General features: G+C 48.8%; 2 protein-coding genes across 5 annotated transcripts; both read left to right on the top strand.

The window, feature by feature from the left end:
• The first annotated feature begins 14422 nt into the window (after positions 1-14422).
• Positions 14423-121639, top strand: oplah (5-oxoprolinase, ATP-hydrolysing). 4 transcript variants are annotated; one of them, XM_069915128.1, is made up of 27 exons: positions 14423-14498; positions 17552-17743; positions 37086-37277; positions 42449-42563; positions 43488-43611; positions 46653-46848; positions 47354-47519; positions 48304-48442; positions 51428-51495; positions 60762-61048; positions 64100-64212; positions 64675-64845; positions 68005-68148; positions 68611-68749; positions 71217-71329; positions 76918-77069; positions 77720-77880; positions 78897-78998; positions 82862-83036; positions 103043-103227; positions 104417-104563; positions 106195-106329; positions 106681-106830; positions 110684-110841; positions 114794-114954; positions 115404-115501; positions 121266-121639. In XM_069915128.1, the coding sequence occupies exons 2-27, from the start codon at positions 17579-17581 to the stop codon at positions 121434-121436; spliced, it is 3927 nt and encodes a 1308-aa protein (XP_069771229.1). In that variant the 5' UTR covers positions 14423-14498; positions 17552-17578; the 3' UTR covers positions 121437-121639. The 4 variants fall into 4 exon arrangements, with proteins under 4 accessions (XP_069771229.1, XP_069771232.1, XP_069771231.1 ...); XM_069915131.1 differs by lacking the exons at positions 47354-47519; positions 60762-61048 and having other exon boundaries at positions 14424-14498; XM_069915130.1 differs by lacking the exons at positions 14423-14498; positions 17552-17743; positions 37086-37277 and adding an exon at positions 40493-40582.
• Positions 121640-128797: 7158 nt separating this feature from the next.
• On the top strand, positions 128798-131106 carry LOC138761819 (transmembrane protein 276-like). Its single transcript, XM_069934634.1, is given in 5 exon segments — positions 128798-129064; positions 129585-129683; positions 130618-130916; positions 130918-131024; positions 131027-131106. Coding segments are annotated over 5 exon segments (852 nt in total).
• Positions 131107-135004: the final 3898 nt, after the last annotated feature.

Genomic DNA, 135004 nt, shown 5'->3' with positions numbered 1-135004 from the left:
TATAGAGACAAGAGAGGATGAGTGAGGGGGGGATAGAGGGAGAAGAAATGGAGAGAGAGGGAGGGGGATAGAGAGAAGGGATGGAGAGAGAGGGAGGGGGATAGAGGGAGAAGGGATGAGAGAGAGAGGGAGGGGGATAGAGAAAGAAGGGATGGAGAGAGAGGGAGGGTGGATAGAGAAAAAGAAGGGATGTAGAGGGGGGGGATAGAGGGAGAATGGAATGAGAAGAGAGGGGAGGGGGATAGAGAGAAGGGATGGAGAGAGAGGGAGGGGATAGAGACAGAAGGATGGAGAGAGGGGGGGATTAGAGGGAGAAGGATGGAGAGAGAGGGAGGGGGATAGAGACAAGAAGGGATGGAGAGAGGGGGGGATAGAGGGAGAAGGGATGGAGAGAGAGGGAGGGGATAGAGACAAGAGGGATGGAGAGAGGGGGGATAGAGGGAGAAGGGATGGAGAGAGAGGGAGGGGGATAGAGACAAGAAGGGATGGAGAGAGGGGGGGATAGAGGGAGAAGGGATGGAGAGAGAGGGCGGGGGATAGAGACAAGAAGGGATGGAGAGAGGGGGGATAGAGGGAGAAGGGATGGAGAGAGAGGGAGGGGGATAGAGACAAGAAGGGATGGAGAGAGGGGGGGGATAGAGGGAGAAGGGATGGAGAGAGAGGGAGGGGATAGAGACAGGAAGGGATGGAGAGAGGGGGGATAGAGGGAGAAGGGATGGAGAGAGAGGGAGGGGGATAGAGACAAGAAGGGATGGAGAGAGGGGGATGGAGAGGGGGGGATAGAGGGAGAAGGGTTGGAGAGAGAGGGAGGTGGATAGAGACAAGAAGGGATGGAGAGAGGGGGGGATAGAGGGAGAAGGGATGGAGAGAGAGGGATGGGGATAGAGACAAGAAGGGATGGAGAGAGGGGGGGATAGAGGGGAGAAGGGATGGAGAGAGAGGGAGGGGGATAGAGACAAGAGGGATGGAGAGAGGGGGGATGGAGAGAGGGGGGATAGAGGAAGAAGGGATGGAGAGAGAGGCAGGGGGATAGAGACAAGAAGGGATGGAGAGAGAGGGGGGGATAGAGGGAGAAGGGATGGAGAGAGAGGGAGGGGGATAGAGGGAGAAGGGATGGAGAGAGAGGGAGGGGGATAGAGACAAGAAGGGATGGAGTGAGGGGGGATAGAGGGAGAAGGGATGGAGAGAGAGGGAGGGGGATAGAGAGAAGGGATGGAGAGAGAGGGAGGGGATAGAGGGAGAAGGATGGAGAGAGGGAGGGGGATAGAGACAAGAAGGGATGGATAGAGAGGGAGGGGATAGAGGGAGAAGGGATGGAGAAGAGGGAGGTGGATAGAGAGAAGGGATGGATAGAGAGGGAGGGGGATAGAGACAAGAAGGATGGAGTGAGGGGGTGATAGAGGGAGAAGGGATGGAGAGAGAGGGAGGGGATAGAGAGAAGGGATGAAGAGAGAGGGAGGGGGATAGAGGGAGAAGGGATGGAGAGAGAGGGAGGGGGATAGAGACAAGAGGGATAGAGAGAGGGGGGGATAGAGAGAAGGGATGGAGAGAGGGAGGGGGATAGAGGAGAAGGGATGGAGAGAGAGGGAGGGGGATAGAGACAAGAAGGATGGAGAGAGAGGGAGGGGAATAGAGGGAGTAGGGATGGAGATGAGAGGGAGGGGGATAGAGACAAGAAGGGATGGAGAGAGAGGGAGGGGATAGAGGGAGAAGGGAATGAGAGAGAGGGAGGGGGATAGAGAGAAGGGATGGAGAGAGAGGGAGGGGATAGAGAGAAGGGATGGAGATAGAGGGAGAAGGGATGGAGATAGAGGGAGAAGGGATGGAGAGAGAGGGAGGGGGATAGAGACAAGAAGGGATGGAGAGAGGGGGGATAGAGGGAGAAGGGATGAGAGAGAGAGGGAGGGGGATAGAGAGAAGGGATGGAGAGAGAGGGAGAGGGATAGAGGGAGAAGAGATGGAGAGAGAGGGAGGGGGATAGAGACAAGAAGGGATGGAGTGAGGGGGGGATAGAGGGAGAAGAAATGGAGAGAGAGGGAGGGGGATAGAGAAGGGATGGAGAGAGAGGGAGGGGGATAGAGGGAGAAGGGATGGAGAGAGAGGGAGGGGGATAGAGAAAAGAAGGGATGGAGAGAGAGGGAGGGGGATAGAGAAAAGAAGGGATGTAGAGGGGGGGGGATAGAGGGAGAATGGATGGAGAAAGAGGGAGTGGGATAGAGAGAAGGGATGGAGAGAGAGGGAGGAGGGAGATAGAGAGAAGAAGGGAAGGAGAGAGAGGGAGGGGGATACGAGAAGAAGGGATGGATAGAGAGGGAGGGGGATAGAGGGAGAATGATGGAGAGAGAGGGAGGGCGATAGAGGAGAAGAAGGATGGACAGAGAGGGATAGAGGGAGAAGAAGGGATGGAGAGAAAGGGTGAGGGATAGAGAGAAGAAGGGATGGAGAGAGAGGGTGGGGAAGGAGGGAGAAAGAAGGGATGAGAGAGAGGGAGGGGGATAGAGGGAGAAGAAGGGATTTAGAGAGATGGGGGATGGAGAGAAGGGAAGGAGAGAGGGAGGGGATAGAGAGAAGAAGGGATGGAGAGAGAGGAGGGGGATAGAGAGAAGAAGGGATGGAGAGAGAGGGGAGGGGGATAGAGGGAGAATGTTTGGAGAGAGAGGGGGATAGAGGGAGAAGAAGGCATAGAGAGAGAGGGATAGAGGGAGAAGAAGGATGGAGAGAGAGGGAGGGGGATAGAGAGAAGAAGGATGGAGAGAGAGGGAGGGATAGAGGGAGAAGAAGGATGGGGAAGAGAGAGGAGGGGGATAGAGGGAGAAAAAGAAGGATGGGAGAGAGAGGGGGGGATAGAGGGAGAAGAAGGGATGGAGAAGAGAGGGAGGGGATAGAGAGAAGAAGGGATGGAGAGAGGGAGGGGGATAGAGGGAGAAGGGATGGAGAGAAGAGGGAAGGGGATAGAGGTAGAAGAAGGGATGGAGAGAGAGGGAGGGGGATAGAGAAGAAGGGATGGAGAGAGAGAGGGTGGGGGATAGAGGGAGAAGAAGGGATTGAGAGAGAGGGATAGAGGAGAAGAAGGGATGGAGAGAAAGGGAGAGGGATAGAGAGAAGAAGGGATGGAGAGAGAGGGAGGGGATAGAGGCGAAGGGATTTAGAGAGAGGGGAGGGGGATAGAGAGAAGGGATGGAGAGAAGAAGGGATGGAGAGAGAGGGAGGGGGTTAGAGAGAAGAAGGGATGGGAGAGAGGGAGGGGGTTAGAGAGAAGAAGGGATGGAGAGAGAGGGAGGGGGATAGAGGCAGAAGGGATGGAGAGATGGGGGGATAGAGGGAGAAGGGATGGAGAGAGAGGGAGGGGGATAGAGACAAGAAGGGATGGAGAGAGGGGGATAGAGGGAGAAGGGATGGAGAGATAGGAGGGGGATAAAGACAAGAAGGGATGGAGAGAGAGGGAGGGGATAGAGGGAGAAGGGATGGAGAGAGAGGGAGGGGGATAGAGAGAGGGATGGAGAGAGAGGGAGGGGATAGAGAGAAGGGATGGAGATAGGAGGGAGAAGGGATGGAGATAGAGGGAGAAGGGATGGAGAGAGAGGGAGGGGGATAGAGACAAGAAGGGATGGAGAGAGGGGGGATAGAGGGAGAAGGGATGGAGAGAGAGGGAGGGGGATAGAGAGATGGGATGGATGAGAGGGAGAGGGATAGAGGGAGAAGAGATGGAGAGAGAGGGGAGGGAGGATAGAGACAAGAAGGGATGGAGTGAGGGGGGATAGAGGGAGAAGAAATTGGAGAGAGAGGGAGGGGGATAGAGAGAAGGGATGGAGAGAGAGGGAGGGGGATAGAGGGAGAAGGATGGAGAGAGAGGGAGGGGGATAGAGAAAAGAAGGATGGAGAGAGAGGGAGGGGGATAGAGAAAAGAGGGATGTAGAGGGGGGGATAGAGGGAGAATGGATGAGAGAAGAGGGAGGGGGATAGAGAGAGGGATGGAGAGAGAGGGAGGGGGATAGAGACAAGAAGGATGGAGAGAGGGGGGGATAGAGGGAGAAGGGATGGAGAGAGAGGGAGGGGGATAGAGACAAGAAGGGATGGAGAGAGGGGGGGATAGAGGGAGAAGGGATGGAGAGAGAGGGAGGGGGGATAGAGACAAGAAGGGATGGAGAGAGGGGGGGATAGAGGGAGAAGGGATGGAGAGAGAGGGAGGGGGATAGAGACAAGAAGGGATGGAGAGAGGGGGGGATAGAGGGAGAAGGGATGGAGAGAGAGGGCGGGGGATAGAGACAAGAAGGGATGGAGAGAGGGGGGGATAGAGGGAGAAGGGATGGAGAGAGAGGGAGGGGGATAGAGACAAGAAGGATGGAGAGAGGGGGGGGATAGAGGGAGAAGGGATGGAGAGAGAGGGAGGGGGATAGAGACAGGAAGGGATGGAGAGAGGGGGGATAGAGGGAGAAGGGATGGAGAGAGAGGGAGGGGGGATAGAGACAAGAAGGGATGGAGAGAGGGGGGATGGAGAGGGGGGGATAGAGGGAGAAGGGTTGGAGAGAGAGGGAGGTGGATAGAGACAAGAAGGGATGGAGAGAGGGGGGGATAGAGGGAGAAGGGATGGAGAGAGGGGATGGGGATAGAGACAAGAAGGGATGGAGAAGAGGGGGGGATAGAGGGAGAAGGGATGGAGAGAGAGGGAGGGGGATAGAGACAAGAAGGGATGGGAGAGAGGGGGGGATGGAGAGAGGGGGGGATAGAGGAAGAAGGGATGGAGAGAGAGGCAGGGGGATAGAGACAAGAAGGGATGGAGAGAGGGGGGGATAGAGGGAGAAGGGATGGAGAGAGAGGGAGGGGGATAGAGGGAGAAGGGATGGAGAGAGAGGGAGGGGGATAGAGACAAGAAGGGATGGAGAGAGGGGGATAGAGGGAGAAGGGATGGAGAGAGAGGGAGGGGGATAGAGAGAAGGGATGGAGAGAGAGGGAGGGGATAGAGGGAGAAAGGATGGAGAGAGGGAGGGGGATAGAGACAAGAAGGGATGGAGAGAGAGGGAGGGGATAGAGGGAGAAGGGATGGAGAAGAGGGAGGTGGATAGAGAGAAGGGATGGATAGAGAGGGGAGGGGGATAGAGACAAGAAGGGATGGAGTGAGGGGGTGATAGAGGGAGAAGGGATGGAGAGAGAGGGAGGGGATAGAGAGAAGGATGAAGAGAGAGGGAGGGGGATAGAGGGAGAAGGGATGGAGAGAGAGGGAGGGGGATAGAGACAAGAAGGGATAGAGAGAGGGGGGGGATAGAGAGAAGGGATGGAGAGAGGGAGGGGGATAGAGGGAGAAGGGATGGAGAGAGAGGGAGGGGGATAGAGACAAGAAGGGATGGAGAGAGAGGGAGGGGAATAGAGGGAGTAGGGATGGAGAGAGAGGGAGGGGGATAGAGACAAGAAGGGATGGAGAGAGAGGGAGGGGATAGAGGGAGAAGGGATGGAGAGAGAGGAGGGGTGATAGAGAGAAGGGATGGAGAGAGAGGGAGGGGGATAGAGAGAAGGGATGGAGATAGAGGGAGAAGGGATGGAGATAGAGGGAGAAGGGATGGAGAGAGAGGGAGGGGGATAGAGACAAGAAGGGGATGGAGAGAGGGGGGATAGAGGGAGAAGGGATGGAGAGAGAGGGAGGGGGATAGAGAGAAGGGATGGAGAGAGAGGGAGAGGGATAGAGGGAGAAGAGATGGAGAGAGAGGGAGGGGGATAGAGACAAGAAGGGATGGAGTGAGGGGTGGGATAGAGGGAGAAGAAATGGAGAGAGAGGGAGGGGGATAGAGAGAAGGGATGGAGACGAGAGGGAGGGGGATAGAGGGAGAAGGGATGGAGAGAGAGGGAGGGGGATAGAGAAAAGAAGGGATGGAGAGAGAGGGAGGGGGATAGAGAAAAGAAGGGATGTAGAGGGGGGGATAGAGGGAGAATGGATGGAGAAGAGGGAGTGGGATAGAGAGAAGGGATGGAGAGAGAGGGAGGGGGATAGAGAGAAGAAGGGAAGGAGAGAGAGGGAGGGGGATAGAGAAGAAGGGATGGATAGAGAGGGAGGGGGATCAGAGGGGAGAATGATGGAGAGAGAGGGAGGGCGATAGAGGGAGAAGAAGGGATGGACAGAGAGGGATAGAGGGAGAAGAAGGGATGGAGAGAAAGGGTGAGGATAGAGAGAAGAAGGGATGGAGAGAGAGGGTGGGGAAGGAGGGAGAAGAAGGGATGAGAGAGAGGGAGGGGGATAGAGGAGAAGAAGGGATTTAGAGAGATGGGGGATGGAGAGAAGGGAAGGAGAGAGGGAGGGGATAGAGAGAAGGAAGGGATGGAGAGAGAGGGAGGGGGATAGAGAGAAGAAGGGATGGAGAGAGAGGGAGGGGGATAGAGGGAGAATGTTTGGAGAGAGAGGGGGATAGAGGGAGAAGAAGGCATAGAGAGAGAGGGATAGAGGGAGAAGAAGGGATGGAGAGAGAGGGAGGGGGATAGAGAGAAGAAGGGATGGAGAGAGAGGGAGGGGATAGAGGGAGAAGAAGGGATGGGAGAGAGAGAGGGAGGGGGATAGAGGGAGAAAAAGAAGGGATGGAGAGAGAGAGGGGGGGATAGAGGGAGAAGAAGGGATGGAGAGAGAGGGAGGGGATAGAGAGAAGAAGGGATGGAGAGAGGGAGGGGGATAGAGGGAGAAGGGATGAGAGAGAGGGAAGGGGATAGAGGTAGAAGAAGGGATGGAGAGAGAGGGAGGGGGGATAGAGAAGAAGGGATGGAGAGAGAGAGGGTGGGGGATAGAGGGAGAAGAAGGGATTGAGAGAGAGGGATAGAGGGAGAAGAAGGGATGGAGAGAACGGGAGAGGGATAGAGAGAAGAAGGGATGGAGAGAGAGGGAGGGGGACTAGAGGGCGAAGGGATTTAGAGAGAGGGAGGGGGATAGAGAGAAGGGATGGAGAGAAGAAGGGATGGAGAGAGAGGGAGGGGGTTAGAGAGAAGAAGGGATGGGGAGAGAGGGAGGGGGTTAGAGAGAAGAAGGGATGGAGAGAGAGGGAGGGGGATAGAGGCAGAAGGGATGGAGAGATGGGGGGATAGAGGGAGAAGGGATGGAGAGAGAGGGAGGGGGATAGAGACAAGAAGGGATGGAGAGAGGGGGGATAGAGGGAGAAGGGATGGAGAGAGAGGGAGGGGGATAGAGACAAGAAGGGATGTAGAGAGGGGGGAATAGAGGGAGAAGGGATGGAGAGAGAGGGAGGGGGATAGAGACAAGAAGGGATGGAGAGAGGGGGGGATAGAGGGAGAAGGGATGGAGAGAGAGGGAGGGGGATAGAGACAAGAAGGGATGGAGAGAGGGGGGGATAGAGGGAGAAGGGATGGAGAGAGAGGGAGGGGGATAGAGACAAGAAGGGATGGAGAGAGGGGGGGATAGAGGGAGAAGGGATGGAGAGAGAGGGAGGGGGATAGAGACAAGAAGGGATGGAGGAGGGGGGGATAGAGGGAGAAGGGATGGAGAGAGAGGGAGTGGGATAGAGACAAGAAGGGATGGAGAGAGGGGGGGAATGAGAGAGGGGGGGATAGAGGGAGAAGGGATGGAGAGAGGGAGGGGGATAGAGACAAGAAGGGATGGAGAGAGGGGGGATGGAGAGAGGGGGGGATAGAGGGAGAAGGGTTTAGAGAGAGAGGGAGGGTGATAGAGACAAGAAGGGATGGAGGAGAGGGGGGGATAGAGGGAGAAGGGATGGGAGAGAGGGAGGGGGATAGAGACAAGAAGGGGATGGAGAGAGGGGGGGATAGAGGGAGAAGGGATGGAGAGAGAGGGAGGGGGATAGAGACAAGAAGGGATGGAGAGAGGGGGGGATAGAGGGGAAGGGATGGATGAGAGAGAGGGAGGGGGATAGAGCAAGAAGGGATGGAGAGAGGGGGGGATGGAGAGAGGGGGGGATAGAGGAGAAGGGATGGAGAGAGAGGGAGGGGGGATAGAGACAAGAAGGGATGGAGAGAGGGGGGATGGAGAGAGGGGGGGATAGAGGAGAAGGGTTGGAGGAGAGGGAGGGGGATAGAGACAAGAAGGGATGGAGAGAGGGGGGGATAGAGGGAGAAGGATGGAGAGAGAGGGAGGGGGTTAGAGACAAGAAGGGATGGGAGAGAGGGGGGGATAGAGGGAGAAGGGATGGAGAGAGAGGGAGGGGGATAGAGACAAGAAGGGATGGAGAGAGGGGGGGATGGAGAGAGGGGGGGATAGAGGGAAGAAGGGATGGAGAGAGAGGCAGGGGGATAGAGACAAGAAGGGATGGAGAGAGGGGGGGATAGAGGAGAAGGGATGGAGAGAGAGGGAGGGGGGATAGAGGGAGAAGGGATGGAGATGAGAGGGAGGGGGATAGAGACAAGAAGGGATGGTGAGAGGGGGGGATAGAGGGAGAAGGGATGGAGAGAGAGGGAGGGGGATAGAGAGAAGGGATGGAGAGAGAGGGAGGGGGATAGAGGGAGAAGGGATGGAGAGAGGGAGGGGGATAGAGACAAGAAGGGATAGAGAGAGGGGGGGGATAGAGAGAAGGGATGGAGAGAGGGAGGGGGATAGTGGGAGAAGGGATGGAGAGAGAGGGAGGGGGATAGAGGACAAGAAGGGATGGAGAGAGAGGGAGGGGAATAGAGGGAGTAGGGATGGAGAGAGAGGGAGGGGATAGAGACAGAAGGGATGGAGAGAGAGGGAGGGGATAGAGGGAGAAGGGATGGAGAGAGAGGGAGGGGGATAGAGAGAAGGGATGGAGAGAGAGGGAGGGGGATAGAGAGAAGGGATGGAGATAGAGGGAGAAGGGATGGAGATAGAGGGAGAAGGGATGGAGAGAGAGGGAGGGGGATAGAGACAAGAAGGGATGGAGAGAGGGGGGATAGAGGGAGAAGGGATGGAGAGAGAGGGAGGGGGATAGAGAGAAGGGATGGAGAGAGAGGGAGAGGATAGAGAGAAGGGATGGAGAGAGAGGGAGAGGGATAGAGGGAGAAGAGATGGAGAGAGAGGGGGGGATAGAGACAAGAAGGGATGGAGTGAGGGGGGGATAGAGGGAGAAGAAATGGAGAGAGAGGGAGGGGGATAGAGAGAAGGGATGGAGAGAGAGGGAGGGGGATAGAGGGAGAAGGGATGGAGAGAGAGGGAGGGGGATAGAGAAAGAAGGGATGGAGAGAGAGGGAGGGGGATAGAGAAAAGAAGGGATGTAGAGAGGGGGGGGATAGAGGGAGAAGGGATGGAGAGGGAGGGGGATAGAGAGAAGGGATGGAGAGAGAGGGAGGGGGATAGAGGGAGAAGAAGGGATTGAGAGAGGGATAGAGGGAGAAGAAGGGATGGAGAGAAAGGTAGAGGGATAGAGAGAAGAAGGGATGGAGAGAGAGGGAGGGGGATAGAGGGCGAAGGGATTTAGAGAGAGGGAGGGGGATAGAGAGAAGGGATGGAGAGAAGAAGGGATGGAGAGAGGGAGGGGGTTAGATAGAAGAAGGGATGGGGAGAGGAGGGAGGGGGTTAGAGAGAAGAAGGGATGGAGAGAGAGGGAGGGGGATAGAGGGAGAAGGGATGGAGAGAGGGGGGCGATAGAGGGAGAAGGGATGGAGAGAGAGGGAGGGGGATAGAGACAAGAAGGGATGGAGAGAGGGGGGATAGAGGAGAAGGATGGAGAGAGAGGAGGGGATAGAGACAAGAAGGGATGGAGAGAGGGGGGGATAGAGGAGAAGGGATGGAGAGAGAGGGAGGGGGATAGAGACAGAAAGAGGATGGAGAGGGGGGGATAGAGGGAGAAGGGATGGAGAGAGAGGGGAGGGGGATAGAGACAAGAAGGGATGGAGAGAGGGGGGGATAGAGGGAGAAGGGATGGAGAGAGAGGGAGGGGGATAGAGACAAGAAGGGATGGAGAGAGGGGGGGATAGAGGGAGAAGGGATGGAGAGAGAGGGAGGGGGATAGAGACAAGAAGGGATGGAGAGAGGGGGGGATAGAGGGAGAAGGGATGGAGAGAGAGGGAGGGGGATAGAGACAAGAAGGGATGGAGAGAGGGGGGGATGGAGAGAGGGGGGGATAGAGGGAGAAGGGATGGAGAGAGAGGGAGGGGGATAGAGACAAGAAGGGATGGAGAGAGGGGGGATGGAGAGAGGGGGGATAGAGGGAGAAGGGTTGGAGAGCGAGGGAGGGGGATAGAGACAAGAAGGGATGGAGAGAGGGGGGGATAGAGGGAGAAGGGATGGAGAGAGAGGGAGGGGGATAGAGACAAGAAGGGATGGAGAGAGGGGGGGATAGAGGGAGAAGGGATGGAGAGAGAGGGAGGGGGATAGAGACAAGAAGGGATGGAGAGAGGGGGGGATGGAGAGAGGGGGCGTAGAGGGGAGAAGGGATGGAGAGAGAGGGAGGGGGATAGAGACAAGAAGGGATGGAGAAGGGGGATGGAGAGAGGGGATGGAGAGAGGGGGGATGGAGAGAGGGGGGATAGAGGGAGAAGGGTTGGAGAGAGAGGGAGGGGGATAGAGACAAGAAGGGATGGAGAGAGAGGGAGGGGGATAGAGACAAGAAGGGATGGAGAGAGGGGGGGATAGAGGGAGAAGGGATGGAGAGAGAGGGAGGGGGATAGAGACAAGAAGGGATGGAGAGAGGGGGGGATGGAGAGAGGGGGGGATAGAGGGAAGAAGGGATGGAGAGAGAGGCAGGGGGATAGAGACAAGAAGGGATGGAGAGAGGGGGGGGATAGAGGGAGAAGGGATGGAGAGAGAGGGAGGGGGATAGAGGGAGAAGGATGGAGAGAGAGGGGAGGGGGGATAGAGACAAGAAGGGATGGAGAGAGGGGGGATAGAGGGAGAAGGGATGGAGAGAGAGGGAGGGGGATAGAGAGAAGGGATGGAGAGAGAGGGAGGGGAATAGAGGGAGTAGGGATGGAGAGAGAGGGAGGGGGATAGAGACAAGAAGGGATGGAGAGAGAGGGAGGGGATAGAGGGAGAAGGGATGGAGAGAGAGGGAGGGGGATAGAGAGAAGGGATGGAGAGAGAGGGAGGGTGATAGAGAGAAGGGATGGAGATAGAGGGAGAAGGGGATGGAGATTAGAGGGAGAAGGGATGAGAGAGGAGAGGGAGGGGGATAGAGACAAGAAGGGATGGAGAGAGGGGGGATAGAGGGAGAAGGATGGAGAGAGAGGGAGGGGGATAGAGAGAAGGGATGGAGAGAGAGGGAGGGATAGAGAGAAGGGATGGAGAGAGAGGGAGAGGGATAGAGGGAGAAGAGATGGAGATGAGGGGGGGGATAGAGACAAGAGGGATGGAGTGAGGGGGGGATAGAGGGAGGAAGAAATGGAGAGAGAGGGAGGGGATAGAGAGAAGGGATGGAGAGAGAGGGAGGGGATAGAGGGAGAAGGGATGGAGAGAGAGGGAGGGGGATAGAGAAAGAAGGGATGGTGAGAGAGGGAGGGGATAGAGAAAAGAAGGGATGTAGAGAGGGGGGGGATAGAGGAGAAGGGATGAGAGAGGGAGGGGGATAGAGAGATGGGATGGAGAGAGAGGGAGGGGGATAGAGAGAAGAAGGGAAGGAGAGAGAGGGAGGGGGATAGAGAAGAAGGGATGGATAGAGAGGGAGGGGGATAGAGGGAGAATGATGGAGTGAGAGAGGGAGGGCGATAGAGGGAGAAGAAGGGATGGACAGAGAGGATAGAGGGAGAAGAAGGGATGGAGAGAAAGGGTGAGGGATAGAGAGAAGAAGGGATGGAGAGAGAGGGTGTGGAAGGAGGGAGAGAAGAAGGGATGAGAGAGAGGGAGGGGGATAGAGGGAGAAGAAGGGATTTAGAGAGATGGGGGATGGAGAGAAGGGAAGGAGAGAGGGAGAGGATAGAGAGAAGAAGGGATGGAGAGAGAGGGAGGGGGTAGAGAGAAGAAGGGATGGAGAGAGAGGGAGGGGGATAGAGAGAAGAAGGGATGGAGAGAGAGGGAGGGGGATAGAGGGAGAATGTTTGGATAGAGAGGGGGATAGAGGGAGAAGAAGGCATAGAGAGAGAGGGATAGAGGGAGAGAAGGGATGGAGAGAGAGGGAGGGGGATAGAGAGAAGAAGGGATGGAGAGAGAGGGAGGGGATAGAGGGAGAAGAAGGGATGGGGAGAGAGAGGGGAGGGGGATAGAGGGAGAAGAAGAAGGGATGAGATAGGGGGGGATAGAGGGAGAAGAAGGGATGGAGAGAGAGGGAGGGGATAGAGAGAAGAAGGGATGGAGAGAGGGAGGGGGATAGAGGGAGAAGGGATGGAGAGAGAGGGAAGGGGATAGAGGTAGAAGAAGGGATGGAGAGAGAGGGAGGGGGATAGAGAAGAGGGATGGAGAGAGAGAGGGTGGGGATAGAGGGAGAAGAAGGGATTGAGAGAGAGGGATCGAGGGAGAAGAAGGGATGGAGAGAAGGGAGAGGGATAGAGAGAAGTAGGGATGGAGAGGGTGGGGGATAGAGGGCGAAGGGATTTAGAGAGAGGGAGGGGGATAGAGAGAAGGGATGGAGAGAAGAAGGGATGGAGAGAGAGGGAGGGGGTTAGAGAGAAGAAGGGATGGGGAGAGAGGGAGGGGGTTAGAGAGAAGAAGGGATGGAGAGAGAGGGAGGGGGATAGAGGGAGAAGGGATGGAGAGAGATGGAGGGGGATAGAGGGAGAAGAAGGGATGGAGAGAGAGGGATAGAGGGAGAAGGATGGAGAGAGAGGGAGGGGGATAGAGGGAGAAGAAGGGATGGACAGAGAGGGATAGAGGGAGAAGAAGGGATGGAGAGAAAGGTGAGGGATAGAGAGAGAAGGGATGGAGAGAGAGGTGTTGGGGAAGGAGGGAGAAGAAGTGATGAGAGAGAGGGAGGGGGATAGAGGGAGAAGAAGGGATTTAGAGAGAGGGAGGGGGATGGAGAGAAGGGAAGGAGAGAGGGAGGGGGATAGAGAGAAGAAGGGATGGAGAGAGAGGGAGGGGGAGGGGGATAGAGAGAGAAGGGATGGAGAGAGCGGGAGGGGGATAGAGAGAAGAAGGGATGGAGAGAGAGGGAGGGGGATAGAGGGAGAATGGATGGAGAGAGAGGGGGATAGAGGGAGAAGAAGGCATGGAGAGAGAGGGATAGAGGGAGAAGAAGGGATGGAGAGGGAGGAGGAGGGAGGGGATAGAGAGAAGAAGGGATGGAGAGAGAGGGAGGGGATAGAGGGAGAAGAAGGGATGGGGAGAGAGAGGGAGGGGGATAGAGGGAGAAGAAGGGATGGAGAGAGAGGGAGGGGGATAGATCGAGAAGAAGGGATGGGGAGAGAGGGAGGGGGATAGAGAGAAGAAGGGATGGAGACGAGGGAGGGGGATAGAGGGAGAAGGGATGGAGAGAGAGGGAAGGGATAGAGGTAGAAGAAGGGATGGAGAGAGAGGGAGGGGGATAGAGAGAAGGGATGGAGAGAGAGAGGGGTGGGGTGACTAGAGGGAGAAGAAGGGATGGAGAGAGAGGGATAGAGGGAGAAGAAGGGATGGGTTTAGAACGGGAGGGGGATAGAGAGAAGAAGGGATGGAGAGAGAGGGAGGGGGATAGAGGGAGAAGAAGGATGGAGAGAGAGGGAGGGGGATAGAGAGGGAGGGGGATAGAGAGAAGAAGGGATGGAGAGAGAGGGAGAGGGATAGAGGGAGAAGAAGGGATGGAGAGAAAGGGAGAGATAGGTATTGAGGAAGGGAGAAGGGATGGAGGGAGAAGGGATGAGGGAGCGGAGGGGATTAGAGGGAAGGAGGGAGGGGATTGGTGGTCAGCAGGTGGGGGAACCCAAGGGTGGTGGAGAGACGTGGAGCCCGGGGGGGGGGGGTGGAGAGAGAGGGGGAGTATCGGGGTGATGAGGGGAGGGGCAGGGAGATGGGCACAGGGGATTCATGAAGAGAACTGGATGGGACAGGAAGGTCGTGGAGTGGGGATTAGGGTGCAATAAATAGAGGTTGTTGAACATGGATATGAAGAGGGTTGGGGTGCAGCACTGGGAATATGAGGGTGACGTACCAAGAGCAGAACTAGAGACTAACTGAGGGGTGAGAGGGGGTTTATGAGTGGGAGGGTGAGGGAGAGGGAGGGGTTGGAGGGAGTGGGAATGGGGTGGAAGGAGGTTAGAGGGAGAGTGGGAAGGGGGGAGAGGGAGAAGGCAGCAGAGAGAGGAGTGAGAGGGCAGGGAAGGGGAAAATGAGAATGCAAGGGTAGGGGAGAGAGTGAGAGTGCAGGGAAGAGAGAGGGGAGTGCAGGTGAAAGAGGCAGGTGAAAGTATGGGGGAGGGGTACAAGGGGGGTGTGAGTGGGTGGGGGAGAGTGCAGTGGAGAGAATGTGGGTGGGGAGTGAGAGTGTGGGGGGGAGTGTGAGTGTGTGGGGAGGGGGTGAGAGTGGAGTGGGGGTGAGTGTGGGGGGTGGGGTGAGTGCCGGGGAGGGAGGCGGAAATGAGAGTGCAAGGGAGAGAGGGCTGAAGGCTTGGCAATGAGTATGCGAGACAAGGACAAGTGAATCTGACCAGTGAGGCAGCGGGACTGGGGAACCGAGTGTGGTTGACAGCTGAGAGTGAGTCTGTCTTCGCCGAATCTTTTACCTCATAGAAAAGTGGGTTAAATCCCTCAAATATCTCTGCAATCTGGTGCAATTAGTGATTAAATGACAGAGAACAATACCCATTTGAACAAAGACCTTGTGGACAGTAATCTATTAACACAGTGTACTGTATTTGGATACTGCCCTTTGCTCCCTGAGTAAAATTTATACCTTTTAGGTTTTAAGTTGAAAGTTGATTAATCGGGAAGGTTCCAAGGGAGATATGGGGGCTGTATCTGTGCCGTGAATGCGGAGCCACATTTGCAGTAGTTCTCCAAGGAAGATCTGCAGTGAACCATTTCTTTGTTGATCTCAGGACATCTCCAAATACTGAGGAGCCTTTCTACACCTCCCATTACTAGAGATGGGGTGGGGGGGGGGGCGGTGAGGTGGATTCAGGCAGGTGGGTAGAAGAGAAAGAAGCTGAGAAGTGCCACTAACCAATCCCCTCCCCCCCACCCCGCACCTTTTTATTCTGGTGTCTATCTGTCATTCAATTTCCCAATAGAAGGGCTCAGGCCCGAAAGGTCAACTGCATTTTACTTCCTACAGAGGCTGAGTTGCCCCTCTTGGGGCAGCACAGTTGGTGTAGCAGTTAATGCAACGCCTATACTGCGCCAGCAATCTGGACCGGGGTTCTGAAAGGAGTTTGTATGTTCTCCCCGTGTCTGCGTGGATTTTCCCCGGGGGCTCCGGTTTCTTCCCACTGTTTGAAACGTACCGGGGCTGTAGGTTAATGGGGTGTAAATTGGGCGGCACGGACCCGTGGGCTGGAATGGCCAGTTACTATTCTGTATGTCTAAATGTTTTTAAAATTTAAATTAAAAAAATATTTAAATTTGTGTGCACTGCAGAAGTTAGACCAGAAAACACAGGAGCAGAAATAGGCCATTCAGTCCATCAGGTCTGCCCTGCCGTTCAACCGTGAGCTGATTTGTTTTCCCCCTCGGCCCCATTGGAGGACCTGAATGTGTGGCTCACGGTGAAACACAGTCCCATGGGTGCTGATGACCATTGAGGGGTTCACACTATAGCAGAGCATCGCTCCAGGCTGTCTTCACAACCATGGGCAGACAGTGAAATTAGACCACAAGTCACAAGGAGCAGCGGCCCGTCGAGTCTGCACCGCCGTTGGAGTCACGGCTCAACCCTATTCTCCCGCCTTCTCCCCCGTAACCTTTAACGCCCTTACTGATCAGGAGCCTTACAGCCTCTGCTTTCAATATACCCAGTGACTTGCCCTCCGCGGCCATCTGTGGCAGCGAAACATGATGCTGATGGGTCATGGGGACTTCTGCAGTAAAACTCGGATGATCCACTGCAAGGCCCAAACGTGCTGGAGGATCACAGCATGTCACCCAGTATCTACAGGAAGTAAAAAGTAACCAAGGTTATGGGGCTGTGCCCCTTCACAGGAATAAAAATGGCGGTGCTGCTGCTGTTGTGGTCATGGGGAGAGCGGGAGTGGAGACACAGAGATCCCCAATAGGGTCCAACAGCCCAGATCGGCTGTTGTCAGCTCAATAGAGGCTTTGAACAGCCCTTTAAAGCAGTGGCTCCCAACTTTCCCTTCCCACTCTCATACCACCTTAAGCAATCCCTTACTAATCACATAGCATCGATGACATAGAGAATACTTAAGTGGTATGAGTGGGAAGAAAAAGGTTGGGAACCACTGCTTTAAAGGAGTGGTTTTACTTAAAAATCCCATGACCAAGGGGTCTGCGCCCAAGATGGTGGCGCCTACGACCAGCAGCGGGTTTGCCGATTCTGGGAAAGCAGAGGACTGGCACACAGCAGCAGAAAACAAGGAGAACGCACCCCCCTCCCCAACATTTGAGAAGGACACGGGACAGCGACCATGAGGGTCTCTGCGGCGGAAGGAACCACACAGGCGGCGGGGCTGCTGGTGACTACGGTGGAGGGACTCACACCAGGCGGAAGACTGGCTGAAGGGGCACCAGGTATCAGAACTGTGATACTAGAGGGTGATGAAGCATCTCCTGATCGCGTTGGAGGTTTGGATCTAGAGCTCGGGTTTGGACTGGACCCTGCGGGAATCCACAGACACTTGGTGACTCTGGGTGGGGGACTCTCTTTTGCTTTTCCTTCTCTGACTGGAAGTGGTGCTTCAGGCAATTTCTGCTGATGGTGAATCTGTCCGCCTCACAGCGGACAAGAGCAATTTCATGTAATATGATGCTGTTTTGTTTTAAACAATGACTAAATTGAATCTTGGAATAAGAGAACGAAACAGACAGACACCTCCATAAAAAGTTGGGGAAAAGAGAGGAGGAAGGAAGGGGCAGAGGGAGGAAAACAGAGTTACAAGATCAAAGGTGGGAGGGTAGAAGAGAAAAAAAGCTGAGAGGTGATGGGGAGAAGGGGCAGAGGGAAGCTCTCCAAACGGAGAGGGCAGAGAGTGGGGAGTTGGAAGAAGGAGACAAAGGGAGTCTGGGGGAGAATCCTAACAGAAACTAGAACCAGAGAACAAAAATTGAAACAGAACATTCAGCCCTTCTAGTCTGCGAAACCATTTTTGTTTGCCCAGACCATCTGACCTGCACCTAGTCCATAGCCCTCCAATCCATGCACCTGTCCAAATTCCTCTTAAATGTTAAAACTGAGCCCATGTTCACCACCTCAGCTGGAGAGTTGATGTGAATACCATTTGGTTGCAGAGTGCCCAGGTGGAATATTAGGTGTTCCTCCAATTTGCGGGTGGCCTCTGTTTGACAGTGTGCGTGAGGTCATGGACAGACATGTCAGAGTGGGAGAGGTGTGTGGCATTCAAATGGAGTGAAGGTGCCCCACAAACCGATCTCCCAGTCTCCCCAATGTAGAGGAGACCACAATGGGAGCACCGGATGCAGATTCCCAAATGAAGGGCTGTATGGGGCCATGAATGGTGGTGAAAGAGGGGGTGAGGGCACGAGCGAACTTGCTAGCTCAGCACTGAGAGTTCCGGGTTACCGGAGGCTTGTGTAAATAATGATGCATTTTCCCTCCCACTCTCTCTGTGTCAGTCCCCTGGGTTCAGCCGGTGAGCCACGATGGAGCCAGGCAAGTTTCAGTTTGCCATCGATCGCGGCGGCACTTTCACCGACGTCTTTGCCAGGTGTCCTGGGGGAAAAGTGCGAGTCATGAAGCTGCTGTCTGAAGATCCAACCAATTACAGAGATGCCCCCACTGAGGGAATCCGGAGGATCCTGCAGGAGGTAAGATGCCCACGTCATTGAAACTCACCGCAGGAGGAGAGGCACCTCCAGTCCCTTTGCTGACTGCACAAGTAGGGGATGGAGACCCTCCAGACATTGCCTGGTACCTCTTGGGGTGGCGGCTGTGTCTGAGCCATTGCCATCTTCATCAGTGACCTCCCTTTCAGGCGCGGGGATGTCTGCTGATGGTTGGACCATTAGCAATGTTATGAGCCCAGAGGACCCGTGAACCCAGCAGCAATAGATATTCAACAAGACAAATGGTTACTAAAACAAAAGTTGCTTTTAAGTATCTTTAAACATGAAACAGAATCACACTTTAACTTATCATTATTGACTTAACTAACCTAACTTAACCCCCCCCCCCACTAATTCTAAGTGCATGTGGATATAATGTATGTGTAAGTTCAGAAAAGTTCTTTGATTCACAATCCAATCTCACTTCTCATTTCTCCAAGTTCACTGGTTGCAGGCAATTCTTAGACTGTGCACAGAATTTAACATTTATAAAGTTCACCAGGCTTTGGTGCTTGAAAGGTAAATGGTTACCACTCAGGAAGGTTCTTGTTGGTTTTCAGAGAGAGATTTGTTGTTCCAGGACATCCACAACCGATTTACTTCCATCAGCCACTTCAGTGTCTTGCTAAAGAAACTTGCCCCCTCAGGGTTCTCCAGATGATAACCTCTTTCTTTCAGGTCACCACAGAGTTCCTTTTTGTTTCACATTTCAAGTGAAACATTAGGCAGCCAATCCTCTCCTCTTGAATGAACGACAAGGGCTTTGACCAGGCTGAACTCAGCACTCATATCCCATCTTCCAAATGGGGTTTTCCACAAGTTTGCCAGCTTGTCCTGTTCCAGTCCCAGCTGCTGTTGCTGCCTGTAACACTGTAGGACTGATCTCTGAGTCTCTCTCTGAGAGAAAAAAAGCCTGTTTGACTCTCTCAGCTTGCAAAACCACATGACCCTCTTAGAACAGCAGGTTCTCCTCCAGACAATATGCGGCTCCAACAAGTTCTTCTTTTGCCTTTTTATAAAAAACAATCCATTAGTGAAGTCTCTTGGGCACTCTCCAAAGCTCTTGCAAAAACTGTGGAGCTGTTATGTCTAGCATTAGCAGAGCTCGTGTTTGTATGTGACCTACACTAACAAACCCTTCCCCAATTTATCTCCCAACAACATATCAATATTCTGTCACAGCAACCCCTGTGAAAAACAAAGCAACAAGACCCTGGGTAAGGTTCAAACTTGCAGTGAGACACGAAAATCTGCAGACACTGTTTGTTGTAAAATGCTGGAGGAACTCAGCTGGTCTGGCAGTGTCTGTCGTGGGCAAAGATGGACATTATGATGGGTATAGATGGAGTAAATGCAAGTAGGCTTTTTCCTCCTGAGGGTAGGTGAGATACAAACCAAGGACGTGGGCTAAGGGAGAAAGGGGAACATTAGGGGGAAGTAAAATCACAACCTCAGCAGGTTGAACAGTGTCCTTTATACAGCAAAGATAAAGAGACATAACCAACATTTCGGGCCTGAGCATCAAGGTATGGAAAAATGTCGGCAGTTGTCTGAATAAAAGATATGGGGGAGGCGTGGTCGCAAAGGGAGGAGGTAATAGGTGGAGGAGAGAGGGGAAGCAGTGATCAAGGGGAGGAGGAATGGCTGGGTGAAGGGGGTGGAGAGCTGACAGGAGGAAGGGAGGGGGAAAGGAGAGCAGGTTAGCAGAAACCGGAGGTCGATGTCTGCTGGAGAGTGCCCAGACAGAAAATCAGGTATTCCTCCAATTTATGGGTGGAACTTCTTTACACAGAGAGAGGGGGAACGAGCTGCCAGTTGACATGGTGAATGTGGGCTCATTTTTAACATTTCAGATGAATTTGGACAGATAAATGGATGGGAGCGATATGGATTGGGTGTAGGTCAATTAGAAGGGCCAAAGAGGCCTGTTTCTGTGCTGTGATGTTCTATGGTTTTGGGCCTAAGTCAAGGTTTGAGTATAAAGCAGGCGGGCGCTTAAATTAAAACAAAAGGCATGGTGAGGAGTGCAGACCAACAGCTTAAATGTGTTGGATGGATAGGGAAAGGAGGCAGGAGAGAAGAAAGGTGAGAATTGATTAGGGGGTTCATGGGCTGGAAACTAGCAAGCAACTAACCAACAAGAGAAACTCTAGCCATATCTTCTTGTGTTCGATGTTATGACCAAATGCTGAACCTGCAACCATCCAATGTTCAGATTTACTGTCAGAATACTTTCAGGTCATCACATACAACTCTGAGATTCTTTTTCTGTGGGCGAGGCAGAATTACCACTTAGTGGTAGTGTAAAAAAACTACTCAAGAAGATATGTACACATTATGAATTGGGGGTGAGAGCTCATAAGGTATTGGCTTCGCAATTGAAGACAAAACAGGCTTCAAGAACTATTAATGTTATGAAAAGAAATTCAAAAATTATTTATAAATCTCAAGATCTAAATGATTCCTTTAGAGATTTTTATTCTAATTTATATACATCTCAATCTAATAATGATGAAGTTTTTTATCTGAAGTTCATCTTCCTTCTTTAAATTGCCAAGATTGTGAAGATTTAGATACCCCATTTATAGTTAAAGAAGTTAGTAATGCCCTTAACACTATGTAAAATGTAAGTCTCCAGGTGAAGATGGTTTTCCATCTGAATTTTATAAGAAATTTCTTGGACAGGGTATTTAGAGGTGGCTTGGGAGGAATCGTTAGAGCAGCTTGCACACACACATTTTAAAACACAGAATATTTGCATATCTTTTGCAGAGTGCTTTTTGTAAGAGGCAACAAAGTCGCAACATTCAGCAGCTTGCCTGTGAGAGCATGTGATTTTTGCAAGAGGCCAGAACAGTTTTGCTCTCAGAAAGGAAGGGTGTGAAACAGAGAGAGAGAGGAGACAGAAATCAGTTCCAGAAGGACAAGGCTGGCAAACTTTTGGAAGACTGTCTGGTCAAAGGAGAAGAGTGGTGGTCTGAAAGGTGACCTGAAAGAAAGAGGATCATCTGGAGAACCCTGAAGGGGGCGAGTTTCATCAGCAAGACTGATTGGAAAGGAATCAGGTGCGGATGTCCTGGAACAACAGGAATCTCTCTCTGAAAATCAGCAAAAACCCTTCTGAGTGGTAACCATTTGTCTGTTAACCACCAAAGCCTGATGAACTTTGTTAATGCTACCTTCTGTGCACAGAACAAGAATTGCCTGCAACCAGTTAGATTGGATTGTGATCGAAATAACTTTTCTAATCTTAAATATATATTTCACACACCTGCGCTTAATATTGGAGGGGGAATTAAGTGGGTTAGGTAGGTTAAGTAATAAGTTAAAGTGTGGTGGCACGCCATTAGACAGGCGAACCGGCCGTGCATGTCACGCACGCGCCGGCCAAAATGATGCCATCGGGGGTTTCTTCCTGACTTCGGCACTAGGCTTAGAAGCCCGCGCTATGCAGCCCATGTGACACCCTGACGGCGTCCGGGCCCATGGCACGGTTCTCAGCCTAGGTCCAGGCTGGGAGTATAAGAACAGCCAGGCAGACCTCAATAAATCAGTTTTGCTTACTGAACTCAACCCGTTTGGTTGTGGAGTTATTCAGTAATCAGAGTAGCCGTCGCTACAGTGGTGACCCCGACAGGTTGAAATGCATTTGAACCCGATATGAACGACTCTTCGATCAACGCTATAGCCATCAAGCTTCCTGACTTCTGGGTTTAGGAGCCTGAGACGTGGTTCAGCTTCACAGAGGCTCATTTTCACCTCCGCCAGATTTCATCTGATACGATCAAGTTTTATCATGTGGTTGGCGCCCTGGACCAGGTCACCGCCAAATGAGTGCTGCACCTCATTCAGCATCCTCCCGCGGAAGACAAGTACGGGACCATCAAGCGGGTGCTCAACGATTCCCTCGGCCTCTCCAGGCGCCAGCGTGCCACTCAGATGCTTCACCTCAACGCCTTGGGAGACAGAACTCCAATTGCAATGATGGATGAGATGCTCGCACTCATGGGTGATCACACCGCCTGCCCACTCTTCGATCGCTTCTTCCTCGACCATATGCCCGAAGACATCCTACCGTTACTGTCCCAGGAGAGCTTTGACGATCCCAGGAAGGTTGCTTAAAAAGCTCAGGAGCTATGGCTTGTAAGATTCCCGTAGGGCTCAGCAGTCCAACTGGTTACAAACGCCGGGCATAGCCACACCAAACCTTCCTCTAGTGCTGCGGAGAAATACTCAGCCCCTGCAGGGGCCTCAAGGAGCATAGCCAGAAGCAAGCCGTCCACCTCAATACCCAAAGAAGACCTGCAGGTGTCATTGGTCGAGCTGGTCTACAGTGCACCACTAGCCCTGCCCGGTGAGTTTATCAATGCACCTCACAGCCCTCAACAGTCACTGCACAGTTTACTTCCCCATCTCCGGGCCCAGTTGGACTCCTTCACTCCCCCACCACCACCCAGACACGGCACACGGGCCTCCTACGTCCCCAATGAGCTGTATTCCACAGAATATGTTTTATCAGGCGAGGCCCGTCCATAGCACCCCTTCAAAAACTGTATGAAGGACCATACAGAGTCATCCAGCGTTCAGGATCCACCTTCACACTGGATATCGGTGGTAAGAGGGAACTGTTTACGGTGGGCAGATTAAAGCCAGCGCGCCTCGACCCCAACGAGCCAGTGGTTGCGGCCCAGCCCAAGAAGTGAGGTTGTCCGTCAAAGAAGGACATTGGTGCCGGTTCTGGGGTTGGGGGGGTGCTGTGTGGCGGCACAACATTAGGCAGGTGAACCGGCCCCGCATGTCATGCACGCGGCGGGGCAGCCGGCCAAAATGGCGCCGTCGGCGTCTGGGCCCATGGTGCAGTTCTCAGCCTAGGTCTGGGCTGGGAGTATAAAAACAGCCAGGCAAACTGCAATAAATCAGTTTTGCTCACTGAACTCAACCCGTTCGGTTGTGGAGTTATTCAGTAAGCAGATTAGCCATCGCTACAAAAGTTTAATTCTGTTTTCTTGTTCAAATATAATTAAAAACTACTTTTGTTTAAGTAACCCTGCGTTGTGGTGCGTATCTATTGCTGCTGGGTTTTGGGGTCCTCTGGACTCTGTAACATTTTATGGGGGCTCGTCATTTAGGATTTGAACATTGCAGTTTTATGATTTATTAGTTGATTGGGGATTTTTTTGCAAACTAACTTAACGCTGGTGCCTGGAAAAGCAGCAGCAATGGAAGTTGATACATTTTTGTTGCAACCATTACCTGCAGATCTGCAGAACATGAGAAAAGAGGAACTGATGGTTATTTCTAAAACACGGAAAATTGCTGAAGTTAAACATTGGATGAGAAAAGTACAAATACAGAGGATTATAGTGAAATATTTTATAATTAAGGGAAAATTTGTTGAGGGAGACTTAGAAAAATTTTTCAGAGAATAAATCTTTTGAATTGCATTTGGAATTGGAGAACTTGAGGATGGAAGAAGAAAGGGAGAAACGTAATTTTGAGTTGCAGAGACAACAATATTTTTTTTTTAAATTTTTTATTTTTCACACCATAAACCACATTGACCAAGATACATACATTTTCCTTTTCAAATATATACAGTGCCATTTTCTCCCCCCCCTCCTCCCATTCCACCCTCCCTACCTCCCCCCCATTCATTTAAAGTACAAAATCTAAGATACAGTAAACCAGTCAAACAATGTTGTCATTCAATAAAAATAAACAAGAAATTCCACTGAGTCAATTCTTTTCATTTCCTTCTCCTTTCGTTAATTTAGGTAGTGAATGTCCATGGTAGGTTTTCTCTATTGTGTTTCATGTATGGCTCCCATATTTATTTCAATATTATTTCTTAACCTATATGTTATTTTTTCTAATGGAATACATTTATTCATTTCTATATACCATTGTTGTATTTTCAAATTATCTTCCAATTTCCAGGTTGACATAATACATTTTTTTGCTACGGCTAGAGCTATCTTAACAAATCTTTTTTGTGCACCATCCAAATCAAGTCCAAATTCTTTGTTTTTTATGTTACTTAGGAGGAAGATCTCTGGGTTTTTTGGTATATTGTTTTCTGTAATTTTATTTAATATCTGGTTTAGATCTTCCCAAAATTTTTCTACTTTCTCACATGTCCAGATTGCATGAATTGTTGTTCCCATTTCTTTTTTACAACGAAAACATCTGTCAGATACTGTTGGGTCCCATTTATTTAACTTTTGAGGTGTAATGTATAGCCTGTGTATCCAGTTATATTGTATCATACGTAACCTCGTGTTTATTGTATTTCTCATCATTCCAGAACATAATTTCTCCCATGTTTCCTTTTTTATCTTTATATTTAAATCTTGTTCCCATTTTTGTTTAGTTTTACCATTTGTTTCCTCATTCTCCTTTTCTTGCAGTTTAATATACATATTTGTTATAAATCTTTTGATTGTCATTGTATCTGTAATCACATATTCAAAGTTACTTCCCTCTGGTAACCTCAGACTGCTTCCTAATTTGTCCTTCAAGTAGGATCTCAGTTGGTAATATGCTAGCACTGTATCTTGAGTTATATTATATTTATCTTTCATTTGTTCAAAGGATAATAATCTATTTCCTGAAAAACAATTTTCTATTCTTTTGATCCATTTTTTCTCCCATTCTCGAAAGGAAAGGTTATCTATTGTAAAAGGGAGTAACTGATTTTGCGTCATTATTAGTTTTGGTAATTGGTAATTTGTTTTATTCCTTTCTACATGAATCTTCTTCCAAATATTGAGCAGATGATGTAATACTGGAGAACTCCTACGTTGTACCAATTTTTCATCCCATTTATATAATATGTGTTCAGGTATCTTTTCCCCTATTTTATCTAGTTCTAATCTAGTCCAATCTGGCTTTTCCCTTGTTTGGTAAAAATCTGATAGGTATCTTAATTGTGCGGCTCTATAATAATTTTTAAAGTTTGGCAGTTGTAAGCCTCCTTGTTTATACCATTCTGTTAATTTATCTAGTGCTATCCTCGGTTTCCCCCCTTTCCATAAAAATTTCCTTATTATTTTCTTTAACTCCTTGGAAGAATTTCTCTGTCAAGTGTATTGGCAATGCCTGAAATAGGTATAATATCCTTGGGAAAATGTTCATTTTAAAACAGTTTATCCTTCCTATTAGTGTTAATGGTAAATGTTCCCAATGCTCTAAATCGCCCTGTAATTTTTTCATTAGTGGATAATAATTGAGTTTATATAGATGGCCGAGATTTTTATTTATTTGTATACCTAGGTATCTTATTGCTTGCATTTGCCATCTGAATGGTGATTCCTTCTTAAATTTTGAGAAATCCACATTATTCATTGGCATTGCTTCACTTTTATTTGCGTTGATCTTGTAACCCGACACTTCTCCATATTCCTTCAATTTCTTATATAATTCTTTTATTGATAGTTCTGGTTCTGTTAAGTATACTATAACATCACCCGCAAATAAACTGATTTTATATTCCTTGTCTTTTATTTTTATCCCTTTTATATTATTTTCTGTTCTTATCAATTCTGCTAGTGGTTCTATAGCTAACGCGAACAATAAGGGTGATAGTGGGCATCCCTGCCTTGTTGATCTGCTTAAGTTAAATTGCTTTGATATATATCCATTTACTGTCACTTTCGCCAATGGCCCCTTATATAATGCTTTAATCCAATTAATATACTTCTCTGGTAAACTGAATTTTTGCAATACTTTGAATAAATAATTCCATTCTACTCTGTCAAAGGCCTTCTCTGCATCTAAAGCAACTGCTACTGTTGGCACTTTACTCCCTTCTACTGCATGAATTAAGTTAATAAATTTACAAATATTGACTGTTGTGCGTCTTTTTTCAATAAATCCAGTTTGGTCTAGATTTACCATTTTAGGTACATAATCTGCTAATCTGTTTGCTAATAGTTTAGCTATTATCTTATAATCTGTGTGGCAGAGGTCGACAGCATCGAGTCCACGCTGCTGAAGATCCAGCTGCGCTGGATGGGTCACGTCTCCAGAATGGAAGACCATCGCCTTCCCAAGATCGTATTATATGGCGAGCTCTCCACTGGCCACCGTGACAGAGGTGCACCAAAGAAAAGGTACAAGGACTGCCTAAAGAAATCTCTTGGTGCCTGCCACATTGACCACCGCCAGTGGGCTGATAACGCCTCAAACCGTGCATCTTGGCGCCTCACAGTTTGGCGGGCAGCAGCCTCCTTTGAAGAAGACCGCAGAGCCCACCTCACTGACAAAAGGCAAAGGAGGAAAAACCCAACACCCAACCCCAACCAACCAATTTTCCCTTGCAACCGCTGCAATCGTGTCTGCCTGTCCCGCATCGGACTGGTCAGCCACAAACGAGCCTGCAGCTGACGTGGACTTTTTACCCCCTCCATAAATCTTCGTCCGCGAAGCCAAGCCAAAGAAAAGAAGAAGATCTTATAATCTGTGTTAAGTAATGATATTGGTCTCTATGACGCTGGTGTGAGTGGATCTTTCCCTTGCTTTGGTATTACTGTAATTATTGCTGTTTTACATGAATCTGGTAAGCTTTGTGTTTTATCAATCTGGTTGATTACTTCCAGGAGGGGAGGAATTAATAAGTCTTTAAATGTTTTATAGAATTCTATTGGGAATCCATCCTCTCCTGGTGTTTTATTATTTGGTAGTTTTTTAATTATCTCTTGTATTTCTACTATTTCAAATGGTTATGTTAATTTATTTTGTTCCTCTATTTGTAATTTTGGTAGTTCAATTTTAGTTAAAAATTCATCTATTTTGCCTTCTTTCCCTTCGTTTTCAGTTTGGTATAATTGTTCATAGAATTCTCTAAAGTTTTCCTTGATCTCCGTTGGATTATATGTGATTTGTTTGTCTTTTTTCCTTGATGCCAATACCATTTTCTTAGCTTGTTCTGTCTTAAGCTGCCATGCTAGAATTTTGTGCGTTTTTTCCCCTAGTTCATAATATTTCTGTTTTCTCTTCATTATATTCTTCTCCACCTTATATGTTTGTAGTGTTTCATATTTTATTTTTTTATCTGCCAATTCTCTTCTTTTAGTTGTATCTTCCTTCATTGCTAATTCTTTTTCTATATTTACTATTTCCCTTTCCAACTGCTCTGTTTCCTGATTATAGTCCTTCTTCATCTTGGTTACATAACTTATTATTTGCCCTCTAATGAACGCTTTCATTGCATCCCATAGTATAAACTTATCTTCCACTGATTCCTTATTTATTTCAAAGTACATTTTAATTTGTCTTTCAATGAATTCTCTAAAATTCTGCCTTTTAAGTAGCATGGAGTTTAATCTCCATCTATACATTCTTAGAGTGATGTCCTCTAACTCTATTGTCAATATTAAGGGTGAGTGGTCCGATAATATTCTAGCTTTATATTCTGTTTTTCTTACTCTATCTTGCATACGAGCTGATAACAGAAATAGGTCTATTCTTGAGTATGTTTTATGTCTACCCGAATAATATGAATATTCCTTTTCCTTTGGGTGTTGTTTCCTCCATATATCCAAAAGTTGCATTTCTTGCATTGATTTAATTATAAATTTGGTTACTTTGTTCTTTCTGTTAATTTTTTTCCCAGTTTTATCCATATTTGAATCCAAATTAAGGTTGAAATCCCCTCCTATTAATATGTTCCCTTGCGTATCTGCTATCTTCAAAAAGATATCTCGCATAAACTTCTGATCTTCTTCGTTAGATGAATATACATTGAGTAGATTCCAAAACTCCGAATATATCTGACATTTTATCATTACATATCTCCCTGCTGGATCTATTATTTCCCCTTCTATTCTAATTGGTACATTTTTACTGATTAATATAGCTACTCCTCTTGCTTTTTAATTATACGATGCTGCTGTTACATGTCCTACCCAATCTCTCTTTAATTTCTTATGCTCCAATTCAGTTAAGTGTGTTTCTTGCACAAATGCTATATCAATTTTTTCTTTTTTCAGTAAATTTAGCAGTTTCTTCCTTTTGATTTGGTTATGTATTCCGTTAATATTTAAAGTCATATAGTTCAACGTAGCCATTTCATACTTTGTTTATCTTCCCTTTCCGTTTCTCCATCATCACCTTTCCTTCTTATCCATTTCTGCTTTCTTGTTTTGAACACTTTATAAGACAACATTTCTAAAACATCAAACATTTTCCTTATTCTCCTATTTAAAACTTCTTTAACCCCATTCTCCCCTCCCCCTCCTGAGTTGCCCTTTATCCCTTGTCGGGCAACCACATCTCCCCTCTCCATTTGGATTTGCAAATTCACTCGCAAACGTCAACTGATTTTGCAGTGACCGTAACTCCTCCCCACGCAGCTTCCCCCCGGAAAAGATTTCAATTTTCATATATAACAAAGGTCACTCTTTTAATTCCCTCCTTATTCCCTCTATTCCCTTTCATTCCCTTATTAATTCTTATCTATACTCTATATATTTTCCTCTAAATACGGATACATTCATGTATACACATATATACATACACATATACCCATATACATACATACATATAGTTCGTGGTCATTTTTACTCTCATTACATGTCTTCATCTCTCTGCTTGTTTTGTAGTTGTTCTGCAAATTTTCGTGCTTCCTCCGGATCCGAGAATAGTCTGTTTTGTTGCCCTGGAATAACTATTTTAAGTACCGCTGGGTACTTTAACATAAATTTCTATCCTTTTTTCCATAAGATCGTTTTTGCTGTATTGAACTCCTTCCTCTTCTTCAGGAGTTCAAAACTTATGTCTGGATAGAAAAAAAAATTTTGACCTTTGTATTCCAGTGGCTTTTTGTCTTCTCTTATTTTCTTCATTGCTTTCTCCAATATATTTTCTCTTGTTGTATATCTTAAGAATTTTACTAAAATGGATCTTGGTTTTTGTTGTGGCTGTGGTTTAGGGGCTAATGTTCTATGTGCCCTCTCTATTTCCATTTCTTCCTGTAATTCTGGTCTTCCCAGGACCCTGGGGATCCAATCTTTTATAAATTCTCTCATATTCTTGCCTTCTTCATCTTCCTTAAGGCCCATTATCTTTATATTATTTCTTCTATTATAGTTTTCCATTATATCTATCTTTTGAGGTAACAGCTCCTGTGCCTCTTTAACTTTTTTATTAGATTATTCTAATTTCTCTTTTAAGTCTTTTACTTCCATATCTACAAAAGTTTCTCGTTTTTCCAAATTATCCACTTTTTCCTATCTCTGACATGGCCATTTCTATTTTATTCATTTTTTCTTCTGCATTCTTAATTCTTCTTTTTATCTCATCAAATTCTTGTAATTGCCATTCTTTCACTGATTCCATATATTCTTTAAAAAAAGCTACATCCATTGTCTTGCCTTTCTCTTCTTCTTCCACTTCTTTCTGTTCTTCTTCTTCCTCTGGGTTGACCATCTGTTGTTTCCTTGTTTTCTTTTTACCCTCTTCTTTCTTGTTCTCGTTATTGTCTGTGTTCTGCACCTGTTGCTGCTGCAGGTGTCTCTCTCAGCTGTGGAGATCGACTCCGCAGCTGTTCCCCCTCCCGTCAGTGTGTTTTTTCATGCACATCACGCATGCGCGACTCCTCGCGCATACGCGGTTGCGCACTTTTACTCGGCTCTGCGAGCCATTTTTGTAGTCCCGAGCCCGGGACCTCCACTGACCTGCGGGAGCGGGCTTCTTTCTCCGCGGCGGGCCTCTTCGGACAGGTAAGGCCTTCACCTTCTTCTTTCGACGTTCTTTCTTCTTCTCTTCTTCCCGTTGTTTTCGACTTTTCTCTCTTCGCTGCCATTTTCTTCTCACTTTTACTTTTACTTTGTTTTAATTTTTACTCTTGAACCTCTGTGTTTTGTGCGTTTTTTTTTTAACTTTTCCGGAGAGGCTGGAACTCCATCACGTGACTCCTCCTTCTCAGAGACAACAATATGAAGTTGAAAAGCAAAGAGCAGAGGCTGAGAGACAGAGGAAATATGACGCAGAAGAAGCTGAAAAGGACAGACTGTTTCAATTAGACAAGTTAAGAATGGAGATGGAGAAAGGTAAGAGAGCTGAAGCTATAAACCTGTTCATAAGGTTAATGTGGAGCAGGATAGTAGGCCGGAAATAAAGTCTGGAGAAAATGTTAAAATAAAAGATGAAGGAAAGGACAGAACTTCTGCATTTGTATGTTATTTTTGTAAGAAACCTGGTCATGTGATTGTGAATTGTCTAGTCTTGAAGAGAAAAAGAGGTTTTACCACAAGTATGTATTCAAACAGTGGAATTTAAGGAGAGCAGAGGTGCCAAATCTGGTAAGGAGAACGTGGATGTTTTCAAGCCTTTTGTGTCAGAGGGCTTTGTCTCAATAAAGAAGGGAGAACCACAGGTTCCAGTTAAAATTCTTGGAGATACTGGGGCTGCTCAGTCATTGTTGTTAGAAAGTGTTTTAACTGTGGATCAATGGACTGACACAGGGGAGACAACTTTCATTAAATAACATAACATAATAACATAACAATTACAGCACGGAAACAGGCCATTAGGCCCTTCTAGTCCGCACCGAACCAAACACCCCTTTCTAGTCCCACCTCCCTGCACAATGCCCATAACCCTCCATCTTCTTCTCATCCATAGACCTGTCCAACCTTTTCTTAAATAATACAATTGACTCCGTCGCCACTATTTCTCCCGGAAGCTCATTCCACACGGCTACCACTCTCTGAGTAAAGAAGTTCCCCCTCATGTTACCTCTAAACCTCTGCCCCTTAATTCTTAACTCATGTCCTCTTGTTTTAATCTTTCCTCCTCTTAACGGAAATAGTCTATCCACATCCACTCTGTCTATCCCTTTCATAATCTTAAATACTTCTATCAAATCCCCTCTCAACCTTCTACGCTCCAAAGAATAAAGACCTAATCTGTCCAATCTCTCCCTATACTCTAGATGCTTAAACCCAGGTAACATTCTGGTAAACCTTCTCTGCACTCTCTCCACTCTGTTTATATCCTTCCTATAATTAGGCGACCAGAACTGCACACAGAACTCCAAATGAGGCCGCACCAACGTCTTCTACAATCTCAACATCACCTCCCAACTCCTATATTCCATGCAATGATTGATAAAGGCCAGCATACTAAAAGCCTTCTTCACCACCCTATTCAGGTGAGTTTCTACCTTCAGGGAACGATGTACCGTTACTCCTAAATCTTTCTGCTCTTCTGTATTCCTCAATGTTCTCCCATTTACCACATATGTCCTATTCTGATTCTTCTTAACAAAATGAAGCACCTCACACTTATCAGCATTAAATTCCATCTGCCATTTATATAATGCAGAGATGCTGGAGGTGAGGTAGAGTCAATATCGCTTCACAAGGTTGCGCTAAATTCAGAATTAGTCAAAGGACCTGTTGTAGTAGAAGTAATTCCAAAGTTACCCATGCAGGGTGTCTCACTTTTATTGGGGAATGATTTGGCAGAGGATAAAGTTGGGTCAGTTTTAAGATTGACAAATCGGCCTAGTAAGGCTGTGATTAGAGAGGATGGTGAGATGTATCCTGCACGTGCTGTAACAAGGTCTATGACGAGGAAAATGATGACAGCTGAAGAAAACCAGTTGATAGACTGGATTTGCCCAGTACTTCTGAAGTACTTTTGAAAGAACAGGGTCATTGTGAGAGTGAGGATTTCTCCTTGTCAAGGAAAGAGTTAATTCAGCAAAAGAAAGTAGATACAGATGTTGGAGGGAGAAAGCAGTAAGTGAACAGGAGACTAAAGAAATGGCTGGTAGATATGACTTGGAAAGTGAATTGATGTTGAAACCTTATCAGAGGTGTCGGCTGTTGACAGAGTGGAGGAAGTGGTGGATCATGAGATTATGGAAACAGAATCTTGTGAGGGTAACCTTAAAGAAACCATGGTTCCTGTGCACCTGACAAACTCAACAACTTTGGAAAATTTGGAGAAAAAGTTAGACCATCTTAAGTCACAAGAGCAGATGCAGATGAAAGAATTACTTTTGAAATATACAAATTTGTTCCCTGATGTTCCAAAAAGGACATCAGTGATTTACCATGATGTAGATGTAGGAGGAGCAAATCCCATAAAACAGCCCCCATATAGAATAAATATTTAGAAGAATAAAATCATGGATCAGGAAGTGGAAAATATGTTGAGGAATGACATTATTCGACCTTCGAACTCAGATTGGAGTTCTACTTGTATTCTGGTACCGAAACCAGATGGAACTGTTAGGTTCTGTACAGATTATAGGAAGGTTAATTCAGTAAATAAAACAGATGCTTATCCTATTCCGAGAATAGATGACTGTATTGATAAACTTACTAAAGTTAGATTTGTTGAAGGGTTACTGGTGTGTGCCTTTAACTGAGAGAGGAAAGAATATTTCAGCTTTTGTAACTCCATCCCATTTCTACGAGTATAATGTGTTACCTTTTGGCAAGAAAAATGTCCCTCCAACATTCCAGAGGGTGATTAATTCTATAATCCAAGGGTTAACTCGTACAGATGTTATATTGATGACTTGGTCACAAAAAGTGACACATGGGAAGAACATCTAAGGCAATTGGACAAATTGTTTGCAAGATTATCCAAAGCAAACTTAACTGTTAATTGAGCAAAAAGTCAATTTGCAAATGCCACGGTAACATATTTGGGTTATGTAGTTGGCCATGGCACCTATTCAAGCTAAGGTGAATGCAATTTCTGAGTTTCCTATTCCCAAGGGTAAGAAAGCAGTGAGAAGGTTTTTAGGAATGGCAGGATATTACAGGAAATTTTGCTAAGGTTGCTCTTCCTTTAACCAATCTTTTGAAGAAAGGGGAGAAATTTGTCTGGACTAAAGATGCACACAAGACTCCAATTTTGGCTTCACCGTAAACTCCACACTTTGAAATTCAGTACTTTGATATATGAAGGCCAATATGACAAAAACTCTCTTTACAACTCTATCCACCTGTGACAGCACTTTCCCAGTTCCCTCTGTTCTACCGCACTCCTCAGTGCCTGACCGTTCACCGTCTTTTCATGGTTTGTCCTTCAAAACGCAACACCTCACAGTTGTTCATGGTAAATTCCATTTGCTGTTTATTCCAGCTGGTCCAGATCCCTCTGCAAGCTTTGAAAACCTTCCTTGCTGTCCACAACGCTTCTGATCTGAGTATTGTCTGCAAACTTGCAGATCCAATCACCACATTGTTGTCCAGATTGTGGATCTTGATGACAAGCTACGCTGGTCCCAGCACCGATCCCTGCAGCACACCCTAGTCACAGGCCTGCAGTCTGAGAAGCTATTGTCCACGGCCACTCATTGGCTTCTCCCACAAAGCCAATGTTTTTGAATATTTTAATATGAAATTTCACATCCAAAGTACAGAGTACCTATGGATAAATGTTAAAATTCTCAAAGATACACTACACTTAAAATCACCAATGCCTGAAGAGGGCGCACAAAATCAGTGAACCGGTGCGGACTCGAAAGGCCAACATGGCCTGTTTCCGCTCCGTAAATGGTTATATGGTTATTGTCGGGCAGCGTTAGAAAATTTAAAGGAGATGCTATGTCATTATCCTGTGTTAAAATCTCCTGATTTTGACAGACCATTTTCTGTAGCAGTGGATGCCAGTGAGGGAGCAGCGGGTGCAGTTTTATTGCAAAAACGTCATAAAATTGACCATCCAGTTGCCTACTTTTCAAAAAAATTCATTGTTCATCAAAGGAACTATTCCACTATTGAGAAAGAACTGTTAGCGATCATATTTGCTCTGCAGAATTTTGACGTGTATCTTGGTACCTCTCATGAACCAATTGTTATATTCACTGACTACAATCTTCTGGAGTTTTTGAATAAAATGAAGAATAAAAATGATAGTACAAGAATATGAGCTGCATATTAACCATATCAGAGGTGTGAAGATGTTAAAATTGATCGTGTATAAAAATAATTTAAAAATTGAATTACTGTATAACATGATATATATTGTGTATTGTTATCTCTTTAGTAATTTTTAAGACAGTTTAGTTATAATTCCCTTTAAAGAGGAAAGGTGTGGCAGGGTATTTAGAGGTGGCTTGGGAGGAATTGTTAGAGCAGCTTGCACACACACATTTTAAAACACAGAATATTTGCAGGACTTTTGCAGAATGCTTTTTGCAGGAGGCAATGAAGTATCAATATACAGCTTGCCTGGGAGCATGTGATCTTTGCAAGCAGGCCAGAACAGTTTTGCTCTCAGAGAGGGAGGGTGTGAAACAGAGGGAAAGGAGACAGAAATCAGTTCCAGGAGGACAAAGTTGGCAAACATTTGGAAGACTGCCTGGTCAAAGGAGAAGAGTGGTGGACTGAAAGGTGACCTGAAAGAAAGAGGATTATCTGGAGAACCCTGAGGGGGACAGGTTTCGTCAGCAAGACTGATTGGAAAGGAATCAGGTGCAGATGTCCTGGAACAAAAGGAATCTTTTTCTAAAAACCAACAAGAACCCTCCTGAGTGGTAACCATTTGCCTGTTAACCACCAAAGCCTGGTGAACTTTGTTAATGCTAACTTCTGTGCACAGTACAAGAATTGTCTGCAACCAGTGAGATTGGACTGTGATCCAAAGAACTTTGCTAATCTTAAATATACATTACACACACCTGTGAGAAGTGCCTTCGCGTTCACAAAATATGCTCGAGACAAAAGTTGAGAACAAAGAACATTTATTTATATTTACAACATTGCAAGGTTGGGTACTCTCCCCTTACCTTGGGAAAGTACCCCGAAGGTGGGAAGCCTCTGTGTTTTTATACGATTTTTACTTCACCTCCCCTTACATTTATCTTACGTTTGTCCTTCTTGGATTGGTTTGGCACTTTTCCCTATTCGTCTGACTCTTGCCTGACTCCAACTTTCTCTTATCCCATGCTCACACCTCCTTTCCCCACCCCCTATTAAACAAGCTCTTTGTGTGTGCATGCATATTTCTATGTCTGCTTAAATTCCTCTGTTATCTTGTTTACTCTGTTCTGCTTTTTCATGCGCCATTTTGCACAAAGAACATTTTAGCTTTTTCCTTGCTTTTTTTTTCTTTCTACCTTCTATAACTGTTTCAGAACTCCTACCCTTAAAATAATAACTGTTTCTAAACTCCTACACACCTACGCTTAGTATTGGAAGGGGGGATTAATTGGGTTAGGTAGGTTAAGTAATAAGTTATTTCTGTTTTCTTGTTCAAATATAATTAAAAACTACTTATGTTTAAATGACCCTGTGTTGTGGGGCATATCTATTGCTGTTTTTTGGGGTTCTCTGGACTCCGTAACACCCCAATTTCAGGAGAAACACATTAACCAGCCACATCCTCTTGTAATTGACTACAAGGATTGAGAATAGACTGAACTCAGAATTCAAAGCCCATCTTCAAATGGGGTCTTATGGCAGGAGTGCAAAGCTTAGAGCCTCCAGCACCAACTCCTGCTGTAAACTGACTTCTCTCCCTCTCACTCTCTCCAAAGAGAAATCATCTGGTTGTTTATCCTCTCTCTGTTTGCAAAAAAAAACCACATGATCCCTCTTAGAAAAGCAACCTTCAGCCAGACTAGGATCAGGGGCACCAGTTTCTGAGCCTGGACATCTGTTCCTTAAAAGACAATAGTCCATTTATTCCAACAACATCAGTCCAATTAACACCTACGTATGACGCCTCCATAGGCACTCTTCAAAGTTTCTGTAAAGTTACTATGAACATTGTTTCAAAATAGAGATTTGTTTTTTGGAGTTAAATTGGGGCAGGTTTTGGTGTAGGTCATATACAAATACTTTAAAACAGATTTTATTTAAAATACTGGAGCTCTGCCCCATGGGGACTCAGAGCCTTTGCAAAAGCTTTGGAGAGTGCCCAAGAGACTTCACTAATGGATTGTTGTTTTAAAAAAGGCAACAGATGAAAGAACTTGTAGGAGCCGCATTCTGTCTAGAGTGGAACTTGCAGTTCTAGAAGGATCATGTGGTTTTGCAAGCAGAGAAAGTCACACAGGCTTTCTCTGTGTGTGTGAGTGAGAGAGAGAGAGATCACTTCTATAGTTTAAAAGTCAGCAGTAGCAATGTGGACTGGAACAGGACAAGCTGGAAAGCTTGTGAAAAACCCCATTTGGAAGACAGGTTGTGAGTGCTTAGTTCAGCCTGGTCAAAGCCCTTGTGGATCATGCAAAAGGAGAGGACTCGCTGTCTAATGTTTCACTTGAAATAAGAGAAACAAGAAGGAACTCTGTGGTGACCTGAAAGAAAGAGGTTATCATCTGGAGAACCCTGATGGGGCAAGTTTCTGAAGGGGCAAGACACTGAATTGGCTGATTGGAAGGAATCAATTTATGTCCAACAAGAATCTTCCTGATCAAGCACCAAAGCCTGGTGAAATTCATAAATGTTAAATTCTGTCCACAGTATAAGAATTGCCTGCAACCAGTGAACTTGGAGGAATGAGAAATGAGATTGGACTGTGAATCAAAGAACTTTTCTGAACTTACACATATTACATATACGTGCACTTAGAATTAGAAGGGGGTTAAGTTAGGTTAGTTAAGTTAATATTGATAAGTTAAAGTGTGATTCTGTTTAGATGTTTAAAGGTAATTAAAAGCAACTTTTGTTTAAGTAACCATTTGTCTTGGTGAATATCTATTGCTGTTGGGTTTTGGGATCCTCTGGACCCGTAACAACATGAAGTCTCTGCTTATGCAAAGCTCTTGCATTTTAAATGAGGTGTCTTTTGTTAAATGTTAATGTCTGTTTGTGAAGTGTACCTCAACTAAACCCCCAAAATCTATACCTTTCAAAGACATACTTTAATCATAATTTTATTGACCCAATCTGGAACAGCTAGGTGAGCCACGCTATGTAGGTGAGACGCTACAGGTCCTTGATCATGGGGGCTGTTTTCTTGAGACACCGCCTCACGTAGATGTCCTCAATGGAGTGGAGACTGATGCCCATGCTGGCGCTTGTCGAGGTCACAACTCTCTGTAGTCTGTTCCTGTCCTGTGCACCAGACAGTGATGTAACCGGTCAGAGGGCTCTCCATGGTACACCTGTAGAAATTCGCAAGAATTTTTGGTGATGTGTCAAATCTCAAACTCTTCACAAAGCATAGCATTGATTGCATCAACGCGGAGGCTCCAGGACAGATCCTCAGAGAAGTTGACACCCAAGAATTTGAGGTTCTTGACCCTCTCCACCTCTGGCCCCTCGATGAGGACTGGTTTGTTCTCTTCTGATTTCCCCCTCCTGAAGTCCACAGTCATTTCCTTATTTTGCTGACATTGATCTCTGTCTGGCAGGAATGCGGAATGCCAGTGCGAAGAGATCAGCCAATAGACACATCCCGGATCGACTGGATCCGGATGGGGACCACCGTTGCCACAAACGCGCTGTTGGAGCGGAAGGGGGAGCGAATCGCGCTTCTGATCACCAAAGGATTCAAGGACCTACTGCACATTGGTAACCAGTCCCGGCCAAAGATCTTTGATCTGGTAAGTCCTGTGCAGCAAAAACACACCGAAATGCTGGGGTGGGAGGAAACCGGACCCCTGGGAAAAACCCACACAGACATGGGGAGAATGTACAAACTCCTTACAGATAGCGCGGGATTCCAACCCCAGTCCTGATCGCAGGTGCTCTAACATGTTACGTCTCAAACAGAAGACGTGATTCAAAAGGGTTAAGTTTTAACTCTATTTATTAATGACTTTGTGGCGGCTCACCACAAGGCAGGCGAACCGGCCCTGCTTGTAAGCCACATGGCGGGGCAGCCGGCCAAAATAGTGCCTTCCTTCCAGCTCGAGGCTCAGAAACCCGTGCTTGGGGAACACGTGACGCCCGGGTGACGTCAGCGCCCTCCAGCGCGGTTCTCAGGAAGGTCCAGGCTGGGAGTATAAGTGAAGCCCAGCAGCCTGCAATAGACTAGTCTGCTCACTGAGCTCAACCCGTCTGGTTGTATGTGTTATTGCAGGAGCAGAGTAGCCGGCGCTACAATTGTTGACCCCGACTGGTAAACGTCTTTGAACCCATCATGAGCGAGCCTGGGATCAGCGCTATAGCCGTGAAACTGCCTGAATTCTGGGTTCAGGAGCCGGAGACCTGGTTCGTCCACGTGGAGGCCCAGTTTCACCTCTGCCAGATTTTGTCCGACATGACCAAATTCTATCATGTGGTCGCTGCCCTGGACCAGGCCACCGGCAGACGCATGCTGCACCTTGTTCAGCACCCACCCACCGAGGACAAGTATGAGACCATCAAGTGAGTGCTTACCGGATCCCTCGGACTACCCAGACACCAGCTCCCACTTGGATGCTGCACCTCGATGCCCTGGGGGACAGGTCCCCAATGGAGCTGATGGATGAGATGCTCGCGCTCATGGGTGAGCACACCAACTGCCCACTCTTTGAACGCATCTTCCTCGAACATATACCCGGGGACATCCGGCTGCTGCTGGTTCAGGAGAGCTTCACCGACCCGAGGAAGGTCGCCCAGAAGGCTCAAGAGCTGTGGCTCGCACGATTCCCAGAGGGCTCAGTGGTCCAGCAGGTCACGAGGCACGGGCATACCTAACGCTGCGGTAGAGCACCCGGACCCTGCAGGGGCCCCCAAGAACATATCCAAGGCCACAGCATCAGCTTCAGGTCTCTGCTTCTTCCAACAGTGCAGGCTCGGAAGTGTCGTCAGCCCTGCTCGTTCCAGGGAATCGACCAGGTTGGCTGCTGTTAATGGCTGTGGCGGCTGGCCAAAGACACAGTCTTCTCTACCTGCGGGACTCAGTCAGCGGCCAGCGGTTCCTTGTTGACACTGGAGCCCAGATTAGTGTCATACCGGCCACGGCCATCGAATCCAGGAACCGACCTCATGGACCTCTCCTCCATGTGGCCAACGTAACGGCAATCCGGACGTATGGAGACAAGACAGTCCACTTCCAGATCGGCCAACAGAATTTCACGTGGAGGTTCACCGTCTCGTCCCTCCCGACTGCCATCCAGACTTCCTCCTCGTACACAGGCTTCTGGTGGACATTCGAGTTAGGCGCCTGGTGGACGCCCATACCTTCCAGGCCGTTCGCCTTGACGCCTCCCGCTTGGAGCAACCGCAGATGGCCATGATCAGTATGCCCAGAGACGAGTTCCAGGAGATCCTGGATGAGTTCCCGACACTCCTCAAGCCACAGTTCTCCGCTGCCTCGCCGCGCCACGGGGTGTTCCACCACATCCCCACCCAGGGCCCGCCAGTTCACGCCAAGGCAGGCCGGCTCCCACCTGACAAGCTCCAGGTAGCGAAGGAGGAGTTTTCACACCTGTTGGAGCTGGGGATCATTCGGCGGTCCGACAGGCCGTGGGCCTCGCCGCTCCACCTGGTCCCAAAAGCCTCCGGTGGCTGGCGTCCTTATGGAGACTATCGACGGCTCAACGAGGCAACCGTTCCTGACCGTTACCCCATCCCTCACATCCAGGACTTTATGATCAACCTCCACGGTACGAGGGTCTTCTCCAAGGTTGACCTGGTGCGCGAATATCACCAGATTCCGGTACACCCTGAGGACATACCCAAGATGGCCATCATCACCCCCTTTGGCCTGTTCGAATTCCTGCGCATGCAGTTCGGGCTCAAGAACTCCGCTCAGACCTTCCAGCACCACATGGACTCGGTGGGCAGTGACTTGGATTTCATCTTTATTTACTTGGATGACATCCATGTCGCCAGCAAGGACCAGGCACAACACAAGGCTCACCTACGTGCCCTTTTCTCCTGTCTGGCCGACTTCGGCCTTACCATCAACCCGGCCAAGTGCCAGTTTGGGAAAGAGTCCATGCAGTTCCTGGGCCATTCCATCACGGCCGAAGGAGCCATGCCCGCTGCTGCGAAGGTCGCAGCCAACAGGGAGTTCCCACGCCCGAACAGCCTCTTGGGATTACAGGAGTTCGCAGGTATGGTCAACTTTTACAACCGCTTCATCCGGGGAGCTGCACGCATCATCCAGCCACTGTTATCCCTCATTGCAGCCAAGCACAAGACACTCGCTTGGAACCCAGGAAGCCCTCGCGAAGGTCGCCATGCTCGCCCACCCACACACCGACCTGCATATGGCACTCTCTGTCAATGCATCTGCCACAGCCATTGGTGCCCTCCTGGAGCAGCAGGTGAATGGGCATTCTTCAGCCGCCTGCTCTGCCCACCGGAATGCAAGTATAGTGCTTTCAACCGCGAATTACTGGGCATGTACCTGGCGGTGCAGTAGTTCCGCTCTTTTTTGGAGGGGAGGACTTTTACCATCTTCACCGACCACAAATCCTTCACCTAGGCGCTCGCAATGGCAAAGGATCCCTGGTCGGCCCGCCAACAGCATCACCTCTCCTTCATGTCAGAATTTACCACTGACATTCGGCACAAGGCGGGGAAGGACAATGTGGTTGCCGATGTACTCTCGCGACCGGCCATCTGCACACTGAGCAGGAACCACTCTGTGTTTCCCAGAATAGTTCCAGCTGCGTGGATGATTATGGGTAGGGAAGATGACCATTTCTTTGCCACGCTTTGTGCCACAGAGAGCAGCCCGGTGGGGCTGTCACAACCTACACCAGCCGCCCCCCTGACAGCCCCTGTTGGCCATCCCTGCCCTGACGGCTCCTGCCTACTGCCCCTGGGGGTCATGGAGGAAGAGGGGTGAGTGGGGACATGGGTCGCGGGTTGACGGCATCAGCGTACATTCGTGTGAGTGAGCAGAACTCAGCGCTCTGCCGATTTTCCTTCCGAGAGGGACTGCAGTCGGTGCCATGGAGCATTCAAGAAGGTAAATCTCCCGACATAAGGGCGGAGAATCTCAGCCTTGACACTCGGGTTTTTTCTTTGCAGAAAGGGCCTACGGAGCTGGGGGAAGGCGGCAGGGGAATATTTAGTGTCTGATTGGGTGGGCACTCTGTGCTGCAGTTGTTGAGGTAACAGAGCTCGTGATAGTGTGTGGAGGGCTGAAGGATGCCGTGGAGAGGAAGGAGAGCGGTCACAGGTCAGGTGGCAGGGGCTGTGGTTGACTTCACAAGACTCTGATGACTGCAGCCTGCTTGTTGCAGATCCCCTCACTCCTCCTCGTCCAACAACTTGCCCACGTCACTCCTTCCAACAGGAGTGGGGTGGGGAGGGAGAGGGAGAAAACATGGATCTGGCTTGGGGAGCAAGGACAAAAGGAATGGATGGACAGGCTGGCACTACCTCCCTGGAGGCATGGGTGAAGGGTTTAACATGTCGGTTAAGGGTGAAAGGTGAAATGTTCGTCAAGTTTATTGTCAACTGATTGTACAAGTACAACCCAACGAAACAGTTTTCTCTGGTCCTCAGTGCAAAACACACAGACACACAACCAGACACAACACACATACAGGAATAAACATGTAGGACAAGTGTTTCATCTACACAAATAAATATTCTACATGCAAGATTCTCAGAGGGTCAGTGTGAACAGTTCCTTTGGTTGTTCAGTATTCTCATTGCCTGTGGGAAGAAGCTGTTCCTCAGCCTGGTGGGGCTGGCTCTGATCCTCCTGTATCTCTTCCCTGATGGGAGCCGCTGAAAGATGCTGTGTGCGGGGTGGAAGGGGTCCTTGATGATTTTGCACACCCCTCTTCAGACAACGATCCCCATAGACCATGTCAATGGTGGGGGAGGGAGACTCCAGTGATCCCCTCTGCCTCTCTTATGGACCTGTGGATTGAGCTCTGATCCATTTCTCTGCAGCAACCGTACCCGCACTGTGATGCAGCCGGCCAGGTCGCTCACGATAGAGTTCTTGGAGAAGGTTGACGTGGTGGTGGCCGAGAGCCTTGCCCACTTCAGTCTTCTCAGGAAATGCATTCGCTGTTATGCCTTCCTGACAAGTGAGGAGATGTTGAGTGTCGATGATAGGTCACTCCAAGGAACTTGGTTCTCTCCACTACGGCGTTGTTGCTGTGTAGTGGAGGGTGGTTGTTCCTGGTCTTCCTGAAGTCCACGATCATCTCCTTCATCTTGTCCATATTGAGTCTCAGGTTGTTTCTCTCGCCCCATTTCCACCTCTTCTCTATAGAGCAACTCATCGTTGTTGCTGACGAGCCCAAACTTGATGACACTGTTGAAGCTGGATCTGGCGATGTCGTTGAGGGTCAGTAGCTTGAACAGGAACAGGCTGAGCACACAGCCCTGAGGTACACCAGTGTTCAGTGTGACGGTGCTCGATATTCTGCTACCGACCCGGACAGACTGTGGTCTTTCCATTAGGAAATCCAGGATCCAGTTACAGAGAGGGGTCTTGAGTCCCAAATAGGACTGCTTCTCCACCATCCTTTGGGGAATGATCATATTAAATACCGATCTGGTCAATAAACAGGTGTATGTTCAAGGGGAACATTAGAGGGGACTTTGCTCAGATGGTGGTGAGTGTGTGGAAGGAGTTGTCAGAGGCAGTAGTGGATGTGAAGTTGATTTCAACACCAAAGGGAAAATTGGATAGTTAAGTGGAAGGGAGGGGTTGACGGGCGATGGGATGAGGTGGAATAATCGTCTGGCACGGATGAGATGGGTTCTCTTTCACATTCTCCAGCTCTCTTCCTCTCTCATCTCTGTCCTTTGCCCTAGTTTTCCACTCTCCCTGTCTTACGCTGACCCATTCTCTCCCTCCCTCTCTCAGGAGATAGTCATGCCTGAGGTGCTATACGAGGAGGTGATTGAAGTCGAGGAACGTGTGGTCTTGCGCCAGGCAGGGTGCCTGCTGCCTCCGAGGGATGGGCTGGAGGTTGTCACTGGTAGGTGTGTCCACATCATGCACACTGCCACCCTGCACGGTGGGGTATCACTGCCTGGCCCCTTCCCCTGCACGGTGGGGATCGCTGCCTGGCCCCTTCCCCAGCATGGTGGGGTATCACTGCCTGGCCCCTTCTCCTGCACGGTGGGCTATCACTGTCTGGCCCCTTACCCTGGCTACCAACTCTTGTCCTCATTCAGTGGCACCTCCTTCAAATGTATCCAATTCTATGTCTCCCTTTCTTTCCCCCCCCCCCCCACCCCGCTCCAGAGAGGAGGATCTGCATGGCCTTATCTTTCCCCCACCCCAAGAATGGTCTGCATGGTCTTGTCCCTTCAGAGGAGGAGGCTCCATGTGACCTTATCCCACTAACTTCCCCCCCCACTCCACCGTAATCTTGCACCCTCCTTAACTAAGATCTATATCTGCCTCAACTGCATACCATGCCTCCCTCTCTCTAATCCTCCCAGCAAACCCTCCCTCCTTCTCCCAAACATTCTCCCCAATATCCTCCCTCATACCCTCCCTTCCTCCCCTAAACCCTCTTCCTGAGCCCTCTCTCCTTCCCCCAAACCCTTCCTCCCACTCCTGAACTCTCTCTCCACTCACCTTAAATCTTCCATCCCTTCTTCCTTCCACCCCCAAACCCTTCCTCCACCCCTCCAATCCCTCCCTCCACCCCTCCAATCCCTCCCTCCACCCCAGAGCATGGACCCTGCAGTGTGCACCGACTGCGGTTTTCCATCCAGGCTACTCTGACAGCCCCTGCCCATCCCCCCCCCTCATCCCCCTCCTCAGATATATCCTCTGGTTGCCCCTCTCTGGCTACTGAAAATCCTTCCGATCCTATATTTTAACCACAGCCGGTAAAAGCGGTAAGTGAGTTGCTTTGCGTGAGGGCCAGCTCTGCCTTGGTGTTGCACAGGATTCAGCGGGGAGTGCTTGGAGGTGTGGACGAGAGTGAACTTGGAACAGCTGGAGAACAAGCTGAAAGACGTCCTGTCGAGAGGCATCCGTAGCCTTGCTGTGGTGCTGCTGCATTCCTACACGTGAGGCCATCCACCTCCTTGCCTGCCCCTCCTTCCCCCAGACCCCCCACCTCACTCGCTGGTGTCAGAAGTCTGTGATTAAGGGGAACATTCGGGGGAACCTCCACTCAGAGGCTGGTGGGGGTGTGGAATGATCTTTCAGCTGGTGGTGAATTGGACTCAATTTCAACAATTAAGAAGAATTTGGGCAGGTGCATGGATGGGAGGGGTATGGCGGGCTATGGACTGTGTGCAGGTCAGTGGGACTAGGCAGAAAAATGGTTTGGCGTAGTCTAGAAGGGCTGAAAGGCCTGTTTTTGTGCTGTAATGCGCAGAATCCCAGTGGCATTCTTTGACCATATATTCTCTGGTAGTTCCAGGATTTATTGTTCCTCCCTAATTACCCCTAAACTGGTGAGTATGTCAAGCACTGTACAGGCCCTTCAGCCCACAACATTGTGCCAACCTATGGGAACCTCCTCCACAACAATCCAACCCTTCCCTATCTCACAACCATAACCCTCTATTTTTTGTTTTCATCCACGTGCAGTCAAAACGTCTTTCAAATGGCCCTATTGTATCAATCTTTGAAGTCACTGTTTACTTAGACTAACTTTATTTACAAATTCCAGATTTAAGTTACAGGAAGGATAATTTTTTTTAAATTTAAATTTAGACATACAGCACAGTAACAGGCCCTTCTGGTCAACAAGCCCTTGCTGCCCAATTACACCCAATTGACAGCCTGAATTTGTCTGAGATTGTCTGATCTCGGAAGCTAAGCAGATTCAGAACTGGTCAGTACTTGATCCCTCCCCTCTCGACCTTCCTCCGTGATTCCCTTGAGCACTCATCCCTCCCCATCTATCCACACCCCCCCTCCTCCCCAGCACCTTCCGCTGTGCCTGCAGGAGGTGTCACACTTGTGCTCTCACCTCCTCTTTCACCACGGTCCAGGGCCCCAAATGGACCTTTCACGTGAAGCAACACTTGTACATCTGCAGGAGCAGGAGCAGGAAGCATCCGCTGCTTTCTTTGTGGCATTCTCTACACCAGAGAGACAGGTTGCAGATGGGAGATCCCTTCGCTCTGCACCTCCTCTCCGTCCACAGCCACAGCAACCTCCCAGTGTCAACCATTTCAATTCTGAGTCACACTCCCGCGCTCACATGTCTGTCAATGGCCTTTGGCACTATCCTTCCCTGACCACCCGCAGTTTGGAGGAACAACACATTACCATTCATCTCGGGCCCTCTCCAGCCAGATGGCATAAACTTTCTGTTAAACTTGCTCGCCTTTTCTTTTCCCTCCCCCTTTCATGTCTTTCTGGTTCTCGGCTCCCTTCCCCCTCACTCACCCAGCCATCTCTCTTCCCCCTCATTGCTACTGTCCCATCCCTCCCCTCATCCACCTCTCATCTCCTATCTTTGCCACCCCCCTCCCCTCAACCCTTTTTTCTCATACCCTGATGAAGGGCTCCAGCCCAAAACATCAGTTCTGTATCTTTGCCTTTGCTACATAAAGGGCACTGTTTGACCTCCTGACCTTCTCCAGCATTTTATGTTTTTTACTTCAACCACAGTGTCTGCAGAATTTTGTGATTTATTCCTGTACTCAATACTTTGATTTATGAAGGCCAAGATGCCAAAAGCTCTTTTGACAACCATATCCACCTGTGACGCCACTTTCAGGGAATTATGTATCTGTATTCCCAGATCCCTCTGTTCTACCCCACTCCTCAGTGCCCGACCATTTACCGTGTACGTCCTTTCTTGGTTTGTCCTTCCAAAATGCAACACCTCACACTTGTCTACATTAACTTCCATCTGCCATTTTTCATCCCATTTTTCCATCTGGTCCAGATCCCTCTGCAAGCTTTGAAAACCTTCCTCGCTGTCCACAACACCTCCAATCTTAGTGTCATCTGCAAACGTCCTGATCCAATTTACCACATTATCATCCAGATCATTGATATAGATGACAAACAACAATGGTCCTAGCCCCCAATCCCTGAGGCACACCATTAGTTACAGGCCTCCAGTCTGAGAAGCATCATCCACTACTACTGTCTGGCTTCTCCTGTCCAGAAATTGTTGAATCCAGTTCACTACTTCACCATGAATACTGAGCGTCTGAACCTTCCTGACTAACCTCCCATGTAGGACCTTATCAAAGTTCTGACTGAAGTCCATGTAGACAATATCCACACCCTTTCTTTTGTCAACTTTCCTGATAACCTCCTCGAAAAACTCTATAAGATTGGTTAAACACACCCACCACCTACAAATCCACGTTGACTATCCCTAATCAGTTTCTGGTTATCCAAATAATTGTATATCCGATCTCTTAGAACACCTTCCAGTAATTTACCTATTACTGACATCAGGCTCACCGGCCGATAATTTCCAGGCTTACGTTTGGGGCTTTTTTTTAAACAACAGAATAACGTGAGCCACCCTCCAAACCTCACTTATGGTGAAGGACATTTTAAATATTTCTGCAAGAGCCCCTGCAATTTCTACATCAGCCTCCCTCAAGGTCCGAGGGAATATCTTGTCAGGCCCTGGGGATTTATCCACCCTTATTTGCTTTTAGACAGCAAGCACTTTCTCCTCTTTAATCTGTATTGGTTCCATGACCTCATTGCTTGTTTTCTGTACTTCCCACGACTCTGGGCCCATTCCAAAGCCGACCACTCTGATCGTCATGGAGACCCATTTTATCCCTTACTATTTCTTGTCTCTTAATGTTCCTATAAAAAAAGTCTGGTAGATTTAGGACAGAGATGAGGAGGAACTGCTTTTCCCTTGGGGTGGTGGATCTGTGGAATTCACGGCCACTGAAGCAGTGAAGGCGACCTCAGTAAATATATTTCAGAAAAGGTTGGATAGATTTCAACATAGTAGGGGAATTAATGGATATGGGGAACAGGCAGGTGGGTGGAGATGAGCCAATCATCAAATCAACCATGATCTCATTGAATGGCGGGGCAGGCTCAATGGGCCGGATGGCCGAAGCCTGCTCCTATTTCTTATCTTATTATGTTTTCCCATCCACTGTAGGTGGTCCGAGCACGAGCAGCGAGTTGGTGAGCTGGCGATGAGGCTGGGGTTCCTGCATGTGTCCCTGTCCGCTGATGTGATGCCCATGATCCGGGTCGTTCCCCGTGGCTACACCGCCTGTGCTGACGCCTATCTCACCCCCTGCATCCGGAGATACATCAGCGGCTTCCGTGCAGGCTTCCAGGACGCCCTCAAGGTAGGCAATCAGATCTCCCACTGGTGCTGGAGCAGGGTGTGTGGAGGGAGGCTATTCAGCCCAGCATGTCCATGCTGGGCCGTCAGGGGAAGCCCCAGCAGGTTCCCAATAAGTGCCAACCTGCCCAGCCTTGGGGTAACGTGGGAATTTCCCTCCCTCATCCCTGTTTGCTGGTGAGAGGGGTCCATCAGGTGGTGGCAGGACTAAGAGAGCCAGTGGCAGCTGCCTGAGGCTGGGCGAGTAGCGGGGCAACCACAGCAATGATTAAATGGCAGGAGCTGGCTCCCACTCACTCTCGACTGCTCATCTTAGGGGTGAGTGTTGCGGCTGTATGGTTCATGAGAGAAGGCGACCCTCTCCACCCACCTCACCCTGACTCCACAGGAGTCAGCCCCCCCCCCCCCCCACCCACCTCACACAGGTTCTACACCCCCTTCCCCACCCCTGGAAATGAATGCCCCCCTCACACTGACTCCCTCCCCACACTGACTCCCACCCTATCCAGGACGTGAAGGTGCTGTTCATGCAGTCAGACGGAGGACTCACCCCCATGGACAGGTTCAACGGGTCTCGGGCCATACTCTCAGGGCCAGCAGGAGGGGTTGTGGGCTACGCCGTAACCACACGCGGAGATGGCACGCCGCAGCACGTCATTGGCTTCGACATGGGAGGTGAGTGTCTCGCAGGATGGGGAGGAGGAGATGTGACGCCCCACATCTGGACACAGTGAGGGGAAAGATGTAGCAGCTGTGATTCGAATGGCAGAACCATCTTGATGGGCTGAATGGCCTCATCCTGCACCCACATCTTAGAACCATAGAACATGATAGCACAGAAACAGGCCCCTTCGGCCCTTCTAGTCTGTGCCGAACCATTTGTTTTAGCGTAGTCCCATTGACCTCCACCCAGTCCATAGCCCTACAAACCGCTCCCATCCATGTATCTGTCCAAATTCCTTTTAAATGTTAAAATTGAGCCCTCATTCACCACTTCAGCTGGCAGCTCGTTTCACACCCCCACCACTCTCTGTGTGAAGAAGAACCCCCTAAACCTTTTCCCTTTCACCCTTAACCCATGACCTCTGGTTTGTATCTCACCTTCCCTCAGTGGAAAAAGCCCATCTACATTTACTCTGTCTGGCCCCCTCATAATTTTAAACACCTCCATCAAATCTCCCCTCATTCTTCTACACTCCAGAGAATAAAGTCGTAACCTAATTAACCTTTCCCTGTAACTCAGTTGCTGAAGACCAGGCAACATCCAAGTAAATCTTCTCTGCCCTCTTTCTGTAGTTAAAAATGAATCCCATGCGTCTGCACCTTCTGCTCTGGCCCACAACATGGGACTTCATCAAACGCCTCGTTGAAGTGCGTAATGCCACGTTGGCTCCTTCCCCTCCCCACAACAGATAACGCGCCCACCATTCACTCTGCCCTGGCTCTGCCCCTCTCCCAGGCACGTCGACGGATGTCAGCCGGTACGCTGGCGAGTTTGAGCACGTGTTCGAAGCCACGACGGCAGGGATCGCCATCCAAGCGCCCCAGCTTGATATCAACACGGTGGCAGCGGGCGGAGGTTCTGTGCTGTCCTTCAGGTAGGCTCTGGGCTCCCGAGCCCACTCTGTCCACTAGCTCTGGGGGTCAGGGTTTCCTGTTCCTGGATCATTGGAACCATTTCTGGGACAGGAACTGGAGGGGAAACCGATATTTAGCCGGAGGAACTGGTACAGCTGGCCATCAGCCTTGAACGCTGTAAAAGGCCTGTCCCTCTCACCTGGTGGTATGCAGCTTTGAGGTCTATAGTAGAAAATACCTTGTACTGGGCTATGCTGTTCACCATATCAGTAATGCGAGGGAGGGGGTAAGCGTCTAACTGCATAAACGTTGATGGTCTGACTATAGTCAACCACCAAGCGCTGCTTCTCCCCATCTTGACCACCTCCACTTGGGCTCGCCATGGGCTACTGCTATGTTCTATAATGCCCTCCTGCAGTAATCTGCGCACCTCAGCCTTAATGAACACCCTGTCCTTAGGGCTATACCTGCTGCTCTTGGGGACGATCGGTTTATAGTCGGCAGTGAGGTGTGAACAGTGGTGGGTCTCAATATTCAAGAGTGACAGATTGCAGCTCTTCCGTTTCGTAAGCACTAGTGGGGGTTGTCGCTGTGCCGAGGCCAGGGCCACCGCCTCCCCCTCACTTCTGCCCAGACCAGGGCCTCCGCCTGCCTCACTTGACCGAGGCCAGGGCCTCCGCATCCCCCTCGCTTCTACCCGGACCGGGGCCTCCGCCTACCTCACTCGACCGAGGCCAGGGCCGCCGCCTCCCCCTCGCTTTTGCCCGGATCGGGGCCGCCGCCTCCCCCTCGCTTCTTCCCGGACCGGGGCCTCTGCCTGCCTTACTCGACTGAGGCCGGGGCCAAAATGTTTGGCCTGGAAGTCAGCCTGAAGAAAACTGAGGTCCTCCATCAGCCAGCTCCCCACCATGACTACCAGCCACCCCACATCTCCATCGGGCACACAAAACTCAAAATGGTCAACCAGTGTACCTATCTCGGCTGCACCATTTCATCGGATGCAAGGATCGACAACGAGATAGACAACAGACTTGCCAAGGCAAATAGCGCCTTTGGAAGACTACACAAAAGAGTCTGGAAAAACAACCACCTGAAAAACCTCACAAAGATTAGCGTATGCAGAGCTGTTGTCATACCCACACTCCTGTTCGGCTCCGAATCATGGGTCCTCTACCGGCATCACCTACGGCTCCTAGAACGCTTCCACCAGCGTTGTCTCCGCTCCATCCTCAACATTCATTGGAGCGCTTTCATCCCTAACGTTGAAGTACTCAAGATGGCAGAGGCCGACAGCATCGAATCCACACTGCTGAAGATCCAACTGCGCTGGGTAGGTCACGTCTCCAGAATGGAGGACCATCGCTTTCCCAAGATTGTGTTATATGGTGAGCTCTCCACTAGCCACCGAGACAGAGGTGCACCAAAGAAGAGGTACAAGGACTGCCTAAAGAAATCTCTTGGTGCCTGCCACATTGACCACCGCCAGTGGGCTGATATCGCCTCCAACCGTGCATCTTGGCGCCTCACAGTTCGGCGGGCAGCAACCTCCTTTGAAGAAGACCACAGAGCCCACCTCACTGACAAAAGACAAAGGAGGAAAAACCCAACACCCAACCCCAACCCACCAATTTTCCCTTGCAACCGCTGCAACCGTGTCTGCCTGTCCCGCATCGGACTTGTCAGTCACCAACGAGCCTGCAGCAGACGTGGACATACCCCTCCATAAATCTTGGTCCGCGAAGCCAAGCCAAAGAAAAATACTCTTGTAGATTCTGGTTAACATTTTCTATCACCTCTACAATCATGATTGCCTCCTCCACAGTTAACTTTTCTTTCTCAAGCAGTCTTTGTCTGATTTCTTGTGACCTGACTCCTGCCACTCTGGTATCCCTGATCACATCGTTAACTCTGTGCTGGGCAGTCACTGCTTGGAAGTTACATGCGCTTGCTATGCTTTTTTACAGACAGGATAAAGTCTGCCCTGGTCTCTCCTGCCTGCTGTCTCCGTGCCCTTAGCCTGGCGTGGCCCTCCCCATATCCTTTAGTGTTTCCTGAACAGTCGCATGGCTTTGGTGTACGAGGTTGCGTCCTGCTCCCAGCTGTGCTATTAGCAGCCTCAGAAGGATTCCCTCAGTAGCTCCTGGGGCGTTCGCCTCTACATAATTCTCGAAACACCTCTGCCAGCAGATGAAGAGTGTATGTGTCCCGGGGATCTAACTTTAGTTGGTCTGAACAGCATCTGCTGAAAGTTCTGGCTCCACTGTATCCCCTGCTGTGCTATACCCCCGCGGGGCAGGATCGGTAATGCCTGCTACAGTCCTGGAGCAGTCCCTCCTCTCTGACGGTGGTCCCCGGTGGGGGGGGGGGGGGGGGGGCGTTGCGTTACCTCAGCCTCTGTGACTTGTTGCTCTACTTTTACATTCAGGGCCTCCCAATCCCTTGAGCGGTCTTCCTTCTCTTCCCTGTTGCTTCGGAGCCTGTCTCCGCTGACCTTGGTGTTGGGGGTAGGGGTGGGGGGGAGGCTCGCATGCGGTCCCGGTGTAGCTCCTCCAACAGTGGAGGGGAAGGAGCATAGGCCCACAGTCTGGAGGTAATAGGTGGAGAAGGGGGGGAGGACACAGCAGCAAACAGGGAGAGGGGGGGGATGGCTCTGTAAATGGAGGGGGAAGTGGGGTGGAGATCTGGAGGAAAGAAGACAGGGGGAAAGGGAAGGGAGTGAGAATGGGGAGTGGGCAAGCAGAAACTGGAGAAGTTGATGTTAATGCCATTCAGTTGGAGAGCGCCCAGACGGAAACTCAAGTGTTGCCAGTCTGGGTGGGACACAAGATCACCTCCAGGAAAAGCAGTTCCTCCTCACCTCTGTTCTAAATCTACTCTGCTGAGTCTTGAGGTTGTGTCCTCTAGTTCTGGTCTCTCTCCCCCACCAATGGAAAGTGAGGTTGGGTTCTGTCGGGTATTCATGCCGTCCATGTTATTGACCTGCTCTGCTGCGTTTCCTCTTCCAGGTCAGGACTATTTGTCGTTGGTCCCGAGTCGGCTGGAGCGCACCCTGGTCCTACCTGCTACAGGAAAGGTGAGCATCTCTGGCAATGCTCTCCCCTTTGTCTATCGCCCTGTCTCCGTCTCTCAAAGCAAACCATCCACAGACATCTTCTACTGACCTGCCGGATCCCACAGTTACCTCGACTACACCTCTTCACATCCAGACTCCTGTAAGGATCCCCCTGCCTCCTTCACATCTGCTCTCATTCTACCATATCTGTGATGTCCTCCAGTAAACATGGCTTCCCCTCTACTGCCACTAACTCAGCCATCAACAGCATCTCTATTTCCTGCACTTCTGCATCGACCCCTTTCTCCCCTTTCCCACCCCCAACCAGGGGACTCAACAAGGACAGGATTCCTCTTATCCTCACCTACCACCTCACCAGCTTCTGCATCCAACCATCCTCCACAGATTTCCACCACGGATCCCACCACATCTTCCCCTCTCTGCCTTCAGCAGGGACTGTTCCCTCCGTGACTTCCTCTCCAATCCTCCCTCCCCACGAATCGCCCCCTCAGGACCTACCACCCCGCCCCCCCCTCTGTGATCACAGGAAGAGCTCCACTGGCACCCACACCTCCTCCCTCACCATCTGACTCGGGGCTCCAAACGGCCCTGCCCAGTGAAGGAACGCTTCACTTGTGAATCTGCAGGGGTTGTCGGGCTTCTGCTGCGGTCTCCTCTACATTGGAGAGACTGGACGCAGACGGGGAGGTTGCCTTTGCTCTGTCTGCTGCAATAGCGCGAATCTCCCATTTTAATTCCACATCCCACTTCCAGGCCACATGCCTATCGATGGAGTTGAGCATTGCCAAACTAAGGCCACTTACAAATTAGAGGAACAAAGCTTGTATTCCATTTTGGCTGCTCTCCAACCAGATGGCATTAACATCGACTTCTCCAATTTCCATTAATCCCCCTCCCCTGAGCCTCTCTCTTTCCTTATCCCTCCTTTCCCCCACCCCCTTCTTTTCCCTCTCCAGAGAGCTGCCCCCCCCACTTCCTTTTGTTCTACCCTCCCCCCTGTATCCACGTCACCTCTTACCTGTCCCCTGCCCCTTCCTTTCTCCTCTCCCCACCCTTTTATTCAGGTTTTTACTTGACGAAGGGCCCAGGCCCTAACCATTGGTCATCCTGTGAATGGTGCGTAGCCTGCTGAGTTTCTGCAGCATGTTTGCGTGTGCCCTTGACCCCAGCGTCTGCAGATAAAATGACCTCACTGCAGCGTTGAGGTTTGTTGTAGGGAGCTGTGGTGAAGGCAACTATTACTGGTATAACGTATATGCCATCGTATAGGACGATCAAAACTTAAAAGTTTTATCTTAAAATCGAGTCGTCCTATACGCTGGGTCAAAAATCCATATCCAACACCATCACCATCTTCCCGCTGGCTCCAACCCAATCTCGCACAAGCCCCATAAATTATCAGCGAAGGCTCAGCGCTCCTCCACGGGATCCATCCGCCCGGTCTGACTGCCGTCGCTCTGCACAGGCTTTAAACGGCCTGTTACAGGAGCCGACAGTGGTTTATTTTAAAGTATCTGAATCAAATCAAAACATTTTACATGGTTGTTACTGAAATATTGTGATCTGCTTTTATCAGCATCCACCGGTCAGCGGTAAGTGCCAGATTTTGGGGGTGGGGGGGGTCATCTTATATAAAGGGTATCGCTTAAAACCGGCATTTTAGGTGGAAATTTGGATCGTCCTATACAACGGCATGTAAGTTAGTAAAGAGGTGTCTGTAAAATAAGATTGTAAATTTTAACTTTATTTTTTTTAATTTTTAAATTTAAAATTTTTAAATTGTAATATTTTTTAAAATCTTGTAAATTTTAGGGGTGCACAGTTGTCACAGCGCCAGCGATCGGGACAGGGGTTCGAATCCCACGCTGTCTGTAAGGAGTTTGTACGTTCTCCCTGTGTCTGCGCGGGTTTTCCCCAGGGGCTACTAGGGGTTAGGTTAATTCGGGGTAATTGGGCAGAATAGGCTCGTGGACTGAAATGGCCTTTTAACGTGCTGTATGCCTAAATTTAAATTTGATGACTCACTGAATAAAATGTGGGCTGAGAAGGGGCTTGTGCTCACCAGCACACATCCCCTCCTCCCCACCGAGGGTCAGTGCATTTGTTACAGCTGGTCTCTGTGGGAAGTGAGGCCACAGTGTGCTGGAGTAACTTGGTAGGTCAGGACAGGTGCATAATGCGCTGAGTTTCTCCAGCACGTTTGTGTGTTGCCCTGCCCCCAGCACCGTCAGACTTCCTGTTCACCTTGGTCCGTGGGTGAGAAGGGCTCGAGTTTGGAAACACGAGAGGGGATCTTCCAACATTCCCATGGGGCTCAACATACTGGAAACAAGGAGGTGCTTCCATAAGGTAAGGGGAACATCAGGAGAGCTCAGGCATGAGGGAAATCAGGTGAAGGAGAATCTTGAGACATTCCACACATGGTCTGGATTTGAGCCAAATAATGTTTTCCAAGCTGTGTGACCCAAAGTACATTAAGGGCAAATGTAACTATGGAGAAAATTGTGTCCATTAAAGATTAACAAGTCACAGGGGATGGGTTAGTCCCCAAATGAGTATTTCTCATCTAAGTTTCCTGTGGAGAAAGGTATTTAAATTTAGACATTTAGCACAGTAACAGGCCCTTTCAGCCCACGAGCCTATTACATCCAATTGACCTACAATCTCCGTACGTTTTGAAGGGTCAGAGGAAACTGGAACCCCCCCCCCCCCCCGGGGAAAACCCACACAGTCACGGGGAGAGCGTACAAACTCCTTACAGACAGTGCCAGATTCGAACACCTGATCACTCTCACTGTAACGGTGTTGCACTGACCGTGCCACGCTGACCAAGCCTCCAGAGTAGGGAGTGTCTCGAACTCAGGGTTTGGAAGAGAGTTACAGAAGAACAGATGATGGAAGTCTCAAAATGCTTATCGATAAATCCCTCAGGATAGGTACATAGATGGGAGGGTTATGAAGGGCTAGGTCAATGGGACAAGCCAGAGTAATAGATGGGCCAAAAGGCCTGTTTCTGTGCTGTAATGTTCTCTGGTTCTATGGAACCTGAAGATGCAGGAAGACCAAAATAAAAAGTAAAATACTGAGAATATTCAGTGGGTCAGGCAGATTCTGAGGAGAGAGAAACAGGGTGATCATTTCCAGCCACCACCTTTCCTTGACATTTGATTGGATGAGTTATGACCAGGAATCTGCTCCTCAATCCACGTTCTGAGATTGTGCCAGATCTGACTGTAACTTCATCTCCTCGTCTGCTTGTCCTGCGGGAAACCTTTCACCCCCACCCCTGCTCATTGAGAATCAACCAGCACTGCCTCAAAAAAGTCGTTAAAGGTCCTGATTTAGTGCTGTTTAGTGGGGAAAGTTCCGAAGGCTAGTCACCCTCTCACGGGAGAAAAGACCATGATTTTCAAACAGTTGTACAAGACGCTGTGATACAAAGGATGGAGGTGTTGTGGATGGAGCTGAAGGTCACCGTAGGTTACAAAAGGGTACGGACAGGATGCAGAGTTGGGCAGAAAAATGGCAGAAGGAGTTCAATCAGGATAAGTGTCTACACCGTCCTCCACCCACCAAGTACTTTGTAATATTTATAAATGACCTGGATGAAGAGGTGGAAGGATAGGTCAGTAAGTTTACGGATGATATGAAGGTTGGAGGAGTTGTGGATGGAGCTGAAGGTTGTTGTGGGTTACAACAGGAAACAGACAGGATGCAGAGTTGGGCGGAGAAGTGGCAGATGGTCCTAAGTGTATCCTTGGGCATTGTAGGAAGCTGGGGAAGAAATTCCTGAAGCCCAGGCAGGGATGTTAGTATCACCATTAGCTACAGGTGAGGTGCTGGAGGACTGGAGGGTAGCTAATGAAGGGCCTTTGTTTAGGAAGGTTGTAAAGACAAGGCAGGGAGCTTAACGTCAGTCATGGGTACGTTACTGGAGGAGATTCTGAGAAACAGGATCAACCTGCAATTGGAATGATTAGGGAGCATGACTTTGTGTTTGGGAAATCATGTCTCACAGACATTTTTCTTTGGCTTGGCTTCGCGGACGAAGATTTATGGAGGGGGTAAAAAGTCCACGTCAGCTGCAGGCTCGTTTGTGGCTGACAAGTCCGATGCGGGACAGGCAGGCACGGTTGCAGCGGCTGCAGGGGAAAATTGGTTGGTTGGGGTTGGGTGTTGGGTTTTTCCTCCTTTGCCTTTTGTCAGTGAGGTGGGCTCTGCGGTCTTCTTCAAAGGAGGTTGCTGCCCGCCAAACTGAGGCGCCAAGATGCACGGTTTGAGGCGATATCAGCCCACTGGCGGTGGTCAATGTGGCAGGCACCAAGAGATTTCTTTAGGCAGTCCTTGTACCTTTTCTTTGGTGCACCTCTGTCACGGTGGCCAGTGGAGAGCTCGCCATATAACACGATCTTGGGAAGGCGATGGTCCTCCATTCTGGAGACGTGACCCATCCAGCGCAGCTGGATCTTCACAGACATAAAATAAAATAAAAGCAAATGGCATCAGTCTTGGTGGACTTGTTCAGCTTGGACAAGTTAGGCCAAAGGCTCTGTGTCCATGCTGTATCAGTCAGCAACTAAGGAGTTAGAGTTTATTGTCATGAACTTGTGTCATGGTTTTGTGGCTGGATTCAGGTGCAAAATTTCTACAGATCACATTTTTAAAAATAAATAAATTGGTGCATGAAAGAAACATAGAAAAATAGTTGAAAGAGTAGGCCATTTGGCCCTTCAAGCCTACACCGCCATTCAATATGATCATGGCTGATCAGTACCCGGTTCCTGCCTTCTCCTCATACCCCCTGATCCCCTTAACCACAAGGGCCAAATCTAACCTACTCTTAAATATTGATAAGGAACCAGCCTCAACTAATTCCTGTGGCAAAGAATTCCCCAGATCCACCAACCTCTGAGAGAAGAAATTTTTCCTCATCTCAGTTCTAAAAAAACTTCCCCCTTATCCTTAAACTGTGACCCCTGGTTTTGGTTTTTCCCAGCATTGGAAACAACCTACCCGCGTCTAGTCTGTCTAAACCCATAAGAATTTTATATGTTTCTATAAGATCTCCCCTCAATCTTCTAAATTCCAGCAAATACAAGCCTAGTCTATCCAACCTTTCTTCATATCCAAGTCCTTCCATCCCTGGTGTCAGTCTAGTGAACCTTCTCTGCACCCCTCCAAGGTGAGGATGTCCTTCCTCAGATAAGGAGAAAGCTGCACACAGTACCCCAGGTGTGGTGTCACCAATGCCCTGTACAACTGTAGCAGGATCTCTGTACTCCTGTACTCCAATCCTCTTGCTATGAACGTCAACATACCATTCACCCTCCTCACCGCCTGCTGCACCTACGCATCTACTTTCAACGAAATGAAAGGTGAGGTAGTAAATGTAGGTTGGCGGGTGAGGTACAAACCAGAGGACATGGGTTAAAGGTGAAAGGGGAAATGTTTATGGGGAACGTCTTCCCACAGAGAGTGGTGGGGGTGTGGAACGAGCTACCAGCTGAGGTGGTGAATGTGGGTTCAGTTTTAACATTTAAGAGGAATTTGGACAGGTACATGGATGGGAGAGGTATGGAGGGCTATTGACTAGGTCAAGGTCAGTGAGACTGGACAAAATAATAACTGGGCTCTGACTAGAAGGGCCGAAGGGGCCTGTTTATGTGTTGTAATGTTCTATGGTTCTGTGGTCCATTCCGAAACTTGATGGTGGAGGGGAAGGAGCTGTCCCTGTGTCACTGGGTGTTCGTCTTCAGGCTCCTGTACCTCCATCCTGATGGTAGCAGTGAGAAGAGGGTATGGCCTGGGTGGTGGGGGTCCTTGAGGATAGAGGCTGCTTTCTTAAGACACCACCTCCTGTCAATGTCTTCGATGAAGTGCAGACTGGTGCCCGTGATGGCGCTGGCCGAGTTCACAACTCCCTGTAGCTTGTTCCTGTCCTGTGCATTGGCACCTCCGTACCCGACAGTGATGCAACTGGCCAAAATGCTCTCTACAGTCCACCTGCTGAACCCCCACAGAATAAAGAAATGGGTTTAAAACTGAGATGAAGAGAAATTCTTTCCACTTCAGAGGGCAGTGGAAGCACAGTCATTGAGTTCATTCAGATTAAGTCCACAAGGACATCAGAAACAGGAGCAGGGTTCATCTGGTCCATCAAACCTGCTGCCCCATTCAATTAGATCACGGCTGACCTGGATGTGGACTCAGTTCCACCTACCTGGCCATTATCCTCCATCACCCTAATCCCTCTTTTCAAAAATGTAACTGTATCATTAATATATTTGATCAGGCAGTCTCTGCTGCTTCCTCGGGCAGAGAATCCCACAGATTCACCACTCTGGGAGAAGTTGTTCCTCCTCGTCTCTCTTAAATCCACTCCCCTGAACCTTGAGGCTATGATCCCCGAGTTCTAATTCCTCGTTCAAAACATCGATGGGTTTGTGGAGGTGGAGAGAATCGAGGGTTATGGGAGTGTAGAGCTCGTCGAAAGAATCAAAGACTTGTTGATCCAAACCAAGACTTTTATTAGCAAAAGACAGGGGCTCTTCACAGGTGGCCGACCAGTCCGGAATGATCCGACCTGGCTAGGGACACAACCGTTTAAGGCCCAGACAGTAGGCGTGGCTAAGCTCTCAGCCAATTGCTGTAAGCACAGTCTAGATACTGTAACTATATACACTATATACATTGGTGATAGATCTGTACTATCACAGGGAGATAGCGCTGGAGAAAGGGGATCAGATAGAACAGTGGTTCTCAACCTTTTTCCACTCACATCCCACTTTAAGTGATCTCGATGCCCTGTGATCAGTAAGGGGTTGCTTAAGGTGGGATGTGGGTGGGAAGGGAAAGTTGAGAATCACTGCTCGAGACCCAATTGTTACTGAAATATTTTGCTTGAGAAAAATTGTCATTGTCCCATTTCCTTTGGAGTTCTGAAACCGTGCACATAACAAATCAAATAAGTACAATTGGTTTTCAAACTTTTTCTTTCCACCCACATCCCACCTTAAGCCATCCCTTACTAATCACAGAGCATTGATGGCAGAGGGATTACTTAAGGGGGGATGTGAGTGGGAAGAAAAAGGTTGAGAACCACTGAGATAGATGATCAGTTTGGCAGGGCCTGAATGGGATGTAGGACCTGTTTCTGTGCAGTCATAGAATATAGAACAGTCCAGCACAGCACAGGCTCTTCGGCCCGCAATATTGTGCTGACCAATAGAAACCTACACAACAAACTAAACCTTCACCTCCTCACACCCATAATCCTCTATTTTTATTGGATTCATGTGTCTGACTTAGAATCTTTTAAATGTCCCTATTGTACCTCCTCCACCACCACCCCTGGCCATGCATTCCAGGCACCTTCTGCTCTCTTACCCCTGACGTCTCCCCTAAACACCCCCCCCCCCACTTTGTATAGATGTCCTCCGATGTTTGCTGCTGTCGTATCAGAAAAAAGGCGCTGCCTGTCCACCCTATCCATGTTTCTCATAATCCTCTCACCCTTCTTCACTCCAAAGAGAAAAGCCCCAGTTCTGTTAACCCTGCCTCATAAGACATCAAATGCCTCTGATGCTTTTCTCCTCTGCTCCCTCTCCATAGCTTCCATATCCTTCCTGTAATGAGGCGACCAGAACCAAATACAATTTTCGAAGTGTGGTCTAAGCAGAGTTTTATCGACCTCACGACCCTTGAACTTAATCCCCCCCGACTAATGAAGCCCAGCATGTCATAAGCCTTCTTAACTACCATGTCAACCTGCGCGTCAACCTTGAGAGATCTATGGACCTGGACCCCAAGGTCCCTCTGTTCCTTTACACAATTAAGAATCCTGCCATTAACCATGTACTCTGCTTTCAAGTTTGACCTTCCATAACGCATCAGATTTCAGATTTATTGTCAGAGTACGTACTAGACATTACATGCAAACCTGAGATTCTGTTTCTGTGGGTCAGGCAGAATTACCACTTATTGGTCATGCAAGAAAAAAAACTACACAAAGTACACGTAAACAGTCTGCAATCTGCAGAGAGGATAAAATCAATAAAGAGTCTTAAATGAGTCCCTGATTGAGTTTGTTGTTGAGGAGTCTAATGGTGGAGGGGGAGCAGCTGTTCCTGAACCTGGTGGTGAGAGTCTTGTGGCCCCTAGACCTCTTTCCTGATGGCAGCAGCGAGAACAGATCGTGTGCTGGGTGGAGTGGACCCTCGATAATTGTGCTGCTCTCCGACAGCAGCATTCCCTGTAGATGTTCTCGATGGTGGGAGGGGGAGGTTTCCCTGCGATGTCCTGGGCTGAGTCCACTATCTTTTGGAGGGCTTCAAGTTCATGGTATTGGTGTCCCCAAACCAGACCGTGATGCAGCCGGTCAGCACACTTTTCACCACACAGCTGTAGAAATTTGCCAGGGTTTCCGATGTCAAATCAAATCTCCACAAACTCCAAGGAAGTAGAGGCGTTGACGTGCTTTCTTCATGATGCCATTGGTTTGTTGGCTCCAGGACAGATCCTCCGAAATAGTGACTCCCAAGAACTTAAATCTGCTCACCCATTCCTCCTCTCATCTCCCAATGATCACTGGATCATACACCTCTGGTTTTCCCTTCCTGAAGTCAACAATCAGCTCCTTGGTTTTGGTGACGTTGAGTGCGAGGTTGTGGTTGGTGCACCATTGAGCCAAGTTTTCAATCTCCATCCTGTAGGCTGACTCATTCCCCTCCCTTTATACAACCCACTACCATAGGATCATCAACGAATTAGCAGATGGTGCTGTTGTGCCAAACCACACATAGTTGTAGGCATAAAGTGAGTAGAGCAAGGGGCTAAGAATGCAGTGGTGCTCTGGTACTGATGGAGATTGTGGAGGAGAAGTTCTTACCAATCTTCACTGACTGTGGTCTGGATGTGAGGAAATCCAGGATCCAACTACACAGTCTTAGAGTTTACTGATCAATTTTGAGGGATGATGGTGTTAAATCAATGCATCCTGTCTATATCCTATTGTAACCTACAACAATCTTTAGCTCCATCCACAACTCCTCCAGCCTTTGTGTCATCCACAGTGGTGTGGTGTGGTTCTTTCAGCTTGGGTCCCGATGAATGGAGGATCAGGCTCGAGAGTCTGTGTTCCACACTCCTCCTGGACGCAGAGAGGGCTGGAGAGGGTCCGGTGGGGGGCAGATTCCTGAACGACACTTGTGTTTTATGCTGCGGCTGATGTAGGGTAAGCTGACCGTCCAGTGCCACGCTTTCCCCAGGAGGCCCGCTCACTATCACCGACGCGAACCTCTGCCTCGGGCGACTGCTGCCGGATTATTTCCCCAGGATTTTCGGAGCAACAGAGGACCAGCCGCTATGGAGGGAGGGGACCCTCCAGGGGTTCCAGAAGGTTGCCAAACAGGTCAACACCTTCCTATCCAGCCAATCACAGCACATCGCGGGGAAGAGCTCCAACCGATCGCAAATGACCCTGGAAGAAGTTGCCCTCGGGTTCATCCGGGTGGCGAACGAGTCAATGTGCCGACCAATCAGAGCTCTCACTCAGGTACGTTGCCAGATGCCGGATTGGGGCTGGAATGGGACTGGCTGCGGATAAAGCTTCACATGAAGAGCACATCTATCTCCAGGCAGGTGTAGGCCAAGGCGTGATTGCAGGCATGGTGCAGGCATCCAGGAACATGAACCATACTGGCAGTACAGTTTACATAGCGGTTAGCAAAACTCTTACAGTACCATCTGGGGAGTGGGGTTCAAATCCCATGCTGTCTGTAAGGTGTTTGTACATTCTCCCCGTGTCTGCAGGGGTTTTCCCCGGGGGCTCCGGTTTCCTCCCACCCATCAAAAAACTATGGGGGTCAATTTGGTGTAAATGTGGCGGCACGGACTTGTGGGCTGGAAGGGCCTGTTACCGTGCTGTATGTCTAAATTTTAAAAAAATTTAGAATCAGTTCCAGATGTGGGAAGATGATGGAGTTTAATCTGGGGCAAGTGTGAGGTGCAGCACTTTGGAAGGTCTAATACAGTGGTTCTCAACCTTTTTCTTTCCACTCACATCCCATTTTAAGTAATCCCTGTGCCATCGGTCCTCTGTGATTAGTAAGGGATTGCTTAAGGTGGGATGTGGGTGAGAAGAAAAAGGTTGAGAACCACTGTTTTAATCGTCCCTCATTGACTCGTTATGTGCATGGCTTCATAACTCCAAAGGAAATGGGCCAATGACAATTTTTCTCAAGCAAAATATTTCAGTAACAATTGGGTCTTGAGCAGTGATTCTCAACTTTCCCTTCCCACCCACATCCCACCTTAAGCAATCTCTTACTAATCACAGAACACTGATGGCACAGGGATCACTTAAAGTGGTACGTGAGTGGAAAGAAAAAGGTTGAGAACCACTGCTCTAATGTAAAGGGGATGTGTACTGTCAGATATTGCAATGTGTGAATGAGTTTCACAGACAAATGCAAAGCATTAGCCTAAGGAGAGAGTAAAGGTGTACGTTGTCATGGAGTCATACACGACTTCACACAGCAGTGAAGAAGGTGAATGCAATGTTGGCTTTCTTGACCAGAGGAATAGAATAGAAGAGCAGGGATGTGATGTTGAGGCTTTATAAGACACTGTTGAGACCTTACTTGGAGTGTTGTGAGCAGTTTTGGCCTTATTTAAGAAAGGATGTGCTGACATTGGAGGATGTTCAGAGGAGGTTCACAAGGATGATTCTGGGAATGAAGGGATTAGCATATGAGGAGTGTTAGATGGCTCTTGGACCGTATCCCTTGGAGTTCAGAAGAACGAGGGAGGACCTGTTAGAAGGATTTTGAAGGCTGAAAGGCCTGGACAGAGTAGATGTGGTCAAGTTGTTTCCCATGGTAGGGAAGTCTAGGACAAGGGGGCACATCTTGAGCACTGAAGAAAGCCTGTTTAAAACAGAGGAGTTTCTTCAGCCGGGGTGGGGGTGGGAGGTGAGCCTATGGAATTTGCTGCCACGGGTGGCTGTGGAGGCCAGGTCATTGGGTATCAATAGGTATCTCAAAAGGTTATGGGGAGAAGGCAGGGAGAATGGATCAACAGATACGAGGGGCCAAATGGCCTACTTCTGCTCCCATATCATTATGATCAACCATCATGTGCCTGTTGGAGCTGGTCCCATTTTTCTGATTAGTCATAGAGTTGAGCAGGACAGAAATGACCCATCATGAGAGTGAGACCAGGAGCTCTGCGTACACAGTCCTGTGTCCCTGCAGCAGGCACCCTTCCACAACCACCAGTGTCCTCCCACATTCACCGACACACTAGGGGCAGCTCAATGTCAGTTCACTGTCAGGTTCCAGTCAAGTTCACTGTCCTTCCCAGTAAAGCAACATTTCACTTGTGAACCTGCGGGGGTCGTCCCACTGAGGTCTCCTCTTCATCGGAAAGACTGCACGCAAGTGGGGAGGTTGCTTCGTTGAGCACCTTGGCTCTGTCCGCTGCAATAGTGTGGATCTCCACAGTGGCCACACATTTCAATTCCTCATCCCATTCCCTGACTGACATGTCTGTCTGTGGTCTCTTGCACTGCCAGACTGAGACCACCCGCAAATTCGAGAAACACCACCCCTGTCTTCCTCTCCCTCTCCACCCTCCCTCTCTGCCCTGCTTTCTCTCTCCCTCTCCGCCCTGCCCTCCAATCAAATGCCATCACATCAACTTTTCAGGTTTTCACTAAATGGCCCCATCCTATTTTCTACCCCGTCACTTTTCCCCCAGCATGCACTTACACCGGTCTCTCTCTCTCTCTCTCTCTCTCTCTCTCTCTCTCTCTCTCTCTCTCTCTCTCTCTCTCTCTCTCCTCTGTTGGCCTGTCTGTCTGTCTCTCTCTCTCTCTCTGTTGGTCTGTCTGTCTCTCTCTCTCTCTCTGTTGGTCTGTCTGTCTCTCTCTGTCTCTTCCCTTTTCCCTCTGGCCAAAATCAATTCTCACCTTTCCTCTTATCACATCCAATCACACCCTGTGATGGTCTGGACTCCTCCGCCTAACATTCTTCAGCAGTCTTTATTCAGACACTTGCCTGTTATTTGTTTATACCCTGAAGGTTTCAGGCCCGAACCATCAGTGATTTATCTTTACCTCCTACGGATGCTGAGAGACCGGCCGAGCTCCTCCAGCATTTCTGGGTGTATTTGCTGCAATCATTGTCTGCAGACGTTCGTATTTCACGCAGTTCACCTTGGCCAGTTAAACCCACCAAACTTTCTCTCTGGGGTACGGGAGGAAACCAAGAAACCTGGGGGAAAACAACCCAGTCATGAGGAGAGTGTGCAAACTCCACACAGACAGTGAGTGTTGGAGGTCAGGATCAAAACGGGATCTCGACCTGTGAAGCAGGTTGGAGAAAAGGAGCAAGGAGAGATTGTGGGGTGGGGGGGGGGGGGGTGGGTGGTTGGTTAGAGAGCAAATGGGGATAGAGAAGTGGGGGTGGAGGTGTCCGGGGTGGCAGAGCAGAGTGGGATGGAGAGAGCGTGGCTCAGGATGGATATTCTGCTCCGAGGCAGTCAGATTCCGGCAGCACCCCACCCCACCGTGGACCAACATGTTCTTCCTGCTCTCCCATCCCAGGCCAAAGGGCATGATACCTCCCGCCACGTGCTGGCGTGTTTTGGAGGGGCCGGAGGGCAGCACGCCTGTGCAATCGCCAGGGCGCTGGGGATGAAAACCGTCTTCATTCACAAGTAGGTGCAGAGATCAAACATGGATACGACTTCTCCACAGCGGCTCTGTCAACCCCCCGTGATCACACAGCTTCCTTTGTGTCCTTTCCCCTCACCTCGCTCCCCCACTCCTCCTTCTCTCACTCCCCACTTCTCTCACTCCCCCTTCCCTCGCTACCCTCTTTCTCCCCCTCCCTTCACGCCCCTCCCCTCTCCCCTCATTCCCCTCTCCTCTCGCTCCCCTCACTCCCCTTCCCTCGCTCCTGTCTCCCCACCCCTGTTCCCTTTCTCTTCCCCCTCTCCCCTCCTTTCCCCTTCTCCCTCCTCCCTCTTCCCTCCCTCTACCTTTGTACCCCTTCTCCTTTCACCACTATTCTCTCCCCTCGTTCCCTCTCCCCTCCCCTCACTCCCCATCTCCTCCCACCTTGCCTTGTTTCCCCTCTCTCTCCTTGCCTTGCTCTCCAACGCCCCCCCCCCCCCCAGGTATGGTGGTATCCTGTCGGCATACGGGCTAGCGCTGGCAGACGTGGTGCATGAGGCACAGGAGCCATGCAGTGCTGTGTATGGACAGGACTCCTTCCCCCAGCTGGACCAACGCATGTCAGCACTGCAGGAGCAGTGTGTGGATGCGCTGCTCGCCCAGGGCTTCCACAGGTAAGGCCCAGTCTTCGGACCACCACCCGGCATCAAGGGGAAGAGTCTGTCCGCCCCGGCATCAAGGGGAAAGGTCCCTTCGACCCGGGGTCGAGGGGAAGGGTCCTCTCTGTCCTGGTCAAGGGAAAGGGTCTCTCTGACCCAGGGTCGAGGGGAAGGGTCTCTCTGACCCAGGGTCGAGGGGAAGGATCTCTCCGACCCAGGGCCGTGGGGAAGGGTCTCTGACCCAAGGTCGAGGGGAAGGGTCCTCTCTGTCCTGGTCAAGGGGAAGGGTCTCTCTGACCCAGGGTCGAGGGGAAGGGTCTCTGACCCAGGGTCGAGGGGAAGGGTCTCTCCGACCCAGGGTCGTGGGGAAGGGTCTCTCTGACCTGTTCAAGGGGAAGGGTCTCTCTGACCCAGGGTCGAGGGGAAGGGTCCTCTCTGTCCTGGTCAAGTGGAAGGGTCCTCTCTGTCGTGGTCTAGGGGAAGGTTCTCTCCGACCCGGAGTCGAGGGGAAGGGTCTCTGACCCGAGGTCAAGGGGAAGGGTCTCTCTGACCCGAGGTCGAGGGGAAGGGTCCTCTTTGCCTGGGCTGAGGGGAAGAGTCTCTCTGCCTAGGTCGAGGGGAAGGGTCTCTCTGCCCAGGCGAAGAGGAAGGGTCTCTCTGCCATGGGATTGAGGGGAAGGGTTTCTCCCACCCCAGGGTCGAAAGGAAGTGTCTTTTCACCCGGGGCTGAGGGGAACCCTCCTCCCCAGGGTCAAGGGGAAGGGTCTCATTCCACACACACCCCTCCCACAATCTTTCCCAGTCACTTCAAATCAGTGCCCTGTGGAACAAGAATCCCCTTCCCCGGGGAAATGGAGCATGGAGTTAGTGGAAGGAAGTGGCAGTGAGGCTTGCGATCAGCTCTGCTCTAATCCAGGGCCTTCCTGCTGTTCGTATTTCTACTGCTGCATTACCATGACCATTGCAGGGCACGGCCCTGCTAACACAGTGTCACAGCATCGTGCTAATTACACTGCTCTATATTACCGTCAAACGCCATGAGATGTTTTCACTGAAACAGTGTCCATAGGAGGTACAGATGTTTCAGGCCTGAGCCCTTCCTCATGGTAGTGTTATGAGCCCAGAGGATCCCAAAACCCAGCAGCGATAGAAATTCACCAATCAAATGGTTTCTTAAACAAAAGTTGCTTTTAATTTTCTTTAAATTGATTTCATAATCAGGATCGAACTTTAACTTATTCCAATTAACTTAATCCCCTTCTAATTCTAAGCACATGTGTATGTAATGTGTGTGTAAGTTCAGGAAAGTTAACCATATAACCATATAACCATTTACAGAGTGGAAATAGGCCTTTCGAGTCTGCACCGGTTCACTGATTTTGTGCACCCTCTTCAGGCATTGGTCCCGGTAGATCTTCATTCAATAACGATGGGTGAATTCAATGCAGGTAGAATCAGATAATAGCAAAACTATGAGCAAACAGATTGGCTATCTGTGTACCAAAAACACCAGGGTAAAGGACTTGGTTTCTTTGATTCACAGTCCAATCTCACTTCTCACTCCTCCAAGTTCACTGATATCAGGCAAATCAGGCAGACTGTGCACAGAATTTAACATTTATGAATCTTGCCAGGCTTTGGTGCTTGAAAGGTAAATGGTTACCGCTCAGGAAGGTTCTTGTTGGTTTTCAGAGAGAGATTTTTTGCTTGTTGGACACAAACTGATTCCTTCTGATCAGCCACGTCAGTGTCTTGCAGAAGAAACTTTCCCCATCAGGGTTCTCCAGATGATGACCTCTTTCTTTCAGGTCACTACAGAGTTCCTTTTTGTTTCCCTTATTTCAAGTGAAACATTATACAGCCAGACCTTTCCTCTTGTATGGGCAACAAGGGCTTTGACCAAGCTGAACTAAATACTCATAACCCCTCTTAAAAATGGGGTTTTTCCACAAGTTTGCCAGCTTGTCCTGTTCCAGTCCCAGCTGCTGCTGCTGAACCGTAGAACTGAATCCTCACTTTTTCTCTCAGAGAAAACCACATGATCCTCTTAGAACAGCCAACTGCATTCAAACACACTGCGGCACTGGACCCAATCTTCTGAGTCCGTTCATCTGTTGCTTTCCAAAACAACAATCCTTTACTCCCCACCATGTCCAATTGACACCTACTTTTGCAGTCCTTATAGGCATTCTTCAAAGTTTTTGCAAAGGCACCCAGAGCCTGGACTGACTGGCTTGAGCAGAGCTCTGGCATTTTAAATGCGATCTGTTTTGAAGTGTTTGTATGTGATGTACACTAAAAAACCTGCCCCAATTTATTTCCTTTAAAACTTATCTATATACAATATAAAATATAACATAATCTGTCAAAAATCTCAGTCTGGCAGTGCATGAGACCTAGGGAATAGGATGGGGAATTGAAATGGGTGGCCCGTGGGAGATCCACCTGTTTCCCCAAGTGATCACTAGGTGCCAGATAAAAGGATAAAACAAAACTCCAGGAAGGTGTATAATCTTTACAAGGTGCAGAGGAGATTTATCAAGATGGCCTGGATTGGAGACTAGATTGACCGAGCTAGGGTTTTTCTCTTTGGACGACAAGGGGTGAGAAGTATATTCGAGGGGTGCAGATAGTGTGGACAGACAGCACTTTTCCCCTGCGGCGACAATGGCAAGTGCCGGATGACGTTTGTTTAAAGCGAGAGGAGGGAAGTTTGGGGGAAGGGAGATGTTAGAGGTAAGGTTTTTTACATAGGGTGATGTGGGCCTGGACTGCCTTGCCAGAAGTGATGGTGGAGGCTGGAACATGAGGGGACATTTAAAAGAGTGTTAGACATGCACATGGGTGCAAGAACAATCGAGGGTTGTGGATGTGAGGTTGAGTCCGTTTCTGTCGGACTGCACAACAACGTGAGCTGAAGGCCTTGTATTGTGCTGGAATGTTCTGTGTTGTTCCACCGGCCTTGGCCTTGCCTCCAGTCCTCCAGTTTGTGTTTCTCCGGTGTTGGGGTGAACTGGATTGGCTGTGGTCTTCCTCCCAGTGACCTGCCTCTCTACTCTGTCACCAGCCTGAGTCAGCTGTGGGCCGATTGCTCCTCCTGTGAGGAAGCTTGGGTTTGTTTGACAGTGTTGAATGTGCTACATAAATGCAGGGGTGTGTTGTTGGTGATTCCAGGTCCCAGATCAGCACTGAGGCCTTCCTGCACATGCGATATGCACGCACGGACTGCGCCCTGATGTGCTCCGCCAATGGCCACCCTGCCCGCCCCGGGACCCCGTCCTGTCGCCATGGAGACTTCCGCGCCGCGTTCACCAGCAGGTCCGCAACCTCCGGAAAGTTCCATAATCTGTGTTCCTGCAGCATGTTGGATGTGGGGGTGGGGAGAGAGGGTGTTGCTCTCACTTTGTCTTCATCGGCGGCAGTGGGAGGGAGCAGGAACCGGGGAATCATGGGCTCTGGGGGGGAACCGTGGGTTTTATGGAAGGGGGGGGAGTGGGGATATGACCCCGGGTCTCAGAGAGGGGTGTAACCCCTGGTATCGGGGAGGTGTGGGGTGTATGGGAGGGGTGGGGGGTTAACCCCTGGGTCTTGGAGACGTCTGGGGTGTGTACCCCCTGGGTCTCCGGGAGGGGTGGGGTTGTAACCCCTGGGTCTTCGTGAGAGGTGGGATGTGTACCCCCGGGTCTCTGGGAGGAGTGGCAGGTATGACCCCTGGGTCTCGGGGAGGTGAGGAGGGTCACTGCCCACCTGACATATGACTGACTAACGGAATGACTGCAGGTACATGAAGGAGTTTGGCTTTGTGATCCCGGAGCGGCCAATCATGGTTGACAATGTCCGCGTGCGAGGTTGTGGCAAGTCTGCCATCGGTTTGGAGCGGAGGATACAGTCGAGTGGGGTCACAGCGCCCATTGAAACTGTAAGTGTGAGAGTGTCGGCCAGGTCTCCGTGTGACCTGACCCCATGGGCCTGGCTCCTGACCCTGTGGCCCTGTCCTCGTGTGACCGGCCCCTGTCTCTGTGTCCTGGATCCTGACCCCATGACCTGGGCCCTGCCTCTGTGACCCAGCCCGTGGTTACTGACCCCTGCCCCATGACCAGGCCCCAGTCCACTCTGTACAATGAAGATAAGGTAGAAATCTTACCATTGGCCGTTGCAGTTGTACACAAGTTTATTGAAAGTGTCCTGACCAAACGTGAGAGATGGGTTGAAAGACCACAGCTCAGCACAGACCCTTTGGCCAACATGTCTGAGCCGAACACCATGCTCAAATCAAAATGCTTGCACCTGATCGATATCCCTCCTCGCCTCCACGTTCCGGGGTGTGTCTGTGGGGAGGTAACAGTGTGAGGAGGGGCTGGACAGAAGGATATAGTCCAAGAATAGATGAAAATGTGAGGATGATGGGGAAAATGCAGTTCAAATCAACATGAAATTTCAAAGTGGACAGAGATCAATGGGTTGGAAAGGGGCACAGAGGAGATCCACTGAGATGTTACCGGTACTGGGGAGGGGGGGGTTGAATATCGTAAAAGCGCAGTCCTGGAGAAGCTCACGCACTGATCTTTAAATTTAAATGCAGCGTGGTAACAGGCCCTTCCGGCCCACACACCCGATTGACCTACAGCCCCTGGTATGTTTCAAATGGTGGGAGGAAACCGGAGCAGGCAGGGGGAGAATGAGGAGCACCCAGTCCTGATCACTGGCGCTGTAACAGCGTTACACTATCTGTGCTGCCCCTATATAGCATTGGTTCTCAACCTTTCTCTTCCCACTCACAGACCACCTTAAGTATGCCATAGGTTCTCTGTGATTAGTAAGGGATTCCTTAAGGTGGGATGTGGGTGGAAAGGAAAAGTTTGAAATCACTGTTTTAATTGTCCCTCATTGACTCGTTATGTGCACAGTTTCATAACTCCAAAGGAAATGGGCCAATGACAGTTTATCTCAAGCAAAATATTTCAGTAACAATTGGGTCTAGAGCAGTGATTCTCAACCTTCCCTTCCCACCCACATCCCACCTTAAGCAACCCCTTACTAATCACAGGGCACCGATGGCATAGGGATTACTTAAAGAGGGATGTGAGTGGAAAGAGAAAGGTTGCAAACCACTGGTCTAAAGTAAATATGAAGGTACAAAGTGTTGGGCCTGAGTCCTTCCTCAAGGAATGACTATGACGTGGCAGTAAAGGAACATCTGAAATGGAGAAGCAGTGTTCAGGTTGTCCTGGGTGTTACTGAGACTGCACTGGGAGGGCTGCGGACACCTCTGGTACCCTCATTCGGAGGCAGTCCATCAGTGAGTCTTGTACCGCACTGTTGCCCAGTGTGGAAGCAGGCCCTTCCACCCAACCAGCCCATGCTGGCCACCGTCCCGCCCACCTGCTTGCGTTTGGCCCAAATCCCTCTGAACCAGCCATTCTCCCTGGTGGGTTGGGGGCAACACATTTAAGTAAAAGCCTTGGTTTCTTTCCACCTCGCGTAAAATAAATATCTTTTATGTAGTCGGTAGGAGAGAAGCACGGAAAAAACCAAAGCGTGACTGCTTCACAGGGAAGCAGGGGAGGGGTTAGGCCATAAACTTTGAGTAGAGTCCTGGAGGGGGAGGGGGAGTGCAACTGGAAAAATGTTTGAGAATGGCTGCTCCAAAACCATCCAATATTTTCTGAAACACTACAACTGTGTCTGCCTTAACCCCCTCCCCTGGCAGCCCGTTCCACACACCCACCTCCCTCTGTGTTAAAACGTTACCCCTCAGGTTCCTGTTAAATCTCCCCCTTTCCCGCCCCCCCCCCCCCCCACCTTCAACCCATGCCCTCTGGTTACCAATTCCCCTACTCTGGGGAAAAGACTCTATGCGTTCCGCTGATCGACTCCCTCATGATTTTGAACACGTCATTCCTGGGATGAGAGGAGAGAGAGAGAGTTTGTATTGCCTGGAGTGCAGGGATGATCTTATTCAAACATAAAAGACCCCAAAGGGTAGATGTTAGGAGGCTTCCGATAGTGGGAGAACCTCAAGTAACGGGATGTTAGGGCCAGTCACTCCCCGTTCTCGCTCTCTTCCCCGTCCCTCTGTCTCCGTCCCTCCAGCTCTCCACCCCTTCCCTCTCCATTCACAGAGCCGTCCCCCCTTCCCTTATCCACCAATTACCTGTGGGACTATGCTCCTCTCCCTGCCCCTTCCTCCCCCATTTTATTCAGGCACCTGTCTACATTTTCCCTGACCTTGATGAAGGGCTCAAGCCCGAAACATTGGTTATGAATCTTTATCTTTACCGAATAAAGGACACTGTTTGACCTGCTGAGTTTCTCCAGAGTCGTGTTTTTATTTCAGCAACATCTGCAGTTATTAAAGTTTTTTTTTGTCCCGACTTGGTCCTCAGGAGGTGAAATGTTACTTTGACGATGGTTATGTGGACACGGCTGTGTACCTCCAAGAGGAGCTATCATATGGGCACACCATCTGTGGTCCTGCCATTATCATTGATAAAAACAGGTAGGTGGTTCCTGTCACAGCCCAAGGCTCATCCGTGTCTCCCCGCGAGGCTTGTCTGCGCTCCCCTCCCCCTCCCCACAAGGCATGTCGGTGTCTCCCTGCAAGATGTGACGGAGTCTCCCCGCGAAGCATATCGGCGTCTCCCCACAGGGTGTGTCCAAGCTCCCCACCCTCAAGGCACGTCTCCCCTCCCCACCAGGCATGTCCGTGTCTCCCCTGTGAGTCTCCTGCCTGGAGTTTGCAGAGGACTCTCATTGTTCAGGAATTGAAATGCTCTGATTTGTTTATTGCGAGACCCAAGATACAATGAAACGGGGTGTTGGGTGTGGTATCCAGCCAAGTCAACTCATGTTGCAGCTGGTGCAAGAACAACAAATAAATAAATAGCAGTGTAGTGAGTGCTGTTACAACAGGGGACAAGAGTAAAGAGTGGTTAAACAGTGCAGCAGGTCTTTCTCCAATGGGATGTCTGATTAAAAACAGGAAAAGGTTTTTCTTGCATCTGGAGGTCTGTGTTATCAAATGTGTATCTTCTGCTCGACAGAATGTGGGAGAGGAGAGTGTGATAGGGGCCAGAGAGGGACTCAGCAAAGGTATGGTGGTTTATGTGACGGTATCGGTGTGGACAACTTGCAGTCTTTGGCGGAGCGCCTCCTGTACCTGACAGGAGGCTTCCTGTGGGTCACCTGTAGACACTGGTGAGAGATCTCAGGGAGGTGCTGAATTTTCTTGGGCTTTGGAGGAAGTAGGGTTGTTGGGGATGCTTCAGGTTTTCAGCTGAACCCTGATGAGCATTTGGATCATCAGTTCAAAGGTGTTACGAACTAATAAAATCTTGTTAGCCCTAACACAGGAACAGCAATGGGAAATTCACCAGACAGTGGTAAATTCAAAATAATACTTTGTAGAAGCCGTGTCGCGGGCTGAGCAGGCGCACAGCACGGTATCACGAACTGTTGCCGGCACGGCTCTTCAGTAAATGTGTGGAGCCGTAGGCCAGACTGCTGGGTACCCATCGGGTTAATGGACCGTACACGCAGTGCTGCAGGCCGAGTAATGGCACATTAGTTTGCTGTGCCTCTTTCTAGAAGGTGCAGGGCCCCCACTGTTTAATTTAAACCTACCAGCCCTGCGGATCAGCGGCAAACACAGTGATGTCACCACCCCATCTGTAAAGTCTAAATAAAACAGTCTTGTGTTGACTAACCCGGTGTAGGGGGATTGCTTTAGTCGCTCTACCAAAGTAGTCACTACAATTGGTGACCCCGACTGCAAGATTCAGCCGAAGCTTGAATCTACACTTATTACGGACACAACTACAGCAGCAGCTGCTGCCTCGGCTGCAGTTAATGTGGTGGGACTTCACTTGCCTCCCTTGTGGACCCATCAACCTCGGGTGTGGCTTAATCAGGCTGAAACCCAGTTTCATCTTCGTGGCATAATGACAGAGAACATGAAATTCTGGCATGTTGTAGATGCGTTGGACACTGCTACGGCAGTTAAAGTGAGTGAATTTATTGCCAATCCCTCGGTGGACAACCAGTACACCATGTTCCGCCATTTTCTCCTGGACATGCTGGAAATGACCGGGCACGAGTGCGGCATGCGGCTTTTGAATATGGAGGGACTGAGTGACAGGAATCCATCCCATCTAATGAATGAGATGCTCGCGTTAGCAGATGGTCATTCTCACTGCTTGCTTTTTGAGACTATTCCTGTCTAAACTCCTGGGTTGTGTCGCAATACCAATCGCTAACATGGATTTCTGCCGTCCCCTTGACGTGGTCCGGGAGGCTGACAGGCTCTACCATGCTCCAATGCAGGAGTCTGCACACACACATCCTGTTTTCACAGCAGATCCATCTCCTGTGTCTTACGAACCTCCTGTGTCTGTAGTTCAGACAAAGAAGGAGGAATTTGCTGACAGGCAGCGAGAATGGTAATATTACCATTGGGGGAAAAACTGCCTGTAAATATGTCTCACCATGTAGCTATTACAGAAAAAAGTCGGGAAACGAAAAAGCTGGCTGCCAGTAGTGGCCTCGGTAGCTGGCACAAGTACTGGCCTCCTGTATCTTCAAGATGATGCTGATAAGAGCAAGCTTCTCGTAGACACGGGTGCTGAGGTCAACTTGCTCCCACCAACCTATTTTGAAAAGACACATAAGCCACAACACCTGGCTCTTCAAGCAGCGAATGGGACTACCATTCCCAGCTTTGGCACACAACGGGTCACGATTGGGATAGAAGGGGTGACATTCCATTGGAATTGTGCCTTGGCTTGCGTTGCTTTCTGTTGGAAATTGTTTCATGCCATCACTTTTCACATACCTGCTGGTATGCAGCAAAGAGTTTCCCATCTTGGGGTACATACCCCGCACAAAGAGGCCTATCCTGCCCTGCTTGACGAATTTCCTGGTATTCTCTCTCTTAACTTTGATACCTCCAAAACAGCCCATGATGTGTCCCATTACATAGACACTTCAGACCCGCCGATTTATGCCAGGTCTCGTTGTCTTCCACTTGATAAACTCAGACAGGCAAGGGCAGAATTTACTGCAATGGAGGAATTAGGTATCATTCGGCATTCCAACAGTCCTTGGGCATCGCCATTACACATGGTACCCATGAAAACAGGTAGATAGAGACCCTGTGGCGATTACCATAGGCTCAATAATATAACTACACCCAACAGATACCCGATCCCTCATATACAAGATTTCATAACATAACAACAATTACAGCACGGAAACAGGCCATTAGGCCCTTCTAGTCCGCACCGAACCAAACACCCCTTTCTAGTCCCACCTCCCTGCCCATCTGCACAATTGCCGTGTTTTCTCCAAAGTTGATCTTGTCAAGGGATACCATCAGATCCCAGTCCATAAGGATGACATTCCTAAAACGGCGATTATTACCCCTTTCAGGTTTTTAAAATTTCTTAGGATGCCATTTGAGTTGAAGAACGCTGCTCAAGCCTTCCAAAGGCTTATCGATGCTTTGGGTAGGGATTTAGAGTTTGCTTCCATCTACTTGGATGACATCCTCATAGCCAGTGCGACTGAGCAGGATCACCTCCTGCATTTACCCTGCCTGTTCCAACGGCTGGAGGAATTCGGTCTTACCATCAACCCTAGCAAATGTCAATTTGGCAAGTCCACCATCGACTTCCTGGGACACAGGATCACGGCCAATGTTGTCTTTCCCTTATCCAGCAAGGTAGAGGCAGTCCGTGCTTTTCCGAAACCTACCACAGTTAAGGGCCTGCAGAAATTCTTGGGCATGATCAACTTCTATCACCGGTTCATTCCAGCAGCTGTTGATATTCTTTGATCACTGTTTCAGATTCTCACCTCAAAACACAGGGAGGTTACCTGGACAACAGAGGCAGAGCTTGCGTTCACAAGTGCCAAAGATACTCTGGTCAATGCAGCAATGCTCGCACATCCTAATCCCGACACTTCCCTGGCACTTAACATCGACACCTCGGATACAGCCGTGGGTGCAGTTCTTGAACAGTCCATCGATGGCCATTGCCATCCCCTCGCTTTCTTTACCCAACCCCCATGGCCATTGGAGATAAAATACAGCACATTTGATCGGGAACTTGGCATTGTATCTAGCCACCCGATATGTTGTGGAGGGTCGGCATTTCACTGCTTTTACGGATCATAAGCCGCTCGTTTTTGCCTTCAGCAAAATATTGGACCCATGGTCGACCAGGCAGCAGCATCACTTGTCACACATTTCTGAATTCACGACGGACGTGCGCCATGTCTCAGGTAAAAACAATCTCATGACTGGCATGCTGTCCAGACTGACTGCACATCATAATCAGGGTGATGTTGATATTCCTGAATTGGCCAGTGCACAGGCCATGGACCCCGATGTTCAGGCATACGGTATGGCCATTACTAACCTGGACATGCAGCGGTCCAACTCTACTTTGTGACATGTCTTTGAGCTACCCTAGACCAGTGATTCCAGCATCTTGATGTCTTTTTGACCAGGTACGTAGCTTGTCTCATCCGTCCATCAAAACAACCAAGAAGTTCATGTCGATTAAATACATATGGCATGGACTGAAACAAGATGTTGTGGCCTGGAGATGTACCTCCTGCCAGACTTCAAAAATTCAGCGGCACACCAAGGCATCTCTCCAACCTTTCCTGGCGGTACACCGGTGTTTTGAACATGTGCATGTGGACTTGTTTCGACCATTGCCCCAGTATCTCAAAGCATGAGATACTTTCTAATAGTCGTCGACAGTTTCACGCTCTGGCCAGAGGCCACCCCGTTGCCATCCAGTGACACTGAGACATGTGCCAGAGCATTCATTGTCAATTAGATTGCTAGATTTGGTGTCCCAACACACATAACATCAAATCGCACTGCACAATTCACCTCTGTGTTATACCCAGCATGTAAGCCTGGAGATGTCAGTCTTGCACTAGACTCCACAGCGTGTACATCGACTTCCCAGCGAATACATCAACTTGACAATGAGTAGAGCTATTCCACAACATGTACACTGATGTCTATAGTAGTTCAATATAGAATACTTCGCTACACAGGAATACTATTTTCTAAATGGGGATAAAATTGAAAATCCCAGATACAGAGGGACCTGAGAGTCCTCGTGCAGGACGGCCTGAAGATAAACTTGCAGGTTGAGTCAGTGGTGAAGAAGGCAAATGCAATGCTGGTGTTCAATTCAAGAGGAATAAAATATAAGAGTAGGGGTGTGATGTTGAGGGTTTATAAGGCCCTTGTGACACCTCACGGAGGATTGTGAGCAGATTTGGGCTCCTCATTTAAGAAAGGATGTGCTGACGTTGGAGAAGGTTCAGAGGAGGTTCACAAGGATGATTCTGGGAATGAAAGGGTTATCATATGAGGAGCGTCTGACACTCTTGGCCTGTACTCATTGGAATTTAGGAGAATGAGGGGGAAGCTCATTGAAGCATTTTGAATGTTGAAAGTCATGGACAGAGTCGATGTAGAAAGGTTGTTTCCCACGGTGAGAGAATCTGGGACAGTAGTTCTCAACCGTTTTTTTTTCCCACTCACGTACCACCTTAAGTAATCCCTTACTAACCTCAGAGTACCCATAGGTGCTGTGTGATCTGTGGTTAGAAAGGGATTACTTAAGGTGATATGTGAATGGGGAAAAAATGGTTGAGAACCACTGGTCTAAAGAGGCACAACTTCAGGATTGAAAGGCGTCCACTAGGAGCAGAGATGCGGAGGAATTTCTTCAGCCAGAGGGTGGTGAATCTGTGGAATTTGTTGCCACGGGCGGGTGTGGAGACCGGGTCATCAGATATATTGAAGGCAGAGATTAATAGTTTCTTGATTAGCCAGGGCATCAAAGGTTATGGGGAGAAGGCCGGGCAGTGGGGCTGAGTGAGGAAATGGATCAGCTCAGGATCAAATGGAGGGGCAGACTTGATGGGCTGAATGGCCTATTTCTAATCCTTCATCTTCTGGTCTTTGTTCAGCTGTAAGAAGACGTTGGGAAGCCTACATTTGACCAGGGTTTTATTACGACATTGTGTTGATGGGAGTGTTTTTATTAAATGTTGCAGCACCATTCTGATTGAACCAGACTGTGAGGCGGAGATCACTCAGTACGGGGACATGCTCATCACTGTCGGCAGTGGGAAGGGACAAGCGGTGGGGCTAGAGCTGGACACAGTGCAGCTCTCCATCTTCTCCCACCGCTTCATGAGCATTGCTGGTAAGGGGGGGGGGAGAGGGGAGTGCAGATACAGTGTGGGGAGGGGGGGGGCTTCGACCCCATCGAGGTAGGGGCAATACAGCAAGAGTGCAGATTATCAGTCGGCAGCATGGCGGGAGAGGCAGTACTGACGGAGGGGGATACTGGGGGGAGGGGGTACTGAGGGAGGGGGACTGAAGGAGAGGGGTACTGGTAGGGAGAAACTGAGGGAGGGGGTACTGAGGGGATGTGTGGTGAGGGGATTATTGTGTATACAGTTTTCACACAGTCAAATTCCCCCTCACCTCCCCATTCCTACCTCCTCCCCAACTCTGCCCCCCCGCTTCATCTGCCCACCCTCCAACCCCCTCGCCCCTCTCACCCCACCTTGGCCACGCCACCTCGCCTCCCCCCCCCCATCCGCTTCCCTGCCCTGCCACCCCCTCCCACGCCTCCCCTTCCTTCCTGCCCACCTGCCCCCTCTCTGCAATCTCACCCAACTGCACCCCTATCCTCTTGCCAACTCTCCCCCACTACAAACCCCTCATCCCTTCCTCTTTCCCTTCCCTCTTCCTCTCTCCCCTCCCCTTCCTCTCTCTCCTCCCCCACTTTCCCTTTTACTCCCCTTTCCCCTCCTACTTCCCCTTACCCTCCCCCCCATGCCCCCACAGAGCAGATGGGACGGGTCCTACAGCGGACTGCCATCTCCACCAACATTAAGGAGCGTTTGGACTTCTCGTGTGCCCTGTTTGGACCGGAGGGCGGCCTGGTGTCCAACGCGCCGCACATCCCCGTGCACCTGGGCGCCATGCAGGAGACGGTGCAGTTTCAGGTACGGTCGTGTTCCCCTGGATTCCCCTCCGTGTTCTTCCCCCCCCCCCAACAACTGAGATCCCACTCCATGTTCCACCACCACCTGGAACCAGGTCTGCATCCCCCTCCCCTGGGATCCTGCTCTGCATTGCCCTTGGGATCCTGCTCTGTGTCCCCCCCCCGATCCCGCAGTGTCCCCCCCATCCCACTCTGTTCCCCTCCCAATCCCACTCTGTGTTCCCCCAGATCCTGCACCGCGTTCCCCCTCTACCCCGGATCCCGCTCCCATTTCCTTCCGAGATCCTGTCCCAGGATCCTACTCTGTGCTCCCTCCCCACATCCCCCCTCCCCTCCCCTCCCCCACTGTTCAGACACTGGTCTCCAGCCCTTGGAGTCATTCACTCCATTAGAGGACACTGTTTATCAGTCTCACTGCCTGCAGGGAGGAACTATTCCCCAGCCTGCCTGGCCTCTCCCTCCTTCCTGATGAGAGTGTATCAAAAATGCTGTGTACAGAGTTCTCAATGATCCCTTGAGCCCTATTTAAGTAAATGTTCCCAGTAAATGTGGTCTGTAGAGGAAAGGGAGACCCCAGCAATCTTCTCGGCCATTTTGACCATCCAGTCCGATGCTTTGCAGTTACCCTCCCACACAGTGACGTAGCCAGACAGGACGCTCTCAACTGTGGTCCTGTAAAATGTGGGCAAGATGTTGGTCGGGGCCTTGCCCTTCTCAACCTTCTGAGGAAATGTCGGCACTGCTGCGCCTTCCTGACTAATGAGGAGGTGTTGTGGGTGCGAGATAGGTTGCCTGAGATGTGGACGCCAGAGATCTCCACCACATCGTCTTCCTGTCACTCTCTTTATTTCTGGGTGATAGTTAAAACCACAATTTTGACGGTCCTGGACCACCTTCCATCCCCTCAGTTTAAGCCCCCAACACCGGTGCATTTGAATGGGCTTGGTCGCGGCCAGGGAAGGATTGGGCTTCCTGCGTCCCCCATTGGATTTCTCAGTGCATCTCTTTCCCCAGCAGATCAGCCACTTGGGCAGTGACCTCGAAGAGAACGACGTGATCCTCAGCAACCATCCCATTGCAGGAGGCAGCCATCTCCCCGACCTCACAGTGATCACACCGGTGAGCTGTCGAGTTCAAGTTGGTTAATTTTCACCTGGCTGTAGGAAGCCCGGCAAAGCATCTCTGCGCATGTATATGCACCATTCATAAAGATCACTCACTGGGGATCATTCTCACAGTTCGTTGGTCTCACAGCCTGTGGGAAGAAGCTATTTCCTGGCTGGGCAGGGCCTGATTTTGAAGCTTCTGTGCCTTCTTCCCGATGGCAGTGGGTTAGATGGAAAGGGTCTTTGAGCCCTATTTAAGTAACGCTCCCAGTTAGTAGTGGAAGTGGGAGACCCCAGTGATCTTCTCGGCCGTTTTGATGTATTGACTTCCAGCTGGGCGCCTTGCAGCTACCATCCCACACAATGGGGCAGCCAGACAGGATGCTCTCAATCGAGCTCCCATCAAGATGAGGGCCCTCAGTCTCCTTAGGAAATGTAGGCACTGCTTCCTAACGAGGAGATGTTGTGGGACCAGGTTCATCTGCACGCCAAGGAGCTTTGTACTCTCCGTGATGGAACCGTTGATGTGTCGTGGAGAATGGTCGACCTTCGTCCTCCTGAAGTCCACAATCATCATATTTGTCCGGTCCATATTGAGACTCAATTTGTTGTTCTCGCGCCATTTCACGAGCCTCTGTAACCCAACTCATCATTGTTGCCGATGAGACCCACTGTGTCATCCACAGCTCAATGTTCTGTTGGAACTGAGATCTCTCGGTCCAGCAGTCCAGAATCCAGCTGCAGAGAGGGTGTTGAGTCACATTTTATCCCCCAGCTTCTGAGGTGCAGAAACGGCACCTTCATTGATCAAACAATTCACATGTAATTAAAGTGCACGTTCCAGATTTAATCAAGGATATTTGTATACATTTTGGTTTGACTGTGTACAGGGGTGACCAATCTTTTAATTTTTTAATTTAGACATGCGGCATGGTAACAGGCCATTTCGGCCCACGAGTATGTACTGGGGGTACAGTTTAATTGGGCGGCACAGACTCGTGGGCCGAAATGGCCTGTTATGGTGCTGTGTGTCAAAATGAAAATGTTGGCTAACTCGGTACAACACTTTTTATACATCATCCCCTTATTTCAGGGTATCATCATATTTGGGACATTTGGCTTCACAGGTGTTTGTGAGTATTCAGGTATGCTTAATTGCTTTATTGGTGCAGGTATAAGAGAGCTTCCAAGCCCCCTATACCTGTTAACTTTGCCTTTAATCCTGACAGGAACCTACTGTACTCTCAAAATTTCCCCTTTGAAGGTCCACCACTTAACTCACACATCCTTGCCCGAAAACAACATCCCAATCCACGCATTCTAGATCCTTTCTCATTTCCTCAAAATTGGCCTTTCTCCAATTTAGAATCTCAACCCGAAGCCCAGACCCATCTTTCTCCATAATTAAACTTGAAACTAATGGCATTATGATCACTGGACACAAAATATTCCCCTACACATGCTTCTGTCACCTGTCCTGTCTCGTTCCCTAATAGGAGATCCAGTATTGCCGTCTCTCTCATTGGTACCTCTATATATTGATTTAGAAAACTTTCTTGAACACATTTGACAAACTCCAAGCCATCTAACCCCTTTACAGTATGGGACTCCCAGTCAATATGTGGAAAGTTAAAATCTCATGTTTCCTGCTTCTGTCTGCTATCTCTCTACAGATTTGCTCCTCCAATTCTAGCTAATTATTAGGGGGTGGTCTATAATACAACCCCATGAGTGTGGTCGTACCTTTCCAGTTCCTCAGTTCCACCCATATAGCCTCAGTAAATGAGGCCTCTGGTCTGTCCTCCCTGACCACAGCTGTGATATTTTCCCTGACAAGGAATGTCTCTCCTCTCCCTTTCATTACACCCCCCCCCCCCACCCCGTCCTATCTCATCTAAAGCAACAGAAGCCCAGAACATTGAGCTGCCAGTCCTGCCCCTCCTGTAACCAAGTTTCACTAATGGCCATAATCCCACGTGCCAATCCACGCTCTCAGCTCGTCTGCCTTTCCTACAACACTCCTTGCACTGAAATAGATGCACCTGAACATTTCCACCACGTAAAACCCGTTGACTCAAATATAAGTTTCACACCATCCTTTCCCTCCTCCACTCTTCTATCTGTGCTAGCATCTGGTTCCCCTCCCCCTGAAAATCTAGTTTAAACCCACTAGAGCAGCACTAGCAAACCTTCCCACAAGGATATTCGTCCCCTCCAGTTCAGGGTGTTGGCTACCTTCTTCAGACAGTGCCTCATGTAGATGTCTGCAATGGATGAGAGGTTGGTGCCCATGGTGGACTTGGTTATGAATAAGGACGAGTTTGGACCTTGTGGGAAATTCCTAAATTGGGGGGGGGGGTAAATTCAACCCTTAGACAGGAGCTCGGGGATGTTTATTGGAGCAGCAGATATCAGCCAAGCCAATATCAAGTCCATGTAAAAACACAACGTTGGAGGAACCCAGCTGGTCACACAGTGTCCTTTATACAGCAACGTTTTGGGCTTGAGCCCTTCATCTTGACACTCACCTCATTACAGGAAGGATATGGGATCGTTGGAGAGGGTACGGAAGAGATTTTTTTAAAATTTATTTACAGCACGGTAGAAGTCAATTCCAGCTATTAAAACTCATGCCGACAAATTACACCCAAATTTATCTATATGAGTCAGTACAACATTGTGGGTCGAAGGGCCTGTACTGCAGTAGAATGTTCTATGTTCTACTTCCTCATCCAAATCATTCATCGCCAACAGCAGGGGTCCCAACACCAGTACCCCGCGGAACACCACTGCTCAGACCTCATAGGGTCACCACACAGTTGATAGGATAGTTAAGAAGGCCTATGGGAGCTGTGATTCATTAAAAGGGGGATTGAGTTCAGCAGTAGAGAGGTCGTGTTGCAACTCCACAAATCTTTGGTGATGCCTCATTTAGAGTATTGTGTTCAGTTCTGGTAACCTCATTATAGGAAGGATGTGGAAGGTGTGGAGAGAGTGCAGAGTAGATTTACCAGGATGTGGCCTTGAGGTCTTATAAGGCAAGATTAGCAGAACTGGGGCTTTTTGGAGCATAGAAGGATGAGAGGAGACTTGACAAAGGTCTACAAGATTATGAGAGGCATAAATATGGTGGACAGCCAGCACCTGTTTCCCAGGGCAGAATCAGCAAACTCCAGAGGACGTGTGTACAAAGTGAAAAGAGGGAAGTTTAGGGGAGATGTCAGGGATGTTGTTTTACACAGAGTTGTGGGGGCCTGGAATGCCTTGCCAAGGATGGTGGTGGAGGCTGAAACATTAGGGGTATTTAAGAGACTCTTAGACAGATGCATGGATGGAAGAAAAATAGAGAGTTAAGGGGTAGGGAGGGTTTAGAACTTTTTTAAAGAATATTTGGGTTGGCACAACATCAAGGGCTGAAGGGCTTTTATTGTGCTGTAGTGTTAATACAGCACAGAAACAGGCCCTTCTTGTCCGTGCCAAAATATTATTCTCTCTCGTCCTAGGGTCTGTAGGCTTTGTGGTCTGGCATTTTGTTCGGATTCCTGCCAACATTTTAGATGCCTTGGCAAAGGGCTCAAGCCCGTGACTTTGGTTGTGTATTTTTACCTTTGCTATATAATGGACATTGTTTGACCTGCCGAGTTTCTCCAGCGTTACGTTTTTACTTAAACCACGATGTCCGCAGACTTTCGTGTTTTACTTCAGAGCTGTCTGTGACCGATGTGGGCAAGCTGTGTTCAGACCCACATGTTCCAGCAAGGACTGGCACGGCAAGGTCGACGAGAGAGGCGGCGAAGCTTTGCAGCACTCGTAAGGGATGTGGGTGGGGTGGTGGAGACGGGACCCAGCGACTCACGGTGCTTCTCACGCCAACAGGTGTTCCGCAAGGGCATTCCCCACCCGGTGTTCTTCTTGGCAAGCCGAGGGCACCATGCTGACATCGGTGGCATCACGCCAGGCTCCATGCCCCCTCACTCCAAGTCCTTGCAGGAGGAAGGGGCTGTCTTCGTTTCCTTCAAGCTGGTGAAGAATGGGGTTTTCCAGGAGGAGGGTGAGTAAGGAGGGGATCCTGCTCATTGAGGCGGTACATGTGGAACATAGAACCGCAGCACAGTTGTGCCAACGCTTATATTCTTAAAAAAGTTTACTAATCCCCCCTATCCCTTAACCCTCTATTTTTCTTCCATCCATGTGCCTGTCTCTTTTAAATGCCGCAAATGTTCCAGCCTTCACCACCATCCCTGGCAAGGCATTCCAGGGACTCACCACTCACTGTGTAAAAAAAAACTTATCCCTGACGTCGCCCCAAACCTCCCTCCCTTCACTTGTACACATGTTTGCTATTCCTGCCCTGGGAAATAGGTGCTGGATGTTCACCCTATCTCTGCCTCTCAGAATCTTGTCGACCTCTATTTAGTAATTTCTCATCCTTCTGGTCTCCAGAGAGAAAAGTCTCAGCTCTGCTAACCTTACCTCATAAGAGACTATACAAGAGACTGCAGTCGCTGGAATCTGGAGCAAAGCACATGCTGCCAGAGGAACTCAGTGGGTTGAGCAGCGTCTGTTGGGGGAGAAGGATGGTCAACAAACCCATTGTCTTGATGACTCAATGAGTCAGGCTTGGAGAAAATCGACCATCTTTCTCCCTCTGGTGCTGCGCGACCTGCTACGTTCTCCTCCAATGGATTGTGTTTTGTTCTGGTTCGTCAGCTCCTCGTACTTGTGACCTAGGATTGGGATTCAGGGCGGCCTTAAACCAGAGGATCAATATCAAGTTCAGGTTCATTGCCATCTGATTGCACAGGTACAACCTATCAAAACAGCGTTCTCCGGTCCTCGGTGCAAAATACGCAGACACACAACCAGACATAACTCACCCACACACACACACACACACACACACACACACACACACACACACACACACACACACACACTCACATGCAGTGAAGGGAGGCCGTCTTGGAATGGCCGTTAGTTGTGGCAATTAGGCCCATTCACCTGCGCGATCGCTCGGACTGTGGCACCACCCCCCACCCCAGAATCACTGCTGCTTTTTGAACAGTCTGACTTACAGTCACAGTGACCTGGGGGGTCCAGGGCTGGCAGGTTAGAGTCCTGTTGGTCGCCAATGTCCACTGTGAACACAACATAGTCTCTCTCTAGTACCTTGAAAGGGCCTTCATATGGGCACAGTAGGAGAGTTCCTTGTTGTCCACTGCATACAAAGATGTAGTGAGTGGACTGCAGGTCTGCTGGAACTTGGCTGGGTGGCAAGCTGAGTTGGGATGGTGGAGGGGGTTGGTCATTGGCCTGCTTGCGCTCTCAACCTGCATAGGACATCTAAAGCACTGGGCTGGGAGCTGGGGGGTTGAAATGTAGGTCCCCTGGGATGGAGAGAGGTGCATCTCCACGGACAATGCTGGCAGGTCCTCTTTCGGTGATATGTGGATCCCGATCAGTACCCACAGGAGCTTCTCCATGCAGTTCGATTCAGTCATTTGGGCTTTCAAGGCGGCCTTCAGGTGGCAGTGGAACCATTCAACCAGTCCGTTGGTTGGGGACGGTTGGCCGTCGTACGGTGGACTTGGCCTGCTGCAGAATTTCACCAGGTTGGACCAGAGGAAGGAGGTGAAACTGCGCTTCTTGGTCCAATGTGATGTGGGTTAGGACTCCAGAATGTGCGACCCAGGTGGTGAGGAAAGCCTGGGCGCACGTCTCTGTGTCTCACGTAGTCATGGGTATCGCTTCTCACCGGTGGATGAATCTGTCGATGGTCGTGAACAGGTACCTCATACCTTGGCTCACTGGGAGGGGGCTGACGATGTTGACGTGGACATATTTGAACTAGCGTTGCACCAGCTCAAATGTCTGTATGGGGATTTGGTGTACTGGTGCACCTTGGCATACTGGCACTGTAAGCAGGTTCGAGCCCACAGGGTAACGTCTTGGTGGAGTCCATGCCACATGAACTTGTCCTAGAGCAGGTGGACTATGGACCTTATGGAGGGGTGAGGAAAACTGTGGATCTGGTTGAAAATCCGCTGACGTCAGGTCGTGGGAAGGATCAGTCTTGGGGACCCGGTGGAGATGTCGCACACCATGGCCGGTTCTCCTGGTGTGGGGAAGAAATCACTGGTGATGGCCATCCGGTACACCTGGATGTCTGAGTCCTCACTCTGGTCCTGCTGGGGGATGTTGAGTCCTCCCAAGGTTGTGGTGATCGTGGGCCGGGACAGCGCGTCGGCCACTATGTTGGCCTTGCCTGCAACATGGCAGATATCTGTGGTATCCTCCGTTATGTAGGAGAGGTGCCGTTATTGTCTTGCCGACCATGGGTTCGAGACCTTGTTGAGTGAGTAGGTCAACGGTTTGTGGTCTGTATAGGCGGTGAACACTCCCCTCTAGCATGTAGCGGAAGTGCTATCACCAGGTACAAGGCCAGCAGTTTGCGGTCGAATGGACTGTATTTGAGCTCTGGTGTTCAGAAGTGCTTACTGAAGAAAGTGAGGGGGCACCAGTGCTCATCGACCCATTGCTCTAGCACTGTGCCCACCACTATGTCCGAAGCATCCATTGTGTGCGCCAGGGTAAGATGGGGTCAGGGTTGCAGTACCGTGGGCTTTGCCAGTGCTGACTTGGTGGCGTGGAAAGCCTCTGTGGCTTCTGGCGTCCATTGCAGTGTCTTGTCACTGAGCTTGATGAGGCTGAACAGGGGCTGCATGAGGGTGGCCACTCCCGGGAGGAAGTGATGGTAGATGTTGACCATCCCCAGGAACTTCTGCAGTCCTTTGGTCATGCTCGACTTAGGGAAGTTCAGGATGGCCTCAACCTTGTCGGGTAGTGGTGTGGTGCCCTCTGGGGTGATTTGGTGCCCCAGGAAGTCTATTGTTTGCAGGCCGAACTGGCACTTGGCTGGGTTCACCTTGAGCCTGAACTACAGCAGCCTGTCGAACATGAGGGTGAGGTGCGTCCTGTGGGTGCTGGTGTCGGGGCTGGCGATGAGGATGTCATCTAGATAGACATGAAGGTGAGGTCCCTACCAACCACGTCCATTAGCTGCTGGGATGTCTAGGCCGCGTTTTTGAGTCCAAAGGGCATTCACTGGGAGCTACCAGGATCTGGTGGTACCCCATTACTAGGTCCACCTCAGAGAATACCCTGCAGCCTTGTACCAAAATCCTGGACATGCTGGATGAGGTACCTGTCTGGGACCATTGCTTCATTCAGCTGTTGGTAGTTGCCGTATGGACGCCAACCACTGGAACTCCTCTGCACCATGTGGAATGGGGAGGCCCATGGGCTGTTGGAACAGCGGATGATCTCCAACTCCTCCATGGTGGAAACTCGGCCTTGGCTTGTTGGAGCTTGTTCTGTGGGTGGCGCCGGGCTTGTGCATGTACTGGGGGCCAGCAGTCTCTATGTGGTGCTCCACGCCATGTGGCGGGTTGGAGTCATAAAGTTTCAGGCCAGTAGGCAGGCGTACCCACCTCAGTCCAGGGAGTGGATTGACTGGAACATGGTAGCATTCACTAACCAGCATCTTGTCATGTCCACTGGCAGATCATGAGCTCATCGGAAATCCGCTCCGAGTAGTGCCTGTGCCACGGCCGCAATAATGCACTCCCACTGGAAAACTGCATCTGCAGCATGGATGGTGGTCAGGCAGGTCCCATAGCTGGGGATGGATTTCAGTAAAGCCTTCAATAAGGTTCCACATGGAAGGTTGGTAAGGAAGGTTCAGGTGCTAGGGATTAATGTTGAGATAGTCAAATGGGTTCAACGGTGGCTAGAAGGAAGACACCAGAGAATCATGGTGGATAACTGTCTGTTAGGATGGAGGCCGGAGACAAGCAGTGTGCCTCAGGGATCGGAGTTGGGTCCTTTGTTATTTGTCATTTACATTAATGATTTGGATGATGGATTAGTAAATATGTGGATGATACAAAGATGGATGTTGTGGAGAGTGAAGATGGTTTTCAGTAATTGCAGAAGGATTTCGACGCTTAGAAGAGTGGGCTGAAAGGGGGTTGATGGAGTTTAATATCAATAAGTGTGAGGTGATTAATTTTGGAAAAATAATCAAAACAGGATGTATGCAGTGAAGGGGAGGACATTGAGGAATGCAGAGGAACAGAGAGATCTTGGAATAATGGTTCATCGTTCTTTGAAGGTGGATTCTCCTGTAGATAGGGTGGTGAAGAAGGCTTTGAGTATGCTGGCCTTTGTAAATCAAAGCATAGCATATAGGAGTTGGGAGGTGATGTTGAGACTGTTCAAGGCATTGGTGAGGCCAAATTTGGAATATTGTGTGCAGTTCTGGTCTCCAAATTATCGAAAGGAGATCAATAAAGTAGAGAGGGTGCAGAGAAGATTTACAAAAATGGTGCCTGGATTGCAGTATCGAGAATACGGAGAAAGATTGAGTAGACTGAGTCTTTATTCATTGGAGTGTAGAAGGTTGAGAGGGGGATTTGATAGAGGTATTTAAAATTATGAGGGGGATAGATAGAGTAGATGTGAATAGGCTCTTCCCCTTGAGGGTAGGGAGGATTCAAACAAGAGGTCACAAGTTAGGGGGCAAAAATTTAGAAGTAACATGAGGGAAATTCTTCACTCAGAGAGTGGTGGCTAAGTGGAATGACCTTCTGGAAGAGATGGTTGCAGCAGGGTCAATTTTGACATTTAAGAAAAGGTTGGATGAGTGCATGGATGTGAGGGGATTGAAGGGCTATGGGCAGGCTGCAGGTAAGTGGGACTAGAGAAGAGGACTTAGATCAGTACAGACTAGAGGGGCCGAGATGGCCTGTTTCCTTACTGTAATTGTTATGTGCTTATATGATGGAGGATCCATAGGTCGCTTGCAGTGGGAGGCCCTTGGTATTGTTTCTCACCTCAAAGTACGTGGGAAGAAAAAGGACAAACAAATTACATATAATCCAACAGAGATCAATGAAAACTTTAAGGAATTCTATGAACAATTATACTGAACTGAGAACGAAGAGAAAGAAGACAAAATAGATGAGCTTTTAGCTAAAATTGAACTACTGAAATTGCAAGAAGAGGAGCAAAACAAATTGATAAAACCATTTGAAATAGAGGAAATACAGGATATATTAAAAAAGCTGCCAAACAATAGAAAGCCTGGAGAGGATGGACTCCCAATAGAATTCTATAAAACATTTAAAGAGTTATTAATTCCCTCTCTCCTGGAAGTAATGAACCAGATAGAAGAAACACAAAACTTGCCAGATTCATGTAAAACAGCAATAATTACAATAATACCCAAGACGGGGAAGGATCCACTAACACCAGCATCGTATAGACCAATATCTCTACTTAATTCAGATTATAAGATAATAGCAAAACTATTAGCAAACAGATTGGCCGACTGTGTACCAAAAATAGTAAAACTAGATCAAACTGGATTTATTAAGAAAAGACGAACAACAGACAATGACTGTAAGTTCATTAACTTAATCCATGCAGTACAAGGAAATAAGACGCCAACAGTGGCTGTTGCTTTAGACGCAGAGAAAGCCTTTGACAGGGTAGAATGGAATTATTTATTCAAAGTATTACAGAGGTTCAACCTACCAGAGAAATATATTAATTGGATCAAAGCATTATATAAGGGAGCATTGGCAGTAAATGGATATATATCAAAACAATTTAACCAATTTAAGCAGGTCAACGAGGCATGGATGTCCACTATCTCCCTCACTGTTCACTTTAGCAATAGAACCATTGGCAGAACTGATAAGAATAGAAAATAAAATAAAAGGGATAAAAATAAAAGAGAAGTATAAAATCAGTTTATTTGTAGATGACATCATAATATACTTAATAGAACCAGAAATATCAATAAAATAACTACATAAGAAATTGAAGGAATATGGAGAAATATCGGGGTACAAGATCAACACAAATAAAAGTGAAGCGATGCCAATGAATAATGTGGATTACACAGAGTTTAAAAAAGAATCACCATTTAAATGGCAAACACAAGCAATCTATACCTAGGTATTAAACTAGATAATAATCTAGGCCATCTATACAAATTAAGTTATCAGCCATTAATGAAGAAATTACAAGATGACTTAGAACATTGGAAAGATTTACCACTAACACTGATAGGGAGGGTAAATTGCATTAAAATGAATATCTTCCCAAGGATACAATACCTATTTCAATCGTTACCAATTCCCTTAACAGAGAAATTGTTCAATGAACTAAAGAGAATAATAAGGAAATTCTTATGGAAAGGGGAGAAATTGACAGAATGGTACAAACAAGGTGGTTTGCAGCTACCAAACTTTAAAAATTATTATAGAGCAGCACAATTAAGATATCTATCATATTTTTATCAAACAAGGGAAAAACCAGATTGGTCCAAGACAGAACTAGATGAAATAGGGGAGAAGGTACCAGAACATATACTTTATAAGTGGGGTGAAAAACTGGTGCAATATAGAAGTTCACCAGAACTGCACCATTTACTCAACGTTTGGAAGAAGATTCACATAGAAAGGAAAAAAAAACAAATTACCAACTACCAAAATTATTATTGACGCAAATTCAACTAATCCCTTTCACAATAGATAACCTTTCTTTCGAGAATGGGAGAGAAAAGGGATCAGAAGAATAGAAAATTGTTTTTTGGGAAATAATTGATTATCATTTGAACAAATGAAGTACAAATATGGAATAACTCACGGTACAATGTTTGCATATCATCAACTGAAAACCTACTTGAAGGACAAATTGGGAAGCATGCTGAGGTCACCAGAAGGAAGCAGCTTTGAATATGTGATTACAGACACAATGATAATTAAAAGATTTATAACAAACATGTACATCAAACTGCAAGAGAAAGAAAATGATGAAATAAGCTATAAACCCAAACAAAAGTGGGAAAAGGACTTAAAGATAAAGAATGAAACATGAGAAAAGCTATACTCCGGAACTATGAAGAATATAATAAACACGAGGTTACACATGATACAGTATAACTGGTTACACAGGCTATACATCACACCCCAAAAGTTAAATAAATGGGACCCAACAGTATCAGACAGATGTTTTCGCTGTAAGAAGGAAACGGGAACAACAGGACATGCAATTTGGGGATGTGAGAAAGTGGAAAAGTTTTGTGAAGATCTAAACCAGGTATTAAATAAAATCACAAAAAGCAATATACCAGAAAATCCAGAGATCTTTCTTCTAAGTAATATAAGAAGTAAAGAACTTGGACTCGATTTGGATGAAGCACAAAAAAGATTTATTATGATAGCCTTAGCTGTAGCAAAAAAATGTATAATGTCAATCTGGAAATCGGAAGAGAGCCTGAGAGAACAGCAATGGTTCATAGAAATGAATAAATGTATTCCATTAGAAAAAATAACATATAACTTAAAAAATAAAGTCACAGTATTCGAACAAATTTGGGAACCGTAGATGGAACAGAACAGAGAAGGCCGACCACAGACCTCCATCCCCTAAAATGATAAGAAGACGAAATGACCCGATCCAGTGTGTAAAAGTAGATGACACGTTTTTCTTGTTTATTTTCATTGTGTGATGACATTGTTTAATGGGTTTATTGTATTGTATATGTTGAATGTTTAGTGGGTTTGGAAGGGGGTGGGAAGGGGGGAGGAAAGGTAGGGAAGAAAAAAAAGGGAGAAAATGCCACTGTGTATATTTAAGAGGGAAATGTTTGTGTGTATTTTGATTGCTTTGGTTCATAGTGTGAAAATTTTTTAAAAAGTACATGGGCAGGATGAGGCTATTCTCCACGCCCGTGTCGACGAGGAAGTCCCTCTTTGTCCTCTGGTCTCTGAGGTAGAGTAGGCCTTTCTGAGTGCCAGCCGTCAAGGCCACTATCAGTGGCTGGCCTGCCCATTTCCTATCGCTGTGTTGGATTTGGCGGTGGGGTACAAGCATGCCGGGGGTGAGGGTTCACCGCCAGGCGTTCTTGCCCCATTGGCGGTGGTAGAAACAGTACAGTTCTTCTCCATGCGCCTGTTGCGTTGATACTGTGCCATGGCTACTGTAGTTGCTTCCGGCAGGTTGGTCAGGGTGGCGGCACTAATGGTGTAGACTGGCCGCACATGGAAGGAGCTCTGCTGTAGCACATGGAGCAGCCTGTCTACCTCCTTGGCTACGGTGCGCTGAAATCCATGTCCGAAAAAGTGCTTAGGATTCGTGTACTGGCGGTTTCGAGAGGAACAGGGCCTCAGACAGGAACCAGTCTGTGTGCCCGTCCGCCGGGCTGCCATCTCGTGCATTAGCTCAGAGAGGTTTTTGTTGACCAGGCCCTGCATGTTGTGGATCCGAATGGCGCTCGTGTTGGCTGAGCTTCAGGGCGTTGAGGAAGAAACGGTGGAACTGCTCGTACTTACGCTCCATCAGTGGGTTTTCTATGAAGGATCTTACTTTGGCAGCTGTGGTGTTGTCCAGAGCCCTGATGACGTGCCCCTCTGAAATGATTCCCCGATGTGGAACTGGGACTCAGCTGTAGCCAGTTCCTGGGCTGGCTCGCCCAGAACGGCAGGAGATTTACTCCCGCCGCGTTGATCACAGGTGCTGCGACTGTGGATTCAGCCGGTTGCTGTGATCGATGCTAGTTCCAAAACGTTGGAACCGTCGGGGTCAACACCTGTAGCGTCTGCTTTGGCAGTGTCACCGAATAATAAGACGTCCACACAGTACGAGGCTGAAACAGAGACTGACTTTATTGTTTGAATTCGCCGTGTTGCCCCGTTGGAAACGCCCACCTCCGGTGACATGTCCGCTGGCTTCGAAAGTGGCGTCATCTCTTTGTGGTGTCACTCCTCAGCCAGCGGCCCGCTATGCAGAAGTGGAGGGCTCCTTAGTTTGCACGTGTTGCTAAATGCAGGCTCCTTCTTGGCAGTGAAGGGAGGCTTGTGCCATTTTGGAATGTTCGTTTGTAAGGTGATTTGGCCCATTCACACGGTTGCTCGGCCCACTAAACCTTTAGCTTTTATCTATCTATCTATCTATTTCTATCTCTTTCTTTTCTTTGGCTTGGCTTCGCGGACGAAGATTTATGAAGGGGTATGTCCACGTCTGCTGCAGGCTCGTTGGTGACTGACAAGTCCGATGCGGGACAGGCAGACACGGTTGCAGCGGTTGCAAGGGAAAATTGGTGGGTTGGGGTTGGGTGTTGGGTTTTTCCTCCTTTGTCTTTTGTCAGTGAGGTGGGCTCTGCGGTCTTCTTCAAAGGAGGTTGCTGCCCGCTGAACTGTGAGGCGCCAAGATGCATGGTTGGAGGCGAGATCAGCCCACTGGTGGTGGTCAATGTGGAAGGCACCAAGAGATTTCTTTAAGCAGTCCTTGTACCTCTTCTTTGGTGCACCTCTGTCTCGGTGGCCAGTGGAGAGCTCGCCATATAACACGATTTTGGGAAGGCGATGGTCCTCCATTCTGAAGACGTGACCCACCCAGCGCAGTTGGGTCTTCAGCAGCGTAGATTCGATGCTTGCGGACTCTGCCAGCTCGAGTACTTCGATGTTGGTGATGAAGTCACTCCAATGAATGTTGAGGATGGAGCGGAGACAGCGCTGATGGAAGCGTTCTAGGAGCCGTAGGTGATGCCGGTAGAGGACCCATGATTCGGAGCCAAACAGGAGTGTGGGTATGACAACGGCACTGTACACGCTGATCTTTGTGTGTTTCTTCAGGTGGTTGTTTTTCCAGACTCTTTTGTGTAGTCTTCCAAAGGCGCTATTTGCCTTGGCGAGTCTGTTGTCTATCTCGTTGTCGATCCTTGCATCAGATGAAATGGTGCAGCCGAGGTAGGTAAACTGGTTGACCGCTTTGAGTTTTGTGTGCCCGATGGAGATGTGGGGGGGCTGGTAGTCATGGTGGGGAGCTGGCTGATGGTGGACCTCAGTTTTCTTCAGGCTGACTTCTAGGCCAAACATTTTGGCAGTTTCCGCAAAACAAGACGTCAAGCGCTGAAGAGCTGGCTCTGAATGGGCAACTAAAGCAGCATCATCTGCAAAGAGTAGTTCACGGACAAGTTGCTCTTGTGACTTGGTGTGAGCTTGCAGGCGCCTCAGATTGAAGAGACTGCCATCCGTGCGGTACCGGATGTAAACAGCGTCTTCATTGTTGAGGTCTTTCATGGCTTGTTTCAGCATTATGCTGAAGAAGATAGTAAAGAGGGTTGGTGCGAGAACGCAGCCTTGCTTCACGCCATTGTTAATGGAGAAGGGTTCAGAGAGCTCATTGCTGTATCTGACCCGACCTTGTTGGTTTTCGTGCAGTTGGATAATCATGTTTTTTTTTTTTTTTTTTTTTTTTTTTTTTTAAATTTTTTTATTTTTCACACCATAAATCACATTAGCCATGATATACACTATTTCTTTTCACACATATACAGTGACTTTTTCTCCCCCCCCCCCTTTCCTCCCAAACCACCCCCCCACCCCCCCCTCTCATCCATTTTAGGTATACAATCTAGGTTGCATTAAGCCAGTCAGACAATGTTGTCATTCAACCAAATTACACCAGAAATTCTACTGAGTCCATTCTTTTCTTTCCTTCTCCTTCCATCAACTTAGGTAATGTTTGTCCCCGGTAGGTTTTTGCTATTGTATTTAATGTAAGGCTCCTATACTTGTTCGAATATTTCAATGTTATTTCTTAACCAATATGTTATTTTTTCTAATGGAATACATTTATTCATTTAAATTTGGTAGTTTCTTCCTTTTAATTTGGTTATGTATTCCATTAATATTTAAAGACATATAGTTCAGCGTAGCCCTTTTATATTTTGTTTATCTTCTCTTTCCGTTTTTCCATCATTACCTTTCCTCCTTTTCCATTTCTGTTTTCTTATTTTCAACTCTTTATAAGACAACATTCCTACAACATCTAACATTTTCCTTATTCTCCTATTTCTATCTTATTTATCCCCAATCTCCCCTTCACCTCCTGAGTTGTCCTTTATCCCTTGTCGGACAACCACATCTCCCCTCTCCATTTGGATTTGCGAATCCACTCGCAAGCGTCAACTGATTTTGCAGTGACCGCTATTTCCCCCCACCCCGCCTCCCCCAGAAAAGATTTCACTTTTCATATGTCACAAAGGTCCCTCTTTTAATTCCCTCCTTATTCTCTCTATTCCATTACCTTCCCTTATTAATTCTTGTCTATACTATCCATATTTTCCTCTAAGTACAGATACATTCATGTATGCTCATTGTCTCTATTCACTCTTATACCTCTTTACCTGCATACATATCAATCGTGATCATTTTTACTCTCATTACCCGTCTTCATCCCTCAGTCTATTTTTGTCTTTACCCACATACATATCAGTCGTGATCATTTTAACTCTCATTACCCGTCTTCCTCCCTCAGTCTATTTTTGTAATTGTTCTGCAAATTTTCGTGCTTCTTCTGGATCCGCGAATAGTCTGTTTTGTTGTCCTGGAATAAATATTTTCAATACCGCTGGATGCTTTAGTATAAATTTATACCCTTTCTTCCATAAAATCGCCTTTGCTGTATTGAACTCTTTTCTCTTCTTTAGGAGTTCAAAACTTATATCTGGATAAATGAAGATTTTTTGCCCTTTATACTCCAGTGGTTTGTTGCCCTCTCTTACTTTTTCCATTGTCTTCTCCAGTACCTTTTCTCTTGTAGTATATCTTAGGAATTTTACTACAATAGATCTTGGTTTTTGTTGTGGTTGTGGTTTAGAGGCCAATACTCTATGTGCCCTTTCTATTTCCATTTCATGCTGTAGTTCTGGACATCCTAGGGTCTTAGGGATCCACTCTTTTATAAACTCCCTCATATTCTTGCCTTCTTCATCTTCCTTAAGGCCCACTATCTTTATGTTATTTCTTCTGTTATGGTTTTCCATTGTATCTATTTTTTGAGCTAGTAGTTCTTGTGTCTCTTTAGTTTTTTTATTAGATTCCTCCAATTTCTTTTTTAAGTCTTCTACCTCCATTTCTGCTGCTACTGCCCGCTCTTCCATCTTGTCCATTTTCTTTCCCATTTCTGTTAAGGTCATCTCCATTTTATTTATTTTCTCTTCTGTGTTGTTTATTCTTTTTCTTAAATCCTTAAATTCCTGTGTTTGCCATTCTCTAAATGATTCCATGTATCCTCTAATAAGAGCAAGTATATCCTTTACCTTGCCTCTCTTTTCTTCTTCTATTTCACCATACTCTTCCTCTTCTTCTTCCTCTGGGTTGGCCATCTGTTGTTTCTTTGCTGCCCTTTCCTCCTCTTCTATCTTGTTTCTATTGTCTTCTGTGGTCTCTTCTTGCTGCAGGTGTTCTGCAGCTGTCGTTGCCGGCTGTGGAGATCGACTCCCCAGCTGGTCCCCCCTCCCGTCGGTGTGTTTTTTTTCATTCGCATCGCGCATGCGCGAAACTTCGCGCATGCGCGGTTGCGCACTTTTGTTCGGCTCTGCGAGCCATTTTTGTAGTCCATTATTTACCGACCTGAGGGAGCGGGTTTCTCTCTCCGCAGCGGGCCTCTTCGGACAGGTAAGGCCTTCACCTTTTTCCTCCTTTGTCTTCTCTTCCTCTCTTCTTACCGTTGCTTTCGACTTTTCTTTTTTTGTCGCCATCTTCTTTCCACCTTTATACTCACTTTTCTGTAACTTTTATTTCTGTGCCTTTGTGTTTTCTCTTGTTTTTCCCGACTTTTCTGGAGAGGGCTGGAGTTCACCGTCCGGCCACTACTCCATCTCGTGACTCCTCCCAGTTGGATAATCATGTTGAGGAACTTTGGGGGACATCCGATGCGCTCTAGTATTTGCCAAAGCCCTTTCCTGCTCACGGTGTCGAAGGCTTTGGTGAGGTCAACAAAGGTGATGTAGAGTCCTTTGTTTTGTTCTCTGCACTTTTCTTGGAGCTGTCTGAGGGCAAAGACCATGTCAGTAGTTCCTCTGTTTGCGCGAAAGCCACACTGTGATTCTGGGAGGACATTTTCGGCGACACTATGTATTAGTCTATTAAGGAGAATCCTAGCGAAGATTTTGCCTGCAATGGAGAGCAGCGTGATTCCCCTGTAGTTTGAGCAGTCTGATTTCTCGCCTTTGTTTTTTTACAGGGTGATGATGATGGCATCATGAAGGTCCTGAGGCAGTTTTCCTTGGTCCCAGCAGAGCATGAAAAACTCATGCAGTTTGACATGCAGAGTTTTGCCGCCAGCCTTCCAGACCTCTGGGGGGATTCCATCCATACCTGCTGCTTTGTCACTGTTCAGTTGTTCAATTGCCTTATATGTCTCTTCCCGGGTAAGGACCTCATCCAGCTCTAGACTCAAGGGCTATTGAGGGAGCTGGAGCAGGGCGGAATCTTGGACTGAGCGGTTGGCACTGAAAAGAGATTGGAAGTGTTCTGACCATCGATTGAGGATGGAGATCTTGTCGCTGAGGAGGACTTTGGCGTCTGAGCTGCATAGCGGGCTTTGGACTTGAGGTGAGGGGCCATACACAGCCTTTAGAGCCTCATAAAAACCCCTGAAGTCACCAATGTCGGTGCTAAGCTGGGTTCGTTTGGCGAGGCTAGTCCAACACTCATTTTGGATCTCCCGGAGTTTGCGCTGAAGATGGCTGCATGCGCGACGGAAGGCTCGTTTCTTCTCTGGCCAGGACGGCTTTGCAAGGTGAGCCTGGTGGGCAGCTCGCTTCTTTTCCAGCAGCTCCTGGATTTCCTGGTTGTTTTCGTCGAACCAGTCCTTGTTTTTCCTGGAGGAGAAGCCCAGTACCTCTTCAGTGGATTGCAGTATGGTAGTCTTCAGCTGATCCCAGAGGGTTTCAGGGGACGAGTCCGTGAGGCGGATTGCATCCTCGAGCTTTGCTTGGAGATTTGCCTGGAAGTTTCCTCTCACTTTGTCTGACTGCAAGTTTCCAACATTGAACCTCTTTCTGGCGGCTCCACTGTTCTTGAACTTTGGCTTGAAGTGAAGGTTGAGCTTGCAGCGAACAAGCCGGTGGTCAGTGTGGCATTCTGCGCTGGGCATGACCCTGGAGTGGAGCACATCTCGTTTGTCTCTTCCTCGCACCAGAACGTAGTCCAGGAGGTGCCAGTGTTTGGATCGGGGATACATCCAGGTAGTCTTCAGGCTGTCTCTCTGCTGGAAAAGGGTGTTAGTAATGACAAGCCGCTGTTCTGCACAGAGCTCCAACAGGAGGTGCCCGTTGTCATTGCACTTGCTGACACCATGCTTGCCCAGGATTCCTGGCCAGGTTTCTGAGTCTTTGCCGACGCGAGTGTTAAAGTCGCCAAGGATGACAACCTTGTCGGCTGTAGGGGTGCATTGGATGAGGTTGCGAAGATCAGTGTAGAACTTGTCCTTTTCTGCTGGTTTCACCTGAAGGGTTGGAGCATAGACACTGATAAGAGTGATGCGTCGCTTGTTTTGAAGGGGGAGTCGCATGGACATGATCCGGCCAGAGTGGCCTGTCGGGAGGTTTTTGAGTTTGGAGGCAATGGAGTTCTTGACCATGAAGCCAACACCAGATAGGCGTCGTTCAGCCTGAGGCTTGCCAGACCAGTAGAGTGTGTAGCCAGCGCCGTGTTCTTGGAGGCTGCCTACATCTGCAAGGCGGACTTCGCTGAGAGCAGCTATGTCGATGTCAAGTCATGGAGTTCATTTGCGATGAGGGCAGACTGATATTCAGGTCGGTGGTTATCAGCCTTGTCTAGCATGGTTCTGATGTTCCAGCATGCTTGCTTGAGTTTGTGTGCATCTTTTGAGGGGGAGGACGTGGACATGTCCTCAGGCCTGCGCATAGGAGCTTTTAGGTGGAGTGCAGTGTGCGCAGTACTGGCCCCACCTTTTACACCCATGGTTCGTGTGCCTTGGCCAAGCAAGCTGAGACGCGGCGGCGGCGGCGGACTCTTCATGGCGCAGGGAGTGCCAGGTGTGGAAGTAATCGAGCCGCCTGTCCGGGGGCTCCAGGGCCCAGCAGGAGGGGCAGAAGAAAGCTCGCCCGCACCGCCAGCACTCGGCCGTGGCAGGAGTAAACGCACGCAGGCCGATTCCAGGGCGCACTATTCCATAACTATGGAGTAGATTCCAGGACGCACCACTCCATAACTGCGGTCGTTGATCTCCAGATATGGTTCGACCTAAAAGGGGAGGCAGGCCTCTTCAGCCCAGTTAAGCAACCTGCATAGGAGAAGGACACTCCGATATAAAACCTTTTTCTATCTATCTCTTTCTTTTCTTTGGCTTGGCTTCGCAGATGAAGATTTATGGAGGAGTAATGTCCACGTCAGCTGCAGGCTCGTTTGTGGCTGACAAGTCCGATGCGGAACAGGCAGACACGGTTGCAGCGGTTGCAAGGGAAAATTGGTTGGTTGGGGTTGGGTGTTGGGTTTTTCCTCCTTTGTCTTTTGTCAATGAGGTGGGCTCTGCAGTCTTCTTCAAAGGAGGTTGCTGCCCACCGAACTGTGAGGCGCCAAGATGCACGGTTTGAGGCGATATCAGCCCACTGGCGGTGATCAATGTGGCAGGCACCAAGAGATTTCTTTAGGCAGTCCTTGTACCTCTTCTTTGGTGCACCTCTGTCTCGGTGGCCAGTGGAGAGCTCGCCATATAACACGATCTATATATATATAGTGTTTAATAAATGTTTGAGTCTTGGAGGGTTTGGTAGGAGCAGTTCTTTCACTCAATGATTTTACGTGCCCTCTTCAGACAATGTTCCTAGTCGATCACATTGATGGAGGGGGGAGGGAGACTCCAGGGATCCTCTCTGCCACTCTTATGGTCCTGTGGATTGACCCCCGATCCATTTCTCTGCAGCAACCGTACCCACACTGTGATGCAGCCGGAGACTCAACTATTTATTTAACAATATTTACTTATTTTCACACTGTGGTGATATGCTATTACACCACTAGGTCACCAGGGGCCACCACCTGATGACCTTGTATAAAAAGCCAATCGGAGCTAGGTTCCTCCATTCTCACCTTGGCTTGCATAGAGGCAAGACCTAGCTGTATATATCTTTCTTTCTTTGGCTTGGCTTCGCGGACGAAGATTTATGGAGGGGGTAAAAAGTCCACGTCAGCTGCAGGCTCGTTTGTGGCTGACCAGTCCGATGCGGGACAGGCAGACACGATTGCAGCGGTTGCAAGGGAAAATTGGTTGGTTGGGGTTGGGTGTTGGGTTTTTCCTCCTTTGCCTTTTGTCAGTGAGGTGGGCTCTGCGGTCTTCTTCAAAGGAGGCTGCTGCCCGCCAAACTGTCTATTAAAACTAACGTTTAACTTGCACTCTGTCTCATGTGGTTGATGTTAGTCACAATTTAATAGACTGATATATAAACCAGGATGGAAGCTACTTCTCCCCTCGCCCACGCTCCTGACTCTCTCTGCTTGCAAAACCACATGACCCTCTTAGAACAGCTCCAGACAATCTGCAGTTCTGACAATATCTTTCATCTGTTGCCTTTTTGTAAACAACAATCCATTAGTGAAGTCTCTTGGGCTCTCTCCAAAGCTCTTGCAAAGGCTAAGGGGCCGATATGTGTAACATTAGCAGAGCTCCAGTATTTTAAATAAGATCTGTTTTAAAGTCTTTGTTTGTGACCTACTCTAAAACATTTTTCCCAATTTATCTCCCAAAAACATCTATATACTTTATATATACCCTGTCACACCATCCTAAATCTAAACCCCTGAATCTTGAGGCTGAGTCTCCTGATTCTAGTTCATCGAGACCTGTGGAAACTACTGTCCTGCCTTCAATCCAGCCATTCTCAAGCTTATTTCTGCTATTTCTCCCATCACCGCCATGCGACTCTGCTCAAAGTTTATGGGGCCCCCTTCCCCGTGAAGCAGTCACATTTTTATTTCTTCCACACTTCTCTCCTGCCGATTACACAAAAAAACCCATAATTTTATGTTGCGTGAGGTGAAAAGAAAACAAGGCTGAGGTCTCCAGGGCAGGGCCATAGGGCCCCCGTTGACAATGGCTGCTCTAATCAATCCCTCTCATAATCTTTGTATAAGAATTGCAGAGAGTACAGTCCCAGGTGACTCAATCTCTCCTCATAGACTGACCCCTCATCTCTGGAATCAACCTGGTGAATCTCCTCCAAAGCCAGTCTATCTTTTCTCAAGTAAGGAAGCCAGAACTGCCTGCAGTTCTCTAGATGCTGCCTTGCCAGGACCTTGTACAGTTGCAGTAGAAACTCCCTGCTCCTCAACTCAATCCCTCCGGCGATGAAGGGCAACAGTCCATTTGCCTTTTTGACTGCCTGCTGTACCTGCAAACCAACCTTCTGTGATTCATACACAAGCCCTCCCAAGTCCTTCTGCACACAGCATGTTGTAATCACTCGCCATTTAAATAATAATCTGATTTTCCATTCTTCCTTCCAAAGTGAATAACATTTGCCAACATTGTTCCCCATCTGCCAGACCCGTGACCATTCACTGAACCTATCGATATCTCTCTGCAGACTCTCCATACCCTCTGCATAATTTGCTTTTCCACTCAATTTAACATCATCAGCAAACTGAGACACACGACACCTTGTCCCCTCTTCCAGATCATTAATGTACATCGTGAACACCAGCACCGACCCCTGCAGCACCCCGCTCACCTCTGAATGCCAACCAGTAAAAACTGTACCCCTACTCTCTGCTTTCTATTGGTTAACCCATGCTCATACATCACCCCCAATCCTCATCTTTTGTATCAGTCATTTATGCGGCCAATTCCGCACACTTTCCACTACATATCTGTATAATTTGCAAAGGTTTCCTCTGAACATTCCCGAGTAGAGGCTCTCTAACCTGCTTTCTTCACGATGATGTTTGTATGTTAGATCCAGGAGAGGACCCCCGAGACATTTTTTAAAACATGTTTAGACAGGTAAATGGATAGGGTCATTTTGAAGGGATATGAGCTGATGCAGGCGTGGTCAGCACAGATGAATTGAGCCGAGGGGCCTGTTTCTGTGCTATCTTCTCTCTTTGGCTTGGCTTCGCGGACGAAGATTTATGGAGGGGGTAAAAAGTCCACGTCAGCTGCAGGCTCGTTTGTGGCTGACAAGTCCGATGCGGGACAGGCAGACACGATTGCAGCGGTTGCAAGGGAAAATTGGTTGGTTGGGGTTGGGTGTTGGGTTTTTCCTCCTTTGCCTTTTGTCAGTGAGGTGGGCTCTGCGGTCTTCTTCAAAGGAGGTTGCTGCCCGCCAAACTGTGAGGCGCCAAGATGCACGGTTTGAGGCGTTATCAGCCCACTGGCGGTGGTCAATGTGGCAGGCACCAAGAGATTTCTTTAGGCAGTCCTTGTACCTTTTCTTTGGTGCACCTCTGTCACGGTGGCCAGTGGAGAGCTCGCCATATAACAGGATCTTGGGAAGGCGATGGTCCTCCATTCTGGAGACGTGACCCATCCAGCGCAGCTGGATCTTCAGCAGCGTGGACTCGATGCTGTCGACCTCTGCCATCTCGAGTACTTCAACGTTAGGGGTGTAAGCGCTCCAATGGATGTTGAGGATGGAGCGGAGACAACGCTGGTGGAAGCGTTCTAGGAGCCGTAGGTGGTGCCGGTAGATGACCCATGATTCGGAGCCGAACAGGAGTGTGGGTATGACAACGGCTCTGTATACGCTAATCTTTGTGAGGTTTTTCAGTTCGCCAAGGCAAATAGCGCCTTTGGAAGACTACACAAAAGAGTCTGGAAAAACAACCAACTGAAAAACCTCACAAAGATAAGCGTATACAGAGCCGTTCTGTGCTATAGAAAGAACATTACAGCATTGATAACAGGTCATTCGGCCCTTCTAGTTTGTGCCGAACTATAATTCTGCCTATCCCACTAACCTGCACCCAGTCCATAGCCCTCCATACCCCTCCAATCCATGTTACTGTCCAAATTCTTCTTAAATGTTAAAACTGAGCCACATTCCCCACTTCAGCTGGCAGCTCGTTCCACACTCCACCACTCTCTGTGTGAAGGAATTCCCCCTTCATATTCCCCCTAGACTTTTTTCCCCTTTCACTCTTAACCTATGTTCTCTGGTTTGTATCTCACCTACCCTCAGTATCTCACCTACCCTACATTTACTCTGGCCATCCCCTCATAATTTTAAATACTTCCCTCATTCTTCTACGCCCCAGGGAATAAAGTCCTAACCTGTTGAACCTTTCTCTGAAATTCAGTTCCTGGAGTCCAGGAAACATCCTAGTAAATCTTCTCTGCCCTCTTTCAATCTTATTGATATCTTTCGGTGACCAGAAATACACACAAGACTCCACATTTGGTCTCACCAATGTCTTGTACAAATTTACCATAAAAGATCCCAACCCTTGTACTCAATACGAAGCCAATATGCCAAAAGTTCTCTTTACAACCCTATCCACTTGTGAAACCACTTTCAGGGAATTATTTATCTGAATTCCCAGATCACTCTGTACTACCCCATTCCTCAGTGTCCAACCATTTATTGGTTTGTCCTTCCAAAATGCAACACCTCACACTTGTCTACATTAAATTCCACCTGCCATTTTTCAGCCCATTTTTCCATCTGGTCCAGATCCCTCTGCAAACTTTTAAAACCTTTTTCACTGTCCACAACGCCTCCAAACTTAGTGCCATCTGTAAACTTGCTGATCTAATTTACCACATTATCATCCAGATCATTGATAAAGACAACAAACAACAAAGGTCTCAGCCCCAATCCTTGAGGCCCACCACTAGTCACAGGTCTCCAGTCTGAGAAGCAATCGTCCACCACTATTCTCTGTCTTCTCCTGTCCAGACATCACAATGAGCCGAGAAATCCCCCATCCGTACCTGAGAGAAAGCAAAAGAAACCGTGGACAGAGGGGGAGAAGAAGAAAAAGGAAAAGGGGGAAGAGCTGGCGTCAACATTTAATACAGTCAAAAAAGAAATAAAAATATTAAATGAATAATAAGGGATGAAAATTAAATACTGTATATTTAGTAAATAGTCAGCACTCTCTTCGAGCACCTTGCAATAATTTACCTACAACTGATGTTAGGCTCACTGGCCTCTAATTTCCCTCTCTCTGCCAGCTGTAACACAGGCTCTCCTGGCTCCAGCACAGTTCCCCGGCAATAGCGGCACCCGAAATCTCCATGATAACCTGTCAGACCTGCGTGCACAGGTGGCAGCCAATCGGAAAGGGATCCAGCTGATGAACGAGCTGATTGACGCGTATGGGTTGGAGGTTGTCCAGGCCTACATGGCCCACATTCAGGTGAGATGACTCTGCCCTGTAGGCACTGGCCGCCATTGACCCGGGTTTGAATCCTGCACTGCCTGTAAGGAATTTGTACATTCTCCCCGTGTCCACGTGGGTTTTCCTGTGGGCTCTGGTTTCCTCTCATCGCTTGAAAAGCACAGGGGTTAATTTGGGTGTAATTGATTCCAGATTTATTGTCAGAGAACATACATGACATCACACACAACCCTGCAATTCTTTTTCCTGCAGGCCAGGCAGAATTATCATGAATTGATAATGCAAAAAAATAAACTGTACACAACCTGAACGTATAAGCAAATAAAGAACTGTAAACAGATAACAAATGTGGCCGTGCAATACAGAGAGTACAAATGAAAATCAATAAAGTGCATGTCAGAGTCCTTAAATGAGTCCCTGATTGAGTTTGTTGTTGAGGAGTCTGATGGTGGAGGGGCAGCTGCTGTTCTTGAACTTGGTGGTGTTAGTCTTGTGGCACCGATACCTTTTTCCTGATGGCAGCAATAATAACAGAGCGTGTGCCGGCTGGTATGGATCCTTGATGATTGCTGCTGCTCTCTGACAGCAGTGTTCCCCGTAGATGTTCTCAATAGTGGGGAGGGTTTTGTCTGTGGTGTCCTGGGCTGGGTCCACTACCTTTTGCTGGCTGAATTGAGAGGAGAAATTCTTCAGGGAATGACGGGTGGGCACCTGCCTGCTGTATACTCAGATCAGAATTTATTGTCATGAACATGTCAGGAAATTTGTTGTTTTGCAGCATCGTCACAGGTCAAACGTTCATATAAACCACCGTAAAACCATAAATAAATATAGTCCATGAAAAGTCAAATGGAGGCAGTGTCCGTGGTTCATTGATCACTCAGGAATCTGATGGCCGAGGGGAAGAAGCTGTCCTTGTGCCGCTGAGTGCTCATCTTCAAGCTCCTATATCTTTTCCCAATGGTAGCAGAGTGAAGAGGGCATGGCCTGGGTGATGGGGGTCTTTGAGGATAGAGGCTGCTTTCTTAAGACACCAGCTCGTGCAGAGATATCTCCTGGTGTTTGCTATTCCCTCCCTGGGGTGGGGGTGGAGGAGTGCTGGATGTTGTGGACTAAGTTGAAGGGTCTATACTGTAATGTTGAATGTGGCGAAGAGGCTATATAAATGCAAGTTGCTTCACCTGCCGGCCTTCTGTTGACCTCCCAGGCTAATGCAGAAATAGCGGTCAGGGAGATGCTGAGGGGCTTTGTCCAGCGTTATCGGCCCAGGGATGGGGAGCTGGAGGTGAGCGCTGAGGACCACATGGATGATGGGACTCCGATCAGGCTGAAAGTGAGCATCACGGCGGAACAGGTGAGCTTGGTCGCTCTTCGTTCATTGGTTGATGTCCTCGTGGGCTCAGGTGGGCAATCGGTAGAAGCGATAATCCAGTCATTGGTCGAGTGCAGAGGCCAATTGTCTCATCAAGCCGATACCAGCTCAGTGACTGAACTCTTCAGTTAACCCCCACCACCATCTCCCCGGGAACCTGCAAACATTCCTAACAGACCGATCCCGTTCAAGCTTAAGTTCACATAGAGTCAGCAGGGTTAGAGTAGCAGTTAGCGCAATGCCGTTACAGCGCCAGTGATCCGGGTTCCTATCCCACGCTGTCTGTAAGGAGTTTGTACGTTCTCTCTGAGTCTGGGTGGGTTTTGCATGGGGGGCTCCAGTTTCCTCCCACCATTCTAAGCATACCAGAGTGTAGAATGATTGGGTGTAAATGGGGAGGCACAGGCTTGTGGGCTAAAGGGCCTGTTACCATGCTGTATGTCCACATTTAAACTTTAAAATTTAATTTAATGAACCAAGATGCAGTGATGAAAGTTTGTTTTGAGAGCAGTCTGGTAAGATATCTCCTACACTACACAAGTGAGAGAAAGGCAGAGTTACAGGGAGAGATCAGTTGAGGCATCATTTTCCTAGCATGAGGTTCATTCAGGTTTCTGATCACAGAAGGAAAGAAAGTGTCCTTGATTTCAGACTCACAATCTTCTTCCCAATGGGGGAGAGGGGTAGCCAGGGTGGGATGGGTCTTTTAACATGTTGGCTACATCTCCAAGGCAGTGGGGGCTGTAGGTGAAGTCGACAGTGGGGGGGGGGGGGGTGTGCGCGATGGAGTTGATGGAGTGGAGGGGAGGGGGTGCAAAGGAGGGGGTGTGATGGAGTGGATGCAGGAAAGGGGGTGTGTGTGATGGAGTTGATGAATGGGAGGGGTGCAAGGGGGTGTGTGAGGGAATGGAGGGGTGCAGGGGAGGGGAGAGGAGAGCATGTGATGGTCGATAGAGGGGAGGAAGTGCAAAGGAGGGGAGAGGGTGTGAGGGAGGGGAGGGTGTGTGATGGAGTCGATGAAGGGAAGGGGTTATGAGGGAGGGGAAGGGTGTGAGGGAGGAGGGGAGTGGGTGTCTGATGGAGTCGATGGAGGGGAGGGGGTGTGATGGAGTCGATGAAGGGAAGGGGTTATGAGGGAGGGGAAGGGTGTGAGGGAGGAGGGGAGTGGGTGTCTGATGGAGTCGATGGAGGGGAGGGGGTGTGAGGGAGGGGAGGGTGTCTGATGGAGTCGATGCAGGAAATGAGGTGTTTGTGATGGAGTCGGAGGGGAGGGTTTACGAAGGAGGGGAGGGGTGCAGGGGAGGTGAGGTGGAGTGAGAGAGGGAAGGGGAGGTGGTGTGAAGGAGAGGAGGGGAGGGGGTGTGATGGAGTTGATGGGAGGGGAGGGCGTGTGATGGAGCTGATAGTTGATGGAGATGGGGGTTGTGTTAATTGGGGGTGTTTCTTACGGCCTTGGGCGGTCATTTCCTGTCCTATGTGGTGACGCTCCCTGACAAGATGCAATGAAATCCCTCCAAAATGTTCACCTGATCTTTCTGTGTCCCCACTCTCTCCAATCCTCCTCCCTTCCCCACCCCCACTCTCTCCAAATCCTGTTCCCTTCCCCTCTTCAGGGGTCTGCTGTGTTTGACTTCACGGCCTCGGGAACGGAGGTGTTTGGGAACTGCAATGCTCCTCGCGCCATCACTCTCTCCGCCCTCATCTATTGCCTTCGGTGCATGGTGGGGCAGGACATTCCCCTCAACCAGGTGGGTGTCCATGAGGGGATGGGGGCTGGCTGGGTTGTAGATGGGGAGGAGGAAGAGGTTGAATGAGGGGAGGGAGGGTAAATATGGGGGATGAATGTGGAGGGGGTGATTAGGGAGGGGGTGAATGGGGAGTGAGGGTAAATATGGAGGGGGAATGAATGGGGAGGGAGGGTAAATATGGAGAGGGAATGAATGGGGTGGGGGTGAATGGAGAGGTTTGAGTTATTTGGAGGCCAGATGTTGCCCTATGTCAGGGACAGGTGCCCGCCCCCCCCCCCCCCCCCCCATAACCCTGTGTCAGTGACCATCTCAGCCTGGAAGCTCCATTGCCTCACCTTTGCCCTTTGACAGGGCTGTCTCGCCCCGGTGAAGATCATCCTTCCGAAGGGATCCATCCTTGACCCGTCGCCAGACGCTGCGGTGGTCGGCGGCAATGTGTTGACATCCCAGCGGGTGGTGGACGTTATCTTCAAGGCTTTTGGTGTCTGCGCTGCCTCGCAGGTCAGTGGGACATCACACACCGAGGCGGTCATCATCATAGAACACTGCATCACAGCACAGGCCCTTTGGCCATAGATGTTATTCTGTCCCATATATTCCATATATTTTTCTTCCATGCATGAGCTTGTCTAAGGGTCTCTTAAATCTCCCTAATGTTTCAATCTCCATCGCCATCCCTGGCAAGGCATTCAGGCCCCCACAAGTCTCTGTGTAAAAACTTACCCCTGACGTCTCCCCTAAACTTCCCTCCCTTCACTGTGTACACACGTCCTCTGGTGTTTGCTGATCCTGCCCTGGGAAACAGATGCTGGCTGTCCTCCGTATCTATGCCTTTCACAATCTTGTAGACCTCTATCAAATCTCGTCTCATCCTTCTACGCTCCAAAGAGAAAAGTCCCAGCTCTGCTAACCTTGCCTCATAAGACTTGTTTTCCAGCCCAGGCAACATCCTGGTGAATCTCCTCTGCCCCCTCTCTACAGCTTCCACATCCTTCCTATAATGAGGTGACCACACGTGAACACAATACTCAGAGATTTATAGAGTTGCATCTTGATCGTCATAGAAGTGTCCAACAGGGAAACAGGCCCTTCAGCCCAACAAACCCATCCTGTCCCTTGCCTGTTTACAGTTCACATCCCTCTGAATCTTTGCTATCCATAAGGCCACAAGATGTAGGAGCAGAAGCAGGCCACTCAGCCCATTGAGTCCGCTCCACCGTCCCATCACAAGCTGATCTGTTCTTCCACTCAGCCCCACTCCCCGGCCTTCTCCCCTGACTATTGTCAATCTCTGCCTTAAATAGCCCAATGACCTAGGAAGCAAATTCCAGAGGATCACCGCTCTCTGGCTGAAGAAATTCCTCTGCATCTCTGTTTTGAACGGGTGCATTTCAATCCTGAATTTTGACCCCTTGACCTTGACTCCTCTACCATGGGAGACAATTTTGGCACATCTACTCTGTCCAGGCCTTTTGTTACGAGCCCAAAGGACCCCAAAACCCAGCAGCAATAGACATTCACCAACACGAGTGGCTTTCAAACCAAAAGTTATTTTTAATCAAATTCAAACATGAAAATAGAATCAAACTTTAACTTAACTCTATACTTATACTTAATCATATACTAACCCAAATTACCCCCTTCTAATTCTAAGCGCAGGTGTATGTAATGTGTGTGTAAATTCAAGAAAAGTTCTTTGGTTCACAGTTCAATCTTACTTCTTCTTTCAAGTTCTCTGGTTGCAGGCAATCTCCATACTGTGCACAGATTTAACATATATAAAGTTCAGCAGGCTTGGTGCTTGAAAGGTAAATGTTTACCGCTCAGGAAGGTTCTTGTAGGGTTTGCAGAGAGAGATATTTGTTGCTCCAGGATTTCCACAACTGAGGTACCACCATTAGTCACCTCAGGGTCTCGCTGATGAAATTTGCCCCATCAGGGTTCTCCAGATGATGACCTCTTTCTTTCAGATTACGACAGAGCTCCACTCTGTTCCTCTTATTCCAAGAGAAACGTCAGACAGAAAACACATCCAGCCATCCACTGCTTTTGGAATTTTTCATCAGTTCTTCCTATGTTGCACTGTGTCACACACACACCAGCTGAGAGGGCTTCTCTTCTCCCTCCCTCTCTCTCCAACTGAAACTCCAAAGAGAGCAAGTGACTCATGTCTTGCAAAACCCCCACCTTCTCCAGCAAACAATAGGAGTTCTTTCTTCTCCTCAAGTTGTTATCTTAGGGTAAAGAATCCAGGAGTGCCCTTTCTGTTCCCTCTGGCAAAACCCTTGAAAAGAGCTTCCACTCACCATTGGGTCTCCAGTTCCAAACAATGGTCATCCATTTTATGAGGTCAGTTCAATTAATACCTACTTGTGAAAGGTGCTTACATTCTCCAAGAGATCTTCAATATTTCTTAGTCTTTCAAATAAGATCTGCTTTAAAAGGTGTGAGTGTATGTGACCTTCTCTAAATCTTATAAATTCTCCCCAAATATTAATATTGTAACACTTTAAACATTCAAAATGCTTCTATGAGGTTCATCTCATTCTTCTGAACTCCAGGGAGTACAGTCCAAAAGCATTAAAATGTCCCTCAAATGCTGATCCCTTCATTCCAGGAATCATTCGTGAGGATCTTCTCTGAACTCCAACCCCAGCTCTCTCCTCTTAAATGAGGAGCCGCTGTAACAGTGGTGCGGACCTGCGGGGAGCGGGGACACGGTGATCCTACAGGACCAACCACCCGGTCCGACTGGTGTCAACTCTGTCCAGGCTTTGAACGGCTCGTTAAAGAAGCCGACGGTAGTTTTATTTAAAATCCTGCAACCGCAGGATCTGGCTCAAGGTGGCGGCGCGTATGATCATGAGGGGTTGGAGACTCCAGGGAAGCAGAGGATTGGCACAGGGAATCAGGAAATAGTGGGGGGGGGGGGGGGGGAAACCATCCCCCATCTGAGAAGGAGAAGCAGAGGAGACGATCCAGGGGGTGGTGACCATGGCGGCAGACGAGCGAGGGGGCTCTGTGGCTGAAGGAACATACAGGTGGTGGGGCTGCTGGCAACTCGAGGCGAGGAACCCACGGAGGCTGTGGACTCCTAGTGACTGCAGTGGAGGGATTCACGCTGGGCTGTGGGCTGCTGGAGTCTGGCTGGAGGGGTACCAGGTCTCGGAACTGCGGCTGTGAAAGTGTTGGAGGCGAATCCACGGACACTCGGTGACTCTGTTGGGGGGGGGGGGGGGGGGGGAGAGACGACTTTCCTTTGATTCAGGAAATTTTTGCCGATGGCGAATCTGTCCGCCTCACAGTGGCAAAAGTCAATTCCATGTAATATGACCCTGTCTATTACAGGACAATAAATGGATCTTGAACTTGCTGTCCAAGTGTGTGCAGAATGTTCAGACAGGAAAATGTTTCCCCCCTCAGATGCTGCCTAGTCTACTGACTTCCTCCAGCAATTCTCTTCCCACTCACGATCACAGCATCCGCACCTTCGTGTTTCTCTGCCTGTCTAAATGTACTTTGAACATTATAACTGTCTCTGCTTTCACCAGGTTATGTGGCACTCATTCCACACTCCCACCATTCCTCCTGTGAAAAATGCACCCCTTTTAGTTAAGATCAACACTGCTACAGCGACAGCAAGCGGGACCAGAGTTTGAACCCTGCGCTGTCTGTAAGGAGTCTGTATGTTCTCCCTGTCTGTGTGCATTTTCCTCGGGGGTTCCGGATTCCTCCCACCCTTCAAAAACATCCCGGTGGCAAAGGTCACTTGGATGCACAGGCCTGTAAAATAAAATCCCCTCGCACCTTAAACCTCTGCCCTCTAGTTTTAGATTCCCCTACCCTGCAAAAATGTCTCCGATTATTTAACCCCTCGTGATTTTATAAATTCTACAAGGTCCCCTTTTCAGTCTCCTACACTCTAGGGAGAAAAGTCGCAGCCTATCCAGCCTCTCCTTATCACTCGTGCCCCCCAGTCCCGGGAACATCCCGGTGTATCTTTTCAGGTTTTGTAACATCCTTCCAAGAGCTGTGTGACCTGCGCTGTGTGTGGTCTTGTAGGGTTGTAACACCACATCCTAGTCCAGGATTCCCTGCCTTGTCTGATGAAGGCGAGTGTTTCAAAATTCCACCCTTTGTCTGCTTTACATAAATTTTTAGTCATTGATAATGAAGGAGACAAGAGCTTTCTCTTGAAACCCGTGGAGATGAAACCCAAGGGTCCTGCTTATGTAATGCCATCAGGTCTTCCGTAAGACCCGCGCGGAGTGACTCCAGGGCGAGCTTTCCCCGGTGCGGCCTCTGTTGGGTCAAACTCACCCCCTCTCTCTCCCTCTCTCTCCCTCGTCCCCAGGGCTGCATGAACAACATCACCTTTGGTAACGAACAGGTGGGCTACTACGAGACTGTGGCCGGAGGGTCAGGAGCAGGCCCTCAGTGGCATGGGCGAGGAGGGGTGCACACCCACATGACCAACACACGGATCACGGACCCAGAGATCCTGGAGAAAAGGTATGCACCTGCAGTGTGAGACCAGGCATTGGCTGGGACCAGGACTGAAATGGGGATGGAGTTGATGGTGCTCCTGAGAACCAAGGCAGGGCCACTCCCACACTAGCATATCTGTCCATGGCTTCATGCACTGTCAAACCACCAAATTGGAGGACAATACCCATATTTGACAGCATACAAGTCCCAATTTTATCCCAGAATTTGACTCAAAATATCCCCCAGATCTTGTATGCAAAGATGAAATTAGGGTATTACCACTGAGCAGGTCGCTGGCTGCTCTCCTAGCTTCAACAACCCCACGGAGGTGCTGTGGCTGTCCAGGAAGTGGGCCCGCAACTTCTCGGGCCATCTTACCTCCGGCGGCCTGTGCTTTCCAGAGTGCCGCTCATTTCCCCTGGTGAAAAGGCCGTCCACGGTGTCCTCCGGCAGCATCGCTAGACTGTGCTTTCCAGAGCCGCTGCTCGCTTCCCCCGGTGAGAAGGCAATCCACGGTGGCCCCCGCAAGTGTCTCTAGACCATGCTTTCCGGGGCTGCCAATCACTTTCCCCGGTGAAAAGGCCGACCAAGGTGTCCTCCGGCAGCGTTGCTAGACTGTGCTTTCCAGAGCCGCTGCTTGTTTCCCCTGGTGAGAAGGTCATCCACGGTGTCCCCCGCCAGCGTCGCTAGACTGTGCTTTCTGGAGCTGCTGCTCGCTTCCCCCGGTGAGAAGGCCATCCACGGTGTCCCCCGCCAGCGTCGCTAGACCGTGCTTTCTGGAGCCGCTGCTCGCTTCCCCCGGTGAGAAGGCAGACCATAGTGGCCCCCGCCAGCATCGCTAGACCGTGCTTACCGGAGCTGCCGCTCATTTCCCCCAGTGAAAAGGCTGACCACGGTGGCCCCGCCAGCAATGCAAAAGGTGCAGGAGGAACCCGTTTGCCAACTTATCCGTAAATGCAATAAAAAGATTCTTAATATTCCCTGCTGTAATGGGGGTGGGGGGTCTTATATGTCCATAGGTCTTATATAAGGTAATTTTCCACTTGGGAAATCTCCAGCCGATGAAACTAGCGTCGACTTCTCCGGTTTCTGCTAGCTCACTCCTCATTCTCCCTCTCTTCTCCATCCCTCTGTCTCTGTTCCTCCAGCTCTCCTCGCCCTTCCCTCTCCATACACAGAGCCATCCCCCCTCCCCTGCTCACTGGTGTTCCCTCCCTCCCTTCTCCACCCATTACCTCCTGCCTGTGGGACCGTGTTCCCCCCGCCCCCCCCCCCACCATTTATTCAGGCACCTGCCTATATTTTGCTCATACCTTGATGAAGGGCTCAAGCCCGAAACGTCGGTTCTGTATCTTATGTAAAGGACACTGTTTGACCTGCTGAGTTTCTCCAGCGTCATGTTTTTACTTTTTCCCTCCATATCCCTCCCATCCACCTGCAGATCCAAATTTTTCTTGAATGTTAAAATTCACCACTTCAGCTGACAGCTCGTCCCACACCCACACCACTCTCTGCGTGAAATTACCCCTAAACCTTTCCCCTTTCACCCTTAACCCATTTCCTCTGGTTCGAATCTCACTCGTTCTCAGTGGAAAAAGCCGACCTACATTTACTGTCTATCCCCCTCAATTTTAAATACCTCGATCAAATCTCCCTCATTCTTCTATGCTCCAAGGAATAAAATCTTCACCTGTTGAACCTTTCCATGTAACTCGGTTCCTGGAGTCTGGGCAACATCCTGGTAAATCTTCTCTGCCTCTTTCTATCTTATTGATATCATCTCCAGTTGGAAGGGAGTCAGGAGAAATGTCTTCATCTGGTGTCCCTTGAGTCTGTGGAATTCTTGCCCCAGGAAAGTCATTAAATCGGTTCATTTCTTAATGGCGAAAGGATTGAGGAGAGAAAGCAGGAAAGGGGGACTCGGGGCGATCAGCCCCAAACATATTGGATGGGGTCAGGCCCAGAGAGCTGAATGGGCTCTGGCTGAATCAGAATTTATTGTCAGGAACATGTGTCACGGAATTTGTTGTTTTGTGGCAGCGTTGCTGGTGCAAATATTGCGTTAAATTACATTTTAAAGATAAATTGGTGCAAAAAGAGAAAAAGTGAAATAGTGTCTGTGGTTCATTGTCCGTTCAGAAGTCTGACAATGGAGGGGAAGAAGCTGTTTTTGTACCAATGGATTAAAAGCACGATGCTGGAGAAACTCAGCAGGTCAAACCATGTCCTTTATGTAGCAAAGGTGAAGATACAGAACCAACGTTTCAGGCTGGAGCCCTTCATCAAGGTCTGGGAGAATGACAGCAGGCATCCGAATAAAAGTGTAGGAGGGGGAGGGGTGGTCGCAAAAGCAGGAGATGATGGGTGGAGAAAGGTGGAAGAGGACAGCAGCGATCAAGGGGAGGAGGGATGGCTGGATGAAGGGAGGGGAGAGGGTGGAAGGAGAACTGGAAAGGGGAAGGGAGGCGGGTGGTGGAAGTGACAGAGAGCCCCCCCCCCCCCCCCTCCAGTAGCCAACCATTTCAGTTCTGAGTCGCACTCACATGTCTGTCCACTGTCCCACCAAGACCACCCGCAAGTTGGAGGAGCAACACCCAATTTTCCGTTTGGGCCTTCTCCAGCCAGATGGCATTAACATCGACTTCTCCGGTTCCTGCTTTCCTCTTCCCCCTCCCCCCTTCAGTGCTGTTAGTGATTTGCCACAAGCTAAGAGAAACCAACTGTGGAGATTTAAGGTTGAAACTAACAAAATTAGTCCCTTGAATCAAAAAAATCTGTAGCCAGCGTCAGGAGCGAGGCGCCCACTGAAGTGTTGGACATGTGTTTGAGATGGTTGACGTATTGGTGAAGTCATTGAATATGTGTGTTCCTGTGTATTCCCGACCTTAATTTCATTGAAATACACTTGCAATAAATGATTTAATGAAAACTTCTTTTGAATGTATAACTTATTTCTGCTAATGGTGGGTTATACGTCCTTTTGAAAAATTGAACTGGGGCCTACAGCAAAAAAAGGTCATGAATCACTGGGTTAGAAGCTGCCTTGTTGAAACCACCTCTTGTCGATGTCCTCGATGGAGTGAAGTCTGGTGCCCGTGATGGCGCAGGCCGAGGTAACAACCCTCTGTCCTCTCTTTTTCCTGTCCTGTGTTTCATGTTCTACGTTTTCAGTAACGGACCAGTGGGGGTCTTGTGGCAATCGTCCAACTTCTCAATGAATTGATTAAATTTCAGTTTTTATCCCCTGAGCTTCAGTTTTTAAGGTGTGATGTGAGGAGGGACGTTGGTGGGAGGGAGGGGCAGGAGGAGGGACATGAAAACACACAGAAATGCTGGAGGAACTCGGCCGGTCTCGCACTGTCCGTAGGAGATAAGGATTTCTAACCAATGTTTCGGGCCCAAGTCCCTCAAGGTCCGAGTGAAAAGCAGGAGAGAGGGAAGGTGAGAATCGATTGGGGGAAGGGGGATTTGGATGCAGAGCTGGGGGGGGAAAGAGACAAAGGGAAAAGGGGGGAGAGAGAGAGAGACGGAGCTGGAGGAGTCAGAGGGATAAGATGGAAACTGGAGAAGTTGTTGAGAAAGGCCCAATCAGTTGATGAGGTGCTGTTCCTCAGATTTGCAGGTGGTCTCAGTCTGGCAGTGCATGAGACCATGGAGACACGTGTCAGCAAGGGAATGGGATGGGGAAGTGGCTGGCCACTGGGAGGAACGTCGATAGCCGATGAGACCGCAGTGTAACCACAGGACCGCCACACTAAGTATATAGGGCTGCATGGCGCTGTTACAGTGCCAGGGATCCAGGTTTGAATCTGGCGCTGCCTGTAAGGGGTTTCCTCCGATGACTCTGGTTTCTGCCCACCCTCCAAAATGTACCAGGGGTTGTAAGCTCATTGATGTATTTGGGCAGCATGAGTTTGTGGGCCAGAGGGCCTGTTACCGTGCTGTATGTCTAACTTCACTTTGGATCCATTCCCAGGTATCCTGTGATCCTGAAGAGATTTGAACTGAACCCTGGATCAGGAGGTAACGGATACCACCGAGGGGGCGATGGCGTGGTTCGGGAACTGCTTTTCCGAGAGAGGATGGTCCTGTCAGTGCTCACAGAGCGCCGCGTTTTCCGTCCTTACGGACTAGACGGTAATAACAGAAGGCACTTCGGGTTGTGGGAAATAGCCGTAGACCAGGCAAGACTTTTCACTGAGCTTGTAACTGGGATCCGGGTGTGTTGGGAGAGGGTACGAAGAGATTTGGTGCGAGGTTAGGTTGGGGATATGGCAAGGAGTTGGGATGGGCAGGTTTTTGTGTGGATTTAAGGTGGGGATGTTCTGGGAGTGGTGGGCTTAGGGATTCTGGGGTTGAGGAATATAGTGTGGAGATTGAAGTCTGCAGGTAGTGGGGTCGTGTGCAGTTCAGAACCATGCTGGAAAAACTCAGCAGGTCACACAGTGCCCACAGAAAGTAAAAGGGAACCCATGCATTTGATGGGCCAGGGGTGGGTGTGTAAGGGATGTTTTGGGTCAGGGTGGACTGTGCCAAGTTGGCAGTTTTGTCTTTTGCTGCCCATCTTGTTTCTGGTCGGTGTGTAGGAGGAGAGGCAGGAGCTCGCGGTCTCAATCTGCTGCTCCGTGAGGATGGGAGAACCATAAACCTCGGTGCCAAAACCTCGGTGGCCGTCAGACCTGGGGTAAGAGAGAGTCTCCATCCAGTCAATGTCAACCAGGTGAAACCTCTGGCATTTTCCTCCAGTAGGAGTGCACTGCCAACACCATTCACTATTGAAGACAGAACATGACAGCACAGTACAGGCCCTTTGGCCCCTCCATGTTGTGCCGACTCATATATTCCTACCAAAAAAACCCACTAAACCCTCCCTACCCCATAACCCTCTATTTTTCTTCCATCCATGTGCCTATCTAAGAGTCTCTTAGATGCCCATAATGTTCCAGCCTCCACCACCACCCCTGGCAAGGCATTCCAGGCCCCCACAACTCTCTGCATAAAAAAACTTTCCCCTGATGTCTCCCCTAAACTTCCCTCCCTTCACTGTTGTTTGCTGACCTGCCCTGGGAAACAGGTACTGACTGTCCACCCTATCTATGCCTCTCATAATCTAGTAGACCTCTATCAAGTCTCCTCTCATCCTTTTACACTCCAAATAGAAAAGTCCCGGCTCTGCTAACCTTGCCTCGTAAGACTTATTTCCCAATCCAGGCACCACCCTGGTAAATCTCCTCTGCCCCCTCTCCATAGCTTCCACATCCAGAACAGAACGCAAGCGTGGTCTCACCAGAGATTTGTAGTGTTGTAACATGACCTCTCTACTCCTGAACTCAATCCCCCGATTAATGAAGCCCAGCCTCACATAGGCCTTCTTATCTATCCTATCAACCTGTGTGGTGACCTTGAGGGATGTACAGATGAGGACCCCAAGGTCCCTCTGTTCATCCACACTTTTTTTAAGGGCTCAAACTTTGCACATTATTTATTACTGAATTTTTTGTTGGTATTGCACAGTCAGTTTGTTTACATTTCTTTGTTTATATTTATCTTTCAATATGCATCTTTTCTTTTTTTATATTTTATTTATTATCCAAAATAAGATATACAAGCAAGTAAAAGATACAAATTCCCTCCCTCCCCCCACATAACTACCCAAAATAAAAAAGAGAGAAAAGAAAGGAGTTAATATAACAGTATATAACAGTCAAATCATTGCCATGGAGGATGCCATCTCAATCCAGGGAAGAAAAAAAAATTCTACTATATTTCTAAACCCCATACTTCATATACGGGTTCCTTACCTTGACAAAAAAGTAATAATTGTTACGTAAATTATAAGTTATCTTTTCCAGTGGAATACAGGATCTCATCTCCATGTGCCGTCTTTGAATGCTCAACTCAATTTCATTCTTCCAAGTAATAGCTATACATTTTCTCACCACTGCTAGCACTTAATTGAATAAATGCAATCTGAAACTTGTCTAATTTTAACTCAATGCCGTACTATATCCCAACAAAGATAATAAAGGATCAAAAGTGCAAGCTTGAATTTAAATGAATTCTCTAAAAATTCCAAAATCCTACACCAAAAATGTAAAAAAGCCAGATTGAATGTAAAAAAGAACCAACCTCTTTACCACATCAAAAGCTCAAGTCCTAAGAATTAAATCCATATTTCCTTAACTTCTCGGGGTTTAAATAAAGCTGATGAAGAAAATTATAATGAACTAATCTATATCTCACATTTATTAGTTTAGTCACACTATCTTCACACATAGACATCCAGTCATCTTGAGATATTGGAATAGACAAGTCCTTTTCCCATTTAATTCTCATTTTAAAAACATCTTGTTTACTCATTTTATGTTGCAACAAAGCATACATTTCTGAAATAAATCCTTTTTTACCCCTATCAATAAGTAGAGTTTCAAATTTAGTTTGTCTAGGTAACCTTAACTCACGCCCAAAATTATCTAACAACAAAGCTCCAACTTGGTAATATGCAAATAATGTATTCGACATAATTCAAAACTTTTCTTTAAGTCTATGAAATGAAACAAAGTACCAGCCTCTCTGTTCCCATGATTTCAAAAGTTGATTGTTCATTGAAAAAGAAAACAGTTTGTTCTAGTACAGCGGAGTTTTGGTTGAGATTTTACCTTTAGTTCCTATAATTTGGTTTTATTATGCCATAACTCCATTAAATGTTTTAACACAGGTAAATTAGAATTTTGCAAGAGTTGACAATTCCATTTATAAAGAAATTGATATATTCTATGTTCATGGATCTGAGCCTTTTCGATTTTAGCCCATATCAAAGGTTGATCCATATCAAACATCCTATTCATAAATTTTAGCTGCGCTGCTTCATGATAGTTTTGAAAAATATGGTCATTGCAATATTCCTAAAGCATATTTCCAGGTCAATTTTTGTAACGACACCCTTGTCAATTTACCTTTCCACAAAGAAAATCGCAGTCGTCCATTCAGACCTTTAAAAAACTTTTTCGGAATTTTACACGGAATCAATTGAAACAGGTACTGTATGTGAGGAAAAATATTCATTTTAATACAATTTACATGTCCTATCAAAGTTATTGGTAAATCTTTCCATCTATTTAAATCATATTTAATTTTACTCAATAAAGGTAAATAATTTAACTCATATAAATGATTATAATTAACATCAACAATTATTCCCAGGTATTTAATCTGGTCAGTCCACCAAAATTGTGTTATCTGCTTACAGACTGAATAATTTTCCTTTGCTAAAGGCATTATCTCATTCTTATCCAAATTAACTTTATAACCTGACATCCTACCATACTGCTCCAACCATGCTTGAAGATATCCCATAGATTGCACAGGATGTGTTAAATATATCAAAACATTGTCTGCAAATAAATTTATTTTATATTCATCCACGTTCACTTTAATACCTTTAATATTACCATCTTGCCTAATCGTTTGAGCCAATGGTTCTATTACCAATGCAAATAAAGCTGGTGACAAAGGGTACCCCTGTCTGTTCATCTACCCTCTTAAGTAACCAACTATTAACCCTGTACTCAGGCTTCTGGTTTGCTGGATTGAACTCCATCTGCCACTTCTCCGCCCAACTCTGCATCCTGTCTATATCCTCTTGTAACCTTCGACGACCTTCAGTTCCATCCACAACTCCTCCAACCTTCGTGTCATCCGTAAACTTACTAACCCATCCTTCCACCTCTACATCCAGGTCATTTATAAAAATCACAAAGAGCAGGGGTCCCAGAACAGATCCTTGCAGCACTCCACTCGTCACCGACCTCCTGGCAGAATATTTTCCTTCCACTACTACTCTCTGCTTTCTTCCTGAAAGCCAATTTTAAATCATGAGCTCAGTCCTGCCGATTTCATTGCTTGATCTTCCTGTTTCCTTTCAGCTCTCTTTCCTCTGGTCTTTACAGTTGTCTACTGTCTGCTTTTTCCACTACTCCATCTCTCGATAGTCTCGTACTCTCTCTCCCTTTCCTGTCCCTCTCTACCTCTCCTCTTTCTCGCCTATCTTTTTGTCTCCCTCAGCAGCTGCAGAGTGATTTAACCCTCCCCCCTTCCCTTTGTCAGTCTCATCCCCCCAGCACCCACTCATATCCCCTCGTTCCTCTCCATCTCTCAAACAAAGGGCATTCACCATCATGTGTCTCCCAGGATGAAGAGTTGTCCAGCCAGGTCCCCACTCCCAGGTCTGCATCAGTCACCCCTCAGCTCAGGACTCCTCCACTACAACCTGCGCTATTACATAGGACAGTACAGCAGAGGAACAGGCCCTTCGGCCCTTGATGTCTGTGCCAGACATGATTCCAGATTAACCTAAATCGCTCGGCCTGCCCATGATCCCTCTATCTGGAACCTCCTTAAACACCACTATTGTTTCTGCTCCCTTCACTGCCCCTGACAGCCCGCCCCAACGTAAGCCGCACATCTCCTTTAACTGAACCCCCTCCTTCCCACCACAACCTTCACCGTGATGAGACCTCTGCCTCTCCCATCCTCGCATGCGGTGCGTTGCAGACCCCACTGTCCTGAGGCAAAAATATTTTCCTCGTTCCCCTTTATAAATTTTAAACTTTAGACATACAGCACAGTAACAGGCCCTTCCGGCCCACGAACCCGTGCCGCCCAAATACACAGTGAACCTATAATCTCCAAACACCCAATGAAGCTACAACCCCACCCCCCTCCCCCGTTATGTTTTTGAAGGGTGGGAGGAAACCAACAGAGAGAACATACAAACTCCTTGCAGACAACGCGGGAATCGAACCCGGGTCAGTGTTGCTGTAACAGCGTGGCGCTAACTGTGCCGCCCCTTCCTCAGCCTCCCATTCCGAATAAAACGCGTTTCTTTCTAATCTTTTTCCCATCGATCCGACTTTCCCAGAAAGTGTCCTTGTGAATCTCCTCTTTATTGGCGGATCATAACATAAGCATGTTAAAACCACCCTGCTGGAGTGGTCACGATACAAGGTGTAGTTAGTGTGCCCAGTCCAACAGATTTGTGTTCTCACTGATGTCAGATGTCATGTGACAGATAAACTCTGCCTAAATACAGGGATACTTTATATAAAACGGTTATAACGTGGTTTATAATTTTAATAAATAATGAAAGATTGTTAAATTTTATTAATATTGCGTTACCAATAATTTAACATGTCGTCCGTTTCCCCCCCCCCCCCCCACCCCACCGTTCCTTCACTCACCTCTGGCGGTGTTGGAGTAGGTGAAGACGCTGCCCCGCCTGTATACTTCACTTCCTCATACCTCCGCTTCGCAGTGAGCGCTGCACGGCTCGGACATCTCCCTGCCCTTCCCCTCCCCCCAACCTCCTCTCCCCTGGCCGTTGTCTCGAAGCCAGTGGACTGACTGTGCAGCCAAGGCCGAAGGTGGCTCCGCCAGGCAATTTATCTCCCCGCCCCGCTCCAGATCCTACCCCAGGGAGCCGATCCCTTAATTGGGATGGAGGATCCTGCTCCCCTCTTCTCTTCCTCTTCACATCTCTTTAATGTCAATGGCCAGGATAAAACTGTCTCTCGATGTTATAGAGATACAGAAGTGAAAAGCAGAGAGCAAAGAAGTGGAAATTACATGACAGATATTTTCTTAAGTAAACAATGTCACTTACTGCCAGTAAAGATCTTGTCATTTTTCCAGTTTTATATATCCCTTTTAAATATTTTATCCACGTTTGCATAAGAGTTTGAGGTAAAAGAATTAACAATTATCAGATTGGAACGTATGACATTAAAATAATGATGCTTTGAACAGTGTGGTTTCCGCAGCACTGAACTTGCTTGGAACGTATTGACCGTGTTACGCAGGGTATGCCTGGACATTAAAGTGCTGAAGGAACTCAACGGGTCCCACAAGGTCTAGAGGAAGCAAAGATGTTTCACCAACAAGCCCTTTGTCAAGCTTCATCAAGGGCTCAGGCCCGAAACATTGCTTACACATCTTTGCCTCCGATGGACACTGTGGGACCGGCTGACTCCCTTCAGCACTTTTGTGTATTTACTGCAATCGCGACTGCAATCTTTCTTGTTTCCCAAGCAACTCTGCTTATTTGTTTTCTCCCTCCTCCTCACTCTTTTCCCTCTCCCTCCTCCTCGCTCTTTTCCCTCTGTCTCCCTCCTCCCCTCTCTCTCCCCCCTCTCCCCTCTCTCTTTTCCCTCTCTGTCTCTCCTCTGTCTCCCTCTCTCTCACTCCCTCCTCCACTCTTTCCCCTCCCTCCCCCTCTCCCACTCTCTCACCTCCCTCTCTCTCCCCTCTCTTTCTCTCACTCTCTCTTTTCTCGCTCCCCTCTCTCCATCCAGAAACACATTCATCCTCTCCCTCTAACCAGAAACCCACATTCCTCTCTCTCTAAGCAGAAACACATTCATTCTCTTTCTCTCTCTCTTTTCCTCCCCCAGGACACCTTTCAGTTGTACACCCCCGGAGGTGGAGGTTGGGGCTCTCCTGAAGATGAGGCGGAGACACACAAGGATCCATCGAGACGCAGGCCCGAGAACCACAAGTCAAGCGCGGCAGTTGTTGAGCGCGGAAGTGTGTTTGAATACAAACAAATGCAAGAGTCTGTATGAATGTGGTGGAACACGGTGATGCAGGTGGGGACCTCACTGGACAGCTCAGGTTGGCCCATCCCCGACCTGGTAACCCCTCCCCGTAGTTTCCCAATAAAGGCTGAGAGCCCTCATCTCGTCCCTCAGCTCCAGCCGTGAATCCGAGCCAGAAGCATGTTGTTGTACGCTGGAGGTTTCAGGATATTAAAACCTTTGGCCATGTGCTTCATGTCTGCGTGTGGTCATTGATCGAGCTACAGTGGCCCACTGACCAATCTCTCCTTAATGACTCGTGCAATCAGCAGGAAGCCAGTGATCCACGCTGGCTGAAAAATGGACACGATCGTTGATAGATAACTAAACCAGGTACCTTTGAAACCACCTTCCCCTCCCTGACCACTTCCAGAGTGAAAAACCTATTTCCTCAGCTGGTTCCACTGTTTCCAGCTCCTCACCCACTCCCCCTCCTCCCACTTCCCTCTCCAGCCTATCTCCCCTCTCGGTGGCCTCTCCCTCCCAAACCCTGCTGCCAAGGCCCTTCCTCAGCATGACCCCCCCCCCCCCCAACTCGCCCCATCTCTTTGCTGTCATCCCCTTCTCGACCTGAAACGTTGACTGACTCTTTCACCCCACGGAAGCTTCCTATCCCCCGCTGAGTCCTTCGCCTTCTCGTCGTCCCAACTTCCAGTTGATAATTCCTGGATCTCTCATAACTTTGTCCAGTCTCAAACTTGAACATTGGGATTAAATTCGGAGAATTAATCCCATAAACTGCGAGGTGGTGTATTTTGTGAATTCACAGGAAAGGCCAAGTACAGTATTCAAGTCGTCAAGTTTATTGTATAACCTGACGAAACAGCGTTCTCTGGTCCTCAGTGCAAAACACGCAGACGCACAATTAGACACAACACACATACAGACAAACAATCCATGTGCAGGACAAGAATTTCATGTAAACAAATTAAAATTTTAAAATATAGACATACAGCAAAGTAACCGGGCCTTTCGGTCCACAAGCCCAATTGACCTACAACCGCCAGTACATTTTGAACAGTGGGAGGAAACCCCCGCAGAGAAGAGGGGTGAGTGAGATCCAGCAGAGGCCGCGTCGGGGAAAGCTCTCCCTGGAATCACTCCGTGCAGGTCCTACAGAAGACCTGACGGCATTACGTGGACAGAAGCAGGACCCTAGTCGATCCAGCCTTTCTTCATATGTAAGTCCTGCCATCCCTGGTATCAATCTAGTAAACCTTCTTTGCTCTCCCTCTATGGCCATGATGTCTTTCCTCAGATCAGGTGAACAAAACTGTACACAATACTCTGGGCGTGGTCTCACCAAGGACATGTACGGTTGCAGTAGAACCTCCCTACTATGAATGTCAACATATCATTCGCTTTCCTCACTGCCTGCTCTACCTGCTCGTCCACTTTCAATGACTGGTACACAGCGACACCCAGGTCTCGTTGCATCTCTCCTTTTCCTAATCGGACCCCATTTAGATAATAATCTTCTCTCCTGTTCTTGCCTCCAAAGTGAACAACCTCACATTTATCCACATTACATTGCGTCTGCCACGCATTGGCCCACTCACCTAACTTGTCCAAGACACCCTGCATCCTCTTAGCATCCTCTACACAGCTAACCCTGCCACCCGGCTTCGTGTTGTCGGCAAACTTGGAGATGCTGCTTTCTATTGCCTCATCTAAGGCATTGATATATATTGGAGATAACTGGGATCCCAGCACTGAGCCTTGCGGTTCCCCACTAGTCACTGCCTGCCATTCTGAAAAGAACCCGTTTATGGGTGGGGACAGGTGGGGTGGGAGAGGTATGTGGGTAGGGTGTGGTTGGTGTATGGGTGATAGAGGAGGGAGTGCGTGGTGGAAGAAGGAACACTCATTTAAACACTGCAGAAAGGCTTCATAGCATAAGGGTTTGGACCAAGAGGATGGGATGCCTAGGTTCACCCTGAGGTAGGGACGTAGGAGGCTGCAGACACTGGAATGTGGAACAAAAAACTATCTTCTGAAGGAACTGAGCATCTGTGGAGGGAAAGGAGTCACCAAAGTTTCACAGACACGCGCACACACACACACACACACACACATACACACACACAGAAGTGCATAGATTCACAGCTGCTCACATAAAAACACACGGACATACTCTTCCCCTTCCCAAAAACGCTGCAGGATTGGAATGCGTTGGCCTTCACCCACCAATATACCACCCACTCCCTCCTCACCCACCCCATATCCCTCCCCAGAGTCTGGCTGCAGAATTTTTAGACTGGGTGACCTCTTGTTGTGAAACTTGTCAATCTGCGAAGCATGTGACCACAGGAAATACTTTACTTGCGCCCACATCTCCTCCCTCACCACAACTTGGAGCCTAAACAGTTCTTCCAGGTGAAGCAACATTTGTTAATCTACAGGGAATCGACTGCAAATCTGGTGCTCCCGTTCATGACTTTCTCTACATGGGTGAGATGAGTCGCAGACTGGGAGATTGTTTCGCTGAGCACCTTTGCTCTTTCCTCAGCAATGACGGTATCTCCCAGTGCCCAACCATTTCAATTCCGCGCTCCACTCCCACCCTGATATGTCCATCCATGGCCTCGTGCATTGCCAAACCAAGGCCACCTGTAAACTGGAGGAGCAATTGAGGAGATGAACAGGTTGATGTTGTCTATTTGGATTTCCAGAAGGCATTTGATAAGGTGCCGCACAAGAGACTGACCAATAAGATCCAGATGAATGGAGTTGGGGAAGTTTATTGGCAGGAATTGAGGATTGGTTCACTGACAGAAGGCAGAGAGTCAGGATAAATTGGTGTTTTTCTAGGTAAGTGGGGGACCACAGGGGTTGGTGCTGGGCCCACAGCTGTTCACCATTTATGTTGAGGATTTGGAAGAAGGGACAGACTGTCGTGTAGCCAAGTTTGTGGATGATACTAAATTGAATGGAAAAGCAAATTGTGGAGAAGTTGCAGAAGGATATAATTAGGTGAGTGAGCAAAGTTCTGGCAGATGGAGTACAATGTTAGTAAAGGCGAGGTCATCCTCTTTGGCAAGAAAAATAGAAGAGCAGATTATTATTTAAATGGTGAAAATCTGCAGACTTGAGAGAGCTTGTGCATGAATCGCAAAACGTTGGGTTGTAGGTTCAACAAGTTATTAAGATGCCAAATGGAATGTTGGCCTTCATCACTGGAGGAATTGGATTCGAGAGCAGGGAGGTCATTCTGCAACTGTACAAGGTCCCGATGAGGCCACATCTGGAGTACTGTGTGCAGTTCTGGTCTCAATACTTAAGGAAGGATAGACTGGCCTTGGAGGCCGTCCAGAGGAGGTTCACCAGGTTGATCCCGGAGTGATGGGGTTGACCTACAAGGAGAGATTCAACCGCCTGGGATTAGACTCACTCAAATTCAGAAGAATGAGACGAGATCTTATAGAAACAAATAAAATTATGAAAGGGATAGATAAGGTAGAGGGAGGAAAATTGTTTTCACTGGTACGTGAGATCAGAACTAGGGGAGACAGCTCAAGATTCAGGGGAGTAGATTTAAGACAAAGATGAAAAAAAAACTGTTTTTCCCAGAGTCGTGAATCTATGGAATTCTCTGCCCAGGGATGCAGTTGAGGCAACTTCATTCAACATATTTAAGGTTCAGTTAGATAGATTTTGACATAAAAAATGGAATTAAGGGATAAGGGGAAAAGGCAGGTGGGTGGAGTTGAGTCAATGGTCAGATCAGCCATGATCCTATTGAAAGGAGGAGCAGGCTCGATGGGGCGAATGGCCGACTCCTGCTCCTATTTCTTACATTCTAACACCTAATTTTCTGTCTGGGTATTCTCCAATCATGTGGCATTAACACTGATTTCTCCATTTTCTGGTAGACCACTCCATGTCTCCCCCACTTTCCTGTTCCCCTCTCTACTTTCCTCCAGCTTTCTGCCCCCATCCCCTCTCAATCCATCTCCTCCCTCTCATCACTTCCCAGCTGGTGGTCTCCCACCTATATCCACCTCCACTTGCTTGTAGGAGGTCTGTGCTCCACCCCTACCTCTCTCCACCATTTTATTCAGGCACCTGACTTCTTTTAGCTCGTACCTCGAAACGTTGGTTATGTATCTTTGCTACATGCAGAACGCTGTGTGATCTGCTGAGTTTCTCCAGGATTCTTTGTAAACCACAATCACAGCGTCTGCAGACTCTCTTGTTTAACTATCAGCCTCAAGATGGACAGAAGAGCTTTGAAATACTGAAAAGGTAGAGGTAGTGGAGGTCCAAAGAGAGTGATTGAAGACAAGCCTTTGGGCAATTACACATTCATATCCACCAAGTTGCTAGTTCTATGTTTGTTTGTTTCAGTGTTGAAAATGATCATGGAATTACTGATTGTTTCCTGCAAGATAGAAAGCCATAGATCTAATTGTTGATCCACGACAGCACAGATAGTGTAGCACTAGCGACTGGGGTTAAAATCCAGTGCTGTCTGTAAGGACTTTGAGTGTCCACCCTGCGTCTGCATGGGTTTTTCCTGGTGCTCCAATTTCATCCCACCATTCAAAGAAACATGCCAGGGGTTGTAGCACAGGCAGCACAGGTTCGTGGGCTGAAAGGCCCTGTTACCGTGCTGTATGTACCTGTATGTCTAAATGTCTACTGCAGAGAGGAGTGTTGAGGCCAAATGACAGAATTTATGAATGAGTTGAAAGCTGAGCTGTGGTTGATAAATGATAATCTAACGTGGGTGTCCTTGACCAGGTGTCTGGGGCTGGTCAAGCCAGGGATATGGCATCTGCTATGGACCTGTTTTGGCATTAGGTGAATTGGAGTGGGTCAAGGGCTGAAGACAGGTTGACTGGGTTGAAGTCTGTGAAGGAAGGAGATTGGTGTTTGGATCAATGGGATTTGATCTTATTGAAGCATAAAAGATTCTGAGGGAGATTGGCAAAGTGGACACTGTCTCCCTGGGCAAGGAGGCACCCAGAATTAGTGGGTATGGCCTCAGAATAAAGAGTTGCCCATTTCTAATGGAGATGGCGGCGCTAACAAAGCGGCTGCTAGTGTGGACCATGGGGTCGAGCTGCCCAGTCCACTGCTGTCAGCTCCAAATGGGCTTGGAACAGCCTGTTGAGGGAGCTGGCAGTAGTTTTATTGCCTGCGCCCAAGATGGCGGCGCCTATTAATCGGCAGCAGGCCACAAGGGGCTGCAGGCTCAGGGGAAATGGAGGACTGGAGCAGGGCACCAGTGGATGGGAAGATCATGCCTTATCTGAGAAGAGGCTGAGGAGATGACCCACGGGGGCGGCGGGCCAGTGAGGGGGTTCTTCAGCTGAGGGACCCGTGCATGAGGTGGGCTGCAGGTCACTCGAGGCGGGGAAGCTGTGGGCTGCTGGAGTCTGGGTCAAACTGGCTGGAGGGGTATCAGGTATAGGAACTGGGATGCGGGGAGGTGCCGAGGCGCTGAAGGGTTCCTGATCGGATCTGGAGCTTGGCTTGCCAATGGACTGGACTCTGTGTGGCTGCGGGGGCTGAGGAAGTGTTGGAGGTGAATCTACGGATGCTCGGTGACTCTGGGGGGACTCTCTCTTGCTTCTCTCTCTCTTTGACTCTAAGTCTGACTGAAAGAGGTTCTTAGGCAATTTCTTCAGGTTGCAAATCTGCCTGCCTTGCAGCAGGTGAAAATAAATTGCATGTTAGATGATAATAAATTGAATCTTGATTTTGACCTTAAGCCTATGCCCTCTAGTTGTAGACTCTCCTTCCCTGAGAAAAATGTGACCATTTACCTTCTAATTTCTGGAAGTATTCTCGTGAATCTTTTCTAAAGTTCCAAGTTCAGACTTATTGTCAAGAGCACATACATGACCTCATAAACAACCCTGAGATTCTTTTTCCTGCAATCTGGAAAGTCTTGGGCTGTATCCACTACTTTTCGCTCAGAAGTATTGGTGTCCCCATGTTAGACTGTGATGCAGCAAACTTTCCACCACACATCTGCAGAAGTTTGATGTCATTCCAAACTTCCACAAGCTCCTGGGGAGCCTCAACTGAATGAACCCTTTCTGCTGCTATTTCTGAAGCCCTGTTGTCCCTTTCATCTGACGATGGCTTCCCTCTCAATCTCCGGGAGACTGTGCCTTGCTCAGCCATGTCAGAGAAGGCTGTGTGGAGTCAACTACACCATTGTGGGACTGGAGTCACACAAAGGCTGGATAATGGTGGATTGGTGTGAAAATAATAAACTGAATGTCACTGTGGACAAGACCATCGACTGAGGAGCAAATGTAGGCTATTCAGCCCATTAAGTCCGTTCCGCCATTTGATCACAAGCTGATCCATTTTCCCACTCAGTCCCACTGCCTGGCCTTCTCCCCAGAACCTTTGATGCCCTGGCTAATCAAGAACCAATTAATCTCTCCCTTAAATACACCCAGTGACCTGGCCTCCACAACAGCCCGTGGCAACAAATTCCACAGATTTACCACCTTCTGGCTAAAGAATTCCTCTGCATCTCTGTTCTTAGCGGACGCCCTTCAATCCTGAAGTTGTGCCCTCTTGTCCAAGACTCTCCCCCCATAAGAAACAATCTTTCTACTAAAAGCACATCGAAATGCTGGAGGACTCTATCCATGCCCTTTTAACATTTGAAATGTTTCAATGCGATCCCCCCTCATTCTAAATTACAATGAATACAGGCCAAGATATTGTCAAAAGTTCCTCATAATGAATCTCCTTTGAAATCTCTCTACTGTCAGCACATCTTTTCTTAAATGAGGAGTCCAAAACTGCTCACAATACTCTGTAAGGTTTCATAGCCTCGTCACATCCCTGCTCTCATATTCTATTCGTGAAGTGAACGCAGGCCTTGCATTTGCCTTCTTTCACCACTAACTCATCCTGCAAGTTTACCTTCAGGCCGTCCTATACGAGGGCCCCCAGGTCCCTCTGCGTCTGGGATTTTTCAATTTTGTCCCCATTTTAAAAATAGTCTGCCCCTTAATTTTCTTCCGCCAAAGTGCATGACCATACAGTTTCCAACATCGTATTTCACTTGCTACTTTTCTGCCCATTCTCCTCATCTGTCTACGTCCTTCTGCAGCCTCCCTGTTTGTTCTGCACGACCTGCTCCTCCACCAACCTGCAAAAGAAATGATTATGGACGTCAGAGGGATCAGGAATGACAATGGAAAGAGTAGGGAGCACCAAGTTCCTCGGAATCCATATGAGTAATGTATCCTGAACACACAGCATCTCCTTATAAGTCAGAAAGGCACCACAGATTTCAGATTTATTGTTAGAGTACGTTCAACCCTGCATTGTACTTTCTGAGAAGTCTGTAGAGGGCAAGGCTACCAGCCACCATCATGTCAACTTTCTCCAGGAGCTCTACCAAGACCATCCTCGCCGCTGCCACACAGTGTGGTACGGTTGCTGTAGAGCATTGGATCAGAGGTCATTCCACAGGACCATTAGAGTTCTCCCTCTCCTGCATCGACGTGATCTACCAGGATCGTTGTCTGATTATTGTCAAAACCATTGAGGACCCCTTGCACCCTGCACACAGCATCTTTCAGCTGCTCCAGTCGGGGAAGAGATCCAGGAGGATCAGCTTCTTCAGTGACAGTGAGATTGTGAACGACTGATGAAGTGCTCATACAAACCCTCAGAGATTAACATTTATTTAACAATATTTATTAAGTTTTATGTATGTATATATAGAACATAGAACAATACAGCACCGTACTATAAAAAATTACTAAGCCCTCCCTACCCCTTGTGTTGCATATGAACGGTATGTATGTGTGTTTTCCACTGAAGACTGGAGAACACTGTTTTGTCGGGTTATACTGACACAATCAGATGACAATGGGTGACACGGTTGGCGTAGCGGTTAGCACAATGCTGTCACAGCGCCAGCGATCGGGACTGGTCTTTGAATTCCACACTGTCTGGTACGTTCTCCCCATGTCTGTGTGGGTTTTCCCTGGAGGCTCCGATTTCCTCCCACTGTTCAAAACATACCGGGGGTGTAGATTAATTGGGTGTAAATTGGGCGGCACGGGCTCGTGGGTTATTGCGCTGGGTGTCTAAATTAAAAATTTTAATTTAAACTGGAATGTGATGGTGGGGGGTGGTTGATGCGGGGGACAGGTCCTAGCAGCTGCTGCCCAGGTGAGGGAAACGGGTGACGTCATCACCGGCCTCCTGCTCTTTGCCGTGTCTCTGCGGGCATTGCGCCATGCTCGTTTAGTGAGTCCTTAAAGTGCTGGCCAGGTCATTAGAGAGGAAATAACCCCATTCAGGTCCATGTGTCAAATGCCCACAACGGGGTAGGTCCAGTGAGACAGGCTCTTCGGCCATTGAATCCATGCTGACGTTGGACTACCCGAGGATGCTACCAGGACTGGAGGGACAGGCTGGGGCTTCCCTAGCGTGTGGGAGGCTGAGAGATGACCTTAGAGGTAGATAAAATCATGAGGGGGTATGGAAAAACAGACATTTCTCTAGGGTTCGGGGAATAATCTTCACAGAGGGTGGTGGGTGTGTGGAATGAGCAGCCAGAGGGGGGTAGATTCAGGCACATTTGGACAGGTCCGTGGATACGAGCAGGAACGGAGGCAAATGTAACGAGCATGGGGACGTAGCTGGGTCAACATTGATGAGTTGTTGAAGAACCTGTATCCATACTATACACTTACTCCCACCCACACAGATTTCATTCAAAAAAACCTGTTCTCACCAATATCCACCTCACTCACACACTAAAGCCAATTTATGGAAGCCAGGTACACCCACCAACCCTAGCGTTTGGCCCTTCACATGGACCAGACTCTCCTGGTGAGTGAAGGAAGTCGAATCACTGAGGGAGTGTGGGTTGGGGGTCACTGAGGGGATTTGAGTTGGGGGTGGGATCATTGAGGGGGTATGTACTGGGGGTGGGATCACTGACAGGGTGTGAATTGGGGGTGGGATCACTGAGGGGTGTGAGTTGGAGATTTGATGGGTCGTGTATTATGGAGAACTGAAGTTGAGGTCAGCGAAGGTCAGTCTTGACCGTATTGCATGGCGGGGCAGGCTCAAGGGACCAAGTAGCCTCCTGGTTTCCTGGCCTCGGTGCTCTGAGTGATGGTATGGGCCAGGGTAGGTTTAGGACCCCCCTCATGGTCTGTGTGTTGCTCCTCAGGTGAACCTGGGCTCAGCCATGGGGTTCCTCCTGCAGGCTTGCGCTGGAGCCCTGGGGGCTGCCCACTGCTGCATCCGGAGCACCAGGCCCCTCTCCCGTGCCCACTGGGAGGTGTGCTGGGCCTCTGCTGTCATCAGGGTGCCTCTCATTTAGTTCGGCTTCCACTGGATGCACCATGACCAGGTGGCGGCCAATTCGGTGCTGGCTGGCGGGGTCCTGGCCGCCGTCTGCTCAGATCCAATGTCCAGAGGAAGGCGAGAGCCGGCCATGGAAGCTGCCATTGTTGCCACCCTCCTCTCTCCTCACCGTCAGCCTCTTAACTGGCAGCGCTTGTGGGGCTGCCGGCAGCCTGTTCATTGCCGCTGCCCAGCTCTGGCCCACTGGCCTGCCCTGCCCAAGAGCCCCAGCCTCCAAAGCTTGCTATTGTCTGCCAGGACGGTGGCTCTGAACCAGGCACTGAGCACATCGCATGGCTCAGAGCCAGCTTGACATCCCCCTCATCACCGCTGGCCCACCCTCACCCATGCTGCACTAGGCTCTGTGGACAATTCAGCCTCTGCTGTCATACAGACTGATTGACGGAGAGTCAGCGGTGTCAACAACAGACCAGGGCACTCCACTACCCCCCTGTATGAAGCCTCACCCACATTGTGGAACTGCATCTGATTTGGGATCATTAGACTCAAATATCCTAAATAAAGTTTGGATTTTGCTGTTTTACGAGAATGTTTTCCTCCTTTGTGCATAAGGGGGGAGGTGAGTCTAAAACTAGAGACCTATACCTAATGAAGGGCCCAGGCCCAAAACTTTGGTTACCCTTTCCTTCTCTTCCTATAGGCACTGCATGACTTGCGTGAGGTTATCCAGCACACTTGTATTTTACACGCGACCCCAGCATCTGCAGACTTCCTTGTGTAACTCGAGAAATAGAGGGCAGAGATGTAAGGGGAGAGGGATTTAAAAGGGACCCAAGGGGCACTTTCTCTCTGCAGAGGATGGAGGGAGTGTGGAACGAGCTAACAGAGGAAGTGGTAGAAAGCGGAGAGATTGTTTATAAGGCATTTGGACGGGAAAGATTTGGAAGGATATTGGGTGAAAACAGGCAGATGTACCTTGCTTAGCTGGCATGGACAAGTCATGCTGAAGGATTGTGCAGTAAGACTTCAGGGCCTTGTGTTTTTCTGTTCCCGAAGCTTCCAGCTCAATGGAACTGTTAGATCCCTGCACTGTGGAAAGCACAAAGGACCAATTGCATCACAGCCTGGCTTGGTAATTCAAGGGCCCAGCAACTGCAGAAAGTAGCCCACACTGCCAAGACCATCACAGGCTCCAACCTCCCATCCAGTGCCGACGTCTACAAGAGGCACTGCCTCAAGAAGGCAACCGACAACAGAAAGGTCCCCATTACACTGATCACAACCTCTTCTCAGGGCAACCTTCGGGCAGAAGGTCCAGGTACTGAACTTTAAGATCAGCCACGATCTCGTTGAATGGCGGAGCAGGCTCGAAGGGTTGAATGACCTACTCCTGCTCCTATCTTCTATGTTTCTATGTTCCAGGACAGTTCTTATCCAACAGTAATCAGACTCTCGAACTAACCCATTGATGCAACGCGCTTATTTGCACTAGGATTACCAGAATGGAGGACCATCGCCTTCCCAAGATCGTGTTATATGGCGAGCTCTCCACTGGCCATCGTGACAGAGGTGCACCAAAGAAAAGGTACAAGGACTGCCTAAAGAAATCTCTTGGTGCCTGCCACATTGACCACCGCCAGTGGGCTGATAACGCCTCAAACCGTGCATCTTGGCGCCTCACAGTTTGGCGGGCAGCAACCTCCTTTGAAGAAGACCGCAGAGCCCACCTCACTGACAAAAGGCAAAGGAGGAAAAACCCAACACCCAACCCCAACCAACCAATTTTCCCCTGCAACCGCTGCAACCGTGTCTGCCTGTCCCGCATTGGACTTGTCAGCCACAAACGAGCCTGCAGCTGACGTGGACTTTTTACCCCCTCCATAAATCTTCGTCCACGAAGCCAAGCCAAAGACTGTGTATATTTATTACCTATCTCTCTATGTAGTTATTGTCTCTTTACTATAATAAAACTGTGGAAAATAAATAGGTAAAAAAAATGGAAGTTTTAAAATTGGCGCGCCTCGCTCTTAGTTCACCAATTACAAAAAATTCTCTTATCCGGCATTACTAATCCCCATAGGTGCCAGATATCAGACACTGTGGACTTCTTGCTAAGTGCTTGTTCATTTGCAGCAAGCAAGAATTCTGGAGCATGTGTACATTGTACAATGTGTATGACAAATTATTGTCATCCACATGTGGGAGTCGATGCCACACATCAGAACTTTTTCCCTTTTTTTCCTCTCTTTCCCACAGCTCCAGGCCTTTTCCCGTCTGCAATTCTTCATGTCCTGCAGCCTGTGACTAGTGGTGTGATTCGGGGATCGGTGCTGGGAGTATTGTTGCTTTTCATCTCCATCAATGATCCGTGTGATAATGTGGGAAATTCGATCAGCCAGTTTGCAGATGACAAAGTGATAAAGAGAGATAGAGGTAGGGAGCTTTGAGCACATTGGCCTTCAAGAATCAAAGTAATGAGAACAGGAGTTGGGATGTTATGGTGAAGCTGTTTAAGACACTGGTGAGACCGTATTTTGAGGATTGTGTTAAACTTACTGCAGGAAATATATCATTGAGATTGAAAGTGCAGAGAAAATTTAAAAGGATGTTGCTGGGTCTTGAGTGAGGTTGAATAGGCTTGGACTTTGTTCCGTGAAACATTGGAGAATGAGGGGAGATATGATAAAGGTACATAACATTATGAATAGGGTAAATGCAAGCAGGTTTTTTCCACTAAGGTTGGGTGAGAAAAGAACGAGAGGAAATGGGTTAAAGGTGAAATGTTTAAGGGGAGCATTGGGGAGAATCTATTCACTCATAGGCCGGTGAGACTGTGGAACGAGCTGTCAGAAGATGAGGTGAATGCGGGTTCAGTTATGACAATTGAGAAGATTGGATGGCTACATGGATGGGTGGTTTGGAGGGGTATGGTCTGGGTGGGTCTAGGACATTTTGGCGCTGGACATTTGCCGCCTACAGTTTGGTGCCGGACATTTGGGACCCACAGTTTGGCGCTGGTCATTTCGGCCCACAGTTTGGTGCCGGACATTTTGGGACCCACAGTTAGGTGCCGGACATTTGGGACCCACAGTTTGGCGCTGGTCATTTCGGCCCACAGTTTGGTGCCGGACATTTGGGACCCACAGTTTGGCGCTGGTCATTTCGGCCCACAGTTTGGTGCCGGACATTTGGGACCCACAGTTTGGCGCTGGACATTTTGGCCCACAGTTTGGTGCTGGACATTTGGGACCCACAGTTAGGTGCCGGACATTTGGGACCCACAGTTTGGCGCTGGACATTTGGGACCCACAGTTTGGCGCTGGACATTTTGGCCCACAGTTTGGTGCTGGACATTTGGGACCCACAGTTAGGTGCCGGACATTTGGGACCCACAGTTTGGCGCTGGACATTTCGGCCCACAGTTTGGTGCCGGACATTTTGGGACCCACAGTTAGGTGCCGGACATTTGGGACCCACAGTTTGGCGCTGGACATTTTGGCCCACAGTTTGGTGCTGGACATTTGGGACCCACAGTTAGGTGCCGGACATTTGGGACCCACAGTTTGGCGCTGGACATTTGGGACCCACAGTTTGGCGCTGGACATTTTGGCCCACAGTTTGGTGCTGGACATTTGGGACCCACAGTTAGGTGCCGGACATTTGGGACCCACAGTTTGGCGCTGGACATTTTGGCCCACAATTTGGTGCTGGACATTTGGGACCCACAGTTAGGTGCCGGACATTTGGGACCCACAGTTTGGCGCTGGACATTTGGGACCCACAGTTTGGCGCTGGACATTTTGGCCCACAGTTTGGTGCTGGACATTTGGGACCCACAGTTAGGTGCCGGACATTTGGGACCCACAGTTTGGCGCTGGACATTTCGGCCCACAGTTTGGTGCCGGACATTTTGGGACCCACAGTTAGGTGCCGGACATTTGTGACCCACAGTTTGGCGCTGGACATTTTGGCCCACCGCCCCACTCTCTGTCTGCTGGCCAACTCCCTGAACCTGAACCCCTTGCATTTATTTGTTTGATTATTTAACAATAAATCCAAAATGTTTTGAGGGAAGTGTTTTCCTGGGGGGGGAGGAGTTTCTGAAACGCCGGAGTTTAGGCAGTCCCGCTAGCAGCAAACATGAACCTAAGTAAAACAATAAATCCGAAAATGTTTCTGAAAAGCCGGGGGTTGCCGGGTCAGCACCAAACTGTGGGCACCAAAATGTCCGAAGGGCTACAAAAGTCATT

Source organism: Narcine bancroftii, chromosome 1, assembly GCF_036971445.1.
Source record: "Narcine bancroftii isolate sNarBan1 chromosome 1, sNarBan1.hap1, whole genome shotgun sequence".
In the NCBI taxonomy this organism is placed as follows: domain Eukaryota; kingdom Metazoa; phylum Chordata; class Chondrichthyes; order Torpediniformes; family Narcinidae; genus Narcine; species Narcine bancroftii.
This window is presented reverse-complemented; position numbering and strand designations above follow the sequence as displayed.

Bases quoted from the DNA above. Each gene is read 5' to 3' on its own strand.
- oplah (XM_069915128.1), top strand. From the start codon at position 17,579: ATGGAGCCAGGCAAGTTTCAGTTTGCCATCGATCGCGGCGGCACTTTC. The intron at 42,564-43,487 runs GTAGGTGTGTCC...GGTGTTGCACAG, and splicing joins TGGGCTGGAGGTTGTCACTG to GATTCAGCGGGGAGTGCTTG. The intron at 77,881-78,896 runs GTACGGTCGTGT...TTTCCCCAGCAG, and splicing joins AGGAGACGGTGCAGTTTCAG to ATCAGCCACTTGGGCAGTGA.